General features: G+C 40.5%; 3 protein-coding genes across 4 annotated transcripts; 1 reads left to right on the forward strand and 2 right to left on the reverse strand.

Moving 5' to 3' along the window:
• Positions 1–5,002: 5,002 nt before the first annotated feature.
• On the reverse strand, positions 5,003–11,356 carry LOC109872832 (protein YIPF6). The gene is made up of 7 exons (XM_020464184.2): positions 11,234–11,356; positions 10,367–10,495; positions 9,041–9,119; positions 8,450–8,492; positions 7,972–8,097; positions 7,635–7,792; positions 5,003–7,188 (listed from the first exon to the last, which is right to left on the reverse strand). The coding sequence occupies exons 1-7, from the start codon at positions 11,264–11,266 to the stop codon at positions 7,067–7,069; spliced, it is 690 nt and encodes a 229-aa protein (XP_020319773.1). The 5' UTR covers positions 11,267–11,356; the 3' UTR covers positions 5,003–7,066.
• Positions 11,357–11,688: 332 nt separating this feature from the next.
• LOC109872799 (oligophrenin-1) lies at positions 11,689–49,564 on the forward strand. The gene is made up of 24 exons (XM_020464134.2): positions 11,689–12,124; positions 15,266–15,361; positions 15,899–15,960; positions 16,426–16,497; positions 22,102–22,203; positions 22,428–22,538; positions 23,515–23,619; positions 23,805–23,934; positions 24,039–24,139; positions 24,364–24,455; positions 25,198–25,276; positions 25,535–25,568; positions 25,722–25,784; positions 26,722–26,796; positions 27,358–27,442; positions 28,205–28,263; positions 29,329–29,434; positions 29,861–30,020; positions 30,557–30,707; positions 32,266–32,595; positions 32,828–32,978; positions 37,098–37,148; positions 45,360–45,408; positions 45,715–49,564. The coding sequence occupies exons 1-24, from the start codon at positions 11,971–11,973 to the stop codon at positions 45,724–45,726; spliced, it is 2,430 nt and encodes an 809-aa protein (XP_020319723.1). The 5' UTR covers positions 11,689–11,970; the 3' UTR covers positions 45,727–49,564.
• An 8,285-nt stretch (positions 49,565–57,849) lies between these two features.
• Positions 57,850–107,890, reverse strand: LOC109872796 (androgen receptor-like). 2 transcript variants are annotated; one of them, XM_020464131.2, is made up of 9 exons: positions 107,802–107,890; positions 105,476–107,671; positions 94,899–95,050; positions 90,273–90,389; positions 69,112–69,390; positions 68,778–68,922; positions 63,751–63,881; positions 63,337–63,488; positions 57,850–62,073 (listed from the first exon to the last, which is right to left on the reverse strand). In XM_020464131.2, exons 2-9 carry the CDS (start codon positions 106,900–106,902, stop codon positions 61,915–61,917), a joined length of 2,562 nt encoding a protein of 853 aa, XP_020319720.1. In that variant the 5' UTR covers positions 106,903–107,671; positions 107,802–107,890; the 3' UTR covers positions 57,850–61,914. The 2 variants fall into 2 exon arrangements, with proteins under 2 accessions (XP_020319720.1, XP_020319721.1); XM_020464132.2 differs by having other exon boundaries at positions 58,230–62,073; positions 107,279–107,671; positions 107,802–107,877.
• Between the last annotated feature and the right edge of the window lie 20,996 nt (positions 107,891–128,886).

A 128,886-nucleotide genomic window follows, 5' to 3' on the forward strand; every position in this document is an offset into this window, starting at 1 on the left:
TACACAAGGCTAGAATGGGCTAAAAGACCATCTCCAAGTAGCTTGGTGAGAAGGTGACAACAGTTGATGCAATTATTAGCAAATGGAAGAAACACAAAAGAACTGTCAATCTCCCTCGGCCTGGGGCTCCATGCAAGATCTCACCTCGTGGAATTGCAATTATCATGAGAACGGTGAGGAATCAGCCCAGAACTACACGGGAGGATCTTGTCAGTGATCTCAAGGCAGCTGGGACCATAGTCACCAAGAAAACAATTGGTAACACACTACGCCGTGAATGGCTGAAATCCTGCAGCGCCCGCAAGGTCCCCCTGCTCAAGAAAGCACATATACATGCCCGTCTGAAGTTTGCCAATGAACATCTAAATGATTCAGAGGACAACTGGGCGAAAGTGTTGTGGTCAGATGAGACCAAAATGGAGCTCTTTGGCATCAACTCAACTCGCCGTGTTTGGAGGAGGAGGAATGCTGCCTATGACCCCAAGAACACCATCCCCACCGTCAAACATGGAGGTGGAAATATTATGCTTTGGGGGTGTTTTTCTGCTAAGGGGACAGGACAACTTCACTGCATCAAAGGGATGATGGACAGGGCCATGTACCATCAAATCTTGGGTGAGAACCTCCTTCACTCAGCCAGGGCATTGAAATTGGGTCGTGGATGGGTATTCCAGCATGACAATGACCCAAAACACACGGCCAAGGCAACAAAGGAGTGGCTCAAGAAGAAGCACATTAAAACCTGTTGGGTCTAGGGGGGCACAAGGAGTTCCCTAAAGGGAACACGCCCTCCCATTCAGCTGATACAAATATTCTTTAGAAATATTTAACTTTCACACATTAACAAGTCCAATAAAGCAAATGAAAGATAAACATCTTGTAAATCTACCCATCGTGTCCGATTTTTTTAAAATGTTTTACAGCGAAAACAACATTTATGTTAGATGACCACCAAATTCAAAAACACACAGAGCGATATTTCAGTCACAAAAGCATAAATAGATCAACTGAATCACTAACCTTTGATTATCTCCATCAGATGACACTCATAGGACATCATGTTATACATATTGTGTGTTTTGTTCGATAATGTGCATATATATATATATATATATATAAAAATCTCAGTTTACATTGGCGCGTTACGTGCAGTAATGTTTTGATTCCAAAACATCCATGCAGAAATACTCACAATAAACATTGATAAAAGATGCAAGTGTTATTCACAGAATTAAAGATAAATGTATCCTCTATGTGTCAGATTTAGGAAAAATAATTATCTGAGAACGGCGCTCAGAACCCAAAGAAATAGCCGCCATTTTGGCGTCAACAGAAGCTACAAAAACACTATAAATATTCACGTACCTTTGAATATCTTCATCAGAAGGCAGTTCCAGGAATCCCAGTTCGACAATAAATGACTGATTTGTTCCATAAAGTTCCAAAAAGCCCATAATTTAGCCACTTGTTGTTAGCTTGTTCAGCCCAGCATTCAATCCTCAAAAAGCACGAGCAATTCCTCCAGACAAAAACTCAAAAGGTTCCGTTACAGGTCGTAGAAACAAGTCGAATGATGTATACAATCCATATTTAGAATGTTTTAAACATTAATCAGCAATAAGGTTCCAACCGGAGAATTTCATTGTCTGAAGAAAAGCATAGGAACTCAAGAACACTCTCTCGTGACCGCGCGTAATGAGACCGAGGCTTTCTGCCAGACCACCCACTAAAAGAGCTATTATGAGCCCCACCTTTATAGTGGAATCATACAACCAGAATCTAAAGACGGTGACATCTTGTGGAAGCCCTAGGAAGTGCATTCTCATCCAAGGTGGACATCCAATGGCACTGTTTTCTAAATTGAGTTCTCACTTCCTGTTTGGATTTCTTCTCAGGTTTTTGTCTGCCATATGAGTTCTGTTATACTCACAGACATAATTCAAACAGTTTAGAAACTTCAGAGTGTTTTCTATCCACCAGTAATAATACTATGCATATATTCCCATCTGGGTAAGAGTAGGAGGCAGTTTACTCTGGGCACGCCTTTCATCCAAAAGTGAAAATACTGCCCCCTAGCCTCAACAGGTTGGTCCTGGAGTGGCCTAGCCAGTCCCCAGACCTTAATCCCATAGAAAATCTGTGGAGGGAGCTGAAGGTTCGATTGGCCAAACGTCGGCCTCTAAACCTTAATGACTTGGAGAAGATCTGCAAAGAGGAGTGGGACAAAATCCCTCCTGAGATGTGTGCAAACCTAGTGGCCAACTACAAGAAACGTCTGACCTCTGTGATTGCCAACAAGGATTTTGCTACTGAGTCATGTTTTGCAGAGGGGTCAAATACTTATTTCCCTCATTAAAATGCAAATCAATTTATAACATTTTTGACATGTGTTTTTCAGGATTTTTTTGTTGTTATTCTGTCTCTCACTGTTCAAATAAACCTACCATTAAAATTATAGAATGATCATTTCTGTGTCAGTGGGCAAACGTACAAAATCAGCAGGGGATCAAATACCTTTTTCCCTCACTGTAGTTCCTTTGATTTTTGATGATGTCAGAACATTCTAAAATAAGCACGATTGGCTCCATGTGAAGTCTTGTGAAAGTTACTTTTGAATCCCGTTGCTGCGGTAACTCTGGGGTAATACATCCTTGAGAGCATGCTCACTGAAAACAAGCCAGCATTTACTCCATTCCCATACCCACTCCCAACTGACTGGAAAGTCTGTTACTTTGGGTGTCACTTACATGATGAACCGACTACTACTATGAAACCGTAAGCAAGTTATGAGAACTCTCATACTTTAATATTTCTTTCTGAAAAAGAGTATACAACTGCAAAAATATACATGTGTAGTTTATAAAAAATAAGTGATGTTTCAAATAAGTGATGTTTCAATTACTTCTTAAAGAGCAGAGGAATCCATTAAATAAAAAACACAGTAGGAGTATCAGAAATACTTAAATGTATATTTAAAAACAGATGCTCTCTATCACATTAATTCTTGTCCTTACCGGTACATGTATTTCAAACAATATTCCAAAACATTGTTTACATTTAAATGTAAAAAAAATCGTACTTTTGCCCTTCCAAACAATGAGCACAAACAGCTGAACAAGGCCATGTTCAGGTGTCCTATGAAAGGCCACAGGTCCTGGATGCGGGGTTAAAGGGGGGCCAAATGTGCTGCGTCCTGCATGGCTGTTCAGTGTCCACCACAGCCAGTTCTAGAGCTGTAGCTGGGAGGCAGAATATCAAGAGGCAGGCTGAGGGAAGTGAGCAGGGCTTGGGACAGTAAATCACAGCAGTAGCACAAGCCTGTTCCAAATGATGGTTGGTGCATACCAATGGACTGAATCCCTGGACATTGGCTCTGGAAAAAAGAGCCCCTCAAAAAACAGCATACAGTATAATGTCTCTCTCTATCTCGCTCTCTCTCTGTAGGTCAAGAAGGGAAGCACAGTGTATCAGAAATACTGAAGGGATTACATGACAGTTCTAAGCAATTTAAGACCATAATCCTCCCAGCCCCCAGTAATGGAAAAGGCTAAACTTACTAAATTCAATGATGGTGAACACATAAGCATCTCTTGACTGACGTAGAATGCACAATGGTCCCAATGTGCGCTGACCAAGGAATGTCCTCTGGAAACATGCTATACCCACACACTGTGGGATGATTGACAACTGAACAATGGACAATATTGTTATATATCTATTCTTCATGTCATACTGTGTTTTCTACTTTCCAGGATAGCGCACAACATATTTTAATTAATATTGTCATGAAGGCCTGTCATGAGGAGACAAGCATGCCGATCAACATGTTTCCCAGGCTTATAAGTAACAAGATCTGAATATTTTGTATTTTTAGATTTCCAATATGTTAAGTCAACAAAGCTCAAAGACTGCATAATATGGGTGTTTCCATCCACAACAATAACATAAACTTGGTTCCAATTTAATAGAGTCCGCATGGAACCCTTGAACTGCTGATGTACAGGCTTTATAAAATACATTTGATTGAATTTGAATTGGCTGGTAATGTCCTTCAATCAGATGGTTTTCACTCTTGACAACATGCAGAATGCATAACACAAGTTTATTGTTTGTGGCATTATCATGAATGCAAAGAGAAGCTATCACCTTACAGACTGACAAGCATAATGCAGAATAAGTAATGAACTGTCAACAATGACAGTAATGGATTTGTTCTATATTGTGGGGATATATTCATCGTCAATATATTCATGCTCATTCATCAGAAAACACTTGACCTGGTAGGGATTACATGCCAGTCATACTTAGAATTTCTCAAGTGCTCTTGGAATTCATCACAGTGCCTTTTGGAAATGTTCTTTACAACGTGCATTCATTACATGTCTTTGTTTTCATTACACAAATGATACAATGTGCGTTGTCTGCTAAAAGAGAAATCCATTGATAATTGAACATACCTCTCTCTACTCCTACATGTACATGTCCACTCAACAAAAGACAGTGCTGCTTGAGTGACATTTCTAGAACACTGTTGAGGTTGTTATAACAGATTCATAGCAGGTGATTTGATAGACAGATACAATAGAAAAAGCGTCTGCTAGGCAGGCAGCTAAGCCTGACCTCTCGACTCAGGGGAAGTGGCAATCTTACCTGCTTTTTTTCTCCTCTACAAGAATATCAAACTATCGCTTCCTGGGCCAATATAGTTCATTTTACAAAGATCCCTCTAAAGCTTTAGTGGACTTATATAATGTTGGTGAGATGGTGATGGGGAAATAACTTCAATTAAAATGCTTTGGTGGGATCTATGCTGTCTTTGTTCTGTTGGTGATGGTCTTCAGTCCAATCAAGGACTTTAGATGACTGTCAGATAATAGAGGGTGGCTCGTGTATTTGTGGGAAGTTCAGTAACAGTGGAGAGAAAAACCCATCTAACTGAAACATGTTTTGTAGACTACACTGAATGCAATATGTCATTGAGATAACTTTAGAAAATACTTCTTGAGGGATATCTTACACTTTATTACCAAAATACAAGTGGATGAAAATGTACAATACTGTGATTAGTCAGTGTAACTCAGCACCGTGTAGCCTAAGGAGCTGCCGGAAAACTACTAATTTGACAGAAAAGGGAACATGCATTTTCTTCCCTTCACTTATTTTAGGTGTAGTTACAGTCTTATATAAGTACAAACTTCATGATGCAGGCAGAAACATTTGCATTGCTAAAGATTGTTTTTACAGACAAGCTACAGGTAACTGCCAAATAAAGGAAACACCAACATAAAGTTTCTTCACTGCACCATGGCATAGATTCTACAAGTGTCTGGAACTCAATTGGAGGGATGCGATACCATTCTTATATGAGAATTTCCATAATTTGGTGCTTTGTTGATGGTGGTGGAAAATGCTGTTTACTGTAAGAAGTTTCACAGAGGTAAGAAGCTTTGTGGACCATATTTAATCACATCTGTTACAATTCCATGTTGCACAATCACAAATACTGAGGAAGTGTCTAATTTCTTCATCAGGATATTCATTCCTTAGACCATGCTGATCATGTTCAGCTTTGTGTAGATGTGGAATTTCAATACCATCCACCTCGTCGGCAATAACAAAGGCAAATGCCATGGTCTGCCACTGACGCGTTTCCTAGAAAGAGCAGAAGTCATCTGACAGCAGATGCATATGTGCCTCTTCCAGCTTTACTTGTAAACTACTTCCGGCTTACCACTAAAACTTACCACTAAAGCCCAATATCTTCAAGCCAGGAATCCCTCTGCGTGATGCCTCGTCAGTTTTAAGGGGGAAATTCACCCTTTTTCAACATAAACGTACTTTTCTTATTAACCTTTGCCTGCTCATAGATGTTTAAAAATCACGATGCACACCAGATGTGATCAGTGGCCGTGTTAGAGAGCATAAAAACCGTGATGCATCATGGGTAAATGGTGACTGACTGATCTACAAGTAATATTGAGTAGTTATGAGTCTAAACTCGGCTTTAAATGAGCCTGTTCCTCTGCCCAGGCTTTCCTGACACATGCCCGATCTTAGCACACCTGGATAGGTATTTTATGTAACAGCTAACCACAAGGACCAATGGCCAATTGTAAGTGGTAAATGGCAGAGCGATTACCCCCATGTACAATACATTTGATGACTGTACTTAAGGTGTACCTTGTGATTCATGCTACACGGAGATCTTGACTGGCATCTGAACAACAGAAAAAAAGATTTTGCACCATATTACAGAACCAAATATAAAAATAAAAACAATTATAGAACCAAATACAAATTATTCAGATTTTGGAGAATTACAGTTTATTTTCACATTTCTGTTTAAATATAATTATATTAAATTACTGAAAGAGAACAGGGCATTTATAAATATATAATAACATAACCTTCCCCAGTAAATGTTAACTACAGCCACCTACTATACATAATTTTAAATGTTGCTCATATGAAAATTGAGCAACACTGCCACTTACTATCCTTCGATAATCAAATCTTAATTTTTAAATGAGAATACTACTTGTAAATAATCTAAATAAAACAGAAACCTAAGAAATGTTGAAAATGGGGCATAAGGCAGTGTACAGTATACATACACACTGGCATCACATATTAGTCAGTGATATAGGTAAATGGACCATGTCACATAGAATATAGATCTCATGGTCCCCTTTACTACTGCTAGTGTACTAGAAGTAATCTCTTCATGTGAGACACAGAGAGCCTGTTTAATCAAGCAGATAGTCCCTGTAAGGATATCAGAAAAGCCTCACTTTGACTCTTTTGTATGCACTGTACTCCACTGTATTTTTTAGCTGAGCTTAGCAATAATGGAAACAAAAAGAGAGAGAGAGAGGCAAAGCACTGTGCACTTTGGTCAAATCTCACTATTTTCCTTGTGGCACCAAAGGAAAATGCACAACGTTTTTACACCAAGAGTACCCCCAACACATCATGGTCCTCATCTTCCACAAATGACATGGTGTTGATTTGTATCCTTCTATTCCAAACGGATTGTGTTAAGTTCAGTTTAGAGACAAGTCCACTGTTACGCAGACGGTGAGAACGTGAGAATCATCCATCCAATAACGAAGTAAAAGAGGAAGACGGGATATACCACCAAAGCTTTGCGATTAGAAGGCTGGCTATCTGCTAAGAAAGCTGTAGAGGCTGGGGGAAAATAATAGACATACATTCAGTTACATGTTATCAGTGACTTAAGCAATAAGCTGTGGCATATTGGTCATATATCATAAAGCCTCAAGGAGCCTTATTGCTATTATAAACTGGTTAACAATGTAGAGCAGTAAAAATACATGTTGTCAAACTCGTGGTATACGGTCTGATATACCACGGCTTTCAGCCAATCAGCATTCAGGGCTCGAACAACCCAGGTTATAATAAAGATTAGACTGTATAATCTATTAAAATGTAGTACTAATGTTATGAGGAACACTTGAAGAAGTTTAATCTTTATGCAACAGCTCCACCTACTGTAAGTCAGTATGACTGCAAACAGTCAATGAATTTGTAGAGGTGTGTTGGCACCAATAAACGTAGTCAACCAAATAAGACGTGTAATATAGTTGTATCCTTATGAAAAGGACTTTCCTTACCAAACGTGGACCAACTGAATGATGCTGTGACCACAATTAGTCGAACGATGAAGCTGACCGTCCCAGACCCACCCAGCAGCACCAGCCTACAGACAATCATTGCCACAGTCAGAGGCATGATGCAGTAGCCTAGCACACACAGGCTCTGGAAAAACGATCTAGAGGAAAGAAAGACAGGAATTTTAAATGCACATATTTCTAAGTTTTCAATTAATAAATACAATTCACCTCTTAAGGAACTAATCATATTACAGTACTTGCATGTTCAAAAGCATTTTATATTTATATTAGATTAATTTGACTCTAATGATTGGAAGCTGGCTAGAAAGATACGTACATGGTGCCTCCCAGCAGCTTTGAGTTCAGTGTGATGATGACAGATCCAAACCAGATGATCACAAACACCTCTGCAAACTGGGGCCCTCCATCTTCCTTACTGTCAACTGAACCCCCCTGCAGCATCCTGAAAACAGGAAGGAAAAGCAACCACTCTCAAATTCATATACAGGGCTATGGATACAAAGACCATCTATTACATCAAAATGATCGTTTTAACCATATTTTTAGGCTATATAGTGTTTGCTTACATTTACTTTGTTTACAAACATTGGAGTAAAACAAGTTTACATTTTGGGTTCTGATGGGGTATGACAGTGGAACCAAGCTCATGAGGCATTTCCAAGTTATATTCTTCAAGAATCAATGGGTACATATGATTAATTTATAAGTCCAAAAATGGATGTAGAAACTGCAGATTGCCCCTTTAAAAGAGTGTCAGTCATATTCTGCTACTAGACTGAAACACGAATACTCACAGAGCCAGTGTCACACAGAGCAATAATGGGCCCCACAAGTCCCCTGGAAAAGAGGAGGAAGTTAACACAATCTTCCTAGAACATCAAACACAATTACCATTGTCACATTTGTCTAGGTAGTACAGGAGGAAGTTAAAATAATATTACTAGAACACCTGGGCTTTCACTAGTTACCACTGCCACAAAGTCAAAATTGTCTATGTTGTAAACATTTATTGAAAACAAAAATGTGCTTTTTGGTCTTAATTTAAAGTTAGGCATAAGGTTAGCAATATAGTTAAGGTTAGGTTTAAAATCAGATTTTAAAAAGATAAATTATTGAAATAGGCTTGGTTTAGCCATAATTATGACTTTGTGGCTATGTTAAGTAGTGATGACCAAACACCTGGCACATTTAGTTTGTCACATTTTCCTAGGTACTATTACAAATGTCAGTTTAAATCATGTTTGTTATATACATAATGTTATTCTTGTACGTGTTGGATAGATATCACTAAGTAAAATACAGCTAGGTCACATGATGTAATACCAATTTATTGTGTTGGAATAGTATAAAAGATGAATTAATCTTTCAAAGTATATAGTACTCACAGTCTCTCAGTAGTGTTGAACTCTTCTTAGGATACATCACATGAACAAACTTTTTCCCCACTGCTTTCAGATCTCGTAACTGTAAATGAGACATGATAGGGATTTTAGAAGAGGTTTTAAAAAGGTCCAATGCAGCAGTTTCTATCCCAATATCAAATCATTTCTGGGTGACAATTAAGTACATTACTAACTAGGTTTCTATTCAATTGGCAACAGATTGTCATGTAAATATTCAAAAATCTGTATAAAGAAAATATGTGCATTTTCCCACCAAACTGACTCGATGCGGATAAAAGTCTGTGCGTGATGACATAGTGCGCACAAAATGTACTCTTAAGTTATCATGTACCAAAGAAAAATCTAAAGTGACAAAACTCTACTGATAGTTGTTACGAAAACTGTTGTGTTAAATAGCAAATGTGTCTACTTTGGTCTTGGCATGTGCACTCTTGCCAACAGCTCACAGATACAGTGCGGGTAGGCTAGTCTATATGATGAGATCATTATGGATGAGGAATATTTTTATTTGTCAAACGGTAGTCAAGCATCAATCATCATGTCACCAGAATAAGACCCTCGATATTTATTGGAAAGGAGCATCAAGATCACCGTGCAAGTTTACCTCGATATGATGGTTATTTTATTAATATTTGCGCATAAAGGCATTTCCACCACCTCCACTTCTCACATAATTAATTTTACAGACACAAAAAGATCCCACCATGTCAAACAAACAAATTATCTGTTGGCATTTTTAAAAAAATGTACCGAATCTACCTGTTTCCATCACATCTGTAGTGATTTTAAAAAATTATATGGTATGACTTTACTCGCATTAAAAACTGTGGATGGAAACATAATCATAGTGATGGATTTCAACTGGAATGGTCAAAATAAAACAATAGCTTCTTGGCAAAGACCAATTTCTCAAGCAAGAATTTTGCTAGGACTGTCTGGGAGGGGTCTGAATGGGGAGGGGAAAACTGAAAACTAGTAGTTATTGACAGAGGTTTACAATTGTCTTTCTTATTGGTCTGTTAACAACAGTAATTTACCACCTGGTGGTATCACCAGGTAGACAAACACCATCCCACCTAAACAGGCAGAAATTTCAGGCAGTCTTTTTAAACAGCTTTTACACTAAAAGGGTATTATTATAATTGTCCCAATATTATTCCAATGCTGATAGTGTGGAAATATATATAAAACATATGAAAATCAAATTTTTGACTGCACTGGGCCTTTAACATATAATGTAAGTCCAATTAAAAAGGGGTCATGTAAGATGGAAGTGTACACAGTATGGTATGAAGAGGGAAATCTTACTATGGTGTCTTTGACAGGTTCATCCAGTGTGGAGTATTCGTCATCATGACTGGGGGTTCCAACCGGCACATTGATCTCCCCCTCAACAGGGATGTCTCCTGATATGGATACATCTGACAGACCTGCAAACTGGAGATAATACAAGGAAAAGGAAAATGGGGTTGTACAACTGAATACATTCAAATTAAATGTGTCTTCCGAATTTAAGGTGCGGGGGCTGCCTTAAAAGACATCCACGTCTTCGGCGCCCGGGGCCTTGCTCAGGGGCAGAACGACAGATTTGTACCTTGTCAGCTCGAGGATTCGATCCAGAAACCTTTAGGTTACTGGCCGAACCCTCTAACCACTAGGCTATCTGACACCCTAAACACAGATAACGTTACACATAAATACTTGTTTCTCAATAATAATGACAACAACCGATTTTTGGCATTTAGCCAATGCACTTTCGTCATGCTAATTCACTGCAGTCTTATTACATTTTGTTAGCTAGCGCAAATATATTTACTGTACTTTAGCTAACGTTAGTACTAACATTAGACAGCTAACGTTAGTTGCTATAGTTCTCCCTCAGGCTTTGGAAGACATTTAGTACTTTTGCATGGACAGTGACTTTCATTGGAGTGCTTGTCTCTCTCGCTCTCTCTGTGTTGACGCGTTTACCTAACGTTAGCTAACTGTTAGCTATTGTAGTTAAGCTAACTTGAACACCCGTGTTGACATTCCCTTACTAGCTATCTCTATTTAATATTGGCATCAGAAACGCTTAATAAAACGTCCGTGTATAATATGAAAAACAAGATATTAAAGAATTCATACACTGTTGTACAAGAATACCGGTATTTACATTATGTACTTTATTCTTACCATAGGTTTACTTAACTCATCCACTTCCGCCATTTTCTCTGTCCAGACGGATATGAGACGTCATGCTTTGACCATGATGTCACGTGGCTTGATAACATGCTGGAGATTTAAAAAAACGTACAGAAACTAGACATAGTAGACACACTTTTATGTTTGCATGGCCTCCAGAATGTCTAAGATTAGCACATTTTCAAAAGGAATATATTCCAGTTAGAATGTAATACTAGTATAAACAGTGACTGATGCAAATAATGGGATGTTTGATGCCAATATGGAGGGATTTGCGTTGCAATTTTTAATGGGCGCTGCGCTAAGTGGGGTTAAGGGATCAAAGTATATTGTCTTGACTTGTCAAATTGACATGAAGTAAGAGACAAGAACTACAAGTAAAATATTACAATATGGAAAATATTTGGTGTAGTTGTTCCTTTAAGAATTATACTATGGGTGTGAAAGGAGGAGGTCCTTGGCAACACCGAACCAGATAGACACGAAAATACATTGTAACAAGAATCAGCTAACATTGTTTACCTAATGAATTAATGCGTCAAGGAACCAAAGAAGAGTCACTGTGTGCCACGGGTCCAAGGATTCGACAGCATTCATATCTGGAGGAGTGGGCTACTCAAATTTCAATCTGGAAATGTTATCGACAATGTCCTGCACTGATTCGATGCATTAATTCAGATTTCTAACCTCAACATCTAGGCTACTGTACATCATTCCAAAAATAAGCAATGGGGCATCCTCCTCTTGAGTTCAGCGACTGCTATGAGGATAGTCCGGATTTTAGAGAAAGACTAAAATGCTATGAATTAGAATTGGAAAGAACAAGCAAATTTCTCAAAGATGTAATCAAAGACGGTAACAGTGTAATCAATGCAATCAAGGGTAAGCTTCTCTCTTTCTTCACCCTTTTTACTACTTTCTATATAGACTGTTTGTGGGGTTTAATGTTTTTCTATGTAGTATGTCGAAGAGGAGGAACCTGCATTGTTTAGACACAGCCAACATACAAATTAGTTGAGCAATTGTTTCCAAAAAACAAAGCCTGCTTTGATATGATATAATGAAGCAATATGCACGAGGGGGTGTAGTATGGCCAATATACCAGGCTAAGGGCTGTGCTTACATACGACGCAACGCGGAATGCCTGCATGGATCCAGCCCTTAGCCTTGTATATTGGCCATATATCACAAACCCTTCAGGTGCCTTAATGCTTTTATAAACTGGTTACCAAGGTAATTTGAGCAGTAAAAATACATGTTTTTGTCATAGCCGTGGTATATCAGACCATATACCACGGGTGTCAGCCAATCAGCATTCGTGGCTCGAACCAGACTGTTTATAATCTGTTGGAGCTGTGGCAGACTATCAATTATGTAACTAACATAACATGTCAAAAACATGACCTAATAGACAGACAACCTACAGCTATAGTGTAACTTAACTCTGGGGAACTCTGGTATGTATGACTCATTCCATGCTGACTTGCGCATGTGACATTTTACTGTGCTTCATAAAGTCAGTCAAAATCCACAGAGCATTTTAGGTAGGCTTAAATGTTTGTTGCAGTCATACAAAAAATATGACCTGATGTTTGCACAGTCAATAACCAAACCCAAACCACATGCTAAAAAAGCGTAAGTGAACATTGGCATTCCTCAGTGATTCCTTGTTAGACGCAACTGCATAAGCAACATGAACCTGTAGCATAAACAACGTTTTTTCATTGTTGTCGTACTGTGCCTTATCCATGCCATGGTCCTGTCTCTTTTCCTTCCTGTTTTCTCCTCCACCAAAACCACTGCCATGTGATATTTTACTCTACATATAAGGAGAAAATGCTGCCTTTGCAGATCAGAAAAAGTGCAGCTTAAGGATTCTTACCCATCCCTTCCACATTACATAGCCCCCCCCCCCCCCCCCCCCCCCCATATACTCAATATAGCACATGCCCTTACTGTCCAAGGTCCCTGAGCATTGCGCATAATGTTATTGCACAACTCTATACTTTCAATGTCAATGATTCCATGATTATTTTACACAGTTACATTTTGCTTATCACTTTTCATTATTGCACTTTCTTGAATGAGTGAGTCAGCCCCTAATGTCCTTATTTGTTCATAAGGGTCAGTGGGTGTAGCACAAATTAGTATTTGTACCTAGTTCATTTGCATCAGGGAAGTTTGTAGCGCTTCCTGGACGGCAGGAGCACACACTCTGAGTTTAGCATATGGGAGAGGTCCTCTGCTATTTTGTTTACCATCTTCAGCATATTTGTGTGGTAGCTGTCCAGAAAAGTTTTTTTGGTGGGGTTGCTGATCATTTTTTCAGGCAGTTTTCAGCAGACTTGTCACTGGCTTTTGCCTGTACAATGACACTGTTCTACCACACAGTGATGCAGGTGGGGGACACACACAAACTAAATATACTTTAAAACCAAATTGAAGCTGTAGAAATTATAATGGACCTACATTCATACATTGTCTTGACTGTCCAGCTTGCTAATCACCCAAATGAAAGGTCAGGGCCACTGGTTGGTAGTCATTGTGTTCCTTGGGGTATGGCTTTTTCGGGATGTGGATGTTATGAGATGTTTTCCAGTCGTGTGTGTGTGTGAGAGAGAGAGTTGAGGGGTGACTGGAAGATGGGTTGCTAGACTGGGCCAATGGTATACTGAAGGCTAGCCTCAGTGTGTCACCAAAGTACCACTGTGCTAATCCCAAACGTCAGCTCTTGGATGTTCTCCATGAGTACCGCTGCCTTTGTTGGTATACGACCAAATTTACTGGAACAGTATTTGCATTGTTTGACCCACACCGAGATTCCATTCTGTAGCCCAATTCACAAAAGTCAAGCTTTTTATCTCGAAAACAGAAACTGTCATTGTAAGGAGAGATGCAGTGATGCTGAGTATAGGATATGCCACTTATTCTGTCTTGGTCACTTGAAGAGAGTTTTTGTTGTTGAGGTATAAGGAGCTGAAATAAGAGTCGTCCCCCCCCCCCCCCCCCTGATGATATAAATCATAAGCCTAACACCCATCTGGGTGCAAACACAAGTCCTCTAGTATAGTATATAATTTATTTTTTTATTCACTGAAGTGAGGAGGTTGACTTTCTATAAAAAATTGAAAACCCTAATTACAGAATTGCCTTTGACTGAAAGGATGGGCTATGTTATTGTTGGACTAGTCTGTCTGATATTTTCTGCCTCTTCATTGGCACACCCCTGAGGTAAAAGGAATTTGACACACCTATGCTAATGTAATGACTGTCTTCACTCATTAGAATGCTGAAAATAGATGATTTATAAACTGGGTGGTTCGAGCCTTGAATCCTGATTAGCTGAAAGCCGTGGTATATCAGACCGTATACCATGGGTATGACAACATTTATTTTTACTGCTCTAATTAGGTTGGTAACCAGTTTATAATAGCAGTAAGGCACCTCAGGGGTTTGTGATATATGGCCAATATACAAGGCTACGGACTGTGTCCTAGCACTCCACGTTGCGTCGTGCACAACAGTCCTTAGCAGTGGTATATTGGCCATATACCACACCCCCTCTGACCTTATTGCTTAAGTATATTATTTGTATTTCTGATGGTGAAATTCAGCAACCAGAAACTATTTGATGTGTTCTCATGCTGCCTGTCTGGGCTAGTCATGGGAACCAACCAGTACCTGTCTCTAACTTTGACAATAGTCCTGAGTTAGCCCAAACCAAGAGTTGTCTAAGGGGAAGTGGGTGGGCCTCCTTATTCTTCTTATTCCAGGCAGCATGACTTCCTCAAACATACCTTTTCTGTTTAGTTGCTCTCCAAATACTGTGCTTATTTATTTATGGCTGAACTGTAATGATAACAGTTCAATCACATATAAGCCCCATGTTTGGCAATCACCAAAATAAATATCGCAATTTAATTGATAATGTCCTAATTACACACTTTATCCTTTTAAATCTAAATGTAAAGTGCTACTGTTATTATGTTGATTGTGTCGATGTGTAATGTGTGTTTTATGAAGGTTATTCAGTGGCAGTGCAGAAGTTCTCCCAGACACTCGGTGTGTTCCAGTTTGACTTCATTGGTGATTCTCTGACAGATGATGAGATGAACATTGGTAAGTTCATATAGTGCTTTGTCATACATACACTTACTGTATTGGTCAGCCTGAAAGCCATATTCTGCATATCTCTATATGGCTGTAGTCTAGTCAGCCTTATTACTTTTCTCCCCAGCATTGACTGGTTGCCAATAGATTTCTGTGTATTTGACTTTATGAATTAGGAAGTTATTTTTTTGTTGTTGGTGATGGCACAAAGCCTTTATTGATTTCACTTCCTCCCTTGTTCAGTGCGTATGAACCTGTCATCTTCTAGGGAAAATGTGTACCCCATTAATTACACTATATAATAACGAAACAAGACCTCTGCCAAATATATTCACTATACAGTTACATAACACAGGCCACACCATAATGTAATGTGACATTACAAGACTGTAAATGTATTGTGACACCAGCACACAGCTAGAATGTCTTGATAACACATGACCTTTTTGTCAAAACAGTGTCCAAGGTTAAAGAATATGTAGTTATGTACACGTGTGTCATAGTTATGATATGTAACCTAATATCTATCTTTCTCTTTGTCTACAGCGGAGTCTTTCCAGGAGTTTGCTGGTCTCCTACAGGAAGTGGAGGATGACAGGATGATGCTGGTGGGTTATCAGCAGCACCTTTTTGACCCTCATACAGCCAGAGGTGGAAATAAGAGAAACTCTAACTGGAACTGGCTTCCTGGGGTGAACTCTGTCTCTGGTCTTGTCCTCCTTTGGGCTTGTGCAATATAAATAGTGGTGTCATGACACTGCATTATCAGTGTGCAGTGAAAAGCAGCAGATCCTGTTATACTGGGCTTTCTGGATGCTTTAAGGATTTTTTTTCTAAAACACAGCTACTCTATAATTACAGCTGAGAGATGCTCTTTTTGAGGGGAAGAAGAGCAACACCTGCTGGAGTTCAAGATAATTCCCTGTTCATTTCTAGGCTTCTAATTGCTTGGTTCCCTTTTTCATCCAATTTCTTATCATAACTAATCTTGCATGTTTGTAATGTAATGCATGGCATGCTTTTGCCAAATGGCCAACAGAACACTCAATGTTTCATGTTTTTTCCTGGTTCAGGTTCAGAATGCTTGTGATCTGCTTATCAAGCCACTGGAGAAGTTTCGCAAGGAGCAAATAGGAGTGACAAAGGTGAGTTCATATTTAGCTTTATATGAATTTATCTCTAATATTTAGTGTGGTGGATACTTCAGTATTTACATTTTAAAATTATTGGTTGTTGGATTGGATTGTTGAGTATACCTACTTTTCATTGAACAGTCATGTGCTCATGTAGCACTTTTTCATTTTAACTAGATGGGAGATAAACAGGATCTGAGTTTTGGCAGTGCATATAAATCACACTCTCATGTGCTGCTGAGGTGACATGGGCCCCCTTCCCCTTCCTCCATCTCCTCCAGATTGGCTTGTTGTGAAAATTCAGCGCAAAGCTCATGACAGCAACCTACTTATTCAGCAAGACATTCAGTCAAACACAATTTATTTGTTTTTAGTGTACCTATCCAGTCCCACTGTAAACTGACCCAGTTGATCCACTTTAAACTTTTTTACCATTGCAAAGACTATTCAAATTTACTAGTTCTATATATACTTGGTCCTACTGCAATGCAGGTTGATTGAATTGAGCCTTTAGATTAAGTGAATAAATAGCCAAAGGTGAGTAGATGTGCTGTAGTAACACCACTAGTGTTCAACTACATACATGTAGAAAGACAAGTTCTGGAGGAAGGAGCTTCCAACTGGGCACAAACTGGTTGAATCAATGTAATTTTTCAGCGTATTGTGATATGGAATCAACATGGAAAATACAGTTATGGGTATTGCGTGTTCGAATGTCATCGCTGACAACTTTAGCATTTTAACTAATTGGCAACTTTGCAACTACTTAGCATGTTAGCTAGATTTAAATATACTATGTTACATCTACCCCTGAGTCCAGGTTGGTTTGGGCTCCCAAGTGGTATAGTGGTCTAAGGCACTGCATCTCAGTGTTAGAGGTATCACTGAAGACCCTGTTTCGATTCCTGGCTGTATCACAACCAGCTGTGATTGAGAGTCCTATAGGGCGGCACACAATTTGGCCCAGCATCGTCCAGGTTGTAAATAAGAATTTGTTCTTACCTGACTTGCCTAGTTAAATAAAATAAATAAGAACTGAGCAAATGAAATGTGGCCATACTTCTGCAAGAATGATATTTAGACCTATGTAGCATTTTACAAAGTCATCAACAACAATTGTTTGAATTCAAACCAGAACTGTTTAAAATAAACAGTCTAGGGTTTCAAGCTCTGGTTGATTTCAAATTGAATGTGATATTGAATTATTAAGTAATGGGACAAATTCACTTATGTGTATTAAAGTAGTCGAAAGTTTAGTGTTTGGTCCCATATTCCTTGATGTAATTAATCATTATGTGCTAGGAATATGGGACCAAATACTAAGCTTGTTCATTTGTCCCAATACTGTTGGTCCCCTAAAATGGGGGACTATGTACTAAAAGTGCTGTAACTTCTAAACAGTTCACCCGATATGGATGGAAATACCCTCAAATTAAAGCTGACAGCCTGCACTTTAATCTCGTAGTCATTGTATCATTACAAATCCAATGTGCTGGAGTACAGAGCCAAAACTACAATCTGTCACTATCCCAATACTTTTGGAGCTCACTGTAAGTGAAAGTATAGGACTAACTCATCACACTTTATTTATAGTGCATTTAAAGTCAGTGGCACAGATGGAACTACACAAGCATAAGATACATCTCCTTCAAATGTTTATATTTGGTTGTGTTGACAACCAAACACACTGTCACTTTTGAAATTCAATAAATAGCCTATTAACTTGTTGACAAGTTAACAAATGATATTGGATTCACATCTCACACTCAACCAAAAGTAATGTAATGTGATTAAGCCTGTGGCTCAGATGGAAATATCCAAGCAGTAGATATATCTCCTCCTTTAAATGTTGATATTTGGTTGCATTGTTGGCAGGGTAGCCTAGTGGTTAGAGCGTTGGACTGGTAACAGGAAGGTTGCAAGTTCAAACCCCCGAGCTGACAAGGTAAAAATCTGTTGTTCTGCCCCTGAACAGGCAGTTAACCCGCTGTTCCTAGGCCGTCATTGAAAATAAGAATTTGTTCTTAACTGACTTGCCTAGTTAAATAAAGGTACAAATAAAAAAAATATATATTACCTTTGTAATGCAGTAAATAGTTTCCTTAATTTAGGCTATTTTACAAAGGAATGTAATATTCTCCCTTAAAACAAGTTAACACGTCTGTGGCCACATGTTGAGCTTACTAAAACTATAAAGGTCTTATGTAATCATATAAACTATGTTCAAGATCACATTCTTAAGTCATCACAGGTCCGTGGAGATCTTCACCATTGCTATAATAATCTGCGCTGAATCTCAAATGGCATTGATCACTTGCACCATGTACTTTTAATGTAATCTCAATTGCAATCCCAGTAATTTGGTTCTGATATTAGATTAATCACAGTGATCTGTTGTCTAACAAAACAAAATGTCTGATATTTTATTCCCATTTCAAATTTGCTGGGCTTTTAAATGTTTGGGTGACAACAAATCCAAATATCAGACGTTGTTTTCCATGGGAATTTGGTTGTGCTTTTAGATAGTTGAAAGCATAGTGATAACACATAGGAAATTCAACTGTCTTTTTGAGAGGGTGAATATAATTTGTAATCCCATTGATCAACGTCTCGACCAAATTATCCACGTTGAAATTATGTAGTGTGTCCAGATCTATCTAACACACATTAGTCTCAGCATTTGTACTAAATACATGGACATTGATTTCAAGAAGTGGTAGATTCTCTTTATCCAACTAAATATTTGTGTGACTCTCTTCCCTTTGCTAAGGAAGCTATGGTCTAGTCCAACATAGGTTGTGGACAGTAGTGCTTTGGCATCTGTAATCAACTGCAGATGACCTCAGCTGAGAAGCTAGCTCAAACAAATGCTAGGCCTTCCAAGCGTGTTGGCAGTACTATCTACACCAGGGTTTCCAGACAGCCCACATTTTTGTTATAGCCCTGCACTAACAGACCTGATTCATCTAATCAACTAATACTCAACGCCCAATCCTTCTATTTTAACAAACTAACGCAATGGTAAATCTTAGCGCTGACGGTAGAGCTATAGATCCGGGGGTGTGTCAGAAATATTTGTGCTAATTTCCCAGCAGGAATTATGGGCACAATAGGTGACGGTGTCGCGAAAAGGCTGGGTTTTGATTAATATATAAGTTGTAGGTGGGAGTTGTGGGACGAGGGCTTGACCATTCACTGGCCAATCAACTCCAAGGATTAATAATGCATGCGGTTGTCTCAAGTTGTGTATGTTATTGACTGCCTTTGCATTGTCATCAACTCCAATTCATCTAGGGGCACGGAATATTTGTGTCCTCATCCGTTTATTAAAGGCCCAATGCAGTCAAAAATCATTTTTTTCCTTTGATGAATTTGATCAGTGTTATTGCCTAATAGTTACTGTTTGGAAACACAATCTACACAGGACCTTCTAACCAGCAGGTTTGCATGGGTGTGGCATTTTGGCTGTCCATGGTGATATTACCATCCTGAAAATTGGCCAATAGACCAATAGCAGCAAAGAGTTCCAAACCTCTCTGCCAATAACAGCTAGTTTTCATTTTTCCCTTCCCCATTCAGATAGGTCCCAGAGACAGTCCTAGCTAAATGCTTTCTTGAGAAAAGTTTTAAAAAATTGCTAAAAAGTTAGTTTTGCCAATTTTAATGGAACTCTATTACAATAAAGTACTTAATTGTTACCCCGAAAATTACATGCGTTGTTCTTGAGCCCATTTCACACGGGCTATTTTGGAACCATGTTTCTTGGGCTAGCCCTGAAAAGTCAGCGCTAACCTTGCTCAGGAGCAGGGCCAGCTATCCCTGGGCTAAGGTTGGTGCTTGCCTACTTTAGAATGTGCAAGTGTGAACACTCGCTCAGCACCAGGCTAAAATCTCCCTTAGCCCTGGGCTAAGGTGCAGTGTGAACACTCGCTCAGCACCAGACTAAAATCTCCCTTAGCCCTGGGCTAAGGTGCAGTGTGAACACTCGCTCAGCACCAGACTAAAATCTCCCTTAGCCCTGGGCTAAGGTGCAGTGTGAACACTCGCTCAGCACCAGACTAAAATCTCCCTTAGCCCTGGGCTAAGGTGCAGTGTGAACACTTGCTCAGCACCAGACTAAAATCTCCCTTAGCCCTGGGCTAAGGTGCAGTGTGAACACTCGCTCAGCACCAGACTAAAATCTCCCTTAGCCCTGGGCTAAGGTGCAGTGTGAACACTCGCTCAGCACCAGACTAAAATCTCCATTATACCTGGGCTAAGGTGCAGTGTGAACACTCGCTCAGCACCAGACTAAAATCTCCCTTAGCCCTGGGCTAAGGTGCAGTGTGAACACTCGCTCAGCACCAGACTAAAATCTCCCTTAGCCCTGGGCTAAGGTGCAGTGTGAACACTCGCTCAGCACCAGACTAAAATCTCCCTTAGCCCTAGGCTAAGGTGCAGTGTGAACGCGCCTCACGTAGGCTACATGTACATATGCCTATCATGGAATGAGAGCTGAGACGATGACGGTGACACACGTGCTGTATTTAGAAACATCTAAGTTATTTTCATTAGATTAAAAACCAAGCCCTCAGTAGGCTACCCTTACCCTACTATAACGAAAGCTGGTTAAACAGCAATGTGTCTGCTGTCTTTCTGGCCTATGCATTAGCAAAGTAGCCTATCATAAAAGGTGTCTAAATGGTCATCTTGTGAGGCTTTTACTGGCATGCTTTTGCGTTATTCACATACAGTAGGCCTACCTGCATACTCCATTTTGCTTGTATCCATCCCCATTTCCAAAGAGTGCCTCTTGTCTAGTTACCAAAGACGTGCTCCTCCAAAATTACTCAAATTATTCTGTCCTATTGTAGATAAAAAGGGGATGCTCGCTTACTGTTTTGCTGCTCCCAAACGTTATTTTTTAATAAAGCTTTGGTGATTAAGATTTATTTCAAAGTGGTCTCACGAGCCAAACCTTTTATTGATAGTATTGGGTAATGGTGAATGCATTGGGCAGAAGGAAAAAAAACTGCCTTCATTCATATGTACACGGGCACAAAGAGCACATTTCTGTTGTTCCATGATGGATATTAAATAACCAAACGCTTTAACGCTAAGACCTACTTTTGGTGAGTCAAATCTCCCTATTTATACTGAATGAAATTGTCACTTTTGCGCTAGTTTTTAAGGACACACCTCAAATATTGCCACTCCTTTCACCTCAGTGCAAGCGGGCTGATACTGGCGCAAGGGTTGGAAAATGCCAGAGTGACAGTTTTTACATGCTGTAATTGCCAGCTAACTTGTGTTTTGACACTTGCACCACCCTAGTGCCAGACAAAAATAGAGCCCCTTGATTAGTTGAATCAGGTGTGTGAGGGTTCAGTGCAGGGTGAGAACAACACTGTGGACTGTTTTGTAGTCCCCCGGGAGAGGTTTGGGAAACAATGATCTCAACTGATCAATGCCAATTATGGCTGTGTGGAGCAACATGTGCATGTACAAACTGTTACGATTATGACATTATGATTTTGCTATTACTCTTGTTGACACATGATGAAGTCTCACACTGAAAAACAATGTTTTGTTGAATTATTGTGTAATTTATTGAATAAACTTCTGTCTGTCTTTTAGGAAAGAAGGAAGAAGTTTGAGAAAGAGAGTGAAAAATATTACTCTCAGTTAGATAAACATCTGAATTTGTCTGCTAAGAAGAAGGAAACTCAGCTGCAGGAGGTTGGTGGAAATCCCTCAACAGAGACTTCCTGTAAAGAGTTTAATGGAACTCTGAAGGGATTAAAAGTTTTGTTTGTAAAATGTGAATATTTTATTCTAATCCTCCCTAATTGGATAACTCAACTGGCTCAAGTTCACCGGCTTAAAATTTAGCCAATAACAACAAATATTAAGACTATTCGGAAACAAGCTGCTTTTGTAATCACCATTTCATCCCTCCAAAGGCTGATGAGCTGCTGGACAAAGAGAGGCGGAACTTCTATGAGTCGTCAGTGGAATATGTGTACCAGATCCAGCAGGTGCAGGACAGGAAGAAGTTTGATGTGGTGGAGCCTGTGAGTGTTTTCTTCCTCTCTGTCGTCCACACTTCCTGTTTACACCTCCCTGTGTTGCTGCATGGATATACACACACACACACACACACACACACACACACAGCTACAGATGCTGCCTGTGAAACCTGTTATATGCTACGGCCACAGTGGATCAGTGGCACACATCCTGAATAACCATAATTAACTCTGAACACCATTGCACATTGAGCCAGGCAAGTCTAACATGGCACACTAGGAAAGAATTACTCACAATCTCATCGATTTTGATTTCTCATTTGAACCCAATTCTAGATTAGCAATAGGTCAGTGTTAGAGTACGGTATGAGTAAGTGTTAAGAACAGCCTTTGAACAGCTATGAGAGTCTAGAAGTCTGGTACGCAAGGCTACTGTAGTACGGAGGTGAACTCTTACACGTCACTTCATTAAGTATTATAAAATTCAGGGCCTCCCGGGTGGCGCAGTGGTTAAGGGCGCTGTACTGCTGTGCCACCAGAGACTCTGGGTTCGCGCCCAGGCTCTGTCGTAACCGGCCGTGACCGGGAAGTCCGTGGGGCGACTCACAATTGGCCTTGCATCGTCCGGGTTAGGGAGGGTCTCATTGCGGACCAGCGACTCCTGTGGTGGGCTGGGCGCAGTGCACACTAACCAAGGTTGCCAGGTGCACGGCTGGCTTCCGGGTTGGATGCGCACTGTGTTAAGAAGCAGTGCGGCTTGGTTGGGTTGTGTATCGGAGGACGCATAACTTTCAACCTTCGTCTCTCCTGAGCCCGTACGGGAGTTGTAGCGATGAGACAAGATAGTAGCTACTAACAATTGGATACCATTGGATACCACGAAAAAGGGGTATCATTTTTTTTGTAAAAGTATTATAAAATGAATGTGCCTATTATAAGAATATAGTGACAGGACCATTTTTGAATAATTATCAATATACTAATACTAATAATTGTATGTTGTGTTGTTTTCAATGAACAGGTGCTGGCATTTCTTCACAGTATCCTGACACTCAACAACCTGACGGTGGAGATGACTCAGGACTTCATGCCCTATAAGCAAGAGCTGCAGCTCAGCTTGCAGAATGTGAGTAGCTACCGATGTTAATGACAACATTAGTTAAATGAGACTAATGATGATGCCTAAACCCGGAGGCGAGAGATATAGTAATGGTGATGGGTCTAGTTAGGACTCCAGGCAGCTGTCATAGGGCTTCCCAATAACCATGGAACATGACCGTGAGTCTGAGTGTGTTGTGATGTGGTCTGCAGACGCGGAACCACTTTGAGAGCACTCGTGAGGAGATGGAGGAGCTGATGAAGAGAATGAAGCATCCAACCCAGATTGGTAAAATGCACAGCCAACCAGTCATTGAGGGCTACTTGTACTCTCAGGAGAAGTGTAAGTATGCATGCTACAGTTTGTAAACCTGCTACATTCCTCTCAACATGTTGTATTCAATAAGCCCTGACCTGACATGATAAACTAACACCCTGCTCTCTCAGGGGCCTTGGGTGTGTCATGGGTGAAGTACTACTGTAAGTATCACAAAGACAGCAAGCTGTTTGTCATGGTCCCTGCTGAACCAAAACCTGCAACCAAACAGGTAGGTCATAAAATGGGTCATATAATCTGTATAAGACACTTGAACAACTATCTGTCACATCTCTGATATTTGATCAGACTCAATGGAATGATTTAAAGGCACATGCGCTCATATATTACTTGTGTTTTTACTATTTTATTAACTTTCTCCAAAGCTTTAATGTAGAGATTCTCTCTAGTCCTCTCTCCCCCACCTTTTACCTACACACTCATGGTTTCTTCCAGGGCCCCACAGAGCTGAAGCTTAAATCCTGCTTCCGCAGAAAGACAGAGTCCATAGACAAGCGCTTCTGCTTTGATATTGAAACTTGCGAGAGGTTAGTACAAATGCTCCACTTTCAGACTTCGAGATGAGGTAGACTTTGTATAAGATGATACATGCCTTTTGGGATAAACAAGTTTGAGCAGTGAGGTGAACAGGTGGTCTACAAGGACACTGAGTGTGTGGGTACAGAGTGGATTCTAGCCCAAACAATCAGTTGGCAGCAGGCTCCTCTATATCCTGCTGGAAGCAGATGGCAAACTCAGAGATTTCAGGGGAAGGGAACACCATGAACTCATATGTATACAAGCAAAACATTCTGTACAATATGCACAGCAGAGGGACACAAGCCATACACTGACATTTCATATCAGACATAGGGATGTCAGACACCAGTTCATAAAATGTTGATCAATCAGGGCAGACGAATACAGGTAACTACCAAAAGGAAACACCAACAAAGAGTCTTAATAAGGTGTTAGGCAACCACGAGCTGCCAAAACAGCTTCAATGCGCCTTGTTATAGATTCTACAAGTGTCTGGAACTCTATTGGAGGGATGCGACACCGTTCTTACATCAGAAATTCCATCGTGTTGTTTTTTTGTTGTTGATGGTGGTGGAAACCACCTGCTTTCAATATACTTTATATCCCTCATACTCAAGTGTTTCCTCTTTTTGGCATTTATATGTATATTTAAGTTCATTTTTATTTGGACTAAGGTTCTCATGTAACAAAACTGTTGACAAATAAATGCAATATATGCCCTAACTGTGACACTTGTTCCTATATCCATAGAAACACACCTGTCACACTCCAGGCAGTTTCGGAGGCCAACAGGAAGTTGTGGATGGAGGCCATGTACGGAAAAGAGCCTGTGAGTTTCTTTGCTGCCTCCTACTGGAGGGTCCATACAACCTGGTCCAAAAGTTATTCTGTACTGTGAAGGCATTATGTTTATAGTCCTCATCTTGCGGTTTACTTTGGTTTTGATAAACAATAATGTGATTATAAAAGCAGCATCTCTTTATAATAATAGCATATATTCAGCCTCATACAGATCATTTATGATGGCCACAGAAAGCTTCACATATATTTCTGTTTCTTTTGGTCTTACATGTTCCTTTCATTCCAGATTTATCATTCCCCAATTCACAAGCAAGCTGAAAGTATGTACCATTACCAGTGTTAATTTTTTGTATTTTTCTGCAGTATAATATAGTGAATTAAAATGTGTTCGTCTCATTGAACATCCTTACACACACATTTGTATGTAGTGCCACCGCTTGTCAAATCTATAAAATGCTACTTGCCTTCCACAGTGGAATTGAATGAAGTTGGATTCAAGTTTGTGAGAAAATGCATCAACTTTGTTGAAACTAAAGGTAAAGTTACCAGAAAGTTCCAGTACCCACCATGTGTTTTCGCTTTGTATGTCGCGGATCAGATTTCATGCCAGTTTTGTCATAGTCTAGTCAGTTTGCCTCATTGCCCTTTAGAGGGCAGAGATGAGTTGTGTTTGGAACGAGATCTGCTGAAGCCTCACTCCTGTCCTGAATGAACCTTCTCACCAAAGGCCAGTACTAAATAAAAACACACTGGCTCCAATGTGACGTCCAGCCAGGAGAGCATAACTTTGGCATGTAGCTCAACATAATAAACTTCCTTACAGTAGAGTACTTCAGTCCGTACTAAATGAGCTGTTTTACTTTGTTTACATCAATGGAACTATTAATAATGCACCAGTACTATGCATAGCTTATTAATAATCATGCTTGCAGGTAGGCAACAAAGGTATTATTTCAGAGGGAGTCTATTCACATGTGGCATCAGAACACTTTTAACAGTATGGGCACCTCACGTTCCACTGTTTTTATTTCTCAAGCAGCTTAAATTCTTTATAGATTCCATGGGCCTTCTCACTTCAGCCCTCCCTAATTCACTCTTCTATACTCTACTTTAATTTAGTAAAAATACACTCCGTCTGTTAATTCTGAGTTTGGTGAGGCACCAGCACTATGATATGCTCCCTGTATCTTTCACAACTGGTAAGATATGCAGGGATCATATAATAACATAAACTCCAGCCGTCCACTGGAGCAGTGAAGCAAATCATTCATTTGAAAGAGGTTGGGACGTAGGCTAGCGTTGTCAAGGCGGTGTCTGCTACGTTCTCATTTTCACTCCAGTTCAGACAGGCCTGCACTGAGGAACAGCCTGTACATTTCCACTGCTTGGAATTTCTCTGGAGGAAACTCCCCCTTTTAGTTTCCTTTTACCTCAACCCCATCCACTCTCTCCATCTCCTGCTCTCTTTTACAGGACTCACACAAGAAGGAGTCTACAGAACTGTTGGCAGCAACATCCAAGTCCAGAAGCTTTTAAATGTATTTTTTGGTGAGGAAATTACCCAGGCAACATCTGTGCCCTCTATTGAGTTGGAATTGAGGAATGCATAGAAACAGAAGGGCTGTTTTGAAGCAGAATAAAATTATTAAGCTGTTAAATTTCCCTGTTTCAATGGCACACACAACAGGATTTGAAACAATATTAAAAAGCACTAAGTAAATATTGTTTTATTTCTCATTTATCCCCTAAGGCGGATGACAATTAATTGATTCGATATTTATGATGTGCCATTGCAAAGGCTTTAATTTATAATATTTTATCCATGTTTGCAGCCCTCTATAATGATGTTGTGGAAACATTGAAATGTTATATTTACTTGCCTTTTTGAATGAAGGAATACAATAAATGGTTGCATATAAAATAAATAATCTGAGAAAAATAAACTATTTTAATAAAGTAGTTTAATTCACTCTAGACCAATACATTCAGATATTTCAACTGGCTGAACCTACTGTGAATAACTTGCCAGTTATTTATATATTTTTTTATATATTTATTTTTACCATTTCTGCATGTTTATATTTAATCGGTTCCCTCCTCTCCCTGTAGACCAGAAATGCCCAGGGGATGTGGATTTCCACAGCAGTGACTGGGACATAAAAACCATAACCAGTGCCATGAAGTTTTATCTCAGGTGTGTTCCCATCCTCTTAAATCATCCAGTAGGTGACACGCAAGAGCCAGCTGCTCTGGAACAACAAGTTCAATAGAATTGTGTTAAACCAGCCTTTGTCTGAAGCCCATTAGCACTCAGCTTCTACATCAGAGCCATATAAAATGATATACGGCTCTGTATTGCGTGAAGTGTACAGTATGCACAGTATGGTATGTACATTTTGCAGTTCTATGGCATTTCCAGACTGTATATTCTGTATATGTTTAATATGAAAATAGTATGTTTCAAGTTAGTTGTGTGTAATGATTAGAGATACTTTCTAATAATCTATGCTGGCTGAGGATGAGAGGTTTTTCTCTGCTCCATGAGCCTAGTATAATTGTTTGCTGTTTGAAGTACTCAGTGACAAGGCCTCTTGGCTTCAAGGCCAGGTTTTTATCCTCCCCCAATACCCATCATGATGATTTACTCGCATGTCTTCTTGCCACACTTGGAAGAGGCCAGGCAGCTGTTTGAAGGAGCTTTACTCAAGGCCTTTGGTCTCTCATGCCTTAACACTGCACTGATAAATCTAATTTCAGATCAGGAAAAAAAAAAATTGATAAAGAGAAATGTGCCAGTGAACTCTCATTAATTCAGAATGAGTAGCACTTGTTGATGCTGAAAGTGCATGAGTAACACATGAGTAGCAGTGGTTAAAAAGGGTGTTTTAGGGTATGATGTAAGTGTTAGAGTATTTGTACTGTCGTTGTTTACCTGATCGCGTGTGTTCATCCACAGGAGTCTAGCAGAGCCTCTGATGACCTACGGTCTCAACAGGGACCTCATCTTAGCAGCAAGTAAGATGTGTTTTCACACTTACTGACTTAAAAACAACATTGGGGAGACAATTACTGAAACTCACTTCAAGATAAAATATGATCTGATTTGCATATGGCTTACACATTTAAAAAGAAACTGCACCAGTCCCCTAAACTTATGGAATTCTGTTATCATAACAGACGTCAGATTTATAGATCTTTAGCATAGTCTCATTGCACATAAAACATATGTTTCCTTCTCATGTGAGGGCATGTTTTTGTAGGACACATTTTGTCTGACACTACTGTACATTTTGTATTATACAAGTCATTACATTTTTAAGGTTGGCTTTGGGAGCTGAGCAACAGGTTGTTTACGTCCACATCCTGTCGTGTGTTTGCCAAATGCTCTCTGTGGAGTTAATTCATTGTGCATTTGTTCTCCATCAGAGTGAGTTCATTCTCAAGTTCTACAGGCTGGGTTACAGCTATAAAAGGGAAGAAGAAAAGTACACACGCACACATCTGTGTGTTCCTCACATAAGCAATAACAAAGAAAAAAGGCATTTTCTTTTATTAGGTCTTTCCAATCAATTAGAAGTTCCAACCTCCAGATAGCTTATACAGTTCTCCTGCAGGGGGATTCTAGTCCCCTGCTTTCTATTCTGTTCCATTTCTCCACAGACTGGATCCACAGTGTCATAGTGGGTGTGTGAAACTCCATATTTTGTATTTGAAAATGCCATAATTAAATGGTAAAATCATTGTAATGGTATGTTGTACACCAGCTCTAATCCTCTTAACTGAGACAAGCTCCCATGCCCCAGGAGACCTATTGTTCAATTGAACGAGGTCCTCGTTTCACATTACACCACATTGCAGCTGTGTGGAGCTGGACCCCTGAAATGTTTTGGCTGGGATTTGCTGATTTATTTGCTCATGCAAAATGTCTATGCATGTTTAATTAACACCCCATATATACATAATGGATTGTGTAAAATCAGCAACAGATAAATGCCCGAAAAGCAGTGATGTTTAGGTCAGTCTCAGTTGAGGATAATATATACATTATTGAGCATGTAAAAAGTATTTCTCGTGTCTTAGAATCGGATAATCTAGATGATCGACTGGGTGCAATCCACTGCCTGACGTACAAACTCCCAGGGAAGAATCGAGAAATGCTAAGCCTACTGATCCAACACCTGGTCAAGTAAGAGCTAACCTGATATGATGTGCCGCTGTTGCGCCGCAGCCTCTGTGCCTTGCCTCCTAACTGATGCAGTCACAAGGGTTATTCTTATTTAGGGCCTTTTATTGTGGTGTAATTACATATCTGTTGTGTTGCCCGTGGGCCCAGTGAAGGGGTTAACTTGCATCTGTTCAGATGATTACTGTATCGGACCTAGAAACTTGTATCGATGTAGAGTGCAAATGTAATGTACTTTTAAATTGGGAAATACCTGTCCAGTCCTCCATTATAATCACTATCCTGTTCATTAATTTATGATAATGTCAATTTATAATTGCGCAACTAACTGGCATTAAGTTGTTCACTATTTGAGAGATGTTTGTTCCTATTGGACATGTCTTTAGAGAGTCATTTTGTTTACGAACTTGTCTGGATTGCTATTGACAGTGTCTGCGGTAACAGTGGGGACAACCTGATGACTCCCTCCAACATGGGTGTGATCTTTGGCCCCACCCTGATGAGGGCAAAGGAGGAGACTGTGGCAGCCATGTTGGATATAAAGTTCCAGAACATTGTTGTTGAGATTCTCATTGAGGACTATACCAAGGTGAATTTGAAAGATTAATTTACCGCTCCTCCCTTGCAAAGAGGTCAAGAGTCATGTGATGGTTATTTTATGCACTGTGGCATCATAAACATTCAAGTAGGCCATGGCACATTCTCGATCAGTGAATCTCAAAAAACGTTTTCCCTCGGGGGGGGGTGGGGACACACCTTCCATCATTGGGGAACAACCTAGCTATAAAGAAAACGTCAGCTGACATGTGCTACTTGATCTGGACATTTCTGACAAGTTATAAATGGCTTTCAAAGGTCTGCAATGCCTGACGTGACAAGAGGAAAACTGCTGATGTACTACCCATTTTCGAAATTGCACCTTGTGTATTCTACTATTACAACTTTCAAGAATATGTTGAAAGCCTGAGTCGGTCATTCAACTTACTCTTGAAAGCTGTATTAGTAGAATACACAAGATTCACAGTTTAGGAACCACTGATCTAGATACTATTAAATGTGTATTCTCAAGTATAATGTAATGTATATTAAATGTAAGTCCTTTTAGATGAGCTGGTGTGATTACAGATCTTCTGCAGCGCACCAGATGAGAGTTCCGCAGCTCCACCGATGCCTCCTCCAAGGATCACCCCAAGGAAACGGCAACCAATCACCATCGCCAAGCGTCCGCTCCGCATCTGCCTAGCAGTTAATTGTGGCCAGCTCCAGAACACTGAGAGTAATTATTTGCCTCTGGTTTAATCATCATGATCATCCTCATCATCACCATAACCATTATTATCATTACCATCCCTTGTCCTGCGAATGCAGATTATATTTAGATTATGACAGTGTTCAGTTGGTATGAGTAAGGTGATTTATACAGTAGGTGGCTGATGTTTATTCTGGACACAGTATTACTGATGTGTGAATCCTAAGTACTTGTGAATTGCTAGCATAGAATGATAAAATATATATATATATAACCTTTATTTAACTAGGCAAGCCAGTTAAGAACGAATTCTTATTTACAATGACGGCCTACCCCGGCCAATTCCTAACCTGGACAACGCTGGGCCAATTGTGCGCCGCCTTATGGTACTCCCAATCACGGCCGGTTGTGATACAACCTGGAATCGAACCAGGGTATGTAGTGACGCCTCTAGTACTGAGATGCTGTGCATTAGACCGCTGCGCCACTCGGGAGCCAGAATACAGCATGTACTTTTATTTCTCTGTACATTAATTGCATGCCCTTTGAGGGAAAAGTGTGAGTTATTTTATCAAGTTTAAACCAATTTTGTTGAATTGGAACCAATAAACATAAAAAAATGTCATATCTAGATGTTGGCTTACTCCGACCTCTTCCTAAGCCAAGCTTAACCATACATTTTATTTGTTAACTGCACTTAGAGAGGTAGATGGAGGTCTTGTGTGCTCACTGAATGGAAGTTTTTGCTTCAGCCTAAATCATGTAATTTATACCTCTTGTAACTTTGCGTTAAATGTCTCTGTGTGAGTCAGTTCTTTCATTTACTGTGGTATGGATAGATGTGGAGCACTTGCTACGTGTCCTCCCCTCATTGTGTGGTATTTTATTTATTACTATTCTCTGAGTTCCTGCATGGAGTTACCAAATAACCAGCTCCACTTTGCATGACAAGTAACTACCACCTGTCTGAATCCATCGCAGCATTTGAATACTGCATGTACCACTGGAAACCTGGCCAACAGCATGACTCTAGATGAGACAAAGAGTACACCGAAGTTGTCTGTTTACTTTTTAATCTCCTAGATGAATAGATCATTGTTATACGCAATCTTCTTTCCTAAAAACATAATTTTTCTCTGGATCACAGACTATATTAATCCACAAAAGGCTTTGTTTTTTTTTCTCCATTATTATATAAATCTGCCCAAATGCCCACATTAGACATTGCTTTCATAGTACTCAGAATGCATGTTTGAATGAAAGTACTAATTAAAATAATATATATTGGTTTGTGTGGTTCATTTGTTTGTAATAGTTAAACATGGTTAAATCACACATACCACATGTATAGTAGTATGCTACACGTGATCGGTAGGAGCTCAGGAGAAGTAATGATCATATCAAGTTCAAAGTCAGTTCTAAAGCAGCAACCTCTGCATTATGACACTGTGGGGAATTACCTGCATGTTCCTTAACCAATAAACCCACCACAAGAAGGTGGTCCAGGAATCTGCCTATGCTGAAAATGTGTTGCACTTTGTTTGTATTTCGATTTAACTATGTTTTGAAACTGTTTGTCACATAGATGAGCAGAATGGCAGCAGACCAGAGGGGGTGGATTTTGGCGGGGACACCCCAACGAGCCCCACACCTCTCCAAAGGACCAAACCCATCACCGCCCCTCTACGGCTCCATAGGGACACTCAAAGGCAGGCCCTCCTGCCCAAGCCATCCACCCGCCAGGACAGACACTCAGACTCTGACGTTGCCAAACTGGTCGCTAAGCTACAAGACGGAGGTCAGAGGCCAGATACAGCAGCAACAGTCAATGGTGAGACAGGAGTCACTGTGAACCGAGCGCAGTCCTTCCAATGTAGGAGACCACCTCCTCGAAGTGTTGCAGTCATCAGAGAAGGTAGCAGAACAATCTAGCCTACTATATCATCTCACAACACAAACACACTATGAATTCTAGACTTTTATATGCGGCTTAACCACAGTGCCTAGCTGGTCTGTGATATTGATGTCATATCATGTGCAATGAGAAGAGAAATTGGAAAGTGGCTTTTCAAACATTGTTAGCTTTTTTCATTTTGAATCTACATTTTACAACAGTTTACCTAAGATTTTCCTTCCTTGCATTGCAGCAAAAAGTGACGGCATGATAAAAACGAGGTCTCTAGCTGAGAAGCCTGCCATCTGCAGACCTCCAACCAGACCCCCTGACCCCCCTAGCCGATACCCTGCACCCCACAAGAGCCCCACTGCAGCCCCCAGCGAGGACACCCCAGCGTCGTAGTAAGTAGATCTTAGAACTCAGCCAGACCCAGACACTCCATCCAGACTGATTCAAATTGTAATCAAGAGAACAATCACAAAATGTTAGCTATGAGTTTCCTTTTGGTCTTCTTCCAGTCCTTGTAAGTCCCTTGTTAAATGTTTCTCCTGTAAAATTGAAATATCACATGAAGTTGTATCCCCTTTTCCTAATGAACCCTCCACACCATACTGATTCCATTGACTGCATTTGTTGCCAACATAGTCTGTCTGGTTTACTCCTCTCCAAACATTTGTTATTCTGTTTCAGAGTTGAGTTGGAAAGCATTATATAGTCAAGAGTTTTTTATTTTTTGTATTTTATTTCACCTTTATTTAACCAGGTAGGCTAGTTGAGAACACCTTTATTTAACCAGGTAGGCTAGTTGAGAACACCTTTATTTAACCAGGTAGGCTAGTTGAGAACACCTTTATTTAACCAGGTAGGCTAGTTGAGAACACCTTTATTTAACCAGGTAGGCTAGTTGAGAACACCTTTATTTAACCAGGTAGGCTAGTTGAGAACACCTTTATTTAACCAGGTAGGCTAGTTGAGAACACCTTTATTTAACCAGGTAGGCTAGTTGAGAACACCTTTATTTAACCAGGTAGGCTAGTTGAGAACAAGTTCTCATTTGCAACTGCGACCTGGCCATGATAAAGCAAAGCAGTTCGACACATACAACAACACGGAGTTACACATGGAATAAACAAACATACAGTCAATAATACAGTAGAAAGGTCTATATACACTATGTGCAAATGAGGTAGGTTAAGGGAGGTAAGACACTAAATAGGCCATGGTGGCGAAGTAATTACAATATAGCAATTAAACATTGGAATGGTAGATGTGCAGAAGATGAATGTGCAAGCAGAGATACTGGGGTGCAAAGGAGCAAGATAAATAAATAAATACTGTATGGGGATGAGGTAGTTGGATGGGCTATTTACAGATGGGCTATGTACAGGTGCAGTGAGCTGCTCTGACAGCTGGTGCTTAAAGCTAGTGAGGGAGATGCGAGTCTCCAGCTTCAGTGATTTTTTGCAGTTTGTTCCAGTCATTGGCAGCAGAGAACTGGAAGGAAAAGTGGCCAAAGTAAGAATTGGCTTTGTGGGTGACCAGTGAGATATACCTGCTGGAGCGTGTGCTACGGGTGGTTGCTGCTATGGTGACCCGTGAGCTGAGATAAGGCGAGACTTGTAGATGACCTGGAGCCAGTGGGTTTGGCGACGAGTATGAAGCGAGGGCCAGCCAACGAGAGAGTACAGGTCGCAGTGGTGGGTATTATATGGGTCTTTGGTGACAAAACGGATGGCAGTTTGATCGACTGCATCCAATTTGTTGAGTAGCGTGTTGGAGGCTATTTTGTAAATGACATCGCCGAAGTCGAGGATTGGTAGGATGGTCAGTTTTTTACGAGGGTATGTTTGGCAGCATGAGTGAAGGATGCTTTGTTGCGAAATAGGAAGCCGATTCCAGATTTAATTTTGGTTTGGATATGCTTAATGTGAGTCTGGAAGGAGAGTTTACCGTCTAACCAGACACCTAGATATTTGTAAGTGTCCACATATTCTAAGTCAGAACGGTCCAGAGTAGTGATGCTGGACGGGCGGGCAGGTGTGGGCAGCGATCGGTTGAAGAGCATACATTTAGTTTTACTTGCATTTAAGAGCAGTTGAAGGCCACGGAAGGAGAGTTGTATGGCATTGAAGCTCATCTGGAGGTTTGTTAACAGTGTCCAAAGAAGGGCCAGAGGTATACAGAACGGTGTCATCTGCATAGATGACAGATAGTTCAGAGAATCACCAGCAGCAAGAGCGACATCATTGATGTATACAGAGAAGAGAGTCAGCCCGAGAATTGAACCCTGTGGCACCCCCATAGAGACTGCCAGAGGTCCGGACAACAGGCCCTCCGATTTGACACACTGAACTCTATCAGAGAAGTAGTTGGTGAACCAAGCGAGGCAATCATTTGAGAAAACAAGGCTGTTGAGTCTGCCGATAAGAATGTGGTGATTGATAGAGTCGAAAGCCTTGGCCAGGTCGATGAATACGGCTGCACAGTAATGTCTCTTATTGATGGCGGTTGTGATATCGTTTAGGACCTTGAGCGGGGCTGAGGTGCACCCATGACGAGCTCTGAAACCAGATTGCATAGCGGAGAATGTACAGTGGTATTCGAAATGGTCGGTAATCTGTTTGTTAACTTAGAAAGGCAGGGTAGGATAGATATAGGTTTGTAGCAGTTAGGGTCTAGAATGTCTCCCCCTTTGAAGAGGGGAATGACCGTGGCATCTTCCCAATCTATGGGAACCTCAGACGATACGAAAGAGAGGTTGAACAGGCAAGTAATAGGGATTGCAACAATTTCGGCAGATCACTTTAGAAAGAGAGGGTCCAGATTGTGTAGCCCGGCCGATTTGTAGGGGTCCAGATTTTGCAGCTCTTTCAGAACACCAGCTATCTGGATTTGGTTGAAGGAGAAATGGGGGAGGCTTGGGCGAGTTTCTGTGGGGGTTGGTGGGCTGTTGATCGGGGTAGGGGTAGCCAGGAGGAAAGCATGGCCAGCCGTAGAGAAATGCTTATTGAAATTCTCAATTATAGTGGATTTATCGGTGGTGACATTGTTTCCTAGCCTCAGTGCAGTGGGCAGCTGGGAGGAGGTGTTCTTATTCTCCATGGACTTTACAGTGTTCCAAAACTTTTTTGTTAGTGCTACAGGATTCAAATTTATGCTTGAAAAAGCTAGCCTTAGCTTTCCTAACTGCCTGTGTATATTGGTTCCTAACTTCCCTGAAAAGTTGCATATCACGGGGGCTATTCAATGCTAATGCAGAATGGCACAGGATGTTGTTGTGCTGGTCAAGGGCAGTTAGGTCTGGAGAGAACCAAAGGGATATATCTGTTCATGGTTCTCAATGTTTTGAATGGGGCATGCTTATTTAAGATGGTGAGGAAGGCATTTTTAAAGAATAACCAGGCATCCTCTACTGATGGGATGAGAACAATATCCTTCCAGGATACCCGGGCCAGAACGATTAGAAAGGCCTGCTCGCTGGAGTATTTTAGGGAGCGTTTGACAGTGATGATGGGTGGTCGTTTGACCGCAGACCCATTACGGATGCAGGCAATGAGGCAGTGATCGCTGAGATCTTGGTTGAAAATGGCAGAGGTGTATTTGGAGAGCAAGTTGGTTAGGATGATATCTATGAGGGTGCCCGTGTTTATGGATTTGGGGTTGTACCTGGTGGGTACATTGATAATTTGTGTGAGATTGAGCGCATCAAGTTTAGCTTGTAGGATGACCGTGGTGTTAAGCATGTCCCCGTTTAGGTCACCTAGCAGCATGAGCTCTGAAGATAGATGGGGGGCAATCAATTCACATATGGTGTCTAGGGCACAGCTGGGGGCAGGATGGTGGTCTATAGCAAGCGGCAACGTTGAGAGACTTGGTTCTGGAAAGGTGTACATGAAGTCTTAGTCAGTGTATTTTCTTATTATTCACTAGTCATTTCTGAAATCCCCCGCTATGATTTCAGCTTCAGTGTCCTATTTGCTATCACATTGTAGCAACAAAATAACCTATATTTTGCTACTCACCATTGACCCTTGTATTCCGTTCACGCCTGCCCCTGTTGTTTTACAAGGGGTATGCCGTGCAATGCCATAATAGATTTAGGGAGATATTTTCTGCCCACTAAATACAGCTAAAATGCACAAAAGGAAAACTGTGTTACTAATAATACTTTCACTGTAATGCATCTCAAAAGCTCTCGTTTACAATGTCCATGTGATTGTGGTAATCATTCATGTGGATCTCAAGTGAACAGTGTGCTCCACAGATGTAGGCAATGAGGTCACAAGCTGTATTATTCCAAACTCCTTTTGTATTATAGGTGACCTCCTGTCTATTTCAAATACTACAGTTGTTGTGTAACATCCTATTCTAAGTTTCATGTCATTTTCACATTGCCAGGGCTGAAAATGTTGCCTGTAACATTTGTCATTGTACTCCAGCAGTGTTTGGTAAGCTGTAAGCCTAACATGTCTCAGGGATCATCTGGGATTCATCTGTCTTTCTCTTACTCTTTTTTTCAGTGTTGCTTCCAAAGCCAAGTTTTTTGAGAATGCTTCAAGGCAATTTGGAAGGTAGGTTTGAAAATAAACTCAATCTCTACATGCTCCTTTGCCCCATGAAATCCTTATGTAGAGTAAATCAGCAAGATATGCATGTTACATGATGAGATGGCAGTGGCTACTGCCATGGTTGGCAAGGCCTCAACATGCTGCCAAGCCAAGTTGTTTAAACATAATGCTTCATGCTGATGGCTGAGAAATAAATCAGTGAGTTCACTTTAAAGATGAACAATTGAAAGTAACTTGCTCTTAAAAATGAAGTAGTCACTGTCCCTGGTCTCAGCTTGTTTGGCCGTTTATAATTAAAGAGGAGCTGAGAGGTTGTCTTTAATGATCTCAAATGAATGTTGAAAATTATCCATACTTGGCCATACAACTATGTCCATGCTTGTATGACTAAAGTGATAAGCCCCCAAATTTAACTGCCACAGACCTATATGTCTTTCCCACGAACAAGCTTTAACAAGTGATTGAGCTCATGATTAGGCTCTATTTTCGCCTGGCGCTAAGGAGCGCAAAGTGTCAAACACACTGGCATTTTCCACCCCTCATGCCAGGTTTAGCAAATTACCAGTCTAACATCAGCTCGCTTGCGCTGAGGTGGAAGTGGTGGCAATATTTGAGGTGTGTCCTTAAAAACAAGCACAAAATTGACCATTTTCATCCGAGGTGAGGATTTACTGATTTACTCCCATGTACACCTGTCACAACCGGGGTCCGCCCCTATATATAGACCCCATGGCCGCGACACACGTTCTCAACATCATTTTTGAGGCCCCTCTAGCTCCATAGAGGATTGGAGTGATCCGTATAGTTCACATAACCGTGGTTACATACGTAACCTTCGTTATGTTTCACTATATTGGATCACTCCAATATATTGGTATACCCATACCAGATTAGTCGGTGCAAGAGAGACCTAGCCAACCAGCGGAACAGTCCCAGCGCGGGACCAAGACGCAGGGGCCGTCAATGTTGAAGGGGTAGGTCCCAGCACAGTCCCCGGAAGGGGAGGTGCCGCCCAGGACTACTGAACCAACCGCAGAGGGAGGTGCCACATTTACCCGATGGGCACCTTTGCTAGGTACTAGCTGGCCGGGAGGAATGAAGGGTTGGGGCGGAGAGATATACTCCTCCCCCCCAGGGTCCATCCTGTAGCACTCAGAACTTACTGAAAGAGCATGGAGCTCACCCACCCTCTTCATGGAAGTAATCACTACCAAGAAAACCACCTTCATAGAGAGGCGTTTCAGGGAGGCAGACTCCAACTGTTCGAAAGGCGGCTTTGCCAAGCTGCCAAGACCACATCCAGATCCCAGCTCGCCATTGAGCTGGTCCTAGCTGGACCCAGGCGACAAACCCCCTTCATAAACCAGGAGACCAAGGGATGGCGCCCCACTGGCCTGCCCATCCACCCCGCATGGCAGGCAGATATAGCAGCCAAATACCCTCTATGTAGAGGCTGCCAAGCCCTCATCCAAGCAAGACTGCAGGTATTGGAGGACATACTGCACCCCGCATGACTTGGGCACAACCTCAATACTAGTGCACCAAGAGCAGAACAACCACCAGCGCAACTGGTATGCCGCGGTTGTAACCAGCGCCCTTGCGCTCTGCATGGTGTTCATTACACCCTGGTGCCGTTCAGTGGCCAAGCCCACAGACTAAGGCGGTGCGGCCCCGGATTCCACAGAGTTCACCCGACCTGAGACATCAGGTCTCAGGGGAAGTTGCCAAGGTGTCCCAGACAACAGGGACAGGATAAGGTTGAACCAGGGTCGTCTGGGCCAGTATGGGGCCACCAGCAGCAGACGATGTTCCGTCATCCTGGTACTGACAAGCACAGCCTGGATCAGGAGAAAAGGGTGGAATGCGTAAGCTCCAGCTCTGGCAAATCGTGAGCCAGAGCATCCAAGCCCAGAGGCCCTGGTGGCTCCGACATGGAGTACCACATGGGGCAGTGTACATTGTCCAGGGAGGCAAACAGGTCCACCTGCACCCTTCCGAACTTGTCCCACAGGTACTACACCACCTGGGGATGTAGGCTCCAGTCCCAAGTTGGCAGGCCCTCCTTCGAGAGCATAGGATGCATGGTATGCGCACTGCATGTAGAGACGCTAGACATCACTGAGCCTAGAGAAGGAGCTCCCATGCCATAATATGGCGGTGGGACCTCAGTCCACCCTGATGGTTGATGTAAGCCTCCACTGTGGTGTTGTCCATTCTCACCAGGACATGTCTTCCCTTCAGATGTGGAAGGAAAGACTGCAGGGCCAGCAGTATAGCTCGGAGCTGTAGTGTATTGATGAGTCTGCCTCTCCAAGGGGGTAGCCAACAGCCACTGGCCGACCTGCCCTTGGTCACACCCCCAGCTGATCTGGGAGGCGTCTCTGCTGACCAGCTCACTCCGGCACATCCTCAGCATCACTACCCCACCTGAGAGAAAGGAGTGACAGCGCCACCTCAACAATGCCCTGAGGCACTGTGTGGTCACCCAAAGCTGGTGGTGACTGTGGCGCTTTGGGTGCAGCTTGTGGAAGTTGAACCACCGTTGAAGAGGCCGGAGATGGAGCAGGCCCAGGGGAATCAACAACGAGGCCGCCGTCAGCAAGCCCACAGGAGTTGGCAGGTTAGGGTGGATCCCCTGCCGAAAGTAGTTGAGGCAAGATAAGGTCGCCTGAACCCTTCTGGTGGGCAGGCATGCTCTTATGAGGACCGAGTCCAGTTACATGCCAATGAAGCCCACACTCTGGTGGGCATCAGACGACTCCTGTCATTTACAGTAATGCCCAGCCCACCGATGTGTGTCAGGAGCACGTCTCTGTCTGACAGGACCTGGGTCCTGGTCGGTGCACAATCAGCCAATTGTCCAGGTAATTGAGGATCAACAATCCTCGGGACGTGAGAAGCGCCAGGACAGTGCCCATGCACTTGGTGAAAGAACAGGGTGCCAAGGGTAGAACCATGAATTTGTAAGCCGTCCCTTCGAAAGCGAATCAGAGGTACCGCCAATGAGCTGGGTTAACAGGAACATGGAAGTACGCATCCATCATGTCCAGCGTCACAAACCACTGGTCCCTACAACACGTGGTCTGGGGACAGTATGTGAAATCTCAGTACCTTCAAGTACCTATTGAGGTTGCGGAGGTCCAGAATCGGTCGAAACCCTCCGTCTCTTTTTGGGACCACAAAATAAGTGGAGTAGAACCCACCTAGCTGTTCTGATGTCTCAATCCTGCAGACAACACCCTTGTCAAGGAGTGAGGAAATCTCCAGCCGCAGGGTTTTCTTTAGAGGGTCGGCCACCGTGGTGACACGAAGGACCCTGAAGAACGGAGGCCAGCACCGGAATTGGAGTCAGTACCCCTCGAGCATTGAGGACAACACCCAAGGGGACTCCACACACTCTTCCCACTTTGCCCTTTGAGACCGGGAGAAGCGGCCGGGGAAGGGTATGTCAGGGAACACACCCTTCCCTCTCCTCTGGCGCCCTGAGCGCATGGGTCCCCCAGGCACGTCCCTATGGCGGTGACGGTTGACACCTGTCACAAAGGGAAGCCATAAGCTCAGCCAATAAGGCCACAGAGCAGGGGTGCGACGCCCTGGGAGAGCTTATGTTGTGACCCGCCCGGAGGAATAGGAACCCGGTGAGGGATAAATTACCCAGTACCTCTGCAAACCCAGGGGAAGGCCCCTGTGGGGAAAACAGCCATAATTTTAAAAAAAACAGCAACCAGGTAATGGATTTGATTTGTGTTTTTTTGTTTTTGTTTTACGCCAACTGCGATTTTACCTAGAATGTTTAATATCCAAGCAGAAAACAAAAAACAGCACCGTATGATGGAGTAACTCCGTTAAGGAACTCCAAAGTTAATGTCTCAACGTAATGGCAGCCCACCACCATACTCTTACAATCTGCAGAGAAAGAACAGAGAAAGAACAAAAAAAAACTGTAGGGGAATTAGTAGAGAACCCATGTAGGGTAATTAGCAGAGAACCCATGTAGGGTAATTAGCAGAGAACCCATGCCTATAGCGTGGGGACAGCATGTTAAAGCAATTCACAACACACACAAAACAAGCCAGTCGGCAAATTTGTGTAAGGTACATCCAGTTTGTGGCAGCAAGAGCCACCAATATATTAATAGATGGACACAGAGTCATAGTGTAACACTAACGAAACACAAGCACGACAAACCACAGGCGGAAGATGCAGATCAACCGCACGCAGCGAGTGGAGCACTGAAGAAGAGGGGAGCACTCAAGAAGAGGGGCTGGCCATGTGGCCAGGCCACATGCTCCATGCTGTAAACAGCCAGTGAGTGTACTTCTATGCAAGATATTACACACTTACCAGTGACTTACCAAGCGAACTTCAGAAAGTTTGTACCTCAAACCGTACAGACGTCCGCCGAGAAAATGAAAGAGAACGTGTGTCGCGGCCACGGGGTCTATATATAGGGGTGGACCCCAACCGTGACACAGGTGTACACGGGCGTAAATCCTTACTCGGATGTATCCCTCCACCGTGGAGTGATACAATATAGTGAAACATAACAATTGTTTTCTGCCCATTTTGTTTATTTTGATACAAAACCAAGCATCAAATCACATTTTATTGGTCAAATACAAATATTTAGCAGTTATTGCGGGTGTAGCGAAATGCATAGCCTAACTTTCCCTTAACCCTTTAGACTCGTGGGAATTGACCTATACAGATAGGGATACATTTAAATGTTTCGTACAGAAGAATATGGTAGCAATTGAAAGGGAACACTGGAGATTATAGGGGAATTATCAGACCAAATGTGAGGACACAACACTTCACCTGACACTAAGCTGAATCCAAACATTACACTGTTGATTTGATGTGCATTTTAGATTTACTGTATGTTGACATATTTGTTTATAACGAAATCTGAAAATGCTTTGGATACATTCAGTAACATGATAAGAATATTCATGGAAAATTCATACAGCATAAGACATAATAATTACAAGGATTTGAGTGAGAGTACTAACTGATGTCTCCAAATGGCCACACATCCAATGCCCTTTTATGGCTCAAAGAACAGTCTTCAACTATAAGGTGCTGTTTTGAGCTTTCCTAGCCTTGCCGTTAAGGAACTAGAGCAAGCACAATTGTAGTAGTTTTGTTTGGAACACAACCCTGCATCCCAGCCATCACATAATTACTGTTGTTGTTTATGCAACCCAAAGTTATAAAATACGATATATCAGTGTTAGGTTTTCACAATGCAATTCAGAGAAACAATGTCATTTTGGTGCGGATTAGAAAGGAATCATGAGCGCATTCAGGTGCGTGTGCCGTGATACATTTTCTTCACAGTAGACAAACATGATTCTGTTCAGAACAACCCAGGGAATGATGCCATGTCATCTGGTAACTGTACATCAAACATAGTGATCATAAACATTGGCACTGTCTATGTTTTATGACATGAAGAGTGAAGTTCATCTTTCGACTCACAAGTGTTTGACTTGCTCATGTGACATCAGTGTTTACAATCCTCAATGTCTCATCTTTTAAAATCTATAGTCCTCTTAGACCGTTTTCACAATGACGATAGCAAAAGGACATTTTCGACAGGTTCTCGAGGGATCGATTCTCTAGAGACAATACCGTTGTGTAAACTTGTGAAATTATCACGTCTCAAGCACTACCTCAAAATGTTTAGATGTGTATGTCAAAATGTTGAGATATGCAAGTAAAACTGCGTAAGTCAACATTTTGAGATAGATCATACGAATAGAATGTTTTTTAATTTGTAACATTGTGTGGTGATTTCAAAGGTGGCACAACAGATCCCAGAGTGGTGGTATGACTAATAAACCAACTGTAAATAAAAACTGTTTTATATGGGCTATGATGTGAATAATTTTTTGGTCCGGTCATATGGTTTAAAAAAAATTATAAATCCTGGAAAAATCCTAAGGATGATGAAAACATTAACATCCTGTCAAACAAATCATGAGGCGAATCAGTCTAAACAAGAGTGCTTTGGCCCTCTTTTCGACGCTTTTGTGTCAATATTTTTTATTAAACCAAATCAAAGTGCTGGGGCAAATGCCTGCTCGCCACACATTTAGCGGCCCACTGCAGCGTAGATAGATAGAAATCGCCACACAATGGCACATGAAGAAACGCAACCTTTATTTTTGGGTGGCGGGAATGGGTTTCCATATAAATCAGCCCAACATCTCAACTCCCGGGTGAATTATACCCACGTTTTTGCCACATGAAGCCTAATGATTTGCATGATTTTGATCAAAATGAAGCATGTTTTGTTGTAAGGTAGGCCTACAGTACTTTTATATTTGTATTAGAGGGGTAATCATTCATTTTTGATAGGCTAGCATTACTCGGTGAAGAGATTTTGTTAGCTATTAGTAGGCTAACTCTGTGCTTTTGCCTTGAGGCTAAAATGTAAAGTGTAGAGACAAGAAAATAAACTATTTTTAAAGGGGAATGGAAACACATAAGGAAGTAAAGCTAAGCAAAGAAATTCCATCCACTAATACTAAACATGTGCATTTAACATAGAAACATCTCTATTTTTAGGATTTTGATAATGAACCAGGTTTATTAGAGGTATGGATAGCGCCATCTTGAATTGTAGTGCCTGTAACTGTATTAAGACATAACCTATTTAAAACAATTTGTTTCATTTGATTACAAATATTCACTCTCTTTTGAAGCCTTATCAATAGTGAATTTAATCTTGCTTATTGACAACGTTTCCATGGCTCAGACATGGCAGACATTAATTCAATTTACTATAGGCCTAGCCCCTATATCAGTGTGAATGCTATGTTTAACTGTATATTTCCATATTGAAGCCATACAATTAGGCTTCTTACATGTTCAACATATTTAGAAAAGATGGGATAGACCTACATACATTTAGTTTCTGTAGGCTATTTTTAACTAACTAGCCTATAACGTACTAACATTTGAATTGGAGTTGATTCCAACGCAATACATAAAACTGTAAACACACAACGTCAAGAAACCGCATATTTAGTCATGGAGCACGTTCCGATTGGTCAGTGAAGGGTCAATCATCGACACATACAACTTGTTTATTCATCAAAACTCAGCCCTTTCGTGCCTCTCTCATCTACTGCGCCCATAATTCCAGTTGTAAAAAATATAGAAATATTTTTAATACCACTGAACCGCCAGTGCTAAGATTTAACATTGTGTTAGGTTTGTTAAAATAGAGCCCTCAGTGATGTTGTGTTTTCCTGGTGTCAGGTGTGACCTGGTAACTATGAGTTAAACCTTGAAAGAACCACTTGAGTTTCAGAATAAATAAAGCTCAGGCACTGATGGGATGGCTGTTGTTTTGTCCTAAATGTAGCATAGAGTCAAATGATCAGTAGTCTCAGTGACCGTTTGGTTCAAATCCAGTAAATCATTGTATGCCGTTACAGATAACTACCAAGATAAAGGAAACACCTACATAAAGTGTCTTAATAGGACGTTGGGCTACCAACAGCTTTAATGCACCTTGGAATAGATTCTACGAGTGTCTAGAACTCTATCGGAGGAATGCTACACCATTCTTCCACAAGTGTTGTGTTGAAGGTGGTAAAAAATGCTTTCTCAGGCTCCGCTCCAGAATCTCCCATAAGTGTTCAATTATGTTGCGATTGGATGACTTAGATTGCCATGGCATATGGCTTACTTCGTTTTCATTCTTATCAAACCATTCGGTAACCATTCGTGCCCTGTGTATGGGGGCATTGTCATCCTATGGGGGCATTGCCATGGTAGCCAAAATAATGGACTGCCCAGAATTTTTATACATGACCCTAAGCATGATGGGATGTTAATTGCATAATTAATTCAGGAACCACACCTGTGTGGAAGCACCTGCTTTCAATATACTTTGTATCCCTCATTTACTGAAGTGTTTCCTTTATTTTGGCAGTTACCTGTATATACAGTAATTATACTGTTATAATTGATGATTGAAGTCTATTTAATAATTAAATATACACAAGCCAGGCGGGTAAAGCAAATGCAGAATAATAATGTAGAGGGATGTTCTTTGAAGCTGACAGGTTACTGTAGACAATAGTATTGCTTGCCAACTGTAACTGTTGGAGAAATTCTAAATGTATTTTTTAAATAATATTTTATCTGACATTGTTGCTTATTTCATGTTTAATGGGTTGTTCTGCTTTCCTCATGTAGCTCATCGGTCTCACCTCCAGCATCTACTTTACTCAATGTGAAAGAGGAGGTATGATGTCCTGTGATTTCACCCCCCCCCCCCCCTCCCCTCTTACACTTTGTGAACAAGCAGACAGAGGGAGAGTAATGGTTTGAATGAGCTACTGCAGAAGCGATTTAGAGCTAGTTGAGATAATAGCTCCGCTTCATACGTACAGTATACCTGGAAATGGGTTTCAAATAGGCCTTGCTAAGCTTTTATGAACTCATTTGGCCCATAAACCAGAAGTAAATGCCCAGGCCCTCTCCACATTTGTTTTTTAAATAATTTACTTTGCCGTTTGTGATCAAAACCACTCTTTTTATTTTCTCTTAGAATTTAAGTTGATGAGTCTGTTACCATGGCCTCTACTCCTGTCACTGACCTGTGGAATTGCAGTGAGCATCTGGACACATACTGTACTGTAGTGGAACAAAGGAAACAGAGTGCATTTTGTCCTGTCTGTGGACACCCTCCTGCTTGTTGCTATGAGGGACCCAATTAACATGTTGTTTAATTTGTGATAAAGGAGCTCCAGTCTAGATATTAAAAACAATCTGTTTATTAAAGGAGGCCTGTATATGTCTCTGTCTGATCCAAATCTTGGAGATTCTGGCAACTGGATCAATATTTATACATTCTATGGGATCAACCCAATAATGATGTAATTTAAACAAAAACAATTTAACTGTTAACTGAATGATGTAATGTTAACTAAATGAATCCTAGTCCAAGTGGCTAGTTCCAGTATACAGTTATTTGACTTTTAAACTGCTCGAAAACAAGCTACTGTAGCTACCTAATACTATTTGGATTCACATACATGTAGGCTATACTGTAGTACCCTACTGTAACAGGTTGAAATGAAAGCAAGCGACTCAGTTGTAGCACAATATTGTTAACTACTGTAGTATCTAATGCAAAACTGAGAGCCAAAGGTGCAGAAGTCTCAGTTGTTATTTTACTGCTGCCGTTTAATTATTTGTTACTTTTATTTTAAACTTTTTACTTGTCTATTTTTTTACTTAACACTTATTTTTCTTAAGAACATGGGAATGGTTGTGATTTTTTTGTCAGAGACACTTTCTCTCTAACAGCATCTAACATAGTGTGACAGAGAGTGGATCATTATTCATTACTTATTATTTGCTATCATGGTTGGTTAAGTAGGACTTTAACCTTAAGCTTAACCAAATTTAATTATGGTATTCAGCACATCAGAATTCCTGTGGTCTGTTTTCAATCACCAAAGTGCATCATGAACAGAAGGAGTATAGTCAACAGTCCTATCATATAACTCAAATCAAATAACATTTTATTTGTCACGTGCCAAATACAGCAGACCTTACAGTGGAATGCTTACTTACAAGCCAACAATGCTTTAAGAAGTTAAGAACCCTTAAAGCTGGAATCCCTAAATTCGTAGTGGTGAAACTGCCACGTTCATTTTGCGATATTACGACAACAAAAACACTTCGACAACCAACACTGTTTTTCCCCCCTTCGTACATCATTGCACACACAATAGAACAACACAGTATGTGTACAACGACTTGTTTTTACCACGATGCTACTATCCTCTTCATAATCAAAACAAATAAGATATGTGCCTGGGGGCGACTATTGATGCTGTTTCACCTCATGCAGATCTCAGCTTTAAGAACTCATACCTAAATTATTTTGGATAGTGGAATCCAAATTAGCACTGGTTAATTTGAAGGCTCAGCAGTCCTAGTTTTTGCCATTGTTATTTTGTTGAAGCCGATGGTTGGCATCTCTCCATTTCCATTTGGGTACTGTCATTCATACAACACTCCAACATGAATGTGTATTAAGTAGTGTCATGTATGTAGTGTGACTAAGACCATAATTTACTGTTGAAGCCGGAAGTTTACATGCACCTTAGCCAACATTTAAACTCAGTTTTTCACAATCCCTGACATTTAATGCTAGTAAAAATGACCTGTTTTAGGTCAGTTAGAATCACCACTTTATTTTAAGAATGTAAAATGTTTTTAAAAAATAATAGTAGAGAGTGATTTATTTCAGCTTTCATTTCTTTCATCACATTACCAGTGGGTCAGAAGTTAACATACACTCAATTAGTATTTTCTAGCATTGCCTTTAAATTGTTTAACTTGGGTCAGATGTTTCGGGTAGCCTTCCAAAAGCTTCCCACAATAAGTGTGGTGAATTTTGGCACATTCCTCCTGACAGAGCTGGTGTAACTGAGTCAGGTTTGTAGGCCTCCTTGCTTGCACACACGTTTTCAGTTCTGCCCACAAACTTTCTATAGGATTGAGGTCAGGGTTGATTGATGTCCTTAAGCCATTTTACAACAACTTTGGAAGTATGCTTGGGGTCATTGTCCATTTGGCAAACCCATTTGTGACCAAGCTTTAACTTCCTGACTGATGTCTTGAGATGTTGCTTCAATATATCCACAACATTTTCCTTCTTCATGATGCTGTCTATTTTGTGAAATGCACCAGTCCCTCCTGCAGCAAAACATCCCCACAACATGATGCTGCCACCCTAGTGCTTCAAAACAGTTCTATTTTTGTTTCATCAGACCAGAGGACATTTCTCCAAAAAGTACGATCTTTGTCCCAATGTGCAGTTGCAAACCTTAGTCTGGCTTTTTTTATGGCGGTTTTTGAGCTGTGCCTTCTTCCTTGCTGAGCGGCCTTTCAGGGTATGTCAATATAGGACTCGTTTTACTGTGGATATAGATACTTTTGTACCTGTTTCCTCTAGCATCTTCACAAGGTCCTTTGCTGCTGTTCTGGGATTGATTTGCACTTTTCGCACCAAAGTACGTTCATCTCTAGGAGACAGAATGCGTCTCCTTCCTGAGCGGTATGACGGCTGCGTGGTCCCATGGTGTTTATACTTGCGTACTATTGTTTGTACAGATGAACGTGGTACCTTCAGGCATTTGGAAATTGCTCCCAAGGATGAACCAGACTTGTGGAGGTCTATGATTTTTTTCTGAGGTCTTTGCTGATTTCTTTAGATTTTCCCATGATGTCAAGCAAAGAGGCACTGAGTTTGAAGGTAGGCCTTGAAATACATCCACAGGTACACCTCCAATTGACTCAAATGATGTCGATTAGCCTGTCAGTAGCTTCTAAAGCCATAACAGCATTTTCTGAAGTTTTCCAAGCTGTTTAAAGGCACAGTCAACTTAGTGTATGTAAACTTCTGACCAACTGGAATTGTGAATTATAAGTGAACTAATCTGTCTGTAAACAATTGTTGGAAAAATGACTTGTCATGCACAAAGTAGATGTCCTACCCGACTTGCCAAAACTATAGTTTGTTAACAAGAAATGTGTGGAGTGGTTGAAAAACTAGTTTTAATGACTCCAACCTAAGTGTATGTAAACTTCCGACTTCAACTGTACATAGTAATTCAATTGGCAGGTATTGTACAGTGTTCCCAGTGTGGGTACACAACCCACATAGTACCAGCAACTGTTATACCGGTTTGTGGCTTGTACCATTTCAAAGACTTGCAAATTAATTCACAATGGAGATTACGGTGTCATTTTAAGAATGCATTATATTATGAGGGGAGGTTTATGCAAAGCTAATATGTATTAAAATGTCAATGTATCACAGATGTGAGGACTGTAATTTACCTACCTGAACTTTAGCAACACTTACTATGAAGGAAACCATTTTATCTAACATGTTTATAACCACCTTTTTTGCACTTAACGTGGGTCCTTAGAAAACATATATTTTCTATCTACATTCGGATAACTTGATTTAATTTAATTGATTCATTAATGAATGTTTCATTTGTGGAATGTTGTGAAAATGACATTTTAATAAATATTTTAAGCAGTGAAGGGAATTGTGAGGAATCCTGGGTTGTGTGGAAGGTGATGAGCATTTTATTTTGTTGTCTTCAATGATTTCTGTCTTAGAATATTTTGTGAAAGATTGACAACGCAGTTAAGATCTTGTCATTAGAGTTCCCAGAGGTTTTTCATCTTTAAATTGAGTCTCAACTCCCATTTTTATTTCTGTGAACATTTGAACCATGAAACATACATTTTCTTATATGTGTTTGACCTGCTTGACCCTGTCTGTAATATGTTCTTACATGAACAACAACTGTTTTCATCTGTTTTTGTATGAAAATTATATGATTGTATAAAACCAATATGCTCTTCAATGTCCTGTCATTTCTTATCTAATGTTTACATTTTCCTTTTCTTTATCCCTTATATGCATTCTGTAAGAGTTTTTCAAGAAACATTTACCATGTATGAGCATGGTTAAAGAAAACATTGAAAAATAAAGTAACATTTTCAATAACAATGAAAAGTGGAATCAGAATGGTTAATAAGTGGAGCAAAAGGGACTAGTGTGGTCATATCCAAATCCCTATAACACAAAAAACAACTAGAACTCAGATCCAGGGCAAGATAATACTGTATAAAAAAACGACACATGCATTGCTGCTCCCAAATTACCTTTTTAAGAAAGTTTATAAAAATTGATTTATTAAGTCAGAATTTGGGAAAAGGGAGATTTAGATGAACAAGTGGCAATGATACATGTAGCAGTACAGCTTGGTACTGCAGCCTGCATAAGGCCATTATCTTAGATATTTCACTGAACACAGGAATATCATCGGTCTCAAATATCAACTGGCCATAAGCCAGGTCCTTCCCACAACATATTTTCAATAAATCATATGGTTAAAAGTCACACACATTACAAAATATACCTGGCCTTCTGGAGTTCTCAACTTGGGAAAAAACTAAAAACAGGTAGAGTCGGTTATCAATACTGATAATTGGTGAAAGAAAAGTAATTATTTAAAGGGCAGGATTGTATCAACCAAGATTCCTCTCAGAGGTTTCAGAATGTTGGGGAATCAGTTCCTTAGGAATCCAGGGGAGCCCGATTCTGTTTTTGAAGGTCCATTGCAACTGTATTTATCTCAATATCAAATAATTTCTGGGTAACAATTATGGTCTCCTGAGTGGTGCAGCCGTCTAAGGCTCTGCATCTCAGTGCTAGAGGCGTCACTACAGACTCTGGTTCGATTCCAGGGTGTATCACAACCGGCTGTGATTGGAGGGTCCCATGGGGAGGCGCACAATTGACCCAGCGTTGTCCAGGTTTGAGTTTGGCCAGGGTAGGCCGTCATTGTAAATAATAATTTGTTCTTAACTGACTTGCCTAGTTAAATAAAATGAACCTTACTGTGTTTGTTTTCAATTAAAAAGGTGAAAAAGAAACAAAAATATATTTTTAGAGAAGGTAGATTTCTCAAGAAAAAACTTTGCTAGGACCGTCTGGGAGTGGTCTGAGTGGGGAAGGAAAAACTGAAAACTAGCTGTTATTGGCAGATAGGTATGGGACTCTCTTTCTTATTGGTCTGTTAACTGATTTACCACCTTCTGATGTCACCAGGCAGCCCAAAACTCCATCCCACCAAAAGAGGCTGAATTTTTAGGCGGTCTTTACAAACAGCTCTTAAACTAAAAGGGCTTTATCACAATTTTCACAATTTCACAGTATTATTTGTAGTGGAAATTTCAGTACTGAGAACGACTTGGACAATTATTCAATCATCTTTATTCAACATCGATTAATTATTGCAATAACGAAACCGTCGACCGCACACTCTAGGTTGTGTTGCAGAGAGCTTAACTGATAATGAAAAAACTGATCTTTTATAGGCCCTAAATCCTCAGTCAGTCATTTCTACCGTTCCCATAAGCCACCTTGGTCCATCTCCTGGTTATCTGCAAGGGATGTTGTTTTACTTCCAACCTGGCTTAGTCTCCCAGATGATAGGAAGATGAGACAATGAGACATTGATCTAAACTCTTCCTGGCTATCTCTATCTCGGGTCACACACACCGCACCTTGTCTATAGAATGACATCTTTTAGGTTTTTATCACCAAGTCATTGTCAGCTCAAGCTATCCCTAGCCAAACCCATTTCCTTAACCAGAAGTCCAGCCTAACTGCAGGAAGTTAGAGTGGACACCCTAAAAACTCAGCATTAGCAGGCCAGTCTTACTCTTCGTTAAATATATAACCGTTTACTATTAATATCAAACAAATCAGGTAAGTATGTAATTTTTTCCCTATTCCAACCTTTATAGTGTGGAAATAAATATTAAATGCTGTTAAATGCTCTTTGGTCTTATCAAGAAAGAATTAAGAAGATTGATTGGATTCTATTATGTTTTTGCCAATTAGAAGATACCCTTATTTAGTAATTGGGGGACAAATTACCTCGAATTAACCTGTTCCCCCGCACAATGACTCGGTACCGGTACCGCCTGTATATAGCCTCATTATTTGATTAGAATTTTTTACTTTAGTTTATTTAGTACATATTTTCTTAAGTCTATTTCTTTAACTGCATTGTTGGTTAAGGGATTAAGGGATTGTAAGTAAGCATTGTTGTATTCAGTGCTTGTGACAAATAGAATTGAATTTGTATTGAATTTGATATGGGTCATTCTTGAATTGTGGTGGCATTTGTGTCCCTTAGCTTTGCAACCGTGAAAAACACTTTAAAATTACAAGTAGTTACACATCATACATGTTTTTGTTTATATTGAACTGTTTATCAACGATAAAACATAATGCAAGTGGTTTATATTGCAAAACTTTGTGCATTGTTTCAAGTACATAGGAGAATCAAATTGGCTTGTCCCAGTAGTAATCAAATCACATTTATTTATAAACCCCTTCTTACATCAGTTGATATCTCAAAGTGCTGTACAGAAACCCAGCCTAAAACCCCAAACAGCAAGCAATGCAGTTATAGAAGCACGGTGGCTAGGAAAAACTCCCTAGAAGGGACAGAACCTAGGAAGAAACCTAGAGAGGAACCAGGCTATGAGGGGTGGCCAGTCCTCTTCTGGCTGTGCCAGGTGGAGATTATAACAGAACATGGCCAAGATGTTCAAATGTTCATAGATGACCAGCAGGGTCAAATAATAATAATCACAGTGGTTGTCGAGGGTGCAACAGGTCAGCACCTCAGGAGTAAATGTCAGATGGCTTTTCATAGCCGATCATTCAGAGTATCTCTTACCGCTCCTGCTGTCTCTAGAGAGTTGAAAACATAGCCGCAGGCAGAACAGTTGGAACTGGAGCAGCAGCACGGCCAGGTGGACTGGGGACAGCAAGGAGCCATCAGGCCAGGTAGTCCTGAGGCATGGACATAGGTCTCAGGTCCTCCAAGAGAGATAAAGAAAGAAAGAAGGAAATAGAGAGAATTAGAGAGAGCCTACTTAAATTCACACAGGACACCGGATAAGACAGGAGAAATACTCCAGATATAACAGACTGGCCCTAGCCCTCCGACATATAAACTACTGCAGCATAAATACTGGAGGCTGAGACAGGAGGGGTCGGGAGACACTGAGGCCCCATCCGACGATACCCCTGGACAGGGGTAGAGTTGTAGTGAGTAGAGTTGAGTAGAGTTGTAGTGACGTGTAGCAACTGATAATGTAACTGCCAATAATATAATAGCTGCTAAAAATGTAATAACTTTTGCATGTATAATGTTATAAATGCTGCTATTGTCATAAATAATGTGCTAAATATGCTGAACGCATAATGTAATAACGTTTTAAAGTTGATGTAATGTAATAATGTAATAACGTTGATTATTACATGGTAAAGTAGATTTTAAACATCTATAGTGTAATAACGTAAACAAATAATGTAATAACAACCTAAAATCACACTCTTTCTTTAATGGAATGCATTATCTCACACTTGACACTTGAGGAACACTTTGTATTTGCATCCATTGCCAAAGCATACTTGTTTGACATTGCAAACATCCAGTGTCGTCAAGAAAAAAAGACACACCTTGCAGTGATATTCACTCCTCCTTATCCCAGGATTGACCAGGCTACTGTCTCCATACATTAGAAAAATAGTTATTCGGCAGCGCTTGCTGCAGGCTGTGGTGAGGCAGCGCGTAGCCCCACCCACACCGCCTTAAGTGTCCCCACCAACACTACCAACACCACCCCAATGACCGTCAGAGAGGAGTATCCCCAGATGGCTAAACCTTTTTTGTTATTTTTTGTTTTTCCAAATCCCCATGGATAACCTTTTAGTTAATTGTTATAATTGTGGAGAAAAGTTTGGTTAAGTGTTTTATAAGATTAATATGTTGGTTCATTAAAGATTTTGGTTCATTAAAGATTTGAGCACAATTTAAAATAGTGCCACATTTGTTGAATAAAACTGTGATTGTTAAGTGTTGAACAATGTTTGATTAAATTAAATGTTTTTCATAAAAACAATTGTTGAAAGTGTCTTGGATTGTTTCAACATTGTTTTAACAGTAAACAGCATCTTAGGAGTTTTTGCACTTGATTATATGGGGGGGGGGGGCTGTTGGGTGTGTATTGGGGAGTAAATTGTGTCAATGGAAAGTCTTGAAATTACTGCAAAAGTAAGCTTCAGAGCTAGGATTCAGGAATATGGTTTGGTGTATAGTCAGCTATTAGTGAAGCATTACACTTGATATAAATGAAAATAAATAGTCCATTTCGTTTAATTGGTTGTTATTACAATATTGGTTAAAGTTATGACACAATTGATGATTCCCCCCCCCCCCCCCCACTTCATAAGGTAATGATCAATGCACAAAAACATTATTACATTATGCACAAAAACATTATTACGTTCAGCATATTTATTACATTATTGGCAATGCATTACATTAGCACCATTTATTACATTATAAATGCAAAAGTTATTATATTATGTGCAGCTATTGCATTATTGGCGGTTATAATATTATTAGCTACTACTACATGTTTTTTGAGGTTAAGATATATCTATTATTTGAATGCTGGAAAGTAAACAAAAGTGTTTCATATATTGTATAGTTAAATAAAAACAGATGCTATATATATATATATACACAGACACTACCGTTCAAAAGTTTGCGGTCACTTAGAAATGTCCTTGTTTTTGAAAGAAAACCACATTTTTTGGTCCATTAAAATAACATCAAATTGATCAGAAATACAGTGTAGACATTGGTAATGTTGTAAATGACTATTGTAGCTGGAAACGGCAGATTTTTTATGGAATATCTACATAGGTGTACAGAGGCCCATTATCAGCAACCATCACTCCTGTGTTCCAATGGCACGTTGTGTTTTATTTTTTATTTGTTTATTTAACCTTTATTTAACCAGGTAGGCTAGTTGAGAACAAGTTCTCATTTGCAACTGCGACCTGGCCAAGATAAAGCAAAGCAGTTCGACACATAAAACAACACGGAGTTACACATTGAATAAACAAACATACAATCAATAATACAGTAGAAAAATCTATGTGCAGCATGTGCAAATGAGGTAGGATAAGAGAGGTAAGGCAATAAATTGGCCATGGTGGCTAAGTAATTACAATATAGCAATTAAACACTGGAATGGTAGGGTGTGCAGAAGATGAATATGCAACTAGAGATACTGGGGTGCAAAGGAGCAAGATAAATCAAATCAAATGGGGATGGGGTAGATTGGATGGGCTATTTACAGATGAGCTACAGTGGGGAAAAAAAGTATTTAGTCAGCCACCAATTGTGCAAGTTCTCCCACTTAAAAAGATGAGAGAGGCCTGTAATTTTCATCATAGGTACACTTCAACTATGACAGACAAAATTAGAAAAGAAATCCAGAAAATCACATTGTAGGATTTTTAATGAATTTATTTGCAAATTATGGTGGAAAATAAGTATTTGGTCACCTAGAAACAAGCAAGATTTCTGGCTCTCACAGACCTGTAACTTCTTCTTTAAGAGGCTCCTCTGTCCTCCACTCGTTACCTGTATTAATGGCACCTGTTTGAACTTGTCACCTGTTTGAACACATGTCCACAACCTCAAACAGTCACTCTCCAAACTCCACTATGGCCAAGACCAAAGAGCTGTCAAAGGACACCAGAAACAAAATTGTAGACCTGCACCAGGAAGACTGAATCTACAATAGGTAAGCAGCTTGGTTTGAAGAAATCAACTGTGGGAGCAATTATTAGGAAATGGAAGACATACAAGACCACTGATAATCTCCCTCGATCTGGGGATCCACGAAAGGTCTCACCCCGTGGGGTCAAAATGATCACAAGAACGGTGAGCAAAAATCCCAGAACCACAAGGGGGGACCTAGTGAATGACCTGCAGAGAGCTGGGACCAAAGTAATAAAGCCTACCATCAGTAACACACTACGCCGCCAGGGACTCAAATCCTGCAGTGCCAGACGTGTACCCCTGCTTAAGCCAGTACATGTCCAGGCCCGTCTGAAGTTTGCTAGAGAGCATTTGGATGATCCAGAAGAAGATTGGGAGAATGTCATATGGTCAGATTAAACCAAAATATAACTTTTTGGTAAAAAGTCAACTCGTTGTGTTTGGAGGACAAAGAATGCTGAGTTGCATCCAAAGAACACCATACCTACTGTGAAGCATGGGGGTGGAAACATCATGCTTTGGGGCTGTTTTTCTGCAAAGGGACCAGGACGACTGTTCCGTGTAAAGGAAAGAATGAATGGGACCATGTATCGTGAGATTTTGAGTGAAAACCTCCTTCCATCGGAAAGGGCATTGAAGATGAAACGTGGCTGGGTTTTTCAGCATGACAATGATCCCAAACACACCGACCGGGCAACGAAGGAGTGGCTTCATAAGAAGCATTTCAAGGTCCTGGAGTGGCCTAGCCAGTCTCCAGATCTCAACCCCATAGAAAATCTTTGGAGGGAGTTGAAAGTCTGTGTTGCCTAGCAACAGCCCCAAAACATCACTGCTCTAGAGGAGATCTGCATGGAGGAATGGGCCAAAATACCAGCAACAGTGTGTGAAAACCTTGTGAAGACTTACAGAAAACGTTTGACCTCTGTCATTGCCAACAAAGGGTATATAACAAAGTATTGAGATAAACTTTTGTTATTGACCAAATACTTATTTTCCACCATCATTTGTAAAATAATGTGATTTTCTGGATTTTGTTTTGTCATTTTGTCCGTCATAGTTGAAGTGTACCTATGATGACAATTACAGGCCTCTCTCATCTTTTTAAGTGGGAGAACTTGCACAATTGGTGGCTGACTAAATACTTTTTGCCCCACTGTATGTACAGGTGCAGTGATCTGTGAGCTGCTCTGACAGCTGGTGCTTAAAGCTAGTGAGGGAGGTAAGAGTCTCCAGCTATAGAGGTTTTTGCAGTTCGTTCCAGTCATTGGCAACAGAGAACTGGAAAGAGAGGTGGCCAAAGGAAGAATTGGCTTTGGGGGTGACCAGTGAGATATACCTGCTGGAGCGCGTGCTAAGGGCGGGTGCTGCTCTGGTGAACAGTGTGCTGAGATAATGCGGGGCTTTACCTAGCAGAGACTTGTAGATGACCTGGAGCCAGTGGGTTTGGCGATGAGTATGAAGCGAGGGCCAGCCAATGAGAGCATACAGGTCGCAGTGGTGGGTATTGGTGACAAAACGGAAGGCACAGTGATAGACTGCATCCAATTTGTTGAGTAGAGTGTTGGAGGCTATTTTGTAAATGACATCACCGAAGTCGAGGATCGGTAGGATGGTCAGTTTTACGAGGGTATGTTTGGCAGCATGAGTGAAGGATACTGTGTTGCGAAATAGGAAGCCGATTCTAGATTGAATTTTAGATTGGAGATGTTTAATATGAGTCTGGAAGGAGCGTTTACAGTCTAACCAGACACCTAGGTATTTGTAGTTGTCCACATATTCTATGTCAGAACCGTCCAGAGTAGTGATGCTGGACGTGCGGGCAGCAAATGTCTGCAACAAGTCCATTTGGTGGAAAAATGTGTAATTGGTGTTACCATCATTGATGTTACGCCTCTTACTGGTAGCACAATGTTATCATAATGGTTAAACATTTGAAATCATTAAGCTGCCATATTAGTTGATTTAGTAGGGGAAGATGTTCCCAAATGCATTTAAATAAAAAATGCAAGAATGACCAAAATGTCTTTCTGAGAAATGTTTAGGCTAATTACTGCCTGCACATGAAGTGTTTATTGGTGAGGTTGGGTTTTAAAAAAATTATGCAGGCAGGTGCTGGTCAATAGCTAATTTCTCATGACAGAACATAAACATAAATGTTGACATCTGTTGGCGATATTTGCTTAATCTGAGATAGAGGAACAAAAATGTTCTGGTGAAGATCAGCATCACTAATTATTTTGACGAATCAAGTTAGTGCTTGAAGTGGAGGCGGGATTTTAACCAGAATTTTCATAGTGGTTCTGTAGTGGGGACGGTCTGAATCAGCTGTTTCCATTAGCTCATATTTTCATCCGCCAAAATAAACTGAGTAGATCACTAGCTGGTGCACACAAGATTTGCTTCTGGCTTCAGTGATTTTAGAAAAATATTAGGAAAGTTAACATAAAATAACTTTAGTATGTAAATAAAGCTCACACACACAATACATTTTGATTGTTTTTAATAATATGCAAAGGAACACAAACAAACTAAACCCGATTTACACTAAGACTTATCTGACACAATTCATATCAATAGCTGAAAGTGAACAATCATTTTACAGATTATGGGTGGAGGGGGGGGGGCATTCTTAAATAATGACACATTCACTAGTAGTCACTTCACATGATAAATTGTAGAAATACTACAAACTTTCAAATATTAGGTAACACCATTTTGATGGTCAGGATTGCCTCAAATATCTTTAAAAAGTTATGCAAGTTTGCAGTTTTTAAAAAAATCTCACAAAACACATAGAGTACATCGTCAATACTACAGAAGGTAGTTAAAAAGCATTAACAATTGATTTCCCAATCTTTTTTTTAAATCAGTTACATGTACACAAAGTCATTGTACCATTTACACAAATCCAGGCTAATATGGTTTATAAATACATACAGCTGTGTCCATTTTGACATTTTAATATACTTGTGATGTAATTTACTCATATATAACATTTACATACCAGCATTACCACTAATAACAACAGTATGAAAACATCAATTCTAGGAACTGGATTTTTTTTAAATAGATTTTGTCATTATGATTCAATGTTGGTCTACTATGGTACATTTAAAGTAAAGCTTATTATGGCAAATTGTTTATTGCTTGGCAGTTCAATCCTGTTCTCCAAGTCAATCTAAAAAGCATGTGGAAAATGTTTTATATGATAAACAAAGCAGTCATAGCATGACTACTGGGTGCATAAAGAGATAAATAGCTTAATCTTTGTGATAATTTCCTTAAATCAGAAATAATTTTACCAACTAATTTACCTCGTCATTTACCTCAGAATTCAAGCTAAGTAATGTGGCCTCATTATGGTAGACACAACTGCTGATCATTTTACTTTACAGACAATTGAATAATTTACACTTAATCTAAAATAATATATGGTACAAAATCTCTATGCTTGTTAAGGCAAATCTATGGCTTTAATATTGAATTACTACTCATAGAAATATTTTTTTCTGATTTAAGGTGTCTGATTTGGTGTTCTTTTGAGGAAAACCCTGTAACGAGTATATTTTATTATCAAGATGATTAACAAAGGAATACGACAATACCAATGTCAAGTATGTGCCCATGGCTTTTACAAATTGTCATCTGATGCATTAAAACATTTTCTTATCAATTGTCAAATTAATTGTTTTATTGCTTTTATGTAGGCATAGCCAATGTCTCTACGACGAGAAAAGATCAGATGTTTTCAGATGGGCAATTGTAACCTAGGCCCGAATTCAATTAAATCTGCCATAGCAATATTGATGCAGTATCCTTGTTTACACAACTGCTGTCATGCACACGTGTCTGAAAACTGAAAGCACTACCTGCTGTTTCTACCAAAACCATTTTGCCATTTTGTTTATAACGGAAAAGGTATGTTTAGATTTGTGCTGCTGCTTGAATATTGCAATGTGGTTTCATTGAATTGAGATCCATATTATTGCAGTACATTTATAAGAATTATGGTGGTCAACAAGTAAAGTTCCTCACAACACAAGAACAACAACAACTTGAACTTACATTTGTACAAATGCATTTGATTATGGTCTCAATTGACTAATGGTAATATGCGTTAAAGGATTTAAGTCACAATGTATACAGTTGATTTTTATGCACAAGCTATTGAAGAAATATATAACAGCACTATTATTGACTGGTATTCTGCATGCCCAAGGTAGACTGAAGTTCTAATGCTTCCATTTTTGCATGCGTCACATGCATGTGTCTGAGAATGAGTGCAATTGTTGTGAAGGATGCATGTTATTGCCATTTATGGTGATAAAACAACAACAAAAACTACTGCTGTCAAATTATCTTTTGATTCATCCCTGGACATTTTTACGGTGTCAGGCAAAGATAGGTGCAATCAATCACTGCTTAAAATCTGAGAAGCATGTGTATTGTAACACTAATTGATTACAGTAAGTGCTACCTGTTGTAGGTTTGATGTGGTCTATTTAGGGACAAATATTAACAGTCACTTTTCTTCTATAAAGCACTTTCAACTTGGCCTAGGTTTCAGTCTGGAGTCATATATTCTAATTAAGCAGCTATGGTGTTGTTATAAATGGGTAAACACCTGCAAGTAATTGCATAGTGCTTGTGGCTGTCAAACGTAAAGTGTATTCTGACAACCCATTCTTTCCACAGCCTACAGTATTTAGAGCGTCAAGATGCTTCACGGCAAACTCCATTTAACATTACTGGTTCAGCCAATGTTGAACCACCATTTGTTCAATCAGATGTCGAGGCCATGAACATGTGATCTTTCTGGAGTTTGCTGTTTTCCAGATATTTGCATGAAGATTTCAGCATTTTAAAAGGCATTTAAATGACATTCTAAATATGATAATGCATTTCACCTAGTCTAAAATATGAAACGGTTTGATTGATGTAGTAATTTAAGATACATTTGGCATATAAAAGCAAAGTCAGGGACTATCCCGTGCTATCATTGAATCCCATAGTTTAGCACCTGTTGCCATTTTTGTTGAGGTATCTGAACAAAAAGACCACGCTCGCCTAGTTTAAACATTGTTTGCATGTTATGGATCTTATAACAGAGCTTTTCTTGATTGTTTTTTGTTGTTTTTCACTACTTTCTGAAACAAGCAAAAGTACAGATTATTGTATAAAAAGACTTGTTTTGGTATAATAATGGTGTTATGTCAGAATGTTTTGCTAGTGCAGAGAATAAAATGTCCCTGTTTGGCACTTAACTGCAAAACCAGAATGAATCATCAAGAAAAGCCGATGTCTTAATAAAGAAATAATGTGAAAAAAGCGGTAATATTTGACTTGACTCAATCTAAACTAATGAAATGTCAACCTGCTTTTACAGGTAGAATGGCAGATTGGAGATGACTCTAAACACAATAACTATCATAGCTGCACTGAACTTGCAAAATGTACACCTGGCATGCATTGTTTTCAATAAAGATTGAAGCATTCTAACATCTACAAACACATGGAGCATGAACCTCCATACATCCTGATGTTGAACTAAATAATGCAAATATTCAGGCCATGTTAAACCTTATAAGAGCATTTTCAGCATTGAGAGATTATGGGTATGCTCCGTTTGACCAAATAATTAGGCCACCTGAAACTACATGAAGAGACTAAATGTGCAGCCAAGTTGTAGCAGGTTTCATACTATATCTTTATAGTAAACTTTTAAAGATCCACTGCCACTAAATATATCTGAAAAGTTATTATTTGCAATTGTCTCACTCTGTGTGTCTATAATTAGTAAGTCACTTTTGGGTGAATTATTACAACATTTCCCATAATCAGATGAAATTATGACGGTACCATTGGAATATATTGTTTGTTCACTGACTAAATAACTAGCAAAAAAGTTGTAAGTACTGTACAGTAGTGATGTATGCATTGTATATATATATATATATATGCAATTTATCTAGTAAATACAGATAGACTATTGTGTATGTATGTGAGTATGCTGTAAACGACTAATTCCACATTCCCTTTGGTAGTTGTTTTTTAAATGAACATAGCACAATCTCATGAAAGTTCCAAAAGTAAAGATATGCATAGATATGTTTAACAACTTCTGCATTTGTTAGTTTTATTATTTAGTTTTATTAGTTTTATTTTCATTCAGTCAATGAATGGTATTCTTCTGTTTCTTACATTTGATGTAACCCCACTGGTCTTGTGTGATATTTGTTCTTGAAATACAGGACAGATAGGGCCGTCAACAAGGTGACACCTTGCAACTCTTGAGATAAATGCTAAAACCTTGCTGCCTATTTGAGAAAATGATCTCAATTATATCTGATAAGCAGCAAAACTACCGTAATGATGTAATGATTTAAAAATGGTACGTTGAGCTATTCGATAAAAAAGAAAAGGAGCTGAGAGAGAGAAAACAATGGCAGGGAAAACCTACAGAGCCAAGAGCCTTGGCTCTGTAGGGTTATAGAGTCAGCTTGGATCGGATCAGATATTCTCAGGATGATGGCAAATCCTGCTACTTGCTACTTGTGGAAAAGGATTGGTTTGGCCAAGCCTGCCAGGATCTTTGGCACATGCACTGAGATTATCTCGGCAATCATCTCTGGAAAGCTGACCTTGGTGGGCAGAGACTGGGCCTGGATAAACAGATCAAATGTAAACTGCTGGAGTTTCCTCACGATCTGGTTGTTGGAGAGATGGACAGAGACAATACACAGTTACAATTCTGTCACTTCAAATTAACATTTGGAAACGGCGCCACTCCAAAATGTTTAAGACGTCACCTCATTTCACCTTTATAATTTTGTCCGGGCAGGCTAATGTATTTCGGCAGTTGCGCCTTCATCAGAGCATCAAGAGACGTGCCAAAGCCATCGTTTTTATGCAAATGCATAAGTGATAATTACAATTGCCTGTTTGAGGGTGGTACATAGTGGTATTCAAGCAATTGTTACTATATATACAAATACATATACAAATACACAGATCAGCACAATAAACTCGACAAATAGCATTTAGGTATTCATGATGACGTAGGAAATTTGAGATATGTTGGCGCAATAAGTTACTTCCTAATGCACAATAAAGCTGAACAATTATAGATGCATTGGGGTATGGAAAATAAACATTTGGATAGAAAGATTGTGATTGAACAAGTTTGGGAAACCCTAGTCTAAACAATGAGTTCTCATTCAGATTATTCTTGTAGACTATATGGCCAAGCTGTCATTTGTATGCTCATGTATATTCTCCTACATTCAGTCGCAATCTTTCTATCCAGACGTTCATTTTTTATACCCCAAAGCATCTATTATTGTGCACTAGGAAGTCATTAATTGCAAGAAAATATCTCAAATTTCCTACATCATCATGAATACCTAAATGCTATTTGTTGAGTTTATTGTGCTGATCTGTGTATTTTTGCTGTATATTTGCATATTTATTTCTATATATATTGTAACAATTGTTTGTTGACTAATGTTTTGAATACCACTATGCACTGCCCTCACACAGGTACGGGCATTTGAAATTATCACTTAGGCACTTGCGTAAAGAACGATGGCTTTGGCACATCTCTTGATGCTCTGATGAAGGCGCAACTGCTGAAAACGTGAAATAAGGTGACGTCTCAAAAAAGAGGAATGCTGTCGTTTCCCAATGTTCTTGAACTTGGGATTTCATTTGAAGTCATTGTCGTATATGGCAGAGCACTCAGCGAATAAGGTGAGATAGCACACCTGTTACCCTCTCTATTACAATTCTGTCACATTCTCCGTTTTTGTTTAGTTCAACATGACAAAGTTAGACTTTTATCACTTAGATAAAATATGTAATTAAATCTTGGTACTGTAATTTAAGATTGTCATTAAGGCTCTTAGCTTGATACATTCTAAGATAACAGAATATATCAAATAAAGTTATTGAGGATGCACATTGTCTCTCACCGGTTGGAGGGAATCCATGAGGCGGGTGAGCTGATAGAACCTCTGAGAGCAGTTGGACTTCCTTCCATAGTTAATGACACGATCAAGTTCATTGATGTAGGTCAGCCGCAATTCATCAAAGTACTTCTGACTCTTAAGACCATCGACTGGAACTGCGAAGGAGACAAGCAACGTTATTGTTGTTTTGTCCACAATATTGCATTTCTGTTGCTCAACTATTGATAATACACTGTTTGGTTTTATAAATCAAAGCTTTCTCTGATTGTACTGGATCATTTCGACAGTATTATGAAAATGGCTTAGACTAGGACATCGCTTGCAAATCAATTGAATGAAAAAAGGAAATACACCATGTGAGGCTCTCTACATTATTTTAATGGACCTGTCAACATTGGGCTGGGCAGCAACACTCACTGATGCTGAAGAGGAGCAGGGCCTTCATGCAGAGGAACTCTTCCTGAGTGACTTGCAGCAGGACAAACTGCTGGGAGAGGTGTCTCATCCGTATACAGTGCTCGAACATGCTGGAGATGTGCATCCGATGGCTGGGGACGAGAGAGAATCATATCAAATTAAATTGTATTTGTCACATGTGCCGAAAACAACAGGTGTACCGTGAAATGCTTACTTACAAGCCCTTAACCAACAATGCAGTTCAAGAAATAGTTATGAAAAGATTTACTAAATAAACTAAAGTTTAAAAAAAAAATAATAATAATCTAAAAGTAACACAAGAAAATTACATAACGAGGCAGAGGGTACCGGGTGTACAGGTTAGTCGCGGTAATTTGTAAAGTGACTATGCAAAGACAATAAACGGGGGGGGTCAATGTAAATAGTCCGGCTGGCCATTTGATTAATTGTTCAGCAGTCTAATGGCTTGGGGGTAGAAGCTGTTAAGGAGCCTTTTGGTCCTAGACTTGGCACCCTGGTACTGCTTACCATGCGGAAGCAGAGAGAACAGTCTATGACTTGGGTGACTGGAGTCTTTGACAATTTGTTGGGCCTTCCTCTGACACCGCCTAGTATATAGGTCCTGGATGTCAGGAAGCTTGGCCCAAGTGATGTACTGGACCATATGCACTACCCTCTGTAGCGCCTTACGGTCAGATGCCGAGCAGTTGCCATACCAGGCGTTGTTGCAACCGGTCAGGATGCTCTCGATGGTGCAGCTGTAGAACCTTTTGAGGATCTGGGGAGCCATGCCAAATCTTTTCAGGCTCCTGAGGGGGGAAAGGTGTTGTCGTTCCCTGTTCACAACTGTCTTGGTGTGTTTGGACCATGATAGTTTGTTGGTGATGTAGACACTAAGGAACTTGAAACTCTCGACCCGCTCCACTTCAGTCCCTTTGATGTTAATGGGGGTGTGTGTGGCCCTCCTTTTCCTATAGTCCATGATCATATCCTTTGTCTTGCCCTTTGTCTTGAGGGAGAGGTTGTTGTCCTGGCACCACACTGCCAGGTCTCTGACCTCCCTATAGGCTGTCTCATCGTTGTCAGTGATCAGGCCTAACACTTTTGTGTCGCCAGAAAACTTAATGATGGTGTTGGAGTCATGCTTGGCCACGCAGTCATGGGTGAACAGGGAGTACAGGAGGAGACTAAGCATGCACCCCTGAGGGGCCCCAGTGTTGAGGATCAGCGTGGCAAATGTGTTGTTGCCTACCCTTACCACCTGGGGGCGGCCCGTCAGGAAGTCCAGGATCCAGTTGCAGTGGGAGGTGTTTAGTCCCAGGGTCGTTAGCTTAGTGATGAGCTTTGTGGGCACTATGGTGTTGAACGCTGAGCTGTAGTCAATGAACAGCATTCTCACATAGGTGTTCCTTTTGTCCAGGTGGGAAAGGGTATGATGGTGTTGATGTGAGCCATGACCAGCCTTTCAAAGCACTTCGTGGCTACCAACGTGAGTGCTACGGGGCGGTAATCATTTAAGCAGGTTACCTTCGCATTCTTGGTCACAGGGACTATCTTGTTCTGTATGAAACATGTAGCTATTATCGGCTCGGTCAGGGAGAGGTTGAAAATGTCAGTGAAGACACTTGCCAGTTGGTCCGCGCCTGCTTTGAGGAACACATCCTGGTAATCCATCTAGCCTCGCTGCTTTGTGAATGTTGACCTGTTTAAAGGTCTTTCTCACATCAGCTACGGAGAGCATGATCACACAGTCGTCCGGAACAGCTGGTGCTCTCATGCATGCTTCAGTGTTGCTTGCCTCGAAGCTAGCATAAAAGGCATTTAGCTCGTCTGGTAGGCTTGCGTCACTGGGCAGCTCGCAGCTGGGTTTCCCTTTGTAGTCTGTAATTGTTTTTTAAGCCCTGCCACATCCGATGAGCATCAGAGCCAGTGTAGTAGGATTAAATATTAGTCCTGTGTTGACGCTTTGCCTGTTTGATGGTTTGTCTGAGGGCATAGCGGGATGCCATATAAGCATCTGGATTAGTGTCCCGCTCCTTGAAACGGCAGCTATAGTCCTGTAGCGTAGCGTCCGTGTCATCTAACCACTTCCGTGTCATCTAACCACTTCTAAATTGAGCGAGTCACTGGTACTTCCTGCTTTAGTTTTAGCTTGTAAGCAGGAATCAGTAGAATAGACTTATGGTCAGATTTGCCAAATGGAGGGCGGGGAGAGCATTGTATGCATCTCCATGTGTGGAGTAAAGGTGGTCTAGAGTTTTTTTTCTTCTTATGGTTGCACATGTGACATGCTGGCAGAAATTATGTAAAACAGATTTAAGTTTGCCTGCATTAAAGTCCCCGGCCACTAGGAGCGCTGTTTCTGGATGAGCATTTTCTGGTTTGCTTATGATCTTAATACAGCTCATTGAATGCGGTCTTAGTGCCAGCATCGGTTTGTGGTGGTAAATAGACGGCTACGAATAACATAGATAAGAACTCTCTTGGTAGATAGTGTGGTCTACAGCTTATCATGAGGTATTCTACCTCAGGCGAGCAATACCTTGAGACTTCTTTAATACTAGACATCACGCACCAGCAGTTATTGACAAATAGACACACACCCTCACCACTCGTCTTACCAGACGTAGCTGCTCTGTCCTGACGATGCAAGGAGCAGCCAGCCAGCTCTATATTATCTGTGTCATCGTTCAGCCGCATCTCGGTGAAACACAAGATATTACAGTTTTTAATGTCCCGTTGGTAGGATAGCCTTAATCGTAGATAATCCAGTTTGTTTTCCAATGACTGCACGTTGGCAAATAATACGTAGGGTAGAGGTGGTTTAACTACTCGTCTGCAAATTCTTACAAGGCACGACAAAGCAGTATATCCTTTGCGTTCGGACTGAATAAAGAAAAATCTTCGTCCAGATCGAGGTGAGTAATCACTGTTCTGATGTCCAGAAGCTCTTTTCGGTCATAAGAGACGGTAGCAGCAACATTATGTCAAAATGAATTATTAACAATGCGAAAAAATATATAAAAAAATAGCACAGTTAGTTAGGAGCCAGTAAAACCATCCCATCCGGCACCATTATTGGAAGAGAGGAGGGAGTGGGGCAGTGAGGGTCAGGGTGAGATACAGTATAAAGAGAATGAGCCAATGAAAAATCAGAGCGGGGTTGGGGAGTTTATCAGGAATATATTAAGAGAGGGATAATCTGTGAGCGTGTTGTTGTGAGAGATATAGATAGAGGGGGCAAATAGATGAGAGGGTAAGAGAGTGAGACCTTTATGTGAAACTGTTGCAATGATTACAATTGTAATCCTCCCTCTTTATGACCATAGTTATATGCTCATATGTCACCTTTGACCTACTGCCCAGCGGGCAAAGCTGGATGAAATCGGTTTGTAATGATGTCATTTCAACTAGTTTTGCCTGCTGAGTTGAGTGTGGTCTGATAATACAGGATCACAGTGATTGGTACTGAATGCTGCCCAGGATTATTTTCAAACAAACTGAAAATGTGACCTGATTACATGATTTTCTATGATGACATTGTACATGTAATGTAAATAATTTACAGACAGTTCACAGGAATAGACTCTAATATAATTAATATATAATATATGCTACATGGATCACTAACCAGGTTTCTATCCAACCTTTTATTGTGAGTAAAGTACATATTGGATAAAAAATATCATGACAGGCCTGATGGAAACAGAACATTCTTTGGTAAACTTTCCAAATGTCAACAAAACTCAATACGCTAGACAAGGTGGGATCTTTTTGTGGGGGTAAAATTAATTATGCGATAAATGTCGGTGGAAATGCTTTAATGCGCAAATATTGATATACTAACATCATATCAAAGTAAACTTGGGAGTCATGACCATCCACACATGGCTGCCATTTGACAAATATTTTGTCCATAATAATCTCATGTAAGATATTGATTTGAGTGCACGTTCCAATAACATAATGGGCACACGCTATATAATACAAACATTTTTGTGAGAAAACCATGAATAGTTGAAAATATGTTGGTATTTTTTATTTGGTACATGGGATTTAACCGCAAAACGTATTTTTATGTGCACTACGTCATCACGCACAGACTTTTATCTGCAACAAGTCAATCTGATGGAAACACATTTCTGCTGGGAAAATGCGCATATTGATTTTATGTGGATTTTAGAATATTTGAATGAAAATCTGTCACCAATAGGATGGAAACCTAGCTAATGATAATAAGGGTGCTTTAGTTGTAACATTTACAGTATATTAGCAATAATAAAATATTTAATTTACCTCATGGCAGGGTAATAATATCTCCACAATGTTCTGCACTGCACCTCAGTAATGGCTATTGTCGCAAAATCTCGGGATCTTTCAATAAATGCCCTGCTTTTCCAGAAATCCTGGTTGGAGGAGGGTTCCCGATTTCCTGCTTATTCCCTCCTAATTCTGGGAATCCTACAACCTTGATTTTGGGAAAACTAGAGAATTTATTGAAAGTTCCCAGAATTATGCAACCCTAGTAATGACACTTTATAACATTGAACTACCTTAGTCACTTATGATACTTACGTACTCCGTAATATTCAGATCTGAACTAAATATCACTGCTTCTCTTAAAACCTGCACCATAGGTGATGTAATGCTGAAAAAATTGAATCTTCCTCAGGACTTATCATGTGACTAAAGAACACCAAATAAGGAAATTAAATATAAATGTTACTGAAAGCCAGGCTTGTAAGCCCGTGTGCACATGGAATTCTAGACATATCGGTGAGAGAGAGACAGAGAGAGCGAGAGGCAAGTAGAGAGAGAGAAAGAGCGAGAGAAAATGAGAGCGACAGGGACAAGGAGCAAGACAGACATAGAGGGAACAAAATTGGCATCTGCCGTACTTATGACAGACAGAAGCCACTAGAGGAAATCTCCACCAACATAATGGGACAACACTGAGTTGTGGCCCTGGGGGTAATAAGATAATATCACAGAAATAATTGAATTCAGTATCACATAGCTGCACATACTCATTGAAAACAAGGTCTGGGGCGAAGTAGAGCATTCTGGCATTGACATTTTTGTAGGACCTCCATCCCAAGCCGAACACCATCACCCCCATCCATGAATGCTGGATTACTGTCATCTGGTCATCCACATGCAGATTCCGAAAACCTGAGAAGAAAATGAAAAACCACATGGAAATGGATTATTATCAAAACATGTCTCTGATGAATTCTTAATGCCTTCACTACCTGCAAATTGCTGCAATGCCATTGCAAACTTGTTATAAATTAAATTATGACATCTTCAAGGACCACATGGAAATATGTTTTGTATGATTCTTCTATTCCAGTACTGTACCTGGCATGCCTTTGGCCCACTTGACCACTTTGACCAGTTGGCGCTCCCCAAGTTCGTTGAGGCTGGTGAGCAGCACTGCAGCTGAGTCCGGCTGGCAATGGTCATGTCCCGCATTAACCACCTCTGGCTCGATGGACTCCAAGATGTTGAGGAACACCAGCTGGGAATGGAAGGTCAGGCCGGACTGGGGAGAGACACACTGGATGGCATCAGTGGGGCCTTGGGTAGGCAGATCCTCCTCCGGGCTCTTCAGCTGTCCAATCTTCTTCAGTTTACGTGCTACATATGGTCAAGAAATGGAACATGGATGAGTAATGGTAGAAGAATAGTGTAATATCTGATGTAGCTGTTAACAATTGCCAAATGCATGATACAACTGTACATAAATGACAGTTCAGATTGTGAGGGAAATTAGCAATATACAGTTGAAGTCGGAAGTTTACATACACCTTAGCCAAATACATTTAAACTCAGTTTTTCACAATTCCTGACATTTAATCAGAGTAAAAATTCTCTGTCTTAGGTCAGTTAGGATAGCCACTTTATTTTAAGAATGTGAAATGTCAGAAGAATAGTTGAGAGTATTATTTATTTCAGCTTTTATTTCTTTCATCACATTCCCAGTGGGTCAGAAGTTGACATACACTCAATTAGTATTTGGTAGCATTGCCTTTAAATTGTTTAACTTGGGTCAAACGTTTAGGGTAGCCTTTAGGGTAGTTGTGTGGATATTGGCCCATTCCTCCTGACAGAGCTGGTGCAACTGAGTCAGGTTTGTAGGCCTCCTTGCTCGCACACTGTTTTTCAGTTCTGCCCACATATTTTCTATGGGAAAATTTCGAAGGCTTTGCGATGGCCACTCCAATACCTTGACTTTGTTTTGTGTCCTTAAGCAATTTTGCCACAACTTTGGAAGTATGCTTGGGGTCATTGTCCATTTGGAAGACCCATTTGCGACCAAGCTTTAACTTCCTGACTGATGTCTTGAGATGTTACTTCAATATATCCACGTAATTTTCCTTCCTCATGACGCCATATATTTTGTGAAGTGCACCAGGCCCTCCTGCAGCAAAACACCCCCACAACATGATGCTGCCACCCCCATGCTTCACGGTTGGGATGGTGTTCTTTGGCTTGCAAGCCTCCCCCTTTTTTCTCAAAACATAATGATGGTCATTATGGCCATCAGACCAGAGGACATTTCTCCAGAAAGTACGATCTTTGTCCCCATGTGCAGTTGAAAACCTTAGTCTGGCTTTTTTTATGGCGGTTTTTGAGCAGTGCCTTCTTCCTTGCTGAGAGGCCTTTCAGGGTATGTCAATATAGGACTCGTTTTACTGTGGATATAGATAATTTTGTACCTGTTTCCTCCAGCATCTTCACAAGGTCCTTTGCTGCTGTTCTGGGATTGATTTGCACTTTTCGCACCAAAGTACCTTCATCTCTAGGAGTCAGAATGCGTCACCTTTCTGAGCGGTATGACAGCTGCGTGGTCCCATGGTGTTTATACTTGCGTACTATTGTTTGTACAGATGACCGTGGCACCTTCAGGCATTTGGAAATTGCTCCCAAGGATGAACCAGACTTGTGGAGGTCTACAATTGTTTTTCTGAGGTCTTGGCTGATTTCTTTTGATTTTCCCATGATGTCAAGCAAAGAGGCACTGAGTTTGAAGGTAGGCCTTGAAATACATAAACAGGTACACCTCCAATTGACTCAAATTATGTCAATTAGCCTATCAGAAGTTTCTAAAGCCATGACATCATTTTCTGGAATTTTCCAAGCTGTTTAAAAGGCACAGTCAACTTAGTGTATGTAAACTTCTGACCCACTGGAATTGTGATACAGTGAATTATAAGTGAAATAATCTGTCTGTAAACAATTGTTTGAAAAATGACTTGTGTCAAGCACAAAGTAGATGTCATAACCGACTTGCCAAAACTATAGTTTGTTAACAAGAAATTTGTGGAGTGGTTGAAAAATGAGTTTTAATGACTCCAACCTAAGTGTATGTAAACTTCCAACTCAAATGTACAACATCTGTAAGGTCCCTCAGTCAAGTATTGCATTTCAAGCACAAATTAAACTACAAAGACCAGCGAGCTTTTTGAAAGCCTCATAAAGAATGGCAGTGATCAGACATTAAATATCTCTATAAAGTATGCTTTGGATTATGTTATAAACCACCCAGATGCATCAAAGATACAGTTGTCCTTCTGAACTGAGCTGCAGTACAGGAATGAAACTGCTCAGGGATATTACCTGTAAAATAGTTACAGAGTTCAAATGCAGTGATGGGAGAAAACTGAGGATGGATCAACAACATTGTATTGACTCCACAAAAATGACTTAAATGGCATGGAAAAGAAAAATACAAATATACAAAATAAAAACCATGCATCTTGTATGCAACAAGGCACTAAAGCAATACTGCAAAAAAAACATGGCAAAGGAACAAAATATTTGGCCTAATGTTTGGGGCAAATCCAACACATCACTGAGTAACTGCCTCCTTATTTTCAAGCATGGTGGTGGCTGCATCATGGTATGGGTATGCTTGACATCGGCAAATACTGGGGAGTTTTTTCAGGATAAAAAGAAACCAGATGGAGCTAAGCACACACAAAATCCTAGAGAAAAACCTGCTTCAGTCTGCTTTATAATAGGCACTGGGAGAGGAATTCACCTTTCAGCAGGCCAATAACCTACAACACAAGGCCAAATCTACATTGGAGTTGCTTACCAAGAAGCCAGTAAATGTTCTTGAGTGGCTGCATGCAAACAAAACAACTCCACTTTCTGGATCTGGGCCAACCTATTACAATCTTAGAATTGTGGTACACCACCATAGCTTAATATCGCTAAATAACAACATGGGTTGGTTTAATAATTTAAAAGGTATCCATGACCATTTCAAACATATTTCCTAAATGTAAGCAAATTAATTGGCTATAACTCATTGATCCTGCTTTGTAACTAGACCTACCCCATCTAATTAACATGCTAGCTAGCCTGTAAATAAAATAACATAGCTAGCAAGGGAAGTTTTTATATCTAAATATATAATTTTCCTAAGATATTGTCGCTACACATGCCATAAAATCTGCTAAATATGTTTATGTGACCAATAACATTTGATTTGATTTGCAATTGATTGACATGACATGCATTTTGGCCAATAGACATGCTCATTGTACACTGAACAAAAATACAGTGCCTTGCGAAAGTATTCGGCCCCCTTGAACTTTGCGACCTTTTGCCACATTTCAGGCTTCAAACATAAAGATATAAAACTGTATTTTTTTGTGAAGAATCAACAACAAGTGGGACACAATCATGAAGTGGAATGACATTTATTGGATATTTCAAACTTTTTTAACAAATCAAAAACTGAACATTTGGGCGTGCAAAATTATTCAGCCCCCTTAAGTTAATACTTTGTAGCGCCACCTTTTGCTGCGATTACAGCTGTAAGTCGCTTGGGGTATGTCTCTATCAGTTTTGCACATCGAGAGACTGAAATTTTTTCCCATTCCTCCTTGCAAAACAGCTCGAGCTCAGTGAGGTTGGATGGAGAGCATTTGTGAACAGCAGTTTTCAGTTCTTTCCACAGATTCTCGATTGGATTCAGGTCTGGACTTTGACTTGGCCATTCTAACACTTGGATATGTTTATTTTTGAACCATTCCATTGTAGATTTTGCTTTATGTTTTGGATCATTGTCTTGTTGGAAGACAAATCTCCGTCCCAGTCTCAGGTCTTTTGCAGACTCCATCAGGTTTTCTTCCAGAATGTTCCTGTATTTGGCTCCATCCATCTTCCCATCAATTTTAACCATCTTCCCTGTCCCTGCTGAAGAAAAGCAGGCCCAAACCATGATGCTGCCACCACCATGTTTGACAGTGGGGATGATGTGTTCAGGGTGATGAGCTGTGTTGCTTTTACGCCAAACATAACGTTTTGCATTGTTGCCAAAAAGTTCAATTTTGGTTTCATCTGACCAGAGCACCTTCTTCCACATGTTTGGTGTGTCTCCCAGGTGGCTTGTGGCAAACTGTAAACGACACTTTTTATGGATATCTTTAAGAAATGGCTTTCTTCTTGCTACTCTTCCATAAAGGCCAGATTTGTGCAATATACGACTGATTGTTGTCCTATGGACAGAGTCTCCCACCTCAGCTGTAGATCTCTGCATTTCATCCAGAGTGATCATGGGCCTCTTGGCTGCATCTCTGATCAGTCTTCTCCTTGTATGAGCTGAAAGTTTAGAGGGACGGCCAGGTCTTGGTAGATTTGCAGTGGTCTGATACTCCTTCCATTTCAATATTATCGCTTGCACAGTGCTCCTTGGGATGTTTAAAGCTTGGGAAATCTTTTTGTATCCAAATCCGGCTTTAAACTTCTTCACAACAGTATCTCGGACCTGCCTGGTGTGTTCCTTGTTCTTCATGATGCTCTTTGCGCTTTTAACGGACCTCTGAGACTATCACAATGCAGGTCCATTTATACGGAGACTTGATTACACACAGGTGGATTGTATTTATCATCATTAGTCATTTAGGTCAACATTGGATCATTCAGAGATCCTCACTGAACTTCTGGAGAGAGTTTGCTGCACTGAAAGTAAAGGGGCTGAATAATTTTGCACGCCCAATTCTTCAGTTTTTGATTTGGTAAAAAAGTTTGAAATATTCAATAAATGTCGTTCCACTTCATGATTGTGTCCCACTTGTTGTTGATTCTTCACAAAAAAATACAGTTTTATATCTTTATGTTTGAAGCCTGAAATGTGGCAAAAGGTCGCAAAGTTCAAGGGGGCCGAATACTTTCGCAAGGCACTGTATAAACACAACATGTAACAATGTCAACGATTTTACTGAGTTACAGTTCATAAAAATGTAAATTAAGGCGTTTGGGTTAAATGCGGAAGACATACTTCAGTTGAATGCATTTAGTTGCACAACTGACTAGATACCCCCTTTCCCTTTCCCTTATAAGGGAGTCAGTCAATTGAAAATAAATTCAGTAGGCCCTTATATATAGATTTCACATGACTGGGCAGTCATGGGTGGGCCTGGGAGTGCATAGGCCCACCCACTTGGGAGCCAGCCCCAGCCAATCAGAAAAAAAATGTTTCCCACAAAGGGGCTTTATTGCAGACAGAAGTACTCCTTAGTTTCATCAGCTGTCTGGGTGGCTGGTCTCAGACGATCCCGTAGTTGAAGAAGCTGGACGTGGAGGTTCTGGGCTGGCGGTTACACGTGGTCTGAGGTTGTAAGGCTGGTTGGACGTACTGCCAAATTCTCTAAAACGACGTTGTAGGAGGGTTATGGTAGAGAAATGAACATTCAATTATCTGGCAACAGCTCTGGTGGACATTCCTGCAGTGAGCATGCCAATTGCACGCTCTTTCAAAACTTGAGACATCTGTGGCATTGCGTTGTATGACAAAACTACACATTTTAGAGTGGCCTTGTATTTTCCCCTGCACACGGTGCACCTGTGTAATGATCATGCTGTTTAATCATCTTCTTTATATGCCACACCTGTCAGGTGGATGAATTATCTTGGCAAAGGAGACATGCTCACTAACAGGGATGTAAACAATGTTATGCACAACATTTTAGAGAAATAAGCTTTTTGTCCATATGGAACATCTCTGAATCTTTTTTTCAGCTCATGAAACATGGGACCAACACATTACATGTTGCATTTATATTTTTGTTCAGTATAACTTAAAAAGAAAGAAAGAATGTGGTGTAATGCAAGGGTGAGAACAGACTGATGCACAGATGAGAGAGATGACGCAGAGGGGTGATACCTGACAAATGCAGGGGTGAGGGTTGAGGAGGAGGGTGCAGAATTGATACTTGACTAGGGGAGGTAGGGCCAGCTCCAGGCATAAACGACATAATCCACTAGCTTTAAAACTTCCACAATTTCTCTCCACCCCATGGCAAATGTGTAGAATTGCAGGAAATTAACTTTAAAACAATACGTTTTGGGTTCCAACCAAATCTCACTTAGGGCCCCGAAAAGGCTAGAGCTGGCCCTGAAGGGAGAGGTGAGGGTTGAGTTCGAGGGGTGACACTTGACTAGTGCAGGGTTGATATTTGACTAGGGGAGGGTGAGGGTTGAAGAGGAGCAGGGGTGACACTTGACTATTGCAGGGTTAAAACTTGACTATGGGAGGGGTCAGGTCTGAGGAGGAGGAATGATTCAATTCTTAATATGTATCTGTTCAATTCTGTTGATTTCACTTTGGCCAATACCTCATCCAAATCCGTGTGGTTCCTCCTTCTGAACAGACCAAATATGCAGCACAACATCTTCAAGATCCTAATACTTATAATAATAATATGGTAATTTTATGTTAAAAGAGCAAGGATTTCCTTGTTACTAAAGCCAATTCTAAAATATAATTTCACTAGGTAATCTAACTCAATGGTGGCACACAGCAACAGGGAGCCAGGGAAGCATGCATAAACCAAATCTTGAAATATTACTGCAATTTTATTCTCACAATTTCGACTTGATTCTTGAAATGTTGATATTTTTAAGTATTATCCATACAAAAAAATATATAATCTAAGTGCATCAGCATTTATTTTCTGCTTAGCCCTAATACTCTTCAGTATAGAACATATTTTACCACACTGCTGGAGGCTCCTCTCCGTTTCATTTTTTAAAAAATGCTGGAGGTGAACAGAGGTCCTGTTTCCCCTAATGCGTATTTGAACTTTAAAGAAATTCAGGTTCAAGAATCACCTGTGGTAGAGGAAGGGAAAACATGAGAATAATTCAAGTTTAAACATAACAAAGTACAGTGCCTTGCGAAAGTATTCGGCCCCCTTGAACTTTGTGAACTTTTGCCACATTTCAGGCTTCAAACAAAGATATAAAACTGTATTTTTTTTGTGAAGAATCAACAACAAGTGGGACACAATCATGAAGTGGAACGACATTTATTGGATATTTCAAACTTTTTTAACAAATCAAAAACTGAAAAATTGGGCGTGCAAAATTATTCAGCCCCTTTACTTTCAGTGCAGCAAACTCTCTCCAGAGGTTCAGTGAGGATCTCTGAATGATCCAATGTTGACCTAAATGACTAATGATGATAAATACAATCCACCTGTGTGTAATCAAGTCTCCGTATAAATGCACCTGCACTGTGATAGTCTCAGAGGTCCGTTAAAAGCGCAGAGAGCATCATGAAGCACAAGGAACACACCAGGCAGGTCCGAGATACTGTTGTGAAGAAGTTTAAAGCCAGATTAGGATACAAAAATATTTCCCAAGCTTTAAACATCCCAAGGAGCACTGTGCAAGCGATAATATTGAAATGGAAGGAGTATCAGACCACTGCAAATCTACCAAGACCTGGCCGTCCCTCTAAACTTTCAGCTCATACAAGGAGAAGACTGATCAGAGATGCAGCCAAGAGGCCCATGATCACTCTGGATGAACTGCAGAGATCTACAGCTGAGGTGGGAGACTCTGTCCATAGGACAACAATCAGTCATATATTGCACAAATCTGGCCTTTATGGAAGAGTGGCAAGAAGAAAGCCATTTCTTAAAGATATCCATAAAAAGTGTCGTTTAAAGTTTGCCACAAGCCACCTGGGAGACACACCAAACATGTGGAAGAAGGTGCTCTGGTCAGATGAAACCAAAATTGAACTTTTTGGCAACAATGCAAAACGTTATGTTTGGCGTAAAAGCAACACAGCTCATCACCCTGAACACATCATCCCCACTGTCAAACATGGTGGTGGCAGCATCATGGTTTGGGCATGCTTTTCTTCAGCAGGGACAGGGAAGATGGTTAAAATTGATGGGAAGATGGATGGAGCCAAATACAGGACCATTCTGGAAGAAAACCTGATGGAGTCTGCAAAACACCTGAGACTGGGACGGAGATTTGTCTTCCAACAAGACAATGATCCAAAACATAAAGCAAAATCTACAATGGAATGGTTCAAAAATAAACATATCCAGGTGTTAGAATGGCCAAGTCAAAGTCCAGACCTGAATCCAATCGAGAATCTGTGGAAAGAACTGAAAACTGCTGTTCACAAATGCTCTCTATCCAACCTCACTGAGCTCGAGCTGTTTTGCAAGGAGGAATGGGAAAACATTTCAGTCTCTCGATGTGCAAAACTGATAGAGACATACCCCAAGCGACTTACAGCTGTAATCGCAGCAAAAGGTGGCGCTACAAAGTATTAACTTAAGGGGGCTGAATCATTTTGCACGCCCAATTTTTCAGTTTTTGATTTGGTAAAAAAGTTTGAAATATCCAATAAATGTCGTTCCACTTCATGATTGTGTCCCACTTGTTGTTGATTCTTCACAAAAAAATACAGTTTTATATCTTTATGTTTGAAGCCTGAAATGTGGCAAAAGGTCGCAAAGTTCAAGGGGGCCGAATACTTTCGCAAGGCACTGTACGACGTACCAAGGGAGAGCATACTCTTGACAGGGGAGACTGTAATAAGATATGTCACACTGTAAACTATAGTGAAAAGCCTACTTTTTAGTTTAATTATGATATAAGAGAGCTTAGAATTCCTTAAATGTGAGTGACGTTATCGTATGGTACTGTGGTACTGCAGCTGCGATGGGGTTATGGTCCATTTCAATTCAGGGCCTTGATCCAACAAAGCTAGTATCCGGAAGGTTCTGTGGCAAAACAGCATTCTTATCTGAAATGTGAAAATTAAGGTCTGGATTATTAGTTGTTTACGTTCCACATTCTGATTTTAAACATCTGCCATTATCTAATCTCATTTCAGGTTACTATGGAAGTGGAGAATGTTTCCATGTAAACAACAATTCCAGTTTTGCAATCATTTTGTGCAATACAACAGGAATAGAGTAAGAGACTAACAGGCTAGAACAGCGTGGTCTTCTAATAGGTACTGCCAAAATACAATCCCATTAAAAATACATTTGACCAGATGGGCCTCATCTGTTAGAGAAGCATGGGATAAATGAAAGGCCATTGTATCTCTTACTCATCAAAATCTAATAATGTTATGTTCTTGTCCTAAATCATGTTGAATAAAATGAAGACCTCTCTCTGATGTACAGAACTCTAGTTTAATTGGCACAATAATTTGTGTATGCATACGGTACACACAATCAACAACAAGCACCTAAACTGTGAGTCATTTGGATACAATCCGAAGTGAACTGCTAAAGATACAGACGGGTTAGGCAACGTATCTAAATATTATTTCTTAACTAACAATAAAACTACAACTTTATATACCAGGGAGGATGGAGATGGGAGGCTTTCCTTTCAGCTTCTGGCAGATGTTTGACTGTTGACGCCCTCCACTGAGAAACTGAACAGGTCTTATCCACGCCTTTGAATTGTAGCCTACTGACATGAATCATCTCCTGCCCTAACTAAGTCAATCCGAGTGAAATAATTATCACAAACAATCTGTGCCCTAACCAACAATCCTATGACTACAGTCACAGACTAGACAAGTATATAACCCACCATTCACTCAATCTAATTATTTCTGCCAGATAACACCACCACTCTGAAGTTGCTGAGCTCTAGGTTCACACTGTTATTTCAGCTGCCTCTATATGCTTGGCACCTGTGTAGGAGGGTGAGTGACAGAGAAATGCAAATAGTTGCTTCCTAACTATCTGATCAATAACCTATAGGCATTTCAAATACTCTAACTGAGTGGTAGGATACATTCTTGCTGCTTTTACAAAGTTTTGTTGAAGTCTAAGGTGAGAATAGTTTTCCTGTGCATAGTTACTTCTCGGGTCAGAAGTTTAGTTCAGGATAAGGGATTTGCTTATAAATGGGATCTTCACTCTGCTTCGCCACAGATCCCAGGCTTAAGAAGCCCCTGAAGGAAGGACTATTGATGTCCCTCAACATGTGGCGCATGCATAGTAGCTCTAACCTGGATACAATCATGAGAACTTGAGGCTTCATCTTCTCAGGCTTTGTGTTTGTGGCATTAACGAGGGGCGTTATGCTTAAAACGTGCACAGTAATAATAATAACAGTCTTAGACACATTTGTCATGAATTAGAATAAATTAGCAACAATTATAATATTGCTCAGTGTGTGCCTCAACGGGCTTGGCCATCATTATCACCACTGGGTCAAGGCTCTGAGAACAATTTCAGGTCTAGCTTGGCATACCGCTTTTATGAGCCCAGGCCCAGAATAGATCCATCCAGTAATGACATACATGTGAACACCTGTTTAAAACCTTCTCAGAGTCTATTCACATTAAATACATTATTGGAAGCATGGTGGAGAAATCATCATGGCATATTGATCCCCAAAACATATCATGTACTGCCAATACTTGAGCAATGTTTAATAATAATCTAGCCAAGCCATGCATAGAAACCCAGCCACAGGACAGGAAGAAATGTATCTTGAATATTACCATAATTGTTCCAAATGCTTAGAAGACTACACATGGATGCAATTAGAGCCAAATATTGCACCAATAAAAAAAAACATACCAGTTGTGGAAGATACAGTTGAAGTCGGAAGTTTACATACACTTAGGTTGGAGTCATTAAAACTCGTTGTTCAACCACTCCACAAATGTCTTGTTAACAAACTATAGTTTTGGCAAGTCGGTTAGGACATCTACTTTGTGCATGACACAAGTCATTTTTCCAACAATTGTTTACAGACAGATTATTTCACTTATAATTCACTGTATCACAATTCCAGTGGGTCAGTTTACATACACTAAGTTGACTGTGCCTTTAAACAGCTTGGAAAATTCCAGAAAATGATGTCATGGTTTTAGAAGCTTCTGAAAGGCTAATTGGCATCATTTGAGTCAATTGGATGTGTAACTGTGGATGTATTTCAAGGCCTACCTTCAAACTCAGTGCCTCTTTACTTGACATCATGGGAAAATCAAAAGAAAATCAGCCAAGACCTCAGAAAAACAATTGTAGACCTCCACAAGTCTGGTTCATCCTTGGGAGCAATTTCCAAATGCCTGAAGGTACCACGGTCATCTGTACAAACAATAGTACGCAAGTATAAACACCATGGGACCACGTAGCCGTCATACCGCTCAAGGAGACGCGTTCTGTCTCCTAGAGCTGAACGTACTTTGGTGCGAAAAGTGCAAATCAATCCCAGAACAACAGCAAAGAACCTTGTGAAGATGCTGGAGGAAACAGGTACAAAAGTATCTATATCCACAGTAAAACAAGTCCTATATCGACATTACCTGAAAGGCCGCTCAGCAAGGAAGAAGCTACTGCTCCAAAAAGGTTTGTAACTGCACATGGAGAAATGTCCTCTGGTCTGATGAAACAAAAATAGAACTGTTTGGCCATGATGACCATTGTTATGTTTGGAGGAAAAAAGGAGATGCTTGCAAGCTGAAGAACACCATCCCAACCATGAAGCACGGGGGTGGCAGCATCCTATTGTGGGGGTGCTTTGCAGCAGGAGGGACTGGTGCACTTCACAAAATAGATGGCATCATGAGGTAGGACAATGATGTGGATATATTGAAGCAACATCTCAAGACATCAGTTAAAGTTAAAGCTTGGTCGCCAATGGGTCTTCCAAATGGACAATGACCCCAAGCATACTTCCAAAGTTGTGGGAAAATGGCTTAAGGACAACAAAGTTAAGGTATTGGAGTGGCCATCACAAAGCCCTGACCTCAATCCTATAGAACATTTGTGGGCAGAACTGAAAAAGCGTGTACGAGCAAGGAGGCCTACAAACCTAACTCAGTTACACCAGCTCTGTCGGGAGGAATGGGCCAAAATTCACCCAACTTATTGTGGGAAGCTAGTGAGAAAGGCTACCCGAAACATTTGACCCAAGTTAAACTATTTAAAAGGCAATGAGTTTAAATGTATTTGGCTAAGGTGTATGTAAACTTCAACTGTAACTAGGTGAGCAATGTGAGAGGGAGTCTGGAACCTTGGCTAGCGGATCAATGACCATGGCAACAGTGGGCAGAGCAGGCCATTTTGTAAGGTCAGACAGAGACAGTGGGCACACCATGTCACAGGGATACACCTTGATGACAATATTAGCAGCTTACAAATGTAGCAATCATTTACTGTATTGTTACAGTATTAGTATGGATGTACTTCAACACAGCAAACAAATTATTTCAATGTTTTAGCGTGAGGATTGCTATAGTTTACTTTGTAATGTGTTATGCTGTTTTTGGAAAAGTCGTTTACCGGGGGTATAGTGCAAAGAGGAAAAACAACATTTAAAAATCTAAATGGTGAGTGAAAGCATTTCCTGCACACTGGAACTCCTGTATGTGACAATAAAACATATGCACTACCGGTCAAAGGTTTTAGAACACCTACTCATTCAAGGGTATTTCTTTATTTTACTATTTTCTACATTGCAGAATAATAGTGAAGACATCAAAACTATGAAATAACACATATGGAATCATGTAGTAACCAAAAACGTGTTAAACAAATCAATATATACATTCAAATAGCCACCCTTTTCCTTGATGACAGCTTCATGAGGTAGTCACCTCGAATGCATTTCAATTAACAGGTGTGCCTTCCTAAAAGTTATTTTGTGGAATTTCTTTCCTTCTTAATGCATTTGAGCCAATCAGTTGTGTTGTGACAAGGTAGGGGTGGTAGCCCTATTTGGTAAAAGACCAAGTCCATATTATGGTAAGAACAGCTCAAATAAGCAAAGAGAAACAACAGTCCATCATTACTTTAAGATATGAAGGTCAGTCAATCCAGAACATTTGAAGAACTTAAAGTTTCTTCAAGTGCAGTCACAAAAACAAGTGCTATGATGAAACTGTCTCTCATGTGGACCACCACAGGAAAGGAAGACCCAGAGTTACCTCTGCAGCAGAGGATAAGTTCATTAGAGTTACCAGCCTCAGAAATTGCAGCCCAAATAAATCCTTCACAGAGTTCAAGTAAACACATCTCAACATCAACTGTTCAGAGGAGACTGTGTGAATCAGGCCTTCATGGTCAAATTGCTGCAAAGAAACCATTACTAAAGAACACCAATTAAGAAGAAAATACTTGTTTGGGCCAAGAAACACGAGCAATGGACAATAGACCAGTCGGAATTTGTCATTTGGTCTGGAGTCCAAATTGTAGATTTATGGTTCCAACCGCCGTGTCTTTCTGAGACGCGGTGTTGGTAAACGGATGACCTCCTCATGTGTATTTCCCACCGTAAAAGCATGGAGGAGGAGGTGTGATGGTGCTTTGCTCGTGACACGGTCTTTGATTAACCAACAAGGCTACCACAGCATTCTGCAGCGATACACCATCCCATCTGGTTTGGGTTTAGTGGGACTATCATTTGTTTTTCAACAGGACAATGACCCAACACACCTCCAGGCTGTGTAAGGGCTATTTTATCAAGAAGGACAATGATGGAGTGCTGTATCAGATGACTTGGCCTCCACAATCCCCCGACCTCAACCAAATTGAGATGGTTTGGGATGAGTCGGACCACAGAGTGAAGGAAAAGTAGCCAATAAGTGCTCAGCATATGTGGGAACTCCTTCAAGACTGCTGGAAAGCATTCCAGGTGAAGCTGGTTGAGAGAATGCCAAGACGGTACAAAGCTGTCATCAAGGCAAAGGTTTGAATAATCTCATATATAAAATATACTGTATGCTGATTTGTTTAACACTTTTTTGGTTACCACATGATTCCATATGTGTTATTTCATCATTTTGATGTCTTCACTATTATTCTGCAATGTAGAAAATAGTCAAAAAAAAGAAATACCCTTGAATCAGTGAGTGTTCTAAAACTTTTTACCGGAAGTGTATATGTATTTTTTTTATTTTTATTAACTCTCCTTTTGGTAAGATAATTATGTTGAAAAGTTCCATCTGGCTTTACAGAGATACAGTCATTATTATCTCAAAGGAAACCATACAGGTGTATGCAATTAACATCCAGGTAACCTGGAAGTTAAATCCTGATGGTGCAGAATGAATCACCTGAATTATGGGGTCACCAATGATCTCTTCTAGAACAGGTGCACACATGTACCTTATTATGGACGGGACTGCAGAACTTTGACCGAAATAAAAATTTTATACCTTTAATATCTGTCAGTGCAGAGTGGCCCAGTGACTCCATCTTTATAGCTAGCTTATCATGACCACAAATGAATTATGGTCCCATGCACTATGCATGCTTTCATAGTGCTTTTCAAGGTGCTACGTGACAACAATGCATCGTGCAGAGGGGACTACAAATTAAAGTGGCAATACATTTGGTGGTGGACATTCAATAATACCATATCCTAAATAGAATTAGCTCAAGGAAATGTAGAGTGAACAATCAGTTCACACTTGGATCCCAGTATTATTGTTAATTTATTTCTCAATCTGAGTAATGAACAGTGCCTCAGTAGCTGAATCTTAATATGATGGTAAATCATGACATTCTATTTCAGATGTAATAAGTAAACCTTCCTTTAATTTAGATAAAGAAAAATAATTAAAACATTCCCAAATATATTAAAAATTGTGGTATCTTGGCACTGATCTTTGGATAACACATACAATAGTAAGTAGGTCAGGTTGAGCTGCCCTTAAGATCCACGCCCCCTTCAAACTGATGCCAATACAAACAGAGGCATCCATACAAGACATGACATTCGTTAATTTTCTCTGCAAATAACTTTATCCTAATTTAGAGGAAAGATAAAAATATACAGTATACTGATTTCCGAAATCTTTACGGAATGACTCAGATGAGCAGAGGATATCTATTAATTAAGATATGTACACATGGTATTTGGAATTATTTCTGATTTGTAGGTATAGCAAAAAATAGTCAAATTGAGCTTTACCTGGTTTGAATGAGGTTTGAATCATTTATTGTATGGTGGTTGCAGAATATTAATCTGTTTCCACAGAGTACAACTTGTGCTTTGCCAACAAGTGTACGTGAATTAAATATAACAATGTTACATAACACAAAATATAACTACATTATGCATAAAATAAGATAATTTAGATGTAATTGATCCCGATAAAACTAAATATATCATAAACAAACTTGAGTAACTAACAACTGGAATGGCTTAGGTTTAGGCATGCTAGCAAGTAGTTATTGTTCGGGTTTCATGTCTTAACATTACTATGATCTGAATTCTCTAACAGTATAGTTTATATCTTTACACATTTTCATGAAGATAATCGGTAACTATTATATGCTGGCAGATAGTTAAAATCTTTTGCACTTGCTTGTTACTTTCCTGCAAAGTTTTGTCAGAGAGTGGGTATACGGTGCATTCAGAAAGTATTCAAACCCCTTGACTTTTCCCACATTTTGTTACGTTACAGGCTTTTCTAAAATGGATTAAATACATGTTTTCCTTAATCAATCTACACACATACCCCATAATGACAAAGCTAAAACAGTTTTTTAGAAATGTGTGGAAATGCATTCAAAATAAAAACTCAAATATCACATTTACATAAGTATCCAGACCCTTTATCATTACTTGGTTGAAGAACCTTTGGAAGCAATTACAGCCTCGAGTCTTCTTGGGTATGTCGCTACAAGCTTGGCACACCTGTATTTGGGGACTTTCTCCCATTTTCTCTGCAGATCCTTTCAAGCTGTCAGGTTGGATGGGGAGCATTGCTGCACAGCTATTTTCAGGTCTCTCCAGATGTGACGCTTGGCATTCAGGCCAAATAATTAAATCTTGGTTTCATCAGACCAGAGAATCTAGTTTCTTATGGTCTAAGAGTCCTTTAGGTGCCTTTTAGCAAACTCCAAGCGGGCTGTCATGTGCCTTTTACAGAGGAGTGGCTTCTGCCTGGCCACTCTACCATAAACGTCTGATTAGTGGAATGCTGCAGAGATGGTTGTCCTTCTGGAAGGTTCTCCCATCTCCACAGAGGAACTCTAGAGTTCTGTCAGAGTGACCGGCCAAGGAAGAGGAAGAGTCTTGGTGGTTCCAAACTTCTTCCAACCTGACAGCTTGAAAGGATCTGCAGAGAAAATGATGGAGGCCACTGTGTTCTTGGGGACCTTCAATGCTGCAGACATTTTTTTGGTACTGTTTCCCAGATCTGTGGCACAACACAATCCTGTCTCTGAGCTCTATGGACAATCCCTACGAGCTCATGGCTCTTCTGACATGCACCGTCAACGGTGGAACCTTATATAGACAGGTGTGTGCCTTTCCAAATAAGGTCAAATCAATTGAATTTACCACAGGTGTCCAATCAAGTTGTAGAAACATCTCATGGAGGGTCAATGGAAACAGGATGCACCTGAACTCAATTTCGAGTCTCATAGCAAAGGGTCTGAATACTTATGTAAATAAATATTTTCTTTGTCAAAAATGTCTAAAGACCTTTTTCGCTTTGTCATTATGGGGTATTGTGTGTAGATTGATGATACTTTTAAATTTTTTATCCATTTTAGAATAACATAACAAAATGTTGAAAAAGTTAAAGGGTCTGAATACTTACCGGATGCACTGTATGAACTCCTAAAAAACATGTTATTAAACATGGGATTTGCCATGCACAAAGGCAAATGCAGAGAGGACTTTTAAAGCTCAAATGGAATTTGGGAAAAGGTTCAAGTTTCAAATCATCATTCTTTTTTTTAGCAAGAGAATGGAGGGTGGGAATCGGGAAACAAGAAGCACCTCTAATATTCCAGGAGTTGGTGTAATTGCCTTCAACTGTTACTGTACCCTACAAGACACAACACATTTAATCCCAGGGTTGATTACTAGGCCTCAGACGACAGAAAGTCTATCCTGTAACCATATACATATTTTTTTTGCTGCAAATGGGAAGGTTAGGAGCAGGAAAATGTCACCCAGATTATATTTTCAATGCTTTTTCTATTTCAATATACCTCTGCTAAATTAAATAGCTTCAGTGGATCTGTAAAATTAACTGCCATATCAATGTTCTATTTGGAGAAGTAATTACAATTTGAGTAATTACGTAATATGGAATTCTGCATTCCAAAAGAAAACCTCCTTGCAATGATACTTAACTAGTCTCTTCCATTTTGCAGTAAAACAAATTCAACCAATGCATTAGTCAGTAATCAGAGAAGAATCTTTCACATTTGAAGCCCTCGTCTGAGCTTTCAAATTACTGTCACAAACTTACCTGTGCACATAAAAAAATCTATGAGAGGAGCGCTTGAGGGGAAGGAAGGCACTTTCTAACTGCAACGGGAATAGAGGTGCCTTTCCCTGACAATCACAGCATCACATCGCATTTTCCCCCATGGGCTTGTCAGCGTCTGGTGGCTAAATTACCAGCATTTCTGCTCCTTTAATTCACATGTCTCATGTCAGCTTTGTGCTTCTCTGTGCAATTTTCACCGTTAACAGAATGAGAAAATGGAAGGGAGTGAAAATTGAACACAAGAACGGAAATTTGTCCAGCACATGTCCATCTTTGAGACCTAATACGACAAACAGCTCTGGGTGACTGTAAGGGAAAGTGAATGAAATAGGTCTAAATTGCCTGGTGGCACAGTCAGAGGCTTGATTAGCAGTAGTATTTTCCTTTGTGATGCAGCGATTCAAGAGAGCTGGCTAAGATGTGTAGTACTGGTTGCAACATTCACAAGAAATCAGGTACTTAGACTGAAAGGGAGCATTGCAGAAAAATCCTCCATGCTGAGTTTAACCCTGTAGTTCAGTTGTATGCCCTAAAATGAGAAATGTGCTCATGCTGTATATACACCGAGTGTACAACACATTAAGAACACCTGCTCTTTCCATGACATAGACTGAACAGGTGAATCCGGTTGAAAGCTATGATCCCTTATTAATGTCACTTGGTAAATCCACTTCAATCAGCGTAGATGAAGGGGAGGAGACAGGTTAAATAATATTTTTTAAGCCTTGAGACAATTGAGATATGGATTGTGAATGTGTGCCATTCAGAGGGTGAATGGGCAAGACAAAATATTTAAGTACATTTTAACGGGGTATGGTAGAAGGTGCCAGGTACACCAGTTTGAGTGTCAAGAATTGCACCGCTGCTGTGTTTTTTCACGCTCAACAGTTTCCCGTGTGTACAGTATTAAGAATGGTCCACCACCCAAAGGACATCCAGCCAAATTGACACAACTGTGGGAAGCATTGGAGTCAACATGGGCCAGCATCCCTGTGGAACGCTATTGACACCTTGTAGAGTCTATGCCCCAACAAATTGAGGCAGTTCTGAGGGCACTAGGGCTGTAGCGGTCATGAAATTTTGTCAGCCCATGATTGTCAAGCAAATAACTGCCAGTCTCATGGTAATTGGCCATTAATTAACATAAACACATTTAGCATCTCCTGGCTTCCACGCATAGCCTACAAGCCACTGATGCAGACCTTTGGAACATCTACATTTTAATAAGTCTAATAAATCAATTTAATATAGCCTACACCATCACAATAAATTCATTATTTATTTTAGACAAGTCTAAAGAAACATGACATGAAGAAAATGTAATATATTTCAGAAGAACAGAATAGCTTACTCTGAGCTGTCCTTATGTTAGGCCCTGATCGGGCTATGCCATATGGCTATGGCCTATACTAGTTCATTTAGCAGACAAGATTTGCTTAGAAATCCGTGACATTATTTTATATTATTTTATAGTATGAACTATTCATTTTAACATAGCTGAATGAAATAGAAAGGATGTTTTCTCCAAATGATTTCTGAGGGAGGGTCCACATGCGGCTATTCTGTGTTGAGTGGTTAACAAAGAAACAGGTCCTGCTATATGCTTCATTTAGAGTTATTTATGCAACTTTAGTTGTGATACAAACATGATGCTGCATGATGCGACTAATGATGATTTGAAAAAAGTTGCACGAAAGGCATGAGCTCTGCTTTGTTTCTTGCACAGACTGCACACACTTCATCAGTCACTCATTCACAAATTGACCACCACTTGATAAAAGCCTCTAATTTCCCGGCGGCATCCCCCTAAAATCCATGCCTTTTGCAGCCAGTGGCCATTATGCCCTTTGGCTGATTACAATAATTGTAATTCCCTTCTCCCAGCTGTGTGTTCCGAAGCACCTCTCACTCACATGCCTCTCTCAGATATCGCAATTCTTATTAGCCAATGTCCGTCATGTGATTGGGCTCTTCTCAGAGGCATCTATCTCAGCTCTGAAGAAGGCTACAAGTAAAGACAGACACATCGGGGACTCCACTGGGCACTTCCTTCTTATCGAAATCCGAGGCGCATATTTAAGATGTTATAAGAGCTGTCCACATTTATTTTTTGTCAGCCAACAAGATGAGTAGGCTAAATGAACAGAAAAAGCACTAGCCTACGTCAATCTACTATCCCCCATAGTACAAAAGTTGACTTATTCTATTGGTCACCTTGTCCTTCTGTGCGATAAATAAATTGTGGGATGCGATAGATCCTAAATTAATACAACCACTTGCATCAAATAACCTTTAAAAAGTAATGAGGCAGGGCCTCCCGAGTGGCGCAGCAGTCTAAAACACTGCAATGGGGTTTGATTCCAATCTGTGTCACAACCAGCTGTGATCGGGAGTCCAATATGGCGGCACACAATTAGCCCAGCGTTGTCCGGGTTTGGCCGGGGGGGGGGTTTTACTTAGCTCATCGCGCTCTAGCGACTCCTTGTGGCGAGCCGGGCATCTGCAGGCTCAGTGGAATGGTGTTTCCTCCATTACATTGGTACAGCTGGCTTCCGGGTTAAGTGAGCGGGCGTTAAGAAGTGCGGCTTGGCAAGTCATGTTTTGGAGGACGCATGACTCGACCTTCGCCTCTCCCGAGCTCGTTGGGGAGTTGCAGCGATGAGACAAGATCGTAATCAGAGAAAAAGAGGAATGAGGCTGATGCAACAAATCAGAACGTTTATCTTAAAATGTTGATAAACTATTAGGCTATTTCTTCACATTGTAAGCACAGCAATATGCACACGACCATAGGCTATAAGCATGAATGTTCCAAAATGCAATCAATTAGCGGGAAAACACCATTCTCAAAAGTGACAACAAATGCAATTATGCATGTAATGCTTATTATAAAAGTGCATTTTTATGGTGAAAATGATCTTCCCCATACTTGAAACTCACATGCCGCCTATGTATGCCAGTTAGGCTCTACACCGGTTTTAAAGCAGATTAATGTGCTTAATTTTAAGAAGTTATTTGGACACGTTAGTTGTGATTACAAACCTTATCAAAACATATAGGCCTATGGGCTAGGCTACATGAGGTGTGGGACTATGATTTGAAAAAAGTTGCAGAAATTAAGCATGCACTGTTTCTTGCTCTATTGCACACAAGCTGGGCATCATTCAAGTGAAATATCATTCACGGGTGATAGGCTAATATTGTTACCCATCAGACTATTATTGATTTAATCTTGTCTTTACATATACAAAATAATATATGTGTGAAATTAGTTTTGATTTAGAATGGACCATTATCATGCAACTATCTCAGAATGGGGGCAGGGATTTTTTTAAATGTCATCTATGCACTTAAATAGCGAATGGAGGACGCTTTTCTCATGGTTCATTTTCATGCCAGCCAGGTAGGCTTTACTCCTGTTGTAAAGCGAAGCTATGTGCGTAATATTAGGAAAGTTGAGAAATAAATATAGTAGACCTAGCCTATAGAAAGCTGATTGGATCCTCCTATTTTTAATAGAGGTCTTCAAAACTCTGTTTTCTCACACAATTGCATAGCCTATAGAAATGTTGTGCAACATGAGCTCATGGGCTCTCATGAGGTGTTCGATTTGATTTTTGATTACATTTGCATTGATGTCAAAATGATTAGAGGGACAATAAAGTCCTGAGCACCAGGCAATTAGCAAGTTTGGTAGGCTACTAATGACCATCAGCAGCATCAGAGCTTGGAGAAGCCTAGTTACTGTTACTAAACGGTCAGATGGAATTTGACTGCGGTCATTACTCGTGACTGCCTGTGTGGTGGTAATACAGTCACCATAACAGCCCTAGTTGCAACTCAATATAAGGAAGGTATTCTTAATGTTTTGCACATACACACACTTTTGTCCATGATAATCGATCAGTGGGTGGGCGGATGGATCACTAAGTACTTTATATTTCTCATTGACTTAATAAATTGACTTGATAGTTGTATTTACCTCCGAGGGTCATCCCAGCTTCAAAACACTTCCTCAGTCGACATGATGGGCAGTTCTTCCGTCTAAGCTTATCGATGGTGCAGTCGTTTCTGCTGGCACACAGGTATTTCTGTTTACCTAACAAAGACAAACAAAGATAAGAATAAGAGAATACGAAATTCTAATTTGAATGAGGAGGAAAGTTACATCATGGTTGTAACATGGTTGTAAGTCATAAATGATTACCACAGAAACCAATGGTTGGAACTGGTTCAGGAAACAGAACCGAAAACCGGAAAATAACAACATTTTTTGAGGAACAGAACCCGAACCAAAAACGAAAGTGATCTATACTGTTCTGGAACTGTTATTTTAAAAGCATGGGAACCGGTTAATAACGTTATTTTACATTCCGGGCATTTCTTTCCAGTCCCACAACAAAGCGCCTATGCAAAGCCCTCACTCTGTCGCTCAGGAAGTTTTTCCTGCATCTGCCTGCCAGCTGGAAATATTTTACAGTGAGTGTGTGTGTGTTACCTGCCCCTCCCCCTATGAAGCATAGGTTACTGTAGCCTACTGACATTATTCCGAAATTAGATGTTTAATTAGAGAAGAATGGATTGACTTTTTCAATGCTAGTTAATGATACTAACAAAAAGCTCTGCATACAGAAGCTTGTTAACTAGCTAGGTAACGTTTTCTCTGGTCCAATGTTAAACCAAATCGGAAGCTCAAAGACATTCAAAGTTCCTCCAATTCTGTGGGCCTAATTCAGATAATGCATGTCATCATAAGATGCCCAGCACTTCAAGGCAAGCTTGAAGCTACGGGATATACACTACTGTGATTATGATCGAAGAGAATTCTCTTGGTAGATAATGCGGTCGGCATTTGATTGTAAGGAATTCTAGGTCAGGTGAACAAAAGGACTTGAGTTCCAGTATGTTGTTATGATCACACCACGTCTCGTTAATCATAAGGAATACACCCCCGCCCTTCTTCTTACCAGAGAGATGTTTGTTTCTGTCTGCGCGATGCTGAAGAAGCCAGGTGGCTGTACCGACTCTGATGACGTATCCCGAGTGAGCCATGTATCCGTGAAACAAAGAACGTTACAATCTCTGATGTCTCTCTGGAAGGCAACCCTTGCTCGGATTTCGTCTACCTTGTTGTCAAGAGACTGGACATTGGCGAGTAGTATGCTCAGGAGCGGAGCCCGATGTGCATATTTCGGTTAAACTATCCCCAATTCAATGGAATTGCAACCCTCTGCATGCACAGTGCATTCTTCCATCACATGTGAAATGCACTCTTCCATCACATGTACAGCTGATTCTCAAGATCTTGCACACTAATGAGATGCTATTGAGCCCACACTGTCTTAGCCAAGGACTACATGCTTTCTGGTAGAGGAGGGGTGAATATATTTTATCTGACATACATTCTTTTTTTGTTAACTAGTAAATAGTAGCCTACAGAAAAGTGTGTTTAAATCATTTCTAACTTGTTAACATTTTCTGCTAGTTAGTTTTTGCTACCATGTGGGTTTTAGCTTGCTTGAGCCTGCTAACTGAAGAGTGTTAATTCACCTGTTTCCATACATGTTTCATTTTATAACATTTACCTTACAAAGGAGTTGTTTAATCTAACTGCTTAACTATTTATCTGTACATGGAATTGTATATATTTTTACTAATTTTTCCTAATCTTTACAGGAAAATGCCACGTGCACTATCTGATGTGTGTAGACATTTCACTGCATCTAATGTAGAAGGAAAAGCTGTGTACTTTTGGAAATACTGTGCCAAATCATGTGTGAAGAATGCAACAAAGATGCAGAATCATCTGGCCAAGTGCACAAAGTTCCCTCAGAGCTCACAACAAGCATCCTCTGACAAAAGTCGCTCTACATCTATTTGAGGTGAAAATTATGAATCAGACACCTTATCAATAGCAACTGCTCATGGTCCTCCTGGAATCAGAAGTGTTTTTGACTCAGTGGAGGTACATAGAAATGCTGATGAATGTCTTGCTTGAGCTCTGTATGTAACTGGTTCACCTCTGATGCTCACAGGCAATATGTATTGGAAGATATTTCTGAATGTTCTTCTCCCAGCATACACCCCTCCAACCAGACATGCTTTATCTACTAATTTGCTGGATGCAGAGTTCAACAGAGTTCAAGTGAAGGTCAAGCAAATCATAGAGAAAGCAGACTGTATTGCAATCATCTCTGTTGCATGGTCGAATGTTCGTGGGCAAGGAAAAATTAACTACATCATCTCAACCCCTCAACCAGTATTCTACAAGAGAACAGACACAAGGGACAACAGACACACCTGGCTCTACATTGCAGATGAGCTGAAGGCAGTCATCAATGACCTTGGACCACAGATGGTATTTGCACTGATGACAGACAATGCTGCGAACATGAAGGCTGCTTGGTCTAAAGTGGAGGAGTCCTACCCTCACATCACCCCCATTGGCTGTGCTGCTTGTGCATTGAATCTGCTCCTCAAGGACATCATGGCACTGAAAACAATGGATACACTTTACAAGAGAGCCAATGAAATGGTTAGGAATGTGAACAGTCATCAAGTTATAGCAGAACTCTACCTCACCAAGCAAAGTGAGAAGAATAAGAGCACCACATTGAAGCTGCCCAGCAACACCCGTTGGGGTGGTGTTGTCATCATGTTTGACAGTCTCCTGGAGGGGAAGGAGTCTCTTCAAGAAATGGCCATATCACAGTCTGCTGAAATAGACAGCCCCATCAAGAGGATCCTCCTGGATGATGTATTTTGGGAGAGAGTGGTAAGCAGCCTGAAACTCCTGAAACCTATAGCATTAGCTATTGCACGGATTGAGGGAGACAATGCCATCCTGTCTGGTGTTCAGACTCTGCTTGCAGATGTAAGAGAAGAAATCCGTACTGCCCTGTCCACCTCACTCTTGCTCCAAGCAGAGGAAACTGCAGTTCTGAAATACATCAAACAGCATTAAGACTTCTGCCTGAAGCCTATACACGCCACAGCGTACATGTCGGACCCCAAGTATGCTGGCAAGAGCATCCTGTCTGGTGCTGAGATCAACAAGGCCTATGGTGTCATCACTACTGTGTCTCGTCACCTTGGCCTGGATGAGAGCAAGGTTCTTGGCAGTCTGGCGAAGTACACTTCCAAAGCAAGGGCTTTGGGATGGAGCTGCAATATGGCAGTCGTGCCAACATATCTCATCAGCCACCTGGTAGAAGGGACTTTGTGGATCGCTTTTTGAGCCTGACAACGAGCCATCCTCACAAGGTTGGAAATTGACAGTGAAGATGAGGCCTCAGAGTTTGATGTTCAAGAAGTGGACATTAAGGAGGTCCAGGGAGAAGACATGGAAGCCTGAGAGAAAGACCACCAAAGCTTCAGTTTCTAGACGTATCATTTTACAGATGTATGTTGAAAACGTTTTTGGGAGGTGCGATAGATCATTGGGGATCATTCAATATTCCCTTTCTTTTGTTGTTCAGTGAAATCATCCCATGTGAAGAATCAACTCATTTAATTAAAGTTCAATTCGTAACTAAATTGTTTTTTAAATTTCTATTGGAAGGATTTAATCATTTGCAAATATGTCTACTTATGATAAGGTAAAAGGTTTATGTTTCTGTCTCCATATGATATGGTAAATATATCCAATGCATAAAACATCTACAATGAAATGGTATTCATATTCATTTGCATATATTTCCATTAATTCCCATATATTCCCACCCATTTCCACCTCTGAATATTCCCCAAAATGTGCAACCCTAGTAATGATCATGCTATTTAATCAGCTTCTTGATATGCCACACCTGTCAGGTGGATGGATTATTTTGGCAATGGAGAAATGCTCACTAAAAGGGATGTAAACAAATTTGTGCACAAAATTTGAGAGAAATAAGCTTTTTATGCATATGGAACCTTTTCTGGGATCTTTTATTTCAGCTCATGGAACATGTTGGGTTCATATTTTTGTTCAGTGTAGTTTACATGTTGTCAACAATCTAAGCCAACCCTGTCTGTTTTGCCCCATAGTTGCGCAAACGTCGGTTTTGTTGCTAAACAACTAACCCTTTTATGCGCTGGGAGTTTCTGGTGATTGTTTTTTATTGATCTGTGTCAGATCTTGTAGAAACTCTGTTAGGTGCGTGACTGTAATTGCTATTTGAAGTGGGAAACGTAGCATACCTATGTCAGGGCAGATATCTGGATATTCGATTAGCTGTGCCCATCCCTGCTCATAATCATGAGCTTTTACTCAGAAACAGGATTTCATATGTCATATGACTCACAGGTTGATTCACTGAAAAAATTTAATGACTTTCCATATGAGGATTTCCCAGATGGGTAGACGAGGGTGAATGTAACTTCTGGCAATTTTGTAAAAAATGTACATAGATTGGTTTTGACATATTCCAAATAAACTATGTCAATACTATGGGTATTTTCCTTTGAAATACATAGAGATTAAGAACTATTTTTCTTATATCTAATACATTATTTCCAAAAAGCATGAGAGGTGGATCTGGTTTATGGATCCCATTTCCACCATTGATGCTCTGCTCTTTCTCCTGTGTGGAGAGGTGCAATGGCATATTACTTTATCAAGTCTTACCTTCTGCAGCTCTCTTGAAGAACACTTTGCAGCTGCCACAGGTTAGCGCTCCATAGTGGCAGCCAGATGCTTCATCTGCACAGATCAGACAGGTCCTCTGGGGCGGGAAGAAGAACTCCATGGGGAACATGTGGTCTCTGCCACCCTCAAACCTTTAGGAACATGTTAAAAGGCTTTTAGAAACATCACAAACAAACAGTACATAATTACTCAACAGAATCCTTCAATAAGCACATGTGTTCCTATTAGCCTCTGCCTCTCTCTTTTGTCACTACATACACTCTGATAAGTTGTTTCCTGACATTTTAACAGAAGTGACCATAACCTAATGCTTGAGGCCTGTAATTTTTCCTTCAGGGGTGAAACCATGGAGAATGGACTAATGGTATATTCAAATGAATCAAAACTACAATAGTGTAACAGCAGAGCTTGATTGTCATGATATGACAAATTGACAAGCACAGAACAATTGCTAACATTATTTTATTTGTTATTTTTTATTTTACCTTTATTTAACCAGGCAAGTCAGTTAAGAACAAATTCTTATTTTCAATAACGGCCTAGGAACAGTGGGTTAACTGCCTGTTCAGGGGCAGAACGACAGATTTGTACCTTGTCGGCTCGGGGGTTTGAACTTGCAACCTTCCGGTTACTAGTCCAACGCTCTAACCACTAGGCTACCCTGAAAGGCACGTCGCTTAAGCAAGTTGTTATTTTGCTAAAAGAAATAAACAAACATTGTGATATACACCGACTATACAAAACACATACATTCCATGACATAGATTGACTAGGTGAATACAGGTGAAAGATATGATCCCCTTATTTATGCCACTTGTTAAATCCACTTCAATCAGTGTAGATGAAGGGGAGGAGACAGGTTAAAGAAGGATTGTAAGCCTTGAGACAATTGAGACATGGATTGTATATGTGTGCCATTCAGAGGGTGAATGGACAAAACAAAATATTTAAGCGCCTTTGAACTGGGTATGGTAGTAGGTGCCAAGTGCACCGGTTTGATTGATTCACACTCAACAGTTTCTCATGTGTATCAAGAATGGTCCACCACCCAAAGGACATCCAGCCAACTTGACACAACTGTGGGAAGCATTGGAGTCAACATGGGCCAGCATCCCTATGGAACGCTTTGGCACCTTGTAAAGTCCATGCCAACAAATTGAGGCTGTTCTGAGGGCAACAGGGGGGAGGGGTGCAACTCAATATTAGGAAGGTGTTCCTAATGCTTGGTATCTCAGTGTATATGCCACTGACACTTAACACCCCACACAAAAGCTGAAATCCAATCTGACCATGGTCCCTGATCAAAATGAAACGTGATTGCCTCTGGCTGGCATTCTATACGACTCCTCACATTGAGGCCTTATGTGCAATACTACTGCCATCAAGTGTATACCCTATTTGTGTGGTTCTTTATAATTAGTGAAAAGTTCATTTGATTCACAGATCCAGATTATTTAAGCATTTTCACTTTTCTCCCTCAGATTCACAGTTTCTGAGTGAGATCCTCATCGGTTGAACCAGACTGGGTAAGAATGTATCTGATTTCTAATCAGAGCTGGGCAGAGGGTGTGATGACTTGAGAGTGTGGGAAAGGTGTGAACAGCAGTGCCAGGGCCAAGGGGGGCAAGAGGGGTGCTCTACTGCAGCTGTCAGCACAGGAAGAGATTGGACAGTGTGTACAGACATAACTATACCTCAATGACGTATAGCGTTAGGTGTCAAGGCTCTATGTAAAAAACACAAGGACAAAGCTTATAACCAAGCAGCAAAACAGTCCTCTCTACAGTATCAGCAGTAGGCTAAATGCCCACTGGCTCTTGGTCAGAATCTAGAGCCAGAAAAGCCAGCTGTTAGAGAATAAAGCACAAAGCTCAGTTTCAGTGCCTTAATATGATGAGTATAATTCTGTTCTGATGACCTGGTCTGATGTTACTGGGAGATTGAAGTAATTCAGTGTTTCCCATATATTCACTAAGCAGCAGCGCACCACTAAATTGTTCCTAAAGCCAGACAGGAAGTATGTAGAAAAGATAACTATATATTTTAAAATAATATAATCTTTGAGAACTAGAAATCACCCAAATAAAGCTAGACACTAAGGGAGAATTGAACATCCTAAAAATAATGTATTTAAGAGTATTTTTTGTCATGGCTGGATTACTGACAGGGCACACAGGGCACATGCCCAGGGGGTCCCGATTGGTTTTGTTATACTATTTGAGCATAAGAACACAGAATTAGCCACAGCAAAATGCATGGGATTGCATGAAATTTGTTTTCCTGGAAATTAGCCACACACACACCCCTTCCATGATCATTGACAAAACTAGGGGAAATACTGGTTAATTAATCCATAGATATTGAGAGTGACTGATCTGGTTAATCATAAATCAGGAATAAATGTAGGTACTTCAAATGTGTGATGAAATTATTAATGTAATCAATGCAAGGATATAAATGTTACTCTATGCTGCTCTTATGCACTTTAGCTATAAACCTTTAAGGAAATAATTGGAATTGTTGGAAATCCAAAATGAGGATATGTGATGATGATAATACTTCTGAACATTATATAGTTGATGGCAAAGCCTGTGGATGTCAACATGGCGTAAGAATATGAATGTAAACTGGGGCATGGCATGGCAAAGCAGGGGGGAAACGGAAAAGGTTAGAAAAGTGGACAACACAGAAAGATCTCCACATATAAATTGTATTGTTAAAATCATTGGAGGATAACAAACAAGAAACCAAACAAAAAGTCCAACTTTTACATTGTATTCCTTCAGAAATTACTGTTCACTCTGTCACAGACCTGCCATGTACCCACAGAATTTTGCAGATGTTCTTTGTACCCACCCCATCTAACCCAGACATCTAACATTTCCCCCGATGAAATGTAGCCTAAGTGAATGACTACTCAACATGAGCAAAATAAGCTATTCTGTATTTTATGTAAGCTTATTGGCTGGAGTAGAGGAGGGCTGATATGAAGAATGTAGCCCATAAGCCAATTGGAGCTACTGTAATAGCCATATGGTTTGTAAGTTCCAGATCTGATATAAATCTTGCATCATAACACTTAGACATTTCAGACTGTGGAATCCAGATAATACACTGTGAGTGGTGTGTGGCTGACATATGAATCGTCATTAGCACAGCACTTGCACGCTTAAGGTGCAATTTGGAGAGTAATTTAGAATCTCAGGTAAATTCACCATGAGTGGATCGGATGGTTAGGTCATCAACATCAGCAGTGGCCTACTGAGCATTAGTGCATCCAGCCCTTTGTTCTCAAAAAGAGAACACGTGCGCACATGCCTTCTAAGTCAGTGGCATATACACTGAGTATACCAAACATTAGGAACACCTTCCTAATATTTAGTTGCACCCCCCATTTTGACCTCAGAACAGCCTCAATTCGTCTGGGCATGGACTCTACAAGGTGTCAAAAGCGTTGTTGCCTCCAATGCCTCCCACAGTTGTGTCAAGTTAGCTGGATGTCCTTTGGGTGGTGGACCATTCTTGATACACATGGCAAACTGTTGAGCATGAAAAACCCATGAGCGTTGCAGTTCTTGACACAAACCGGTGTGCCTGACACCTACTACCATACCCCGTTCAAAGGCGCTTAAATCTTTTGTCTTGACTGGCACACTTACTCAATCCATGTCTCAATTGTCTCAAGGCTTAAAAATCCTTCTTTAACCTATCTCCTCCCCTTCATCTATATTGATTGAAGTGGATTTAACAAGTGACATAAATAAGGGATCATAGCTTAACCTGGACTCACCTGGTCAGTCTATGTCATGGAAAGAACAGGTGTTGTAGTTATTTTTCAATGTAACTACAAACTCAAACCCTCACCCTGAAATGTTAAGTAAATATGGTCAATGTAATGTGGTGGTAACTATTTGTACTGTTATTTTAAACCTGAAACTTACAGTGTAAAGAACTATACCGCCTGTGTGATATTGGGAGGAAACATGGTTGGCTGCTATAATGTGGAAAATGTAGAACAACTTCATCTTCATTAATAGTGAAAAATATGCAAATAGGCATAGTGATGACAGCTAAAGGTAAGTAGCAGCCCAAAAATACAAGTGTTAGGTGCCAGTGACTGCTGAGTAAGGCAAAAATCTATTTTCACACCAAACAGAGCATAATTGCTGCAACAGAAATGGACATCTTAATTGACCCTTTGCCTAACAAGCCTTTTTGAGGTCTATCTTGTTTTTCAACACATCCATGTTCCTATTTACTCACTGTACTGACCTTTTTGGAACTACAGTATCTATTCTCATTTGAGAATATACATTATATATATTATTACTGGCCAATTTTAACATTTACAGTGCACATAGAAAGTCTATATTTAAAAATAAAAATAAATGTAATTTTTGTGTCATTGATCCACACAAAATAGTCCATAATGTCAAAGTGAAAAAATAATTATACAAATGAAATAACTACCATATAGTCCCTGCATAAGTATTCATCCCCTTTGTTGAGGCAAGCCTAAAAGAGTTCAGAAGTCAAATGTGGCTTAACAAATTATATTTTGTTATATATCAAGTTAAAATGAATGACTGCCCCTTCCTCTGTTCCACATACTGTACCTAAAATATCTGTAAGGTCCCTCAGTCAAGTATTGAATTTCAAGCACAGATTCAACTAAAAGACCAGGGAGCTTTTTAAAGCCTCATAAAGAAGGGCAGTGATTGGTAGATGGGTAACAATAACAAATCAGACATTGAATATCTCTTTAAGCATGGTCAAGTTAATAATTGTATATGGATGGACGATGTATCAAACCACCCAGACACATCAGAGATGCAGTCTTCCTTCTGAACTGAGCTAAAGGACAGGAAGGAAACTGCTTAGGGATGTGACCATGAGGCCATTGGTGATTTTAAAACAGCGACAGAGTTCAATGGCTGTGATGGGTGGATCAACAACATTGGCGTGACTCCACAATAATGGCCTAAATGACAGCGTGAAAAGACAAACACAAATATACAGAATAAAAATTCAAAGACATGCATATGTATGCAACAAGGCACTAAACTAATATTGCAACAAACACGGCAAAGAAATACACTTTTTGGCTTAAATGCAATGCCTTATGTTTGGGGCAAATCCAACAACACATCACAGCATGGTGGTGGCTCCATCATGGGAATGGTATGCTTGACATCTATCTGCAAAGACTGGGGAGTTTTTCAGGATGAAAAGAAACGGGCTGGAGCTAAGTACAGGCAAAATCCTAGAGGAATCCTAACCTGATTCAGCACGACAACACCTTTTCCCCCTCAGGAGACTGAAAAGACTTGGCATGAGTCCCCAGATTCTCAAAAAGTTCTACAGCTGCACTGTCGAGAGCATCCTGACCGGTTGCATCACTGCCTGGTATGGCAACTGCTCAGCATCTGACCGTAAGGCGCTATAGAGGGTAATGCGTATGGCCCAGTACATCACTGGGGCCAAGCTTCCTGACATCCAGGACCTATATACTAGGCGGTGTCAGAGGAAGGCCCAAAAATTGTCAAAGACTCCAGTCACCAAAGTCATAGACTGACCCCCAAGCCATAAGACTGTTGAGCAACTAATCAAAATGGCCAACCGGATGGCCAACCAGACCGAAGGTTTGATTTGATAATAACCTACAACACAAAGCCAAATCGACACTGGGGTTGCTAATCAAAAAGGAAGTGAATGTTCCCGAGTGGCCAAGTTACAGTTTAGACTTAAATCTGCTTGAAAATATATTGCAAGACTTGTAAATTGCATTCTAGTCATTATCCCCAAAACCCTGACAGAGCTTGAAAAATTGGGAAAAGAATAATGGGCACAACACGGGTATGCAAAGCTTTAATGAGACTTACTGATGAAGACTCAAAGCTGTAATCAAGGTATATTGGTGTTTATTTTTTAATGAATCTTAAACAAATTTTGGTACGTTTCCTGACATTAGTATATTTTGTGTAGAACGTTGACAAAAAAAATAACAATTAAATCCATTTTAATCCTACTTGTACTTGTAACAAAATGTGAAGAAATCCAAGAGGGGTGTAGACTTTCTATAGGCACTGTACCCTTTACCCTCTGTAACATCTATGTAACGTGGTTGGTGAAACACTACTTGACCAAAAGTATGTGGACACCTGCTCGTGGAACATCTCATTTCAAAATGATGGGCATTAATATGGAGTTGGTCGCCCCTTTGCAGCTATAACAGCCTCCACACTTCTGGGAAGGCTTTCTACAAGATGTTGGAACATTACTGCGGGGACTTGATTCCATTTAGCCACAAGAGCATTAGTGAGGTCGGGGCATTGATGTTTGGCGATTAGGCTTGGCTCACAGTCGACATTCCAATTCATCCCAAAGGTGTTCAATGGGGTTGAGGTCAGGGCTTTTTGCAGGCCAGTCAAGTTCTTCCACACCGATCTCGACAAATCATTTCTGTATGGACCTCGCTTTGTGCACGGGGGCATTGTCATGCTGAAACAGGAAAGGGCCTTCCCCAAACTGTTGCCACAAAGTTGGAAGCATAGAATCATCTAGAATGTCATTGTATTAATGTATTAAGATTTCCCTTCACTGGAACTGAGGGGTCTAGCCCGAACCATGAAAAACAGCCTCAGACCATTATTCCTCATCCACCAAACTTTACAGTTGGCACTACGCAGATTCGGACTGCCAGATGGTGAAGTGTGATTCATCACTCCAGAGAACATGTTTCCACTGCTCCGGGGAGCTTTACGCCACTCTAGCCGATGCTTGGCATTGCGCATGGTGATCTTGGGCTTGTGTGCGGCTGCTCGGCAATGGAAACCTATTAAATGAAGCTCCCGACGAACAGTTCTCGTGCTGACCGTGCTTCCAGAGGCAGTTTGTAGCTCGTTAATGAGTGTTGCAATTGAGGACAGAGGTTTTTTTACGCGCTACACGCTTCAGCACTAGGCGGTCCCATTCTATGAGTTTGTGTGGACTACCACTTTGCGGCTGAGCCGTTGTTGCTCCTAGACGTTTCCACTTCACAATAACAACTTTTACATTTGACTGGGGCAGATCTAGCAGGGCAGAAACTTGACAAACTGACTTGTTGGAAAGGTGGCATCCTATGACGATGACAAGTTGAAAGTCACTGAGCTTTTCAGTAAGGCCATTCTACTGCCAATGTGTGTCTATGGAGATCGCATGGCTATGTGCTCGATTTTATACACCTGTCAGCAATGGGTGTGACTGAAATAGCTGAATCCACTAATTTGAAGGGGTGTCCATATACTTTTGTAAATATAGTGTAGTTCCAGTCTATTAAAATAATATATACCCTTGGATCATACAGTACATTGCTTATAAAACCATCCAACCGAGGAAGCTATTACAATGGGGAAAGGGGGATACCAAGTCAGTTGCGCAACTGAATGCATTCAACCGAAATGTGTCTTCTGCATTTAACCCAACCCCTCTGAATCAGAAAGATGCGGGAGCTGCCATAATTGACATCATTGGCACCCGGGCAGCACTTGTTGTTGGGGGTTAACTGCCTCGCTCATGGACAGAATGGCAGATTTTTACATCTTCCCGGCCTGGTGATTCAAACCAGCGCGCATTCGGTTACTGGCCCAACGCTCTTAACCGCTAGGCTACCTGCCGCCCGCACACAAGAACATCATGTGTAATTGAAAATACATGGTCTGGTTGTACCTTCACATTAACAAGCTGGCTATATTTCTAGGAACGTATACACACAATGTACACCAGAAGGGTGGGGGTTACTGTTTATATTGACAAAAATACCACTCTTAAAAGCACTCAATGTGATGTATTAGGTCTATGTTTGGTTGAATTGTAGTTACTGCTGTTATACTGCAGCTCAGAACAATGTAAGTGTCAATGCCACACTGTGAAGCATTTTCTGACAGAGACAATACTATTTTGTCTATGGGGGGGTAATTCAATAAACAATGAAATTCACATGGGAACTCAAGCTAGGGATGAGTTATAATGGGCCTATTAGACCATGTTAAAACGTATAGAGATGAGCTCTCCAAGAGAGACAAAGGGATTCTAAAATAAGGCCATGTGTATGAATAATGTTGGGCTGCTGTCAAACGGACAGTAAAGTACGTCACCATAGTTACCTTATATAGAACTTTCTCCATCTCATGACATTAATCAAAGTAGTCCTAAATGTATATATTTGTGACAATGTGGAAATGAGAAATACACGCAAACCTGCAAATCTGATGCTATTGCTACCCATTACAATACATGCAATTGTTTGATTATAATTTCAATACCACTTCAATATCTTAGAAACATCTTGTAAATGCAAGTAGTAAATTAGAAAACTACAGGGAAAAATTTATCAACAAGTAAGGGCACCAAAGATGCACTATTATCCTGAAATTAGAGAAATAATTCTCCCTTTAACAGATATTATAGAGATGCTTCTTTGTCTTCTGGTTGAAGTTGCAGACAGAGGTATGTCTCTCAACCCACATCTAAAAAAATGTCTTAATATCTTCATGATCATTTCTCATGCTTAAAAATGGCACATACAATTAGTATTTTACTTTAACAAGCTTTACAGAAGGAATGGATGTGTCCAACTGTATTATTATGTGATTACTGTATATTGTGTAATCACATTTGAACCCCAAATCAGTCGGATTTAGAGAAAGATTTCTCACAGGGCAGGAAGGAAGAAATTTGTTTGAGATATTTCCTGAATTTAAATTAATAGAGGTCCGCGTCTCATATGATCATGTTAGTAAACAGTTTATACTGTAAACATGATTTTATAGCATTTCTTGTTCTGAATATATGGGAGTTGAGAACATCGGTAGCTATTTTTGAAGTGAAATGAAAAACATTGTGACTGGACCGATAACAGATTCTTCCTCCATTCAGTGTTAGGGTATGTGACGTCTCGTGTGTAAGATAAGAAAGTCTGTTCATTGAATTGTTACTGACACTTAGAAGTAAATCTTCACAGAGCATCTAGTCTGTATATAATGTCTTCCTCTTACTCTGTAGGCTACATGATAAGTTCTTGAAACATTACAGTTCCCCTTTAAAGTTGAGATTGATTTTTACAACCTCTCTAGGCAAATTTCTGAGCACATACAGTACTGTTGAATGAAAATTACGTACACCATATACATTACACTATACAGTTACAGCTCTCATTTAGCAACCTTTCCTCAGAAATTAAGAGCAGGAAGTTAAATGAGTGTGTCAACCTCCAGGTGAGAGCAACAAGAATATTTAGCAACATTTGCTCAGATATTTTCTAAAAAATTAGCTCAGAAAGGAAGTAAAATGTCTGTTTTCTGGTAATTTGAGATTCCTGCTTCTCAAACTTAAACAATATGCAAAACCAGATATTGAATAGTAAAAACTGGGATTCTAGTATTGCGCAATGATCCTGATCACGGAACTTCAGACCTTGCTTGGTCCAATAAGGGCTCTCTTTCGCGTCATTTTATCCATCCTACTACAACTACACCAAGCATCAAACCACTGTGAGTAAAACATTAAGACAACTAGCATTTGCTCAAGGACCGTACTCAGTGTAATATAGACACTACAAATGCAATGTTTACTTTGCAGAGATTTTGCATGATATTAGTTGCACATTCTACATGCAGGTTGACCAAATTTATGTTGGAAACAGTTCGTTTTCAAAGTAGCCTAACAAATGTATTATTTTACTGTTGAGAACTGTTCCATGGATCTGTACACAACAAATACTTAAATCATGTGGCTTGTGGCTTTGTGTCCAATTAAATCAGAGGACAAAGATATACACACAACATCATTTACATAAGTTCTAATGAAGCCTAGAACGTCCTGTTTAAAAAAGCAAAACAGACAAGCACTCTGGGCATACACTATTCAGAGCTTATAACTATAGATGCTCAAAGTAGGCTACAAAGTAGGCTGATAACATCTTTATTTGCTGTAATGACAATGAGCAAGTGCCTAACAAATGACCTTGTTTGCCTTGTCTGCAAAGTCCCTGAGAGAAAGACATGTGCATCAATGGGAAACCCCAAAGCTGACTGGAGTGTGATCATGAAGATATGGAGGTGAAACTTTGCAATTCCTCTATGTTTAAAAAATCTGAACTGGTATAATGTGGTCTTTTTTCCTGTTCCTTCAACACTATTCACAGCTATCCTTTTCAGAATCAATAGTGGTCTAACTCATGCAGAAGTCATTGTTACTACTGATGTTGTACATTCATGAAGATAATACAATACAGCACTATATAATTTGCAATATAACCATTTGACAATGGGGTCGTTGATTTAGTTTTTGATCAAATACATCATAAATATAACAGTAGTCTACTATAGAGTAAGTACATTGTGATAGTCTGTTGGAAGAGGGAATGAAGAATTATGCAGCCCATAACATTGAAACTTGACAGGTGAAAGATTGCTTTGTTACACTGCATTTAAACATATAGGTTAATTACCCCTTAATAAGGGCACTGTAATGTAAAGTGTTTGTGAATTTGTGAGTTTTAATAACCTTCTTACCTGGCATCTGTGTAAGAGACATCCAGCCAGTCACCGACCTCATTCTTTAAGTACGGGGAGTTGGGATAGGGCATCCTCCCTAGCATCCCGCCCGGGTACCACTGCTCAGAAGTTGGCCGCTCTCTGCGCACCAGACCACCACCCCGCTCATATTCATAAGGGTTACAAATGAACCCGGAGTCTGGTCCCGCACTGTATGGATTCATACTCTGCCTCGGTCCATATTGTGTGTTGTCATTGTCATTATACCCATTGTACTGAGAGCCCCATGACGTTCCGGCAGGTTCATTACTAATGGCCTCATATTTTATCTTGACACTGTACTGTTGTTGTAAGTAGTCAGCATATTTGTCCTCCATTGTTTCTCCAGTTTCACAGACATGAGCTGGGATGACATGAGACGAGATTCTGTCTGGGTCAGTTTGACTGAAGTGTGCCAAGTGTGCTGGCAACAGTGGGTCAAAATGACAAGATGCAGAGCGTGCTCTTGTACTCAGAGAATTCTCTGTTTCTTTTGAAGTCGGGTCATCACTCTTTTCATTCAGTCTAAATTCCTGTTCACCTGTGGATGGATGTCTGGAGCTAAGGTGCTCCATGGTCGCCACTTCTTCTGTAAGGTCATTTGCTGGGGAACTTTTAAACATCTTAACTCGTGTATCACTTTGTAGTGGCCTGGCATTGCGCTCACTAGGGCATTTGTATTCTGTAATGGAGACGTTTTCTTCAGCTCCAGAACAATTCAATAGAGGCACCTGAAACAAATAGTTGCCTTGACTTTGGTCATTTGCACTGGATGGTGCGTAATTAGGTCCCAGGTCATTCATCTCATTCAAGTCCATGGTCAATCCCAGCGACACAGAGACAGCGTTGCAGAGTTCCCTCGCCGTTTCTGATATGGTTGTGCAGGCAGAATTGGAACAACTGTTCGCCACACGGGCGTAACTGTTAGGACTTAACTCCACTCCGTGATGGGGCACAGCTGGTTGACAGCACTGTTGTTTAGTGTTGCAGGCTAACGGTCCAGGACGACCGGATCCGTATCCATTCGGGTTTGGATAGTCTAATTCGTTCACAGAGGAAAACCCGGTTTTGTTTCCTGTTGAGCTTTTGGCAAAATGGATACGTCTTGCATCCGATTCGAGTCTTCTGGAAAAACTAATGCTGTCATCTTCCTTCACTTCAATGTCAGAATTGCGAGCCGTCCCTGACGATATTTCTTTTCGGGGTGATTGCCGGTTAGTTTGGCGCATCTCCCAGGGGTGTTTATTCTGCATGAAACTGTACGAACTAGAAAAGTCCAAGGTTTCGGTGACAGTAGTGTTACTAGGCAGTGTAGCTTTCACGTTGTGGAAAACGTTTTGGAAAGGTCCGCGAAAAACTATGTTTGGGGAGTCACAAACTCCTCCTAATCCAACTGGAATCTCCATAGTCCAAAAAAAGGCGTTTACGCTGATAGGCCGTCAGAGTTGAAAAAATGTTTAAGAAAACGGAATTGATCAAGTAGGCCACATTAATAATAGTTTAAAGTCATAGCCCTATTCCAGTTAACAAAACAATGAGGCAATAATTAGACTGAGCCTAAAAAAAAATAGGAGGATTGCCCTATTGCGTAATTGAACAGTTTTTTGTCAGAAGTTTGTAGCCTAAACCACACACTATTTACCCAGTTTAAATAAAAACGTTTATGAAAACGAATATGTCGTTATTTCATAAATAAAACATTTGATTAACATTTTGCTCACGGATCCATACATTTTGACATATAGCCAGCAGAAATATCCTTCATGACAGATTTGCGCTCACCATTCATGAAGGCGAAAATGAAACTGCCTGAAGTGATGAGTTCTGTCGATGGACTATAATCGTGTTTTTTCTTCCTCTTGAGAGACTGTGCAATGGTAAAAATTGTCTGTGTCCAATATGGCAAATGCGTTGCCGGAGAGAAGCGCTGCCTGTTTCACCTATGAAACTCCTCCAGTTGGCCTATCCTAACGTTCAATATTCATTTAAAGGTTATAGCCTACAAACGAGTGAAGCACCTACAAAAGTCATCAAACAACTGAACACCCCGATAGAACAGTTGAATGCTTGGTTTTAAGAATGTTTGGTTTGCTGCAAGTTTGTGTATGGACGAAGTTCGCTTCCAAAGTCCTTGAGTTCCTTTTTGCCGTCAGCCTTTGAGTTTGGCAACATTCCCTAGTGACGAAATAATACATTCCTTGGATTAAGGCCAGTAGGCATACATAGAGTCATTCAAAATATATCGATAGGAGTAGCCTAGACAGTCAATGTGAATATTAAATATGAAAATCATGCAATTACTTACTTAGATAGGGTTGAAATCGGGACCAACCCACAGTAGCCTATAATAAAAAGGTTAGAGTTGGCTGAGTCGGTGTCGTGGACATGCAGTGGCAGAGCACAGGTCTAATTTTTCCATTATGCATGATGATACATCACTGCTCATCATGCAATGCTTGTAGCTACTAAAAATACATGGCGTTTACAACTGCCACCACCACAGGATTACATCGCTGACACAGTTATCCAAAACAACTTTCAACCACTCTCTTTAGGCAGTAGCAGGTTGCTCACAAGAGCAACAAGAGCAACAGCATTAGTGCCACCTGGGATAAGACTCCATCCAACTGGAACATAACTGGTCCAACATGCTCACGCAAAAGGTTTTTCCTAAATGCAGAGTGCATGGGCCAATATATGTCTTTACTAAAACATAGATTGTTGTATAACAAAACATTTAATAATTCCTTATCAAACATCATAATGATTTACCTATATGAACACCCTTTGATTATGTAATATAATAACTATGTAGATGTCATCTAATGTGTCAAAAAACACAAGAGAAATGAGCACACACAACAAATATTAAAAGAACATTCTTGCAAAGGTTAATTTCATTGATAGTGTAGGCCTAATAGATACAAAATCCGGCACCTCCAGGCAAGAGAGGATGGTTTGGGAGTAAATACTTCTATTACGCCCATAGAACACAAATAATGATATACCACATTAGTCCATGGGCCAGCAGAAATATTTGGCCAAAATCAATTGAATCAAGTTGTAGAAAAATCTCAAGGATGATCAATGGAAACAGGATGCACCTGAGCTCAATTTCGAGTCTCATAGCAAAGGGTCTGAATACTTTTATTTATACATTTGCAAACATTTCTAAAAACCTGTTTTCGTCATTATGGGGTAATGTCATACTTTGTGCAATTTTTCCAACAATTGTTTACAGACAGATTATTTCACTTAATCACAATTCCAGTGGGTCAGAAGTTTACATACACTAAGTTGACTGTGCCTTTAAACAGTTTAGAAAATACCAGAAATGATGTTATGGCTTAAGAAGCCATGACTAATTAACATAATTTGAGTCAGTTGGAGGTGTACCTGTGGATGTATTTCAATGCCTACCTTCAAACTCAGTGCCTCTTTGCTTGACATCATGGAAAAATCAAATGAAATCAGCCAAAACCTCTGAAAAAAATTGGAGACCTCCACAAGTCTGGTTCATCCTTGGGAGCAATTTCCAAACGCCTGAATATACCACGTTCCTCTGTACAAACAATAGTACAGAAGTATAAACACCATTGACCCAGGCAGCTGTCATACCACTCAGGAAGGGGATGCGTTCTGTCTCCTAGAGATGAACGTACTTTGGTGCGAAAAGTGCTAATCAATCCCAGAACAACAAAGGACCTTGTGAAGATGCTGGAGGAAATGGGTACAAAAGCATCTATTTCCAAAGCAAAACGAGTCCTATATCAACATAACCTGAAAGGCCACTCAGCAAGGAAGAAGCCACTGCTCCAAAACCGTCATAAATTAGACAGATTACGGTTTTCAACTGCACATGGGGACAAAGATGGTACTTTTTGGAGAAATGTTCCCTGGTCTGATGAAACAAAAACAGAACTGTTTGGCCATAATGACCATTGTTATGTATGGAGGAAAAATTGGGATGCTTGCAAGCCGAAGAACACCATCCCAACCGTGAAGCACGGGGGTGGCAGCATCATGTTGTGGGGTGCTTTGCTGCAGGAGGGCCTGGTGCACTTCACAAAATAGATGGCATCATGAGGTAGGACAATGATGTGGATATATTGAAGCAACATCTCAAGACATCAGTCAGGAAGTTAAAGCTTGGTCGCAAATGGGTCTTCCATATGGACAATGACCCCAAACATACTTCCAAAGTTGTGGCAAAATGGCTTAAGGACAACAAAGTCAAGGTATTGGAGTGGCCATCACAAAAACCTCAATCATATAGAACATTTTTGGCCAGAACTGAAAAGGCGTGTGCGAGCAAGGAGGCCTACAAACCTGACTCAGTTACACCAGCTCTGTCAGGAGGAATGGGCCAAAATTCCCCCAACTTATTGTGGGACGTTTGACCCAAGTTAAAGAATTTAAAGGCAATGCTACCAAATACTAATTGAGTGCATGCAAACTTCTTACCTACTGGGAATGTGATGAAAGAAATAAAAGCTGAAATAAATCATTCTCTCTACTATTAGTCTGACATTTCACATTCTTAAAATAAAGTGGTGATCCTAACTGACCTAAGACATGGAATTTTTACTAGGGTTAGATGTCATTAATTGTGAAAAACTGAGTTTAAATGCATTTGGCTAAGTTGTATGTTAACCTCCAACTTTAATTGTATAACTGACATACTTAGGTCATGATTTTGGATTGGGCTTCCTTGTTGCAACACACATTTTAAGCCATTATCGGTCTTATTACACCCTTATTACACACTTATTATTTATTCAGTTATGGACATGCAAAATTAATGCAGTTCCTTCCCATTGAAATTAATGGTGGCTTGAAAATAGGCTGTTGGGACTGATTATTGACAAAATCTATGACGACTCTATATAGCTAAAAGTTCTAGGGTCTCCCAAATGGGTCTCCTTCTGTAAAATTTGGTGTATTTAACAGGGTACCATGTGATAATAGAGCACATCCCAATACTGCCCACAATGGTGCAATATATCCCAAAATGCATGCATGTATGACCTTTGGTGGGCCCATAGATGTCATTACCATTCCAGTTGTTTCATACCTTAATATCTTGCATTATGAAGTTCTTAACTTATCAAATAGCCTTAGCTTGAGAAAAGCGGACAAGTATGTGAAATTTAGCCCTCTGGTCAGTGCACTACATTTACCAGCAAACGGAGCAAACTGAGTTCATTGTCTAAATTCGGAATATTTACACAAGTACTAAAATATGTAACATTATATTTTTCAACTCCATTAACTTTCTATACAACATCACAACCCCACCCATCCATAGACGCGGGAAGCAATTTTGTGGTAGGGGGAGGGGAGGGCTGGACAAATATTTTTTCCCATGCTTCGCTGCAGATGGCTATATCGGTTCGCTAATACAGGACTATTAAAGGCCCAGTATTATCTTTTTAAATTTTTTATTAATATTTGTTATTTATTTTCTGATTTTTCAGGGGGTGTTGCAGAACCCTCAGCACCCCTACTTCCCGCAGCTATGCACCCATCTATTCTAGGCTAGGTCAAAATCTCTAATGATCTTTCTGATTATTTGTCCTATGTATGTACTGTATAAGGATAATGAAACCTTAAACTAACATATTTCTCAACATGCTCACAACCTGCCATTGGATTCAAATTATATTTTTAAAAAAATGGCAAGTTATAGACAAATACTCTATGGACAATTATATTTATTATCTACAATTCTTTCTATTCAGCAATTCAAAAAGAACAATTTTGAAATGTGTATCTTGTAGTTTTTGCTATTGGATTAAATGAAAGTTAAAATGCCTAAATTATGAGCCTATCATGAATATTGGGAACTAAACTAAATGTTCTTATGGTGTTTCAAGGAAAATTTTGATTTTGCCTGAATGACTCTGGGGTGAAAGATGTTTGAATGCACAATCAAAAGATTCTGAACATGGACATTGCATGTGTTATCAGTTTAGAGTTTTGGACTTAGAGTTTAGAAAATATATCATTTACATCTGAACATTTTGCAAAAGTGATTGAAAGAATAACTGTCATTAGATAATATTGCTCCAGTTTATACCTAAACTGACTGTTCAAATATGTATAGTCCTCTACCATTTCTTGCCTGAGAGGTAAGAACAGGGAGTTCTATTATGTGCAAAATATAAAACATTCAGGCAATAACCCAACAGGGAGTACTGATTAAATCAGTGAATAAAGAAGAGCTTTCATCTATGAATTACAATTATATGATTGAAAAACTATTAAAATAATCATGTTTGTTTCTCCAGCTGAGTCCATGGACAATCCAGACCACCCTGAAACATACACAATAACCAGCTACAATGCATGCACTATAATTTGTAATTAATAATGTGATTGACTTCAAATAACTATATTTCGTCATTTCTGCTGTATGATGTCCACAGCTTTGTCCCGACACCATATGTAGAATTTGTTTAATGAGATGTTCTGAATTTTGTGCCGGTACATGTACATTATTTTCTATTTAAAAGTCCTCTTTTCACAAAAGTCCCCTTTTCATATACTGTGAATAATTCAAATCAACTGTGGTATTCTCACACAAGTCATTGAAAAATACCATCCCACGCATAGTATACTAGCTCCTGTATCATTCTGTGTATTATGTTCTAAAAGGCTATATACACGGTTGATGTTCTTTGTCAATTTAACCCAGTAAGTACACATGGATTCTGGTATTGATTCTGGTAAGTATTGGTAAATATGGATAATAAAAATAAATAAATAAATGGTATTTGATAGTGGTAGGTATCTCAAAATATAGCGCATCATGGTAATTGGTGAATAGAGTATAGCTAGCTATAATTCAAACGGTTCGGCTGATAATATGAAAAGAAGAGCAAAGGCTAAAGGAGAAATATTACCATATTTATTGTCTATAGGAAAGTCATTCATTTTGTTAGGATGAAGTGGCCAGGGAAAAAGAGTGAAATGGAAATACATTTAAAATGCTAAGAAATTAAAATGATGTCATCCTCAATCAATTTAGATCTTGAGGTGCAATCAATTAAAATATATCCTCAAGGAAGATTGTGGTATCCAAGATGGCGTAGCAGTCAGACGTCTTTGTCTTTGTTTCGTCCCATGTGTATATATATATTTTTTTGTCACGCCTTGGTCTTAGTATTTTGTGTTTTCTTAAATTATTTGGTCAGGCCAGGGTGTGACATGGGTTATTGTGGTGTGTTTTTGTCTTAGGGGTTTTGTGGGGCGTCGACGTAGTCTATGGCTGCCTGAGGCGGTTCTCAATCAGAGTCAGGTGATTCTCGTTGTCTCTGATTGGGAACCATATTTAGGCAGCCATATTCTGTGAGTGTTTTCGTGGGTGATTGTTCCTGTCTTTGTGTTTGCACCAGATAGGGCTGTTTCGGCTTTCACATTACGTTTATTGTTTTTGTACAGTTCGTGTTTCTTTATTATTTTAATAAACAATGATTGCAATAGCCACGCTGCATTTTGGTCCGACTATCCTTCACACCTAGAAAACCGTTACATTTTTCGCGTTCTTTTTAATATTTTCCCTAAACCTCAACTTCAAAATACTCTCCTGCAACCCGCCTCACCCAATGTGGTGTGGATCTGTTATTTTTCCCGTAAATTATTTCTATTTACCGCCGAACTGGAATACCTCAACTGAAGCTAGCTAGCTAACTAGCTACCAGCTATCAATCAGCTAACCACTGCTAGCGGTCATTGGCTAACCTTTAGCTCGGAAAGCTCTCGTCAGTTCATACAACGCACTTCAAAACAGAGCATACCGGACCTATTTTTCTCTCCATATCCCTGAATTCCTACCACAAAATCTGAACCTTTTCATCTGGATCAACACAGCTAGCTAACCGCAACCCGGGTTGACTACTCCTGGCTAACATTTCCATCCCGGAGCTAGCACCAACTAGCCTGGGGCTAGCCCATGCTAGACCCATCTCCCAGTTCACTCCTGGGCTACAATATCCGGACCCCTTCTACTGCCAGTACGGGGCACGGAACCCCACCGATCCTCTATGACTGGAATACCGACATAATCTGCCCGAGGATTCCAATCGGCCCCTCAGGTGCGACGCCCGCTGAAGGTCCATTCTACTAACCTGCTAGGCCTGCTAGCTACCTAGAGCTACTTGGAACCCTACTAACTCCATGACTGGTCTATCAACGTCACCACATGAAGAGGCAAAAACAGACTTAGCCCCATCGCGACATCCCCCAAAGGCTAACTTTCTAGCCCCGGTCTACTAACTGCTACCTTGCCTGCCCCGGTCTGCTAACTGCTTGCTTGCTTACCCGGTCTGCTAACTGCTAGCTTGTTTAGCCCAGGCCTACTAACTATTAACGTGTTAGCATCGGCCTGCTAACTGTCTGAATCGCCGTGTCCCCCAGTCATCCCAACCACTCGCTGGACCCATATGTTCACTTGGCTACACATGCCTCTCTCTAATATCAATATGCCTCATCCATTACTGTCCTGGTTAGTGATTCCTGCCTTATTTAACTGTAGAGCCTCTAGCCCTGCTCAATATGCCTTGACCAACCATGTTGTCCCACCTCCTACATATGCAATGACATCACCTGGTTTAAACGTCTCTAGAGACTATATCTCTCTCATCATTACTCAATTTCTAGGTTTACCTCCAATGTACTCACATCCTACCTGTACACTATGCCTTGAATCCATGCTATCGTGCCCAGAAACATGCTCCTTTTACTCTCTGTTCCGGAAATGCTAGACGGCCAGTTCTTATAGCATTTAGCCGTACCTTTATCCAACTTCTCCTCTGTCCCTCTGGTGAAGTAGAGGTTAATCCAGGTCCTGCAGTGCCTAGCTCCACTCCCACTCTCCAGGTGCTCTCATTTGTTGACTTCTGTAATCGTAAAAGCCTTGGTTTCATGAATGTTAACATTAGAAGCCTACTCCCTAAGTTTGTTTTACTCACTGCTTTAGCACACTCTGCTAATCCGGATGTCTTAGCCGTGTCTGAATCCTGGCTTAGGAAAACCACCAAAAACCCTGAAATCTCCAAACTGCCAAAGGGGGCATTGTGTTGCAATCTACTGCAAAGATAGATAGCCTGCAGAGATCTGTATTACTAAGTCTGTATCCAAACAATTCGAGCTTCTACTTTCCAGAAACAAGTCTCTCACTGTTGCCGCTTGCTATAGACCTCCCTCTGCCCCCAGCTGTGCCCTCAATACCATATGTGAATTGATTGCCCCCCATCTATCTTCTGAGCTCGTGCTACTAGGTAACCTAAACTGGGACATGCTTAACACCCCGGCCATCCTACAATCCAAGCTACCAGATACAACTCCAAATCCGTAAACACGGGCACCCTAACAGATGTCATCCTAACTAACTCGCCCTCCAAATAGACCTCTGCTGTTTTCAATTAAGATCTCAGCGATCACTGCCTCATTGCCTGCATCCGTAATGGGTGTGCGACCAAACGACCACCCCTCATCACTGTCAAACGCTCCCTAAAAAAAACTTCTGCAAGCAGGCCTTTCTAATCGACCTGGCTGGGGTATCCTGGAATGACATTGACCTCATCCCATCAGTAGATGATGCCTGGCTCTTCTTTAAAAGTGCCTTCCTCACCATCTTAAATAAGCATGCCCCATTCAGAAAATGTAGAACTAGGAATAGATATAGTCCTTGGTTCACTCCAGATCTGTCTGCCCTTGACCAGCACAAAAACATCCTGTGGCGTTCTGCATTAGCATCGAACAGCCCCCGTGATATGCAACTTTTCAGGGAAGTTAGGAATCAATATACACAGACAGTTAGGAATGCTAAGGCTAGCTTTTTCAAACAGACATTTGCATCCTGTAGTACTAACTCAAAAATGTTCTGGGACACTGTAAAGTCCAGGGAGAATAAGCTCTGGGACACAAGTTCTGGGACACTGCAAAGTCCTCCCAGCTGCTCACTGCTCTGAGGCTAGGAAACACTGTCACCACTGATAAATCCACTATAATTGAGAATTTCAAGAAGCATTTCTCTACGGTTGGCAATGTTTTCCAACTGGCTACCCCTACCCCGGTCAACTGCCCGACACCCTCCACAGCAACCCGCCAAAGCCCCCACCATTTCTAATTTACCCAAATATGTTCTGAAAGAGCTGCAAAATCTGGACCCCTACAAAAATCAGCCGGGATAGACAATCTGGACCCTCTCTTTCTAAAATTATCTGCCGAAATTGTTGCTACCCCTATTACTAGCCTGTTCAACCTCTCTTTCGTATCGTCTGAGATTCCCAAAGATTGGAAAGCTGCCGCGATCATCCCCCTCTTCAAAGGGGGAGACACTCTAGACCCAAACTGCTACAGACCTATGTCTATCCTACCCTGTCTTTCTAAGGTCTTTGAAAGCCAGGTTATCAAACAGATTACCAACCATTTCGAATCCCACCGTACCTTCTCCGCTATGCAATCTGTTTTCAGAGCTGGTCATGGGTGCACCTCAGCCACGCTCAAGGTCCTAAACAATATCATAACCGCCATCAATAAGAGTCATTACTGTGCAGCCATATTCATCGACTCGACAGCCTTGGTTTCTCAAATGATTGCCTCGCCTGGTTTACCAACTACTTCTCTGATAGAGTTCAGTGTGTCAAATCGGAGGGCCTGTTGTCCGGACTTCTGGCAGTCTCTATGGGGGTGCCACAGGGTTCAATCATCAGGCCAACTCTCTTCTCTGTATACATCAATGATGTTGCTCTTGCTGCTGGTGATTCTCTGATACACCTCGACGCAGACGACACCATTCTGTATACTTCTGGCCCCTCTTTGGACACTGTCTTAACTAACCTCCAGACGAGCTTCAATGCCATACTACTCTCCTTCCGTGGCCTCCAACTGCTCTTAAATGCAAGTAAAACAAAATGCATGAAATTCAACCAATCACTGCCCGCACCTGTTCGCCCGTCCAGCATCACTACTCTGGACAAATACAAATACCTAGGTGTCTGGTTAGACTGTAAACTCTCCTTCCAGACTCACATTAAGCATCTCCAATCCAAAATTAAATCTAGAATTGTCTTCCTATATCGCAACAAAGCATCCTTCACTCATGCTGCCAAACATACCCTCGTAAAACTGACCATCCTACCGATCCTCGACTTTGGTGATGTCATCTATAAAATTGCCCCCAACACTCTCCTCAACAAACTGGATGCAGTCTATCACAGTGCCATTCGTTTTGTCACCAAAGCCCCATACTCTACCCACCATTGCGACCTGTACGCTCTCGTTGGTTGGCCCTCGAAAAACTTGTTTTTCAACCACTCCACAAATTTCCTGTTAAGGAACAAGACCTCAGGAAAAATATTGGAGACCTCAACAAGTCTGGGTCATTCTTGTGAGCAATTTCCAAATGCCGGAAGGTACCACGTTCCTCTGTACAAACAATAGTACACAAGTATAAACACCATGGGACCACTCAGCCATCATACCGCTCAGAAAGGAGACGCGTTCTGTCTCCTAAAGATGAACGTACTTTGGTGCGAAAAGTGCAAATGAATCCCAGAACAACAGCAAAGGACCTTGTGAAGATGCTGGAGGAAACAGGTACAAAAGTATCTATATCCACATTAAAACTAGTCATATATTGACATAACCGACATAACCGCTCAGCAAGGAAGAAGCCACTGCTCCAAAACAGCCATAAAAAAAAGCCAGACTACGGTTTGCAACTGCACATGGGGACAAAGATGGTACTTTTTGGAGAACTGTCCTCTGGTCTGATGAAACAAAAACAGAAATGTTTGGCCATAATGACCATCGTTATGTTTGGACGAAAAGGGGGAGGCTTGCAAGCTGAAGAACACCGTCCCAACCGTGAAGCACGGGGGTGGCAGCATCATGTTTTGGGGGTGCTTTGCTGCAGGAGGGACTGGTGCACTTCACAAAAAAGCATACTTCCAAATTTGTAGCAAAAATTGCTCAAGGACAACAAAGTCAAGGTATTGGAGTGGCCATCACAAAGCCCTGACCTCAGTTTTGTGGGCAGAACTGAAAAAGTGTGTGCGAGCAAGGAGGCCTGCAAACCTGACTCAGTTACACCAGCTCTGTCAGAAGGAATGGGCCAAAATTCACCCAACTTATTGTGGAAAGCTTGTGGAAGGCTACCCAAAACGTTTGACCCAAGTTAAAGAATTTAAAGGCAATGCTACCAAATACTAATTGAGTGTATGTAAACTTCTGACCCACTGGGAATGTGATGAAAGAAATAAAAGCTGAAATAAATCATTCTCTCTACTATTATTCTGACATTTCCCATTCTTAAAATAAAGTAGTGATGTATGTACAGTTGAAGTCGGAAGTTTACATACACCATACATTAAAACTCAGTTTTTCACAATTCCTGACATTAATCGGAGTAAAAATTCCCTGTCTTAGGTCAGTTATTTTAAGAATGTGAAGCAGGAGCCGAGGGACAGTACAAAGCCCAATTTCTTAAAAAGACTTCAATGTATTGATGCTCAAATATGGGTCAAATGTATTGCTCATAGAAATTAAAAAGTTATTCATTTTTGATTTCAAGGTTGGTTCTCTTTGGGTGGGGCATATGGATTGGAATTACCCTTGTTGATCAGGAGTTGTTGCTCCCGTTGTCCTCGTTAGTCAGAAGCTATTTGACCTGTGCTGGCACAGCTGATTTAAGGGCTGCTGGCCTTGTGCTTCTGTTGGAAAAAGAGATGTTAAAAGAGGTACACCTGTTTAGATTTTCCGTTTTAAGTTGTTGAACAGAGCCTTTGCATTTGTGTTTTCCCTTGTTTGAGATTTCTCCACTTTTGTTTTCACTCCCTATCCTAAATTGGTGTGCTTTTTTTTATGTTGTCTGATATCAGGCAAATTCAGTGGGTATCCATGGTGTGGATCTTTTAAGACCCAACTGGAGTTGCTTGGCCAGCACTCAGTAGAACCCCTCCATGGACGCCTTTGATAACCCATTTTAAACCCCAGCTGTTTTGATTTGGTTGTCAGTCGCTCATTTGCTAGTCGCTCAAGTCACTTTGAAGCAGTGGAAAGTTGCAGAGAGACCTGCAAATGTGGGAGGGAAAACTAAATGCAAAATGATAACAGAAATTACAACTCAAGCATAAGGAAAGAGTGTGGGGACAGATTGGAGCAACATAAATTAGAGCTTGATCTGGCCATTAGTTTAATTTAAAACAGAAAAAATCAGAGGCACCAAAGCAGCACTAGAACTGGAAGCACTCCGGCCATGATGCACCCTCAACAGAGTTCGACCATTTTCGAAAAGCCGGCTTGTACTGCCTTTCAATGAAAAGGAGGTGGACATGTATTTTGCTCTGTTTGAGCGGATAGCCACGTCCCTAAAATTGCCGCAAAATATCTGGTCACTTTTCCTCCAAAGTGTTCTTGTGGGAAAATTCTGCTTTGTCTCATGATCAGAATTCAGATTATGACACTGTTAAAGCTGCTATCCTTTGGGTTTGGGCCCAGAGGGATACAGACAACAGTTCCACAAATTGTGAAAGAATCATAAAGCCATCTTGAATTCGCATGGGAGCAGCATGCCTATCGGGCAAACTCTGCGAGTTCATGCTTGAGCATGGCATTACACAACAAGGCAACAGTCCGTGGAGTTTGCCCTGTATATTAGTAACTAAGCCAGATGGGTATTTGCATTTTGTTCTGATTTTCGCACACTTGATGCCGTTACTAAGTCAAACTTGTACCCTTTTCCTACCTTCGTCTTCCGTTCAGTTTACGAAATGCCAGATCCACATTTCAATAGCTCATGCACATCATACTACATGGTCTACACGCGTACTTGGACGATGTGGTGGTATTTAGCTCCACCTGGCAAGGACATCTTCAGAACATTAGGAATCTGTTTGAACTATTTGCATCTTCCAACATGACAGTTAACCTATCAATTAGTGAAATCAGCCAAGCAACATTGAAGCATCTCCGGAAAGTGCGGGGGCAAGGAAAAGGAAAAAGTCAGACCGGTCCGGGCAAAAGTGGAGGCCATCAATAACCTTCTTGTGCCAACTTCTTGCCAGGAGCTGCACCGATTCTTTGGGATTCCAAAGGCAATTCACCCTACTAGGCATTTTGCAAAAACTTTGCCCAGATTGTTGCCCTGCTTACATATTTGACCAGTCCCAAAATTATTTCCTTTGGAGCCCTGACTTTCAAGAGGCAGAAGACAAAGACTCTTAGTCTCCTCACCGGTGCATCAATTTCCATTGTCCGTTCTCTTTGTACAGTACACAGATGATATTGGACAGATGCCCAGGACGGTTGTTGCTCAATATGTGATAGTGTGACTAGAATGACGTTGTAAACAGCCAATTTTCTGGGACATAGACATGTCTTATATGGGCAGAAAGCTTAACTTATTGTTGACCTAACTGCAGTGTCTAATTTACAGTAGCTATTACAGCGATAAAATACCATGCTCTTGTTTGAGGATAGTGCACAAAAACAAAACACTTATCACGGCAACTGGTTTGATACATTCACATCTGAAGGTAAATAATGTACTTGCATTCAGTAATCTTGCTCTGATTTGTCATCCTGAGGGTCCCAGACATAAAATGTAGCTTAGATTTGTTTGATAACATCCATTTTATATTCAAATGTAGGAACTGGGTTCTACAGTTTGACCCCACTGCCGTCTCTGGCTCCACATCCAACCCATCTGGCCATCTGGCTGTGTGTATGGTTAGTGTATGTTCTGTAGGAAAGCTAATGATCTCATGTATGACATTCCTGGGAGAGTGTAAACTTTAATGTTTTATTACCATAGCATTTTTGTATGTTCTTCATAGTTATGTACTTGAAAATGTATAAATTGATCAATTCGGCACATTTGACCAAACTCCGGGCAGATTTGATACAAAATATTGTGTAGTGATGTAATTCTTCACTGGATCAGTCTGAAACTTTGCACACACTGCCGCCATCTTGTGGACAACCTCTAAATTACACCTAGAATCCTACATCAATGTCCGGCCTTTCTCTTGCATTTCAAAAATGATGCAAACATCCGTTTTGAGAAAATGCATGTTTTTTTGTTTGTGTCATCTTTTACCAGATCTAATGTGTTCTAGTCGCCTACATTCATTTCACATTTCCACAAACTTAAGTGTTTCCTTTCAAATGATATCAAGAGGAGCAGGTGCTCGAACATCCAGTGGGGTACCTTTCGAAGAAGTTGGCCACAAATAGGTGAGTCCTTCACTGGAGTCTTATATTGCAGGAGTTTCCCCTTGAAATCAGACACGTTCATGGTAACGATAACTTGGTGGTGGACTGTCTTTCAAGAGTGGGCAGTCAATAAGATATCTGTGTTCTGTGTTTCACCAGTGTGTAGACCTGGCGCACATTTTGTTTTGACTGCACGTTTTGCCATATTGGGATGGAAGAGATTTTCCCTCTGTTTTCGAAAATGCAGATTTTTAGGTGTCTACTTTATTTTCTAAATTATAAAATATATATATTTTTTAAATTCTATGATAAAGAAAAATAGAAAAGAAGTGGCTGTTTGGACTTGTATGGTAGACAGCCAATAAACACCATGTTTTTACTGGGGTAGAGACGCATTTATGTTGATCATGTTGTGATAGGGGAGTTGTTTACTTGGACATGGAATTTGTCACAATTTCACCTTACAGTGAAATGCTTACTTACAAGTCCTTAAGCAACAATGCCGTTTTTAGAAAAATAAGTGTTAAGTACTTACTAAAATAAACTGAAAAAAAAGTAAAATGTCAAATGTAAACAGAAAAATAACAAATCATAAAAGAGCAACAATAAAATAACAGTAGTGAGGCTATATACAGATGGTACCGGTACAGAGTGGATGTGCAGGGGTACAGGTTAGTGGAGGTAATATGTTTTATGTAGGTTGAGGTAAAGTGACAATGCATAGATAATAACAGAGTAGCAGCAGCGTAAAAGTGGGGGGTGCAAATAGTCCGGGTAGCCATTTGATTAGCTGTTCAGGAGTCTTATGGCTTGGGAGTAGAAGCTGTTAAGAACCCTTTTGGACCTAGACTTGGCACTGTGGTACCGCTTGCAGTCTATGACTAGGGTGGCTCTCCCTTTCTCGCTCGCACTCTCTCTTTCTCTCGCACGCTCTCTTTCTCTCGCACTCGCTCTTTCTCTCACACGCTCTCTTTCTCTCGCACACTCTCTTTCTCTCGCAGGCTCTCTTTCTCTCGCACTCTCTCTTTCTCTCGCACTCTCTCTCTCTTTCGCTCTCTCTCTCTAACTCTGTGTGTGTGTCTGCCTAACTGCGGTCTAGTTGGCACTCGCTCTTCTAAATCCTGTCCAGTTGGAACAGGTTAGCGTGAATACTGGTCTTTTGGTTTTGGGAGTAGAAGCTGTTAAGAACCCTTTTGGACCTAGACTTGGAGCTCCGGTACCGCTTGCAGTCTATGACTAGGGTGGCTGGAATCTATGAAAACAAAACCTTCTCTGTTTCCGGTTACTGGCCTTTTTGGAAGATTACCTAGTTTGATGGGAGACGCTAGCCAGTTAGTTTATTGGCTCAGTCTCTCTCTCTCTCTCGCACTCGCTCTCTCACACTCTCTCTCACTCTCTTTCGCTCTCTCTTTCGCTCTCTCTCTGTGTGTGTCTGCCTAACTGCGGTCTAGTTGGCACCCGCTCTTCTAAATCCTGTCCAGTTGGAACAGGTTAGAGTGAATACTGGTCTTTTGGTTTTGGGAGTAGAAGCTGTTAAGAACCCTTTTGGACCTAGACTTGGAGCTCCGGTACTGCTTGCAGTCTATGACTAGAGTGGCTGGAGACTTTGGCAATTTTTAGGGCCTTCCTTTGACACCGCCTGGTATTGAGTTCCCGAATGGCAGGAAGCTTGGCCCAGTGATGTACAGGGCTGAACATACTACCCTCTGTAGTGTCATGTGGTCAAAAGGATGGTAGTGCGTCAGGATGCTCTCGATGGTGTAGCTGTAGAACTGTAGAACTTGAGGATTTTAGGACCTATGCCAAATATTTTCAGTCTCCTGAGGGGGAATAGGCATTGTCATGCCCTCTTCACAACTGTCTTGGTGTATTTGGACTATGATAGTTTGTTGGTGATGTGGACATCAAGGAACTTGAAGCTCTCAACCTGCTTCACTACCGCCCGTCGATCAGAATGGGGTCGTGCTCGGTCCTCCTTTTCCTGGAGTACACAATCATCTCCTTTGTCTTTATCATGTTGAGGGAGAGGTTGCTATTCTGGCACCACACGGCCAGGTCTCTGACCTCGTCCCTATAGGCTGTCTCATCGTTGTCGGTGATCAGTCCTACCTCTGTTGTGTCGTCGGCAAATTTAAGGATGGTGTTGGAGTCGTGCCTGACCATGCAGTCATGGGTGAACAGGGAGTACAGGAGGGGACTTTACACGCACCCCTGAGGGTCCCCCGTGTTGAGGATCAGCGCGGCAGATGTGTTGTTACCTACCCTTACCACCTGGAGGCGGCCCGTCAGGAAGTCCAGGATCCAGTTGCAGAGGGAGGTATTTAGTCCCAGGGTACTTAGCTTAGTGATGAGCTTTGTGGGCGCTATGGTGCTGAACGCTGAGCTGTAGTCAATGAATAGCATTCTCACATAGGTGTTCCTTTTGTCCAGGTGGGAAAGGGCAGTGTTGAGTGCAATAGAGATTGCATCATCTGTGGATCTGTTGGGGCAGTATGCAAATTGGAGTGGGTCTAGGGTTTCTGGGATAATGGTGTTGATTTGAGCCATGACCAGCCTTTCAATGCACTTCATGGCAACAGACGTGAGTGCTTCGGGTCGGTAGTCATTTAGGCAGGTTAACTTAGTGTTCTTGGGCACAGGGACTATGGTGGTCTGCTTGAAACATGTTGGCATTACAGACTCGGGTCAGGGACAGGTTGAAAATGTCATTAAAGACACTTGCCAGTTGGTCATCGCATGCTCGGAGTACATGTCCATCTGTCTGGCACTGCGACCTTGTGAATGTTGACCTGTTTAAAGGTCTTGCTCACATCGGCTACGGAGAGCGGGACCTCACAGTTGTCCAGGAACAGATGATGTTCTCATGCATGCTTTAGTGTTGTTTGCCTCGAAGGGAGCATATAAGTAATTTAGCTCGTCTGGTAGGCTTGAGTCACTGGGAAGCTCGTGGCTGTCCTTCATCCGTAGCCCCCATACTGCAGAACGAGCAATGTCGAAGTGTATCACGAGTGGGGTAAATTTCTCAAAACCAAGTGAAATTGCAAAAAAAGTGTCTCTAGCATGACATTTAGATTTTTAAAATATAAATTGGTTAGAATCCCGCTCCTTGAAAGCGGTAGCTCTAATCTTTAGCTCAGTGGGGATGTTGCCTGTAATCCATGGCTTCTGATTGGGGTATGTACATACGGTCACTGTGGGGACGACGTCATCGATGCACTTATTGTTGAAGCCTGTGACTGTGGTGTACTCATCAATGCCATCGGGAGAATTTCAGTCTGTGTATTTCAGTCTGTGCTAGCAAAACAGTTCTGTAGCTTAGCATCTGCGTCATCTGACCCTTTCCGTATTGAGCGAGTCACTGGTACTTCCTGCTTTAGTTTTTGTTTGTAAGCAGGAATCAGGAGGATAGAGTTATGGTCAGATTTGCCAAATGGAGGGTGAGGGAGAGCTTTGTACAAATCTCGGTTTGTGGAGTAAAGGTGGTCTAGAGTTTTTCTTCTCTTCTGGTTGCACATATAACATGCTGGTAGAAATGAGGTAAAACGGATTTAAGTTTCCCTGCATTAAAGTCCCCGGCCACTAGGAGCACCGCCTCTGGATGAGCATTTTCTTGTTTGCTTCTGGCAGTATACAACTCATTGAGTGTGTGCGGTCTTAGTGCCAGCAATGGTTTCTGGTGGAATGTAGACAGCTACAAAAATTATAGATAAACTCTCTTGGTAAATCGTGTGGTCTACAGCTTATCATGAGATACTCTACCTCAGGCGAGCAAAACCTTGAGACGTCCTTAATATTAGATTTCATGCACCAGCTGTTATTTACAAATAGACCCAGACTGCCACCCCTTGTTTTAGCGGAGGCAGCTGTATGTTATCCATGTTGTCGTTCAGCCACGACTCCGTGAAACATAAGATATTACAGTTTTTAATGTCCCGTTGGTAGGATAGTCTTGATCAGAGCTCCTCCATTTTATTATCCAATGATTGCACGTTTGCTCATATGAATGATGGTAGAGGCGGATTATGCACTCACTGAAGATGTACAAGCTCACCACAATCCATAGACATCCTTCTCTTTATAGCGTCTTTTGTGAGTACACATTGATTATCATGATATGAACATTTACATGTTGTCATTTAGTCAACATTTGTACTTTTACTAGAATTAGAAGATCATTATTTATGATTGGATTAGCCATCCATTCAAATTAATGGTGTTTAGCCAGGAAGTTGAGTTTCCAAATAAAATTAATACAGTTGTGCTAGGTTGTATGATTATGAGTATGCATGAATACAAATATGTTTTTACTTACCTCTGGTTGATTTTCATTCAATACACTTCTCTCTGAGTTGTCTGCTTGTCGTAATTGTGAAATGTTTCCACTTTAAGAAAAGTAGATTACTTTGTTATATTGCACTGCAATAAACTTGAAAGTATTTGGTATTTACCTAGTAAAAGAAAGAGCTTCATTTTACAGCCTTCATACCCGTACCTACCCTATAAGTGTAATGGTGGCATCATATACACTGAACAAAAATATAAAACACAACATGCAATCATTTCTAAGATTTTGCTGAGTTACAGTTTATTTAAGGAAATCAGTCTATCAAAATAAATTAATTTCTATCGATTTCACATGACTTGGTCACCGATCCCTTTTTAAAAAAGGTAGGGGTGTGGATCAGAAAACCAGTCCACCATTTGACCACCATTTTCCTCATGCAGAGAGACATCTCCTTCGTATAAAGTTAATCAGGCTGTTGATTGTTGCCTGTGGAAATGTGTCCCACTCCTCTTCAATGGCTGTGGGAAGTTGCTGGATATTGGCAGGAACTGGAACACTTTCGTACACGTCAATTCAGAGCATCCCAAACTTGCTCAATGGGTGACATGTCTGGTGAGTATCCAGGCCATGGAAGAACTGGGCCATTTTCAGGAATTGTGAACAGATCCTTGCGACATGGGGCTGTGCATTATCATGCTGAAACACGAGGTGATGGTGGCGGATGAATAGCATGACAACGGTCCTCAGGATCTCGTCACAGTATCTCTGTTATTCAAATTGCCATCGATAAAATGCAATTGTAATTGTTGACCTTACCTTCTGCCTACCAATACCATAACCCACAGCCACCATGGGGCAATCTGTTAACAATGTTGACATCAGCAAACTGCCATCTGCCCAGTACAGTTGAAACCACGATTAATCTGTGAAAATCACACTTCTCCAGCTAGCCAGTAGCCATCAAAGGTGAACATTTGCCCACTGAAGTTGGTTGCGATGCCGATCTGCCGTCAGGTCAAGACCCTGGTGAGAATGACAAGCACACAGATGCGCTTCCCTGAGGCGGTTTCTGACAGTTTGTGCAGAAATTCTTCAGTTGAGCAAACCCACTGTTTTACCAGATGTTTGAGTGGCTGGTCTCAGACCAGATGAAGAAGCCAGATGTGGAGGTCCTGAGCTAGCGTGGTTACACGTGATCTGTGGTTGTGAGGCTGGTTGGACGTACTGCCAAATTCTCTAGGACGATATTAGTAGAGAAATTAACATTCAACTCTCTGGCTGCTCTGGTGGACATTCCTGCAGTCAGCATGCCAATTGCATGCTCCCTGAAAACTTGAGACATATCTGGCATTGTGTTGTGTGACTTATCTGCACTTTTTAGAGTGGCCTTTTATTGTCCCCAGCACAAAGTGCACCTGTGTAATGATAATGCTGTTTCATCAGCTTCTTGATATGCTACACCTGTCAGGTGGATGGATTATCTTTGGCAAAGGAGGGGATGTAAACACATTTGTGCACAAAATTTGAGCAAAATAAGCTTGCATTTCTGGGATCTTTTAGTTTAGCTCATGAAACATGGGACCCACACTTTACATGTTGCATTTATATTTGTGTTGCAAGCAACAAATGATGCAAGCAATGCTATCTGATATAATTGCAATTCTACATATCTGCACATTCATTTCAAAGCTGATCTATCCCCTACATATTTTTTTTTTAAAGGACTGAAGATGTACTTTTTCAGGTGCTTTTCCCCTAGGTGGATAACCCCAACTGTTCCAATGCCAAATGTTTGATGCACTTAAAGTCATAAATATATCAGATTGTCTGTGATCTCACATCGCAAGTCATTATATATTTTCTGCTCAACTTCAGATCAGTTCTGCTCATAGAGTGAGCATCATTGGGAAACTCTTCTTACATCACTCTGACCATCATAGTTAAAGCATTGTTTCATTTCTGTTACATTCAAAATGTAAGTCAAATTGACCCAGAACTTCAAATGTGTCACTTTAACTGTTTTTGTAAGGTTATATATACAGTGCATTCGGGAAAGTATTCAGACCACTTGACTTTTCCCACATGTTGTTACATTACAGCCTTACTCAAAAATTTATTCAAATGGTTTTTTTTCCCTCATCAATCTACACACAATACCCCAAAATGACAAAGCAAAAACAGGTTTTAAGAAATGTATATAAATAACCCTGGAAATATTACAGACCATTTACTCAGTACTTTGTTGACACACCTTTGGCAAGGATTACAGCCTCGAGTCTTCTTGGGTATGACGCTACAAACTTGGAGATTTTGGTGGTTCCAAACTTATTCCATTTAAGAATAATGGAGGTCACTGTGTTTTTTGGAGACCTTCAATGCTGTAGACATTTTTTGGGACCCTTCCTCAGATCTGTGCCTCGACAAAATTCTGTCTCAGAGCTCTACGGACAGTTCCTTTGACCTCATGGCTTGGTTTTTGCTTTGAAATGCACTGACAATCAATTTAATTTACCTCAGGTGGATTCCAATCAAGTTGTAGAAACACCTCAAGGATGGTCAATGGAAATGTGATGCACCTGAGCTCAATGTTGAGTCTCATAGCAAAGTGTCTGAATACAAATAAAGTATTTCTGTTTTTTATTTTGAATACATTTGCAAAAATTTCTAAAAATATGTTTTTGCTATGTCGTTATGTTTTGACTTGTTTAACACTTTTTGGATACTACATGTGTGTGTTACATATGTGTTATTTCGTAGTTTTGACGTCTTCACTATTATTCTACAAGGTAGAAAATAGTAAAAATAAAGAAAATCCCTTGAATGAGTAGGTATTTCCAAACTTTTGACTGGTATTGTGTATATACATTTACATTTATATACAGTTTAAATACGCCTTAGCCAAATACATTTAAACTCCGTTTTTCACAATTCCTGACATTTAATCCTAGTAAAAATTCCTTGTCTTAGGTTAGTTAGGATCACCACTTTATTTTAAGAATGTAAAATGTCATAATGATAGTAGAGATAATGATGTATTTCAGTTGTTTTTTTCTTTCATCACATTCCCAGTAGCATTGCCTTTAAATTGTTGAACTTGGATCAAATGTTTAGGGTAGCCTTCCACAAGCTTCCCTCAATAAGTTGGGTGCATTTTGGCCCATTCCTCCTGACAGAGCTGGTGTAAATGCCAGGTTTGTAGGCCTCCTTGCTCGCACACAAATGTTCAGATCTGCCCACAAATTTTCCATAGGATTGAGGTCAGGGCTTTGTGATGGCCAATCCAATACCTTGACTTTGTTGTCCTTAAGCCATTTTGCCACAACTTTGGAAGTATGCTTGGGGTCATTGTCCATTTGGAAGACCCATTTGCGACCAAGCTTTAACTTCTGATGTCAAGAGATGTTGCTTCAATATATCCACATAATTTCCCTACCTTATGATGGCATCTATTTTGTGATGTGCACCATTCCCTCCTGCAGCAAAGCACCCCCACAACATGATGCTGCCACCTCCGTGCTTCACGGTTGGGATGGTGTTCTTCGGCTTGCAAGCCTCCCCCTTTTTTACTCAAAACATAATACTCATTATGGTCAAACATTTCTATTTTTGTTTCATCAGACCAGAGGACATTTCTCCAAAAAGTACCATCTTTGTCCCCATGTGAGGTTGCAAACCATAGTCTGTCTTTTTTATGGCGGTTTTTGAGCAGTGGCTTCTTCTTTGCTGAGTGGCCTTTCAGGTTTTGTCGATATAGGACTAGTTATACTTGCGTACTATTGTTTGTACAGATGAACGCATTACATTCGGGCATTTGGAAATTGTTCCCAAGGATAAACCGGACATGTGGAGGTCTACAAATGTTTTTCTGAGGTCTTGGCTTATT

Source organism: Oncorhynchus kisutch, linkage group LG28 (assembly GCF_002021735.2).
Source record: "Oncorhynchus kisutch isolate 150728-3 linkage group LG28, Okis_V2, whole genome shotgun sequence".
In the NCBI taxonomy this organism is placed as follows: Eukaryota; Metazoa; Chordata; class Actinopteri; order Salmoniformes; family Salmonidae; genus Oncorhynchus; species Oncorhynchus kisutch.

What these genes read in the sequence shown, in the direction of transcription:
- LOC109872832 (XM_020464184.2), bottom strand. Translation starts at nt 11,266, where the DNA reads ATGGCGGAAGTGGATGAGTTAAGTAAACCTATG. An exon ending in CTCTGTGTGACACTGGCTCT is followed by an intron (nt 8,098 to 8,449) that starts GTGAGTATTCGT and finishes TCCTGTTTTCAG; the next exon opens with GATGCTGCAGGGGGGTTCAG. An exon ending in ATTCAGTTGGTCCACGTTTG is followed by an intron (nt 7,189 to 7,634) that starts GTAAGGAAAGTC and finishes ATTTTCCCCCAG; the next exon opens with CCTCTACAGCTTTCTTAGCA.
- LOC109872799 (XM_020464134.2), top strand. Translation starts at nt 11,971, where the DNA reads ATGGGGCATCCTCCTCTTGAGTTCAGCGACTGCTATGAGGATAGTCCG. An exon ending in CAAAACCTGCAACCAAACAG is followed by an intron (nt 24,140 to 24,363) that starts GTAGGTCATAAA and finishes GGTTTCTTCCAG; the next exon opens with GGCCCCACAGAGCTGAAGCT. An exon ending in TGTTGCAGTCATCAGAGAAG is followed by an intron (nt 32,596 to 32,827) that starts GTAGCAGAACAA and finishes CTTGCATTGCAG; the next exon opens with CAAAAAGTGACGGCATGATA.
- LOC109872796 (XM_020464131.2), bottom strand. Translation starts at nt 106,902, where the DNA reads ATGGAGATTCCAGTTGGATTAGGAGGAGTTTGTGACTCCCCAAACATA. An exon ending in CCTGCTCCTCTTCAGCATCA is followed by an intron (nt 63,489 to 63,750) that starts GTGAGTGTTGCT and finishes TCTCCTTCGCAG; the next exon opens with TTCCAGTCGATGGTCTTAAG. An exon ending in TCATGGATTCCCTCCAACCG is followed by an intron (nt 62,074 to 63,336) that starts GTGAGAGACAAT and finishes TCCAACAACCAG; the next exon opens with ATCGTGAGGAAACTCCAGCA.